The following is a 118,835-nucleotide window of genomic DNA, read 5'->3' as shown; positions in this document are numbered from 1 at the left end:
GCAGACCTATCATCTGTACCTTTGGAGACATGATGGCCTTGTGACAGCTCCTCTACTGACATCATTGTATTTTACAGGATGAACTTGATAATGTGCGAACAAGGAAACAACCCATACCACACTGTTTTTAAATATGATATCCCACTTCTTCTTTCTCCATCTTTTCATGGTATCTCATGGAGATTTAAGAGTTTTTTGGTCACTTTGAGGGGTAAGATGAAGGCTTATTTGTGCATTCTAAAGACCAGGTCATTGAAAATCAAAACTTGGATTTCACATTCTATTCAATGTTTTTCCCCTTGACTCAGCCTAAATCAACACCGCTTGGACTTTGGAGACCCACAGTAGGAAAAGAATAGTCTATTAATAACAATTACATCGTTTATCCTTTAAGATTTTAAAGACAGGGGAGGTGTTTTTGGAATGTCAACTTTTCACAAATAAATTACCAGGAAGTCTGAACTGATGCCTTCTTTTTATTTTGGAGACTACCTTGCATAATAGAGTCATTCTCTTTTATTTTAATGTGTAAGTCTAATTAATTTTTTGATTGGCTAATGGCATTTTAATTTTAGCAGTATAATAAAAGCAGTAACAGTCATAGAAATGTCTATGAGATGTCAATATTGATGTTTCTTTGTTAGAAATGATTTTTAATGCTCATCCTATTATTATTGTTTTTATCTTTTAAAGACAAAACCTTCAAACTGTTCTTCACAGCGATTGTACCAATTTACATCCCCACCAACAGTCTACAAAGGTCCGTTTTTCTCCACGCCCTTACCAACCCTTGTTTGAGTTTTTTCGTAAAAGGCCAAGTGATGTCTCATTGTGGTTTTAATTTGCATTTCTCTGATGATTTGTTATGTTGAGCATCTTTTCATATACTGTTTAGCCATTTTTATTTCTTCTTTAGAGAAACGTCGATATGGGTCCCTGCCCATTTTTAATCAAGCTATTTGTTTACTTCCTATTGAGTTGTTTAAGCTTCTTATATATTTTGCGTATCAACCCCTTATGTAATGTATGACTTTTAAGCATTTCATTTCCATCTGCTGACTGCCTTTTCATGTTGTTGATGGTTTCTTTTGCTGTACAGAAGCTTTGTGATTTTGTGTAGTCCAACTTGTTTATGTTAGTTTTTGTCATCTATGCTTTTGGTGAGATATCAAAAAGTTCTTGACAAGGGCAATAACCAAGAGCTCTCCCCCTATATTTTCTTCCAGAATTTTGATGGTTTCAAGTCTTATGTTTATCTGTGTTTAATTCATCTTGTGTTGACTTTGTGTATGGTGTAAGATAAGGGTCCAATTTCATGGTTTTGAGTGTGGATACTAGGTTTTCCCAGCATCATTTATTGAAGAGACTATCCTTTTTTCTCCGTGTCTTCTTGGTGGCCTGGTCAAAAATTAGTTGACCATGTATGCTTAAGTTAATTTCTGGGATCTCTATCCTGTTCCATTAGTTTATGTGTCTTTTTTTTTTTTTTTTTTTTTAATGCCAGTACCATACTGTATTGATCACTATTGTTTTGTGATGTAATTGAAAATCAGGAAATGTGATGCCTCCAACTTGGTTTTTCCTTCTCATGACTGTTTTGGCTACTCAGGGTCTTTTGTTGTTCCATACAAATTTTAGAATTGTTTTTTCTATCTCTGTGAAAAACACCATTGGAATTTTGATAGGAATTGCATTGAATCTGTAGATTGCTTTTGGTAGTATAAACATTTTTACCTCATCTAGTTGGGTAGATGATGGTAAAAAAAGAAAAAATGTATACAACAAAACAAAAAACATTTTTTACAATATTAATTCTTCTAATCCATGAGCGTGGAATATCTTTCGATTTATTTGTGTCTTCTTCAATTTATTTCATCAGTGTTTGAGAATTTTCAGTGTACAGTTCTTTTGCTTCCTTGGTTAAATGTATTCCTAAGTATTTTATTATTTTTGATGGTTTTGCAAATGGGATTCTTTTCTTGATTTCTTTCTCAGATTGTTGTTAGTGTAAAGAAATGCTACCAATTTTTGTATGTTGATTTTGTATCTTGCAACCCTACTGAATTCGTTTATTTGTTCTAACAGTTTTTTAGTAGCATGTTTAAGGTTTTCTACATATAGGATTATGTCCTCTGCAAATAGGAATAATTTAATTATTCTTTTCCAATTTGGATGACTTTTACTTCTTTTTCTTTTCTGATTGCTTTTGCTAGTACTTTCAGTACTGTGTTAAATAGAATGGCAATAATGGGCATCCTTGCCTTGTACCAGATCTTAGAGGAAAAGATTTCAGTTTTCTTTCATTGATTATGATATTTGCTGTGGGCTTTTCATGAATGACTTTTTTATGTTTAGGAAATTCCCTTCTGTACCTATTTTGTTTAGAGCCTTTAAAAAAAAATCACGAATAGGCCAGGCACGGTGGCTCACGCCTGTAATCCCAGCACTTTAGGGGGCCGAGGTGGGCAGATCACCTGAGGTTGGGAGTTCAAGACCAGCCTGACCAACATGGAGAAACCCTGTCTCTACAAAAATACAAAATTAGCTGGGTGTGGTGGTGCATGCCTGTAATCCCAGCTACTCGGGAGGCTGAGGCAGGAGAATCACTTGAACCTGGGAGGTGGAGGTTGCAGTAAGCCAAGTTGGTGCCATTGCACTCCAGCCTGGGCAACAAGAGCAAAATTCCATCTTAAAAAAAAAAAAAACAAAACAATAAAAAAAAACCCATTAATGGATGTTGAATTTTGTCCAGTGCTTTTTCTGCATCAATTAAATTAATCATGTGGTTATACTGTGGTGTATCACATGGATTATTTTGCACATGTTAAACTAATCTTGCATTCCAGGGATAGATCTAACTTGGTTGTGGTGTATAATCTTTGATATGTTTCTGAATTTGGTTTGCCAGGTTTTTTTTTCTTTTGAGACAGCATCTTGCTCTGTTGTTCAGGCTGAAGTGCAGTGGTGCAAAGGTGTCTCATGGCAGCCTTGACCTCCTGGGCTCAAGCAATTTTCCCATCTCAGCCTCCCAACTAGCTGGGACTACAGGCGTATGCTACTGTATATGGCTTATATTTTTAAATGTTTTTGTAGAGACAGGATCTCACTATGTTGCCCAGGTTGGCCTCAAGCAATGCTCCTCCCTATGCCTCCCAAAGTGCTTAGAATACAGGCGTGAACCACTGCACCTGGCCTGGTTTGCTAGTATTTTATTGAGGATTTTTGCGTATATGCAAATATGGATATTTTTGCAAATGGATATATTTGCAAAATGCTCTATGGAGCAGGCAGGATCCCCACCCTCCTGTGCGGGCTACAGACGCCCACACTGCAGCTATGGATCCAAGCCTCCCTGAGCGCTTTGGGAAGGGCCGGGAGCAGTCAGGATCTGCCTTCCGGGTCGGGTGTGGCTCTAGCCGCCCTCCTAGGTGCAGGAGCCGGGTGTCTCTGCAGCCTGTACCCTTGGGGGCCCCAGGAAGGATCCCCTATCCATGCAGGCTCAGGAGTGTCTGCCTGGCCTCTCTCCACTCCTGGTGCCTGCTCTGATCTCAGCACGGGTTGGGGCCGAGCACTGGGGCCATGCATGGCAGCAGGAGGCAGACAGAATCCTGGGTGGAAGGGGGCATGTCCCCAGTAAGGCCCCACCTCCAGGCCAGGGAGCACCCAAAGGCTGGGAGCCCAGGCTGCCAGTCCAGCAGACCAGAGTAGGGACTCCTGGTGCCTCTTCTGGGCCCAGCATGGCTGCCCATGGGCCAATCAGCACACACTTCCTCCCCTTTGAGATCTCTAAAAGCCCTGGGCTCATCCAGAGCTGGGTAGAGGACGGCCAGAGGAGGAAAAGGGCAGACAGACCCACGATGGGACTGACAATGAGGACTGGTTGCAGCGAGGAGCACCCTCTCTGCTGAGAGCTTTGGAGACATGCAGAGACACCACGCCTGTGGAGAGCAGAGGAGCCACCCGCTCCGGGGCATCCTCCGAGCCACCTTATCCAGGGCCTCCTCCGAGCCACCTTATCCAGGGCATCCTCCGAGCCACCTTATCCAGGGCCTCCTCTGAGCCACTTTATCCAGGGCCTCCTCCGAGCCACCTTATCCAGGGCCTCCGCTCTGCTAAGAGCTGAACACAAGGCTGGATGACCTGCCTCCAGAGAGGAGCTACCCACTCCTCTTGAGGTGTTTTAATACCAAATACAACTCTTCTTCCTTCTTCACTTGTCTGTGTACCTCATTCTTCCTGGATGCAGGATGACAACTGCTGCGAAAGCTCCCAGCACTCATTGACACCCCGGAGATCCCACTGTAGCAGGACGAGCCACAGACAAAACTCCTCGGACACTGAGTTAAAGAAGGAAGGGGTTTATTCCGCCGGGGGCATCAGCAAGACTCCTGTCTCAAGAGCAGAGCCCCCCGAGTGGGCAATTCCTGTCCCTTTTAAGGGCTCACAACTCTAAGTGGATGCATGTGAGGGGGTCGTGATTGATTGAGCAAGCAGGGTGTAAACGTAAACTGAGGCTGGAGCCAAACCGGGAACGAAGACACAAGGCAAATGGCAGTGAGAATAGCCTTTATTAGGACTCGCGGGTGAGGTTCCTCAGTCCAAAGGTTCGGGCCGAGCAAGTCGCACTGAGGGAGGAGGGTAGGGGCTTCTTATAGCCTGAGAGGTAGGGAAGCTGGTTGTGCAAATGGGGCCTGGGGGGTCTTGAAACTATTAGGGCAGGAGTCGAGTAAGGGTCATGAGGGAGGGGTCTTTGGAAACTGTCAACCGAAACTGCTGTTTACGAACTTGTGGAATGCAGGTGAGCTGCAGGTCGTGGGGGAGTGGTTGCCCAGCCGGAACTCTGATGTATGTAAGTCTGCGGGTGTGTACAAGGGTGAAGGGAGTCTTTAACAAAAGGCCTGCTATGCCGGGTAACGCCGCCACGTTAGGTCTAGATCCCTGCCTAACACAGGGGGTACGTGACTGGGGGCTGCACGCACCGGTAATTAGATCGGAACAAAACAAGATAGGGATTTTCACAGTGCATTTCTATACAATGTCTGTAATCCATAGAAAACATAACTGATTAGGTCAGGGGTTGATCTTTAGTGGTTAAAGGTAGTTTTAGCGGCACCGGGCTGTGTGCCTGTGGATTTCATTTCTGCCTTTTAGTTTTTACTTCTTCTTTCTTTGGAGGCAGAAATTGGGCATAAGACGATATGAGGGTTGGTCTCCTCCCTTACTGTAACATGATGGGACACCTGCTCCTAGTTAGCCCACCTCCAGCACCCCCACAGCCACAGCCTCCCCTCAGAGCACACCTGAGGCTTCTTTTTCCACTTGAAAGCTTTTCCTCTTCTCTGACGAAGTACAAGTGGCGGTGGCTGACTCCTTTACTATAGGGAACTCTGGGTAAATAGCCTTTGATTTTCTTATTTGGTTGGTCTTCATTTATTTCCAGAGTGTTCAGTAAGTATTTGTTGAATGAACAGTGAATAACCAATGACTGAGTGCCTCAAAGTACAGGCCATCAACTGGGGATGAGGTCCACAGAGTAACTGACTGCGCTGCCCTTCCTGTCAGTCATGCATTAACAAAACTCCAAGTGGAGGCAGATTCTCACGTGACACTCAGCAGGGTCCTGTTCCCTCACAGCCTCCACGAGCGAGAGCCTCCATGAGCGAGGTGAGGGGTACAGGGCAGAAAAAAGTGGCTTCCCTCCACCTTCCTGGGTTCTTTGTCTGGGCTTCAAGTCAAATTGGCATACGACAGATTAACAGGAGGAAAAATATATTTCGTTGTATACACATGGGAGAGTCATGAAACATGAGACTCAAAGACGGTCAGATGACTGAAGCGTACACATCCTGAGCTACAGAAGGGAAGAGGAGTGTGGGGCTGTCTTGGAGACAAGTTATGGGAGGTGAGGATGTGAGAGAAGTTAATTAAGAAATTATTTTAGGCAGATAGCGAGGAAAAGAGCCCCTTGGAAAGTTTTTGTTTTTAACTCAGCTCCAGAAACGTTTCTTGCCTAGCTAAAAAGCTGTGGCTTTTAGAGCTGGGCTGGCAACTTTGATATGCAAATGCCATTAGGAACTGGGTCCACCCAAACATGGCGATTCCCGCGTCCCTCTTGCCTTTGCCCCAACAGTGCCTGGCAACATGGCCACGCCCACATATCCCCACAGGGGTAGAATATCAAGGCTCCCTGTATTTGCATATTAAAAAGGTAGGGTGGGGGCCGGGCGCGGTGGCTCAAGCCTGTAATCCCAGCACTTTGGGAGGCCGAGACGGGTGGATCACGAGGTCAGGAGATCGAGACCATCCTGGCTAACATGGTGAAACCCCGTCTCTACTAAAAAGAATACAAAAAACTAGCCGGGCGAGGTGGCGGCACCTGTAGTCCCAGCTACTCGGGAGGTTGAGGCAGGAGAATGGCGGGAACCCGGGAGGCGGAGCTTGCAGTGAGCTGAGATCCGGCCACTGCACTCCAGCCTGGGCGACAGAGCGAGACTCCGTCTCAAAAAAAAAAAAAAAAAAAAAAGCTAGGGTGGGACGGCCAGTTTTTTCATGGGTTACCTGAATGTCACGCCTGGTCAAACCAAGCCCTTGAGATCTATGCAAATCAGACGCCACCTCCTCAGTCTCTACATATACCTGGCTGGTTTCTACCCAACTGGGGTCTCCTCTTTCAGCTTTGGAGCCCCCTCCCTCCGTCTCTGTATGGGGAGCTTCTTCCTTCTGCCTTCTTCCTTCTTTCTTGCCTATTAAACTCTCCGCTCCTTAAAACCACTCCGCATGTTTCCGTGTCACTGTATCTAATTCTACTCGAGACAAGAGGCCTGGGGTTCCTCCAGTCATTGGAGCCAGATCATTTTGGTGCAAGGGCCAGGAAAGGAAATTTCATTCAACAGACTGGTGAATATGGAGCGGACCTCAACTGTAAATCTGTCCTTTCATCTCCAGGCTCTCTTCCAGCTACCCTGTCACCAAACTTTCTTTCTCTTTCTATCCACAGTCTCTTACCTTCTCTGTGTGTGTCTAATGTGCAGGGATCTTTACAGTTCAGGGAAACAGGTCTGTTAGAAAGGATTGGGAATTGCAGCAGGCAGTAACTCGACAAATGGTCTCTCTCTCTACAGTTTCCCTGGTAAGCACACGGGATTTCCAAGCCACCTAGTAGAAATCAGGCTCTGGGCCTTTTCCGGGAACAGGAAGTTTCTGCTTTTAGCAGTGAGGAGTAGGACGTCTTCCGCAGCCAAATTTCAGTCTCGATATTGTCCCACTGGCAGGAAAACAGCCATTCAGTTCCTACGTTCCTTTAAGGCTTAATTGATAAGGGGATTTTAAGTCCAGAAGTTAACCAGGACCATTTTTCTACAGGTAAATGCTTTAGTATGGGCCATAATAACAGGATATAGAGTTCAATCTAGCATGCCCCCTCCATTAAACGGGCCGTGCCCAATTACGTGGTTTTTCTTGGAATCCATTTTTTGGAAGGCACCCAGGCCACACAACTCTAGGAGGTCAAAGGGAAATAAAAGGCAGAGGACTGACTGCTTAGGGACAGCACGACTAAGGCTCACAAGTTCAGTTCCTCTGGTGCCATGGCTTGGAGGGTCATGCCTGCAGTCATGGGTGGCACATTTAAACGTGTGCCAGGAATCCAGGAACCACGGATAAAAAGTAGTTGGGGGATGCCCTCTACTGTTTTCATCTCCATCCTGGATCACATACCGAAACGAAGAACACTAGAAGGACACTTGTACCCTCACTTCTCTTTCTAATGGGTAACAGATAACATGCACTCCCCTGGAGTGTATTTTGAAGCACTGGGACCCCTTTGACCTTGAAACTTTGAAGAAAAAGTGACATATCCTTTTGCGCAAGGGTATGGCCTTTTAACTAGACCTTTGCCAGTGTTGTAAGATCAACCCAGCTCTTTTAGCAACAATATTGGGCAGGCCCAGAGAAAACTGCCGCTGAGGCTGCAGCCTTGCCAAGGGCGGTGGTCCGGGGAGTTGAGGGGTTTATTTAAAATAAGAGATTAAGTGGAAACTATAGATCGAGTGGCTTCCAGGCACCAGGTATCCTGGGAAACTCTGAACATTCCTTGTCTGATGTCATCCCTACCTTGGCTGATGAGATTTCTGATCAGGACAGCGGGCATGGTAAGATTCCGGTTCTCTGCTCTTCCTTCCTTCCTTCCTTCCTTCCTTCCTTCCTTCCTTCCTTCCTTCCTTCCTTCCTTCCCTCCCTCCCTCCCTCCCTTCCCTCCCTCCTCTCCTTTCTTTCTTTTTTCTTTCTTTCTCTCTCTCTCCCTCCCTTTTTTTTTTGACAGCATCTTGCTCTGTTGCCCAGGCTGGAGTACAGTGGTGTGATCTCAGCTCACTGCAACCTTTACATTCCCTTCCCAGCTCAAGCCATTCTCCCACCTCAACCTCCTGAGTAGCTAGGACTACAGGGGTACATCCCCATGCCCGGCTAATTTTTATTTTTGGTACAGATGGTTTTCACCATATTGCCCAGGCTGGTCTCGAACTCCTGACCTTGTGATCCACCCACATCGGCCTCCCAAAGTGCTGGGAATACAGATAGGCGTGAGCCACTGCACCCAGCCAGTTTTAGGAGTTTCTATTGACATGTCCTCAAGTTCAGTGATTCCTCAGCTGTGTCCAGTTTACTAATGAGACCAAAGGCATTCTTCATTTCAGTTAGTGTTTGAACTCTAGCATTTCTTTCTGATTTTGTCATAGAATTTTCATGTCTGTGTACATCACCTTCTGTTCTTGCATGCTGTCCACATTTTCCATGAGAGCCTTGGCATATCATTCACAATTGTTTTAAATTCATGGTCTGTTAATTGTACCATCCCTGACATATCTGAATTTGGTTCTAACGCTTTGCTCTGTCTCTAAACTGTGCTTTTTGCTTTTTAATGTGCCTTGTAATTTTCGTTATTGTTGAATAACAAAATGATGTACTACTGGGTAAAAGCAACTCTGGTAAATAGGCTTTTAGTGATGTGGCATTAAAGTGTGGGGGACAAGGAGTGTTCTAAAGCTTTGTGGTTGGGTCTCAGTCTTTTTCTTTCTTTCTTTCTTTCTTTCTTTCTTTCTTTCTTTCTTTCTTTCTTTCTTTCTTTCTCTTTCTTTCTTTCTTTCTTTCTTTCTTTCTTTCTTTCTTTCTTTCTTTCTTTTCTTTCTTTCTTTCTTTCTTTTTTGAGATGGAGTCTTGTTCTGGAGTGCAGTGGTGCAATCTTAGCTCACTGCAACCTCCACCTCCTGGGCTCGAGTGATTCTCCTGCCTCAGCCTTCCAAGTATCTGGACTACAGGCGTGTGCAACCATGCCTAGCTAATTTTTATATTTTTAGTGGAGACAGGGTTTTGCCATGTTGGCCAGGCTGGTGTCGAACTCCTGACCTCAGGTGATCCACCTGCCTTGGCCTCCCAAATTGCTGCGATTACAGTTGTGAGCCACTGGGACCAGCCCAGGTCTCAGACTTTTAGTGAGCCTGTGCCCTTGGGCTATGAACTTTACCACTGGTTTTCAGTTTCTTCCCACTCTTAGGTGGGACAGGAGGGCTAGAGGGGGCTGGAATTGGGTATTTCTCTTCCCCCAGGTCAGTTAGGCTCTGGTAAGTAGTTTCTCTTGAGGACAGGCTGGGTGAAAAGCAGAATGTTCTGGTGTGTTTCAAAATGGCTACGTTTCCCCTCCCGCTACTGTAATGAGGAGGGGATTATTCTGCGATCTTCACTGAGAACTCGGTAGAGCTGGAGCTGAAATGCATCACAGTGTAGGGACCCTATGACTGAGGCCCTCTGGAGATTTCAACTCACAGACTCGTCTGCAGGAGCCTCCAGCAATTCTTCAGTTACTGTTCTGTCTTCCGGCCGTGGCTTTGGCGCCCATGAGTTTCTGCTCTGGTAAGTGGTGATTGTGTCTGCTTGTCTGTCTCATACTTTGGAGGCAGTGGTTTGCCGTGTGACCTCATTTCTCTGGATCTAAGAAGAGTTGTTGGTTTTTTCAGTGCGTTCAGCGTTTTACTTGTTGTTAGGGCCAAGTGATGACTTCCAAGCTCCTTCTGTGGTGGGCCAGAAACTGGAAGTCTGACCACACGCACTCTCCTGAGTTGGGGCAAGGCCTCAGCACCAAGGGACAGAGCTCAGGAGGGCCAGGGGTGGGTTGAGCAGGGCCCTGAGATGATGGGAGCATTGGGTGGACCTACCTCCCTCATGCCAGAGCTTTAACAGGCTTTGTTGGCACAAATGTGTGAGGAGGGGTACGCAAGAGGGTTTTTCATATTTTTTGGCAAGTTTTTACAAGTAGGCCTCACATGCCCTTGTCTTTTCCTTCTCCATGCCACAACCCTGGAGGCGCTTGTTATGAGGGAAGGATTCTTGTCTTCCCTTTTACACTCGTATCCCAAGCCCCAGCCCCGTGCCTGATATGGAGGAGGAAATAGATGTCAGGTCAGGTATGATGCCAACGCTGGAATACATAACCAAAAACTATTTTGAAAAACTAGAAATGGAAACAAGAACACGCAGGATCCTAGAATAAGAAAGCATGGCGTGGGCACGGTGGCTCATGCTTGTAATTCCAACACTTTGGGAGGCTGAAGTGGGTGGGTCGTTTGAGCCCAGGAATTCAAGACCAACCCGGGCAACATGGCAAAACCTTGTCTTTACAAAAACTACAAAAATTGGCCAGGTGTGGTGGCACATGCCTGTAGTCCCAGCTACTTGGGAGTGCTGAGGTGGGAGGCTCATGTGAGCCCAGAAGGCAGAGGCTGCAGTGAGCTGTGATCATACCACTGCACTCTAACCTGGGTGACAGAGTGAGACCCCCGTCTCAAAAATAATAAGGATAAAGCATTGTTGGATTCTTGCCAGAGGCTGCCTGCAACACACCTGTAGCTCTGCAAGTTTTAACATGTAGTGAAATCTCATTGTTTTTAATTTGCGATTCTCTAAGAATGAATGATATCATTATCATTCATTATTATATAATATCATATATATAAATGAATATCATTGTCATTCATTATATGATAATAAATGATACAAGTTGGGTCTATTCCTTGTTGCGGTGAGGAGGAACTCGCCCCATGGGAACTGTGGGGCATCTCAGTAAGAGAGCGTTAGAGGAGACTTAGTTTGGGATTAGGACTGTTGTCAGTGATCTTGGGGAGCATTGAAGGACGCCGGGCTTTGCTGAGGTTACCTGCTCTTGAAAAGCAGGGCTGATTCTACAATGGTGTGGTGATAAGTCCTGTCCAGCAGGGGGCAGACCAGAGCCACTCACATTAGCCAGGGGAGGGATTTGTGGTATTTACATTTTTGTGACTTGCACAGTGACCTTGTTTCTGTCGGTGCTCAGAAAAGATGACAGATTATCTTGTTTTTTACCTCATTTCATCACAATTACAGAGCGGCGTTGTCTGGTGTTGGCGTCCCGTGGAACGTTTTATGTTCCACAGGAGCGCACCAAAGCCTAGCTGAAAGCCTGGCTCCCTCAGCGTTTGAATTGTCAGGGGTGCTTTTCCCTTTTCCAGTATTTTTCAACATGGTTAATATTAAAAGAATGTGCTTACTACTTAGAGAAGAAGCAGACCTCTTTATTTTTATTTTTTAGAGACAAGGTCTCACTATATTGCCCACTGGTCTCAAACTCCTGGCCTTAAGTGATTCTCCTGCCTCGGCCTCCCCAGTAGCTGAGACTCTGGGGGATTTCTAGTGTGCTACCAAGTGCAGCTATTTTTTTTTTTTTTTTTTATGTTTTGTAGACACAGGGATGGGGTGGGGGCTGTCTCCCTATGTTGCCCAGGCTAGTCTTGAACCCTGCCTCCAGCAATCCTTCTGTCTTGGCCTCCCAAAGTGCTGAGATTTCAAATGTGAGCCAATGCACCCAGCCAGAAACAGACCTCTTATAAAGAATAAAGAATTTATAGTAAGCAAGTAAGCTGAGGCATATGTTCAACTTCAGTTGATAGGTAAAGATCATTCTAAATGAATGATCTAAAAGGTCATTTCTAAATTAACAAATAAATCACAAAGATTGGTACTTGAATATCATATCTGTTTATCAAAATATCCAGGCATAAAACAAACGGAGAGAGAAGCCCAATCATCACACATTATGTCAAGTAAGAGCTAAGGAAAGTACAAAACCAAGTTCTTCTGTCTTGTGACCTCTTCCCAGGACCCGTGGCCGGTTTCTTGTCTTTGGCCTTCAGCCCTCACATCTCCCCAAGGCTTCTACTTGGTGATATCCATCCCACCCTCCTCCTTTCTCTGCTCCTGCTCTCCTTGTAATCGGTCCACCTTTCTCCAACAGCACAGACCTCATCCTGCATTCTGGGCACATGCTGCAGGGACCTAGTTTCCCTTGCCTGTATCTCACCTTCCACTTACTGGATGCAGAGCCCTATTACCACTGCTGACTAGGAGGGGCAGTGGGCATCTTCCTCAGCTCTTTTTCTTGGGGCAGAAAAATCTCCAATGGAGGGGACGGAAGAAAAGGGGAAGGGAGAGCCCTTTCCGTGGAGTTGACACCCAACAATTCTCTGACCTCAAGCCCATCGTCTGGCCCTGGCAGCTCCCGAGATTTTCTGATTCTTGTTCTGCAACTCCATACAGCAGGTTTAACAATAGATAAGTAAATACTAGCCCTTAGCACTTATCCCCCAGGACCGACACGGGCAGGAGTCCTTGTAGCTCAAAGAGCAGCAGCTGGCAGGGCTGAGTAAGGCCATTTTGGAGGGGAAGACTGGATTGGGAAGTCAGGGAGCCTCGCGTTGCATTGCAGTTGGAAAACAGGTGCAAATGGAGAACTGAGCGGGCTGAAAGAAGCAATAATCTGCTCCAGAAAAGTGATGGGAGGATCAGGTGCCACTCACTGAGTCTTCACTGGGAGGCACGCAATATCCTCACTCGCACATAGTGCCAGAGACTGTGGTGCCACATCCAGACCTCTGTCTAGCAGGGCTGCCCTTTGGCCTTGCTCTTTCTTCCCTATCTACACTCCCGCATGTCCCCCCACTGCCCCCAGCTCCCCAGAACTGTGAGGAAATGTGCAGTGGTGATGACTCTCAGCCCCTCACTCTTCTCCCTGCAGCTTCTAACAGAGTCCACCTGAGTCAGACACGCCCAGACCCTGTTACACCTGCGGGTTCCAGGACTCCACCCCAGACCGCCTAAATAAGCATCTGGGGTGCAGCCAGGATCCGTGTTTATGACAAGATCTCACGTGATATGGATGTGCCCTCAGTGTGAAGACCAGGCTTGAGTGCCGCCTGCTGCCGGTGTTTGCCAAGCTCTGCCCGCCCTGGCTGTTCCCACCCGCCACCTGTCCTGGAGCCTCGCCTACCGAATTTCTTGCTGTCGCTCTGTGGCTGGAAGTCCTTGACAGCAGCTTCATTTTGGTGCCCAGTGCCTGGCACTCAGTGGGCCCTGAGTCAGTGTTCGCCTTTCCTGCCTGTGTGTGGGGGAGGTGGGGGAGTGGGCTGGTGGGGGAGCACAGGGAGCTGTATTTTTGTGACTGGTCAACTCACACAGTGGCTCAGGGCCCTGCTGGAGGCGATCCATTCCACTCCACAGTCTGGAGGAGATGCTGAGCCTGCAAACAAAACACGTCAGTGCCAGCCCTTGGGGCGGGACAGGGCCCCATTTGAAAGCAGAAACAGAATTCCTGGTGAAAGTGGTTTAAATTGGAGAAGAATGTGCTGGGTTCTGTGTAGGATTCCACGTGGCTGTAAAACCAGCTGAACATCCTCAGGATGGCAGGAAGGCAGTAGAACGGTGCCCAGAGTAGGATTTGAGTACACGTTCCACTTGAGCCAAGGGACAGGCCTTTTGCTGTGCCTCAAACAGAATTATCAAACTCCCCAGTGTAAATCTGGGCAGCACTGACCAGCGTGCATCCTGAATGGTTTTGGGATGACGTGATGACCATTCCGCTTTATTCTACAGAGGCTTAAGGTGTCAGGGATCCCACAAGCTCTGAGGGATGGCGCATCCAAGTGGATTTAGCCTGGGGTGGGCTGGGAGACCAGCTGGGAGCTAGTGTTGCAATCCAGGTGCAAATGATGGTATCTTGGACCAGGTGATAAGAAGTGACCTCCTGAACTTACTTGGAAGGTAAAGCTGGCAGAATTTGCCGACAGTCTAGATTGGGGTGTGATAAAGACATGAAGGATGACGCCAAGGCCGTGTGTGTCCTGAGCAATGGGAAGAATGACGTGAGTTACCGTTACCCACAAGGGTGAGGAGCAGGCTGGTTGGAGAGGGAGCAGCAGGTCCTACTTGTATGCAGGTTAGGCTTGCAATGCCGCTTAGACATCCTAGCTACTCTTGCCGCCCTCTCCAAGCCACTATCCCCTGTTGCCTATGCCTGAGAAATGACCTAACCCCTCCCCACACTCACATTTTTACATCCAGCCAGTTCATGTTCTAACTTCTGTATTCTGAAAGAGTGCTCAAAAGTCAAAGTCTGATTCGAATTGCGGGTGTGGCCAATCTTCCATGGTCTCTTGTTGCCCTTGAGGGAATGCCTGGCTTCCTTCTTGTGGTTCACAGACCTCCTTCGTCCAGCCTTGCTGTGACTTCAGCTTCTTTCTGCATTTCCTTCCTCCCCGGCACTGATTGCATCTCCCTGTCCCTGGCGCTTTCTCCACATTGAGCTAACTCCTCGTTCTTCAGGCCTCTCGTCCTCCCGGGACCCTCCCTGTCCCCACTCGGTCCCCCGCTCAGGTAGGGATCCTGTCGCATTGTGCACCCTTCACCCCCCAGTTTCGAGCCCGCAGGCTTCTGCTATTTCAGCAGTTGGTGTCTGGTCTGTGTTCACACTGGATCCTTGGCCCCCAGGCACAGGGCCGGATGCTTTCTAGGCTTTGGGAACACAAGTTCTCAAACAGATGGATTTGCTGGCTACCCACTGCTAGGTGAAGCCTCTTCTCTGAAGGTAGGATCCAAGTGGTCCACCAGGGCGTCTGCTGTGTCTGAGGTCTGGTGAGGCCGGCGGCACTGTGTCTACCCTGCCAGATTCTTCAGAGCTGTTTGAGCTGCCACATGGCTCCCTGCAGTTCCTCTCCCTTTGCAATCAGAATCACTGCCATGTTTCTCTCAGAATTCTGTAGTGACCCCCTCTCCCCATAGTTCTGGAACTATTTATGAGTGGTTGTCAGTATGGGGCCATGGGATTCTAGCCCTCCTTCCTCTAAGGTTTTGGAAACCTGCTTTCCCCAAAGTTGGCTACCATTTGTCTTATTAATAGACTTCATTTTCTAGATAACTTTTGGGTTTACAGAAAATTGAGCTGACAGTACAGAAAGTTCCTATTTACACTTTTTCCCCCCAACTCCCAGTTTTCCATGATTAACATCTTGATTTAGTATGGCACTTTCGTGACAACTGATGAACCTGCGTTGCTAGGCTAGTATGAACTAAAGTAGTATTAACTAAACTCTGTGGTTTCCATTAGGGTTTATTCTTTTTCTTACAAAGTCTTTTGCTAAGTGCAAAATGCCATGTATCCACCGTTATAGTATCATGCAGAATAGTTTCAATGCTCAGAATGTCTCTTGCACTGTGCCTCTTGTCCCTCCATTTTCCCTGAACCCAGGCAACCACGGATCTTCCACTATTTCCATAATTTTGTGTTTTCCAGTATTTCATGTGATTGAAACTATACAGTGTGCGGTTTTTAGACTGGCTTCTTTCCCTTAGTAACATGCATTTATGGTTCCTCCATGTCTTTTTGTAGCTTTGTGGATCATTAATTATATTGCTGAATAATATTCCGTTACGAGGATAGAGCCCAACGTGTTGATTCATTCACCTTTTGAAGGGTATCTGGTTACCTCCAGTTTTTGGCAATTATGAATAAAGTTACAGTAAGCATTCATGTTCAGATGCATATGTGGGCAAACGTTTCAACTCATTTGAGCAAATACCTAGGAGCATAACTGCTGGATCATATGGTAAGGTTATGTTTGGCTGTGTAAGAAGCTGTCAAACTGTCTTTTCAGGTGACTATCACTTGCCCCGTGTCCTTGTCAGCATTTGGTGTTTGTCATTGTTTTAGATTTTAGCCATTTTTAACATGTAGTACAATCTCATTGTTTTAATTTGCAGTTCTCTAATAATGAATGATATCAAGCATCTTTTCATATGTTTATTTGCCATCTGTACATTTTCTTGGGTGAGATGTCTCTTCAGATCTTTTGATCATTTATTTTTATTCTTTGAGAGAGAGTCTTGCTCTGTTGCCCAGACTGGAGAGCAGTGGTGTAATCATAGCTCACTGTAGCCTCCAATTCCGGGGCTCAGGCGATCCTCCCTACTCAGCCTCCTGAGTAATCTGGGACCACAGCCATGTGCCACCATGCCCAGTTAATTTTTTATTTTTTGTAGACCTGGGGTCTTGCTGTGTTTTGCAGGCGAGTCTCAAACTCCTGGCTTCAAGCAATCCTCCCGCCTCAGTCTCCCAAAGTGCTGGGATTACAGGTGTGAACCACCACACCAGCCTGCATATTTTTTAATTGAATTGTTTGTTTTCTTATTGTTCAATTTTTTTGTTTGTTTTATTTTTTGAGACAGAATCTTGCTCTTTCACCCAGCTTGAAGTACAGTGGCATGATCATGGCTTGCCACAGCTTCCAACTCCCGGGCTCAAGTGTTCCTCCTGCTTCAGCCTCCTGAGTAGCTAGGACTATAGGCAAATGTCACCACACACAGCACATTTGAAAAAAAAAAAATTTCTCCCTATGTTGCTCAGGCTGATCTTGAACTCGTGGGCTCAAGTGAACCTTCCATCTCAGCCTCCCAGAGTGCTGGTATTGCTGGTTAAGACAAGTAAGTGCCTTATTAGATATGCATTCAGCAAATATTCTCTCCTCGTCTGTGCTCTGTCATTCCATTTTCCTAACAGTGTCTTTGCAGAGCAGAAGTTTTACGTTCAGTGGAGTCCAACATACCAGTTTTTCTTCAGAGATCATGGATCACGCTTTGAAAAACTTCCCCAGATTTTCCCCGGGGTTGTCTTCTAAAAGTTTTGCATGTTAAATTTAGGTCTATAACCATTTTGAGTTAATTTTTGTGAGAGGTGTAAGATCAGTGTCTAGATTCATGTTTTTTTTCCTTTTTTTTTTTTTTTTTTTGGCATGTGCATGCCTAAACATTCCAGTGTCATTTCTGGAAAAGACCATACATTATCTGTTGAATTACTTTTAATTCCTGTCAGAATGTCAGTTAACTATATTTGTGTGGATCTGTTTGTTCTCTGTTCTTCTTCACAGATCTAGTTGTCTGTTCTTTGGCCAACACTATACTTTATTGATTATTGCAGCTTTAGAGTAAGCCTTTAGGCAGTATTAGTCTTTCAACTTGTATGTTCTTCAATATTGTGCTGGCTATCTTCGGTCTTTTGCCTTTTCATATAATGTTTAGAATCAGTTTGTCAGTATTTACAAAGTAACCTGCTGGGATTTTGATTGGATTACATTGAATCTACAGATGAAATTAGGAAGAATTGGCATCTTTAAAAGATTGAGCCTTCCTATCCATAAACATGGAATATCTTTCCATTTACTTAGAACTTTTTCTGATTTCATTAGATTTCCTTATATGGACCTTGTACCCATTTTTTTTTTTTTTGATTTATTACTTAGTACTTTTTAAGTGCTAATGTTAAGTGTTATTGTATGTTTAATTTTTAAATCCCAATTGTTTATTGCTGGCATATAGAAAAGTAATTGACTTGTTTATTAACTTTGCATCCTGTATTTAAAACTTATGATCTTTAAGTAAGATGGAGAGCAACCCTTCAATGATTAAGAGAGACACAAAATAGAAATAAAGATTTTATTACTTACAGGTTCTGGTAGTAGATGACATGCTTGAAGGCCCCCCGCACAGAGGTTAGGTCAGGGAGTATAGGCAGGGAGAAAGAGTGCAGAAATTAGCAGTATATATTGGAGAATACCATGTGGGTGACTTTAAGTTCAAGGGCAAATACCTGAATGGTCCATTTAAAGGAAGCGGTGGACAAGTGGGGACTGTCACCTAGGCAAAAGAGATTCCTCCAAGGTTTTCATCCTTGGCCACTGGCTTTTGGGCCATTTGGGTGTGGTGTCCTACTTCTAATACATAGGCAGCAACCTCTGCTGCGTCAATACCATTGAAATTGACCCTGTAATGTCTGGGCGTTAGACCTTGTGCCTTATCATGGGTGCTATCTGAGTAGCAGAGACACTAAAGGCTCCTGGAGAAACCTGAGTCAGCCACCTAGTAAGGCATCTGATGAGCATAGTTAAACAAACAAGCAGTCCGAAGGTACCCACTATGACTTGAAATCTCATGTGCAGCCATCCGTCCCACTACATAGAGTATGCAAGGCTAGTCGAGTGGGCTGTATGTAGCTGTCCCATGTGGAGGTGGGCACCGGGAGGCAGTTGTGCAAAGCAGATATCTGGACTGACCACCTTGAGGAACTGGGAGGAGGTGGAGAAACTGAAAACTGTCAAGGGTGACTGAGCTCTCCTTCTGGCACAGGAAAGTTAAACTTCCCTTAAAAATGGGTGCTGAGGCAACATAACATTACGATAATTCACTACATTGCAATCTTGCTATAATCTGGCTGGTGCAGTGGCTGATGCCTGTAATCCCAGCACTTTGGGAGGCCGAGGCGGGTGGCTCACTTGAAGTCAGGAATTCATGACCAGCCTTGCCAACATGGTGAAACCTGGTCCCTGCTAAAATTAGAAAAATTAGCTGGGCGTGGTGGCTCATGCCTGTAATACCAGCTACTCTGGAGGCTGAGGCAGGAGAATCACTTGAACGCAGGAGGCAGAGGTTGCGGTGAGCCGAGATCGAGCCACTGCACTCCAGCCTGGGCAGTGAAGTGAGACTCCATCTCAAAAAAAAAAAGAAAAGAAAAAACAAAAAGAAAAGAAAAAATCTTGCTATAATCATCTATTCGTTCAGGAGTTTTTGGTCAATACTTTCATATTTTCTACATAGACAATCATGTCATCTATGAAGAAAGACAGTTTCTTTTTTTTCACCCCGATCTGTATAGCTTTAATTTCCTTTTTAAAATCTTCTTGCATTAGTTAAGACTTGAGTACAATGTTGAGTAAGAATGACAGTATGGGACATCTTGCTGCTGATCCCAGGGAGAAAACACCTAGTTTCTCACTAACCGTTAAGTATGATGTTAGCTAGTTTTTTTCTGTAGATGTTTGTGTGTGTGTGTGTGTGTGTGTGTGTGTGTGTGTGTCTTTTTAGAGATGGAATCTCTCTATGTTGCCCAGGCTGATCTCAAACTCCTGGCCTCAAGCAATCCTTCTGCCTTGGCCTCCCAAAGTGCTGGGATTGTAGGCATGAGACAGCATGCCCGGCCTGTAGATGTTCTTTATCAGATTGAGGAATTCCCTCTATCCTAATTTGCTGAGAGTTTGTATCATAACTAGGTGTTGAATTTTGTCAAATGCTTTTCTGCATCTATTTATGTGATCATATGATTTTTCTTGCTTAGCCTGGTGAGGGCATGAATTACATCGTTTTTTGTTTGTTTGTTTGATTTGAGATAGGGTCTCACTCTGTCGTCCAGGCTGGAATGCAGTGGCACGATCAGGACTTACTGCAGCCTCGGCCTCCCAGGCTCAAGACATCCTCCTGTCTCAGCCCGCTGAGTAGCTGGGACTACAGGGATATGTCACCATGTCTGGCTAATTTTTTGTATTTTTAGTAGAGACGGGATTTTGCCATGTTGGCCAGGCTGGTCTTGAACTCGTGAACTCAGTGATCTGACTGCCTTAGCCTCCCAGAGTGCTGAGATTATAGGTGTGAACCATCATGCCTGGCCTTGATATGATTTAATACATATGAGTCTTTTCATATTGTCTCTTTTCTTAGTGTGAATTTCAGTAGATTGTATCTTTTAAGGAATTAGTCTATTTCATCTAAGTTATCAAATTTGTGAGCATAGTTGTTGAACATATTTTATTACATTTTTAATGTCCCTGAGATCAGTGGTAATGTCCCATTCTTCATTTCTGATATTAGCAATTTATGTCCTTTTTTTTTTTTTGTTAGCCTCGCTGTAAGTTACCAATTTTATTGATCTTTTCAAAGAACCAGCTTTTGATTTTACTGATATTTTTGCTATTTGTCTTTGTTTTCAATTTCATTGATTTTTGCTCTAATTTTTATTATTTATTTTTTTCTGCTTTTTCCAGGCTTACAGTATGCTTTTCTCTCCAGTTTTCTAAGATGGAAGCTTAGATTATTGATTTTAGATCTTTGTTCCTTTCTAATATAGGCGTTTAATGCTATAAATTTTCCTTGTAGCACTGCTTTCACTACGTCCTATAAATTTTAGCAAGTTCTATTTTCATATTTCATCAGGTTAAAACATTTTTAATTTATCCTGAGACTTTGACCTGTGTATTATTTAGAAGTGTCTTATTTTAATCTTCAAATATTTGAGAAACTTTCAGCTATCTGTTACTGATTTCTAGTTTTTATCCATTGTGGTGCAAGAGCATACTTTGTATGATATTTTTCTTTTAAATGTTTTGAGGTGTCTTTTATGGCCCAGAATGTGATTTATCTTCTGAATATTCTGTGTAAACTTGAAAAGAATGTGTATTCTGCTCTCAGTGAATGAATATTCTATAATTGTCAAGTTCAGTTGTTTGATGGTTGAGTTCAACTATGGTTGAGTTGTTTGAGATATTAGCTTCTGCCTCATGTATTTGGACAATCTCTTGTTAGGGGAACACATATTAAGAATTGTTGTGTTTTCATGGAAATTGACTTCTTTGCAACGTCATGCTTCTATTTATCCCTGATAATTTTTGTTCTGAAGTCTGCCTTGTTTGAAATTAATATGGCTATTCCAGGATTTTCTTGATTGGTGTTAGCATTATATATTTCATCCATCCCTTTACTCTTTATCTGTGTCTTTATATTTAAAGTGGATTTCTTGTAGACAACATGTAGTTGAGTCTCATTATCTACTCCGTGAGTCTCTGCCTTTTAACTGGTGTATTTAAACCATTTATATTTAAAGTGGTTATTGATATAGTTGGATTAATATCTACCACATTTGTAACATTTTATTCATTCACTTGTTCCTCACTTCTTTTTTTTAAAAAAGCTTTCTTTCCTTCTGTCTTCCGGTTTTAACTGAGCATTTTGTATTATTTTATTTTCTCTCATCTCTTAGCATAGCAATTAAACTTCTTTTAAAAATGATTTAGGCTGGGTTTGGTGGCTCATGCCTAGAATTCCAACACTTTGGAAGATTAAGGGAGGAAGCTGGCTTGAACCCAGGAGTTCAAGACCAGCCTGGGCAATACAGCGAGACCCTATCTATTTTAAAAAATTAAGGCTTCCTTAGGGTTTTCAGGATACTTTTGCAACTAATTTATAGGTAATTTTTGTTGTTTATTTTTGAGATAAGGTCTTGCTCTGTCACCTAGGCTTGAGTGCAGTGGTGCAATAATAGCTCACTGCAGCCTTGAACTCCTGGACTCAAGCAGCCCTCTCACCTCAGCCCTTCAAGTAGCTGAGACTAAGGTATGCACCACCACACCCAGCTAATTTTTTTTAAAACAATGTTTGTACAGATGGGGTCTCATTATGCCCAGGATGGTCTCAAACTCCTGGGCTCATGCAGTTTTCCTGCTTTGGCCTCCCAAATTGCTGAGATTCCAGGCACGAGCCACTGCACCTGGCTAGTTTATAAGTAATTTAAATCCATTCTCAAATCCACTTCATGGGTAGCGTGAGTACCTTGTAACAGAAGCAGTCACATTGCTGTCATTCATTTAACTTATCCATAAGCTGTATTTACCCAGTAAATTTTTGCTATTATTATTTTGAAGCTATCTATTAGGTCAATTAGTAATAAGAAAAATTAAGGTTTTATTTTACCTTCATTTATTCTTTATCTAACATACTTCCCTTCTTTATGTAGCTCCAAGTTTCAGAAATATAACATTTGCCTTCTCTCTGAAGAACTTTAACACTTCTTACAATATGGGTCTACTGGCAACAAATTCCCTCAGTTTTTCTTTGTGTGGTTTTTGTTTGTCCAAGAAAGCCCTTAATTCTCCTTCATTTTATAAAAATTTCTATTTATTTTCTATTGTATATATTTCAGGCATACAACACAATGTTTTCATATATACAAACACAGTGAAATGATTTACTGTAGTCAAGCAAATGAACACACCATCACTTTACATAGTTACATTTTGTATAAGAGCACCTAAAATCTACTCTTAGCAAATTTTCAGCATACAATGTTATTAAATGTAGTCCTCATATAGTCTGTTAGATACTTAGACTTGTTTTATATAACTGCAAGTTTGTACCCTTTGATCAACGTCTCCCAATTTTCTCCCACCTCTCAGCCTCTGGTAACCACTGTTCTGCTTTTCGTTTCTATGTATTTGACTTCTTTTAAGATTCCACCTATAAATAAGATCATTTCGTATTTTTATTTCTGTGTCTGACTTATTTCACGTAGCATAACGTCCTTCAGGTTCATCCATGTTGTGGCAAACGACATATATCCTTCTCTTTTAAGGCTACATAATATTCATATGTATGTATTTCTCACAATTTCTTTATCCACTCACCCACTGATGAGCCCTTAGGTTGTTTCTATATCTTGGCTGTGGTGAGTAATGCTGCAGTGAATATGGGAACACAGATCTGGCTACAAGATACTGGCTTCATTTCCTGTGGGTATACATGCACCAGAGGGATCACTGGGTCATAGCGTGGTTCTATATTTGATTTTTACGAAGAACCTGTATGCTATTTCCCATAATGTCTATACCAATTTACATTCCCACCAACAGCATATAGGTAGGTTCCTTTTCCTCCACACCCTCACCAGCACTTACCTTCTGACTTATTTATTCTTTTCTTTAGTTTTAGAGACAGTTTCACTCTGTCACCAGGGCCAGAGTGCAATGGTGTGATCATAGTTCACTCCAACCTTGAATTCCTGGGCTTAGGTGATCCTCTGGCCTCAGCTTCCTGAGTAGCTATGACTACAGGTATGTATCACCACATCTGGCTAATTATTATTTTTTATTTTTTGTAGAGATGGGGTCCCACTATGTCACTCAGACTGGTTTTGATCTCCTGCCCTCAAGTAATCCTCCAGCCTTGACATCCCAAAGTGTTGGGATTACAAGTGTGAGCCACCATGCCTGGTCATCTTGTCTTTTTGATAACAGCCATTCTGACAGGTATGAAGTGATACTTCATTGTGGTTTGATTTGCATTTCTCTGGTGATTAGTGATGTTGAACACCTTTTCATATACCTGTTAGCCATTTGTATGTCGTCTTTGGGAAAATTATTCAGGTCCTTTGCCTGTTTTATATTTTTTAATTTTTTTTGCTATTAAGTTGTGTTAGGTCCTTGTATATTTTGGATATTAAGCCCTTATCTGATACATGGTTTGCAAATATCCTCTTCCAATCCATATGCTGCCTTTTCGTTTTGTTGCTTATTTCCTTTGCTATGCAGAATCTCTTATTTTGATGTGGTCCTACTTGTTTTGTTTTTGCTTTTGTTGCCTAAGCTTTTGGTGAGATATCCAAAAATTCACTGCCAAGGCCAATCAATATCAAAGAGCTTTTCACCTTTGTTTTCTTCTAGGGGTTTTACAGTGTCAGTTCTTACATTTAGATCTTTAATTCATTTTGAGTTGATTTTTGTATACGGTGAGAGATAAAGTCTAATCTCATTCTTTCACACATACAGTTGTTTCAACATCATTTATTGAAGAGATTGTCCTTTCCCCATTGTGAGTTCTTGGCATCTTTGTTGAGAATCAATTGATTGTAAATATATATATTTATTTCAAGGCTTTTTAGTCAGTTCAATATGTCTGGTTTTATGTCAGTACCATTCTGTTTTGATTACTACAGCTTTGTAATATGTTTTGAAGTCAGGTAGTGTGATGCCTCTAGCTTTGTTCTTTTTGCTTAAGATTCCTTTGGTTATTTGGGGTCTTTTGTGGTTCCATATGAATTTTAGGATTTTTTTCTATTTCTGTGAAGAATGTTATTGGAATTCGTATAGGAATTATATTGAATCTGTAGATCGCTTTGGGTAGCATAATAATTTTCACGATATTCTTCTAATTCATGAACCCAGGATATCTTTTTATTTCTGTGGTCTTTAATTTATTTCATCAATGTTATATAGTTTATGTACAGATCTTTCACTTCCTTGGAAAAATTTATTTTTATGTATTTTGGGGGACAGCTATTGTAAATGGCTTGATTTCCTTTTTTGACAGTTTATTGTCAATATATAGAAATGCTGTTGATTTCTGCCGGGTGCAGTGGCTCACGCCTGTAATCCCAGCACTTTGGGAGGCCAAGGCGGGTGGATCATGAGGTCGGGAGTTCGAGATCAGCCTGACCAACATGGTGAAACCCTGTCTCTACTGAAAATACAAAAATTAACTGGGCATGGTGGTGCACACCTGTAATCCCACCTACTCAGGAGGCTGAGGCAGGAGAATCGCTTGAACCCAGAAGGCAGAGGTTGCAGTGAGCCAAGATCACACCACTGCACTCCAGCCTGGGCAACAGAACGAGACTCTATCTTAAAAAAAAAAGAAAAGAAAAGAAAAGAAAAGAAAAGAAAAGAAAAAGAAATGCTGTTGATTTTTTTTTTATGTGGTAGCCTGCAAGTCTACTGAATTTATTTATTAGTTCTAACCATTTTTTAGTGATGTCCCTAGGGTTTTCTACATATAGAATATGTCATCTACATACAGGTATAACTTAATTCTTCCTTGCCTATTTGTTTGTTTTGTTTGTCTGTTTTTTGAGAAAAGGTCTTGCTCTGTTGCCCAGGATGGAGTACAGTAGCATAAGGTTGGCTCACTGCAACCTCTGCCTCCCAGGCTCAAGTGATCCTCCCACTTCAGCCTCCTGAGTAGCTGGAACTACAGGCATGTGCCACTATGCCCAGCTAGTTTTTGAATTTTTTTTGCAGAGACAGGGTTTCACCATGTTGCCTAGGCTGGTCTCAAACTCCTGGGCTCAAGTGATCTGCCCACCTCAGCCTCCCAAAGTGCTGAGATTGCCGGTGTGAGCCATTGCATCAGCATTCCTTTCCAATTTGGATGCCTTTTATTTCTTGTGCTTGTCTATTCTTGCTAGTTCTTTCAGTACTATGTTAACTAGAAGTGGCAAGTGTGGATCCTTGCCTTGTATGGAGTCAAATCTTTTTCTGCATCTATGGAGATGATTTGGTATTTATTTCCCTTTTATTCTGTTGATGTGATGTATCACATTGATTGATTTGCATATGTTAGACTAACCTTGTATTACAAGGATAAATCCTACTTTCTCCTTCACTTTTGAAGAATAATTTCACTGAATATAGATTTCTAGGATGGCATTTTTTTTCTTTTAACACTTTAAATATTTCACTACTCATTTGTTGTTTGCATGGTTTATGACAAGAATTATGATATAATACTTATCTTTGTTCCTCTACCAGTAGGGTGTCCCCCACCCCCCACCCCAACAACCTTCCTGCACCTCTTCAACTTCTTTCACGGTTTCCCTTTTTGTCTTTGGTTTCCTACAATTTGATTATGATGTATCTAGGTAAAGTGTTTTTGTTTTTTATTCTACTTAGTATTCTCTGATCTTCCTGGATCTGTAGTTTAGTGTCTGACACTAATTGTGGGAAATTTGTAGCTATTACTTTAAATATTTCCTTTCTCTGTTTTTCTTTTCTCTTTTTTTTTTTTTTTTTTTTTTCTTTCTTGGTCTTTCTCTATTGCCCAGATTGGAGTGCAGTGGTACAAACATGGCTCACTGCAGCCTGGACCTCCTGGCTCAACTGACTCTCCCAGCTCAGCCTCCCAAGTAGCTGGGACCACAGGCACATGCCATCATGACTGGCTATTTTTTTACTTTTACTTTTTGTGGAGACATGGTCTCAGTGTGTTTCCCAGGTTGGTCTCAAATTCAAGCAATCCTCCTGCCTCCACCTCCCAAAACATTGGGATTACAGGCGTGAGCAACAACACCTGGCCCTGTTCTGGCGTTTTTCCTTCTCTTTTCTCGTATTTCAGTTTGGGAAGTTTCTATTGAGATATTCTCTGTAGCAAATTCTCTTCTGAGATGTTCTTAAGTTCAGAGATTCTTTCCTCAACCATACCCAGGCTACAACTAAGTCCATTAGAGGCATCCAGCATTTCTGTTATGGGGTTTTCATTTACAGTGTTTCTTATAAAAATTAAAAAAAATAGTTTTTGCAAATTAATTTTTTTTCCCTTTTTTGGGATGGAGTCTTGCTCTGTTGCCCAGGCTGGAGTGTAATGGTGCAATCTCAGCTCACTGCAACCTCTGCCTTCCAGGTTCAAGTGATTCTCCTGCCTCATCCTCCCAAGTAGCTGGGATTACAGGAACCCGCCACCATGCCCAGTTAATTTTTGTATTTTTAGTAGAGATGGGGTTTCACCAGGTTGGCCAGGCTGGTCTTGAACTCCTGACCTCAGGTGGTCCACCCACCTCGGCCTCCCAAAGTGCTGGGATTACAGGCGTGAGCCACTATGCCTGGCCATTTTTTTCTTTTTTAATAGAAACCACAAGGTCTCACTTTGTGGCCCAGGCTGGTCTCGAACTCCTGGGCTCAAGCTTCCCAAAGTGTTGTGATTACAGGTGTGCGCCACTGCAGCCAGCCTCTTTTTATTTTATTCTTTCTCAGAGTTTCAATCTTTCTACTTATATTATCCATTGTTCTTTATATTGTTCGCTTTTTTCATTAGCATCCTTAGCACATTGATCATACTTATTTTAAGTGCCTAGTCTGATAATTTCGAAATTATTGCCATATCTGAATCTGGTTCTCCTGCTTTCTTTTCCTCTTTAGATTGTTTTCTGTTGCCCTCGAGCATGCCTTGTAAAGTTTTGTTGAAAACCAGACATGATGTATTGGGTAATAGGAACTTAGATATATTGGCTTTAGGGAGATGGTTGGTGTTTATCTCGCTAGGAGAATTATGCTGTGTTTACTATTTGCTGTAGCCGTAGATGTCTGAGGCTGCAGTTTCCTCTAGTGTTGCATTTGCCTCCTCTGGAAGGCCCTTCTGAAATAGTCTGAGCCTTGCAGGTCTCTCACTGTGATCCGCTGTTGCTGTACAGGAGTCCTGCTGCCATGGAGGTGGGGAGGGGAATATTCCCTCATCTTGTGATTAGGTCTCAGTGGTTCTGTGGTCTCTGCATTTGCTGTATGACCTCCACACGTGCTGCTCACCTCCCCTCCCACTTAGATGTGACAGGGTGGCTAGAGAGGCTGGGTCGTTGACCCTCCCTGGGTCAGGTCAGGCTTTCATCTAGACTCCCATGTGTGCTGGCCTTTGTTGCAGGGAAACTGGAGGAGAAAAGAATGCTCTGCTACATTTGCAGATGGTTGCTTTTCCTCTGCCCCTGCTGGAGGCATGAGATTTCCCTCCAGTCTTCACAGTGGGGACCTGGTGGGGCTCCTGGAGATAAAACTCAAGAAGGTGTGGGAGCCCTCAAGGCTAGGGTTTTGAACTCTGACTGGTCCAGCCTCTGCCTCCAGCAGCTGGTTTATTTCAGTCTAGTTGTTCCTACTTGTTCTGGCTCCAGGCAGGCTTCATCTCTTGGGCTTCTGCTCGTGGTGAGTTGTGATTTTTTGTATCAGCCTCTCTCCAGTTTTCAGGGCAGCAGTTTGCCCTGTGATCTACGAGGAGCTATTGTGTTTTAGTTTGTTCAGTTGTTTCCCTGTAAGTGTGGGAATGATGCCGCTGAGCTCTTCACATGGCAGAGCAAAAATCAGAAATCTAGGATGCCTTTTTACTGTGCCAGAGGTTCCCTCCCCATGACGGTCAACAGAGAAACCTAATTACACTTCAGCATTTCCTCTGCACTGACCTTGCTTAGTCTCACCATCTCTGTCCATTATCCTGCTTCTCCCACCCACTGAGAGCAACTTGTTCAGCAAGAAGGTGACAGTTAAAAGCTGTGGTCAGATGGCGGTGGCTCACGCCTGTAATCCCAGCACTTTGGGAGGCCAAGGTGGGCAGATCATGAGGTCAGGAGATCGAGACCATCCTGGCTAACACAGTGAAACCCCGTCACTACTAAAAATACAAAAATTAGCCGGGAGTAGTGGCGGGCGCCTGTAGTCCCAGCTACTCGGGAGGCTGAGGCAGGAGAATGGCGTGAACCTGGGAGGCGGAGCTTGCAGTGAGCGGAGATCGTGCCACTGCACTCCAGCCTGGGCGACACAGCGAGACTCTGTCTTTAACAAAAAAAAAAAAAAAAAAAAAAAAAAGTTGCAGTCAGATGCACTAAGTCTCTGGCTCTACAGTGAGCGCTCAGGTTAGTAATAGATGACAGTTGGGCTCCAGCTTATGCAGGGCTCACCCTTCCAAAAACAGCCTCGGGCCCAAGAAAGACCCAGCCAATGCCAGTGCTGCCCAACCCACCTGCTGCTTCCCTGTTTCCCAGTTCCAGGGCTCCCCCAGGGCCCCTGCTGACCAGCTCTTTTCCAAGGCCACACTCCACAGGAGGACTGGAGAACATCTCAGGGAGGCAGCCACAGCAGCCACTGCGTGGAGTCCCAGCAATGACATGGTTTTGGACCTTTTTCTACAAAATCTTTGAATTGTTACTGGGAAAGGAGGTGAGAGGTCCTCGGCCCGATGTGGACTATGGCAGCCGGTACTCAGGGGTCCGCTGGCTAGAGGAGGAGCCCCCTAAGTCTCATCAGTGTGGAGGACCCCCTGAGCCTTGGCCCCTGACGGACTGAATTCTGGGCTTTGGAAGCAGCACAATTCCCGGACACTGCCCTGCCTGGAGCGAGGGTAGACAAAGATCCTGGGAAGGAAGAAGAAAGGAAGTGGAGTTGTTCGGAGCCCTGACCCTGGCATACAGATTCCAAACCAGAGGCTTCCATCCTGCAGTTAGGGTGGAAGAGACCAGCACTATTAAACTTGCAACAATTATTTTAAATTACTTTTGAAAATACTTACTTTTTAACCTTTAGTAACGAGAAGAGTTACATTTGGAACACTTTCTATATCTGCTTTTATTTATTTAAAAACATTATTTATTTTTATAGAGATGGGGTCTTGCTTTGTTGCCTAGGTTGGTCTTGAACTCCTGGCCTCCAGTGATCCTCCCACCTCAGCCTCCCAAAGTGTTGGGATTATGGCATGAGCCACTAAACCCAGCTTTGTATCAGTTTTTAGATGTTAGAAACTAGAGGCTTAATTCTGGAAAGCATATCTTGACAGTAGTTTAAATGTGAACATGTATTTTTAGAAACAAATTTTGGCTTATGTGAACACAGATTCACTGTAGTATCTGATGTTGTCACAGTCTTCAAGAGAAGAAGACAACCATTCACCATCCTTGGACGTATGTGTTGAAACGCATGCTGCTGTGTGTGCAAATGAACCCACTTTTATACTTGTATTATTTTGCATTGACGGTCTATTTTGAATTTAAATAATCATGCTTTGATTCTTCATAAGTTTTTATGTTATGGAATTGTTTGCACTGATCATAAAATAAAAATAAAAATAAAAATAAAATAAAATAAAAATAAAAATAAAAGAAATGTGTGAAATAAAAAAGTGGTCCAAAGAGGAGCTCATTTCTTTGGGAGGGGCTGGGGCTGGGACATAGGCTGGAGAGGGAGTCACCATGGCCCTGGGCATGGTGCTCATGGGAAGAGCTGATTCCCTGCCCTCCATGGGGATGGAGTTAGGAGTACTTGCCACTCTCCAAGCTGCCCCTAAAAGAATCACATGGAACTTTGGGGGATGCCTGCAAGAAGAGGAGCTTGGTATCTTGTTCTGATGGGCTGGACAACCTGCCCAGAGGAAAAGAAAACTGGGAGATGAAGCCCTTGGAGAGAGCCCACCCAACCCTCCCCAGTGCCAGCTTGTGTTTCCCATGGGTCAGGTCACCCGGGAAGCAAGGCATGTTGAGCCATCTGGCTGCCTCCTTCCCAGGCCGTCTGCCGGGTGGGGAGTGCATGGGCGTGTCCTGGCACAAATGGCGTGGAGCAGAGGCTAGGGGTTCAGCCAAAGCACAGCTGAAGGAACTGAGGAAAAAGGAGGACTTGGGGAAGGTGTGGCCGCCTCATTTCCTTTTTAATTGCAAAGCGATACATGCTTCCTGTAAAAATTTCTGTGTACCATAAAAACGTACATCGCCGTAGTACCCCATAGTACGAATAAACCATGTCTGTTCCCCTGGTAGCAGGTGGATGGTTTTCGACCTCTGCGCACGTACTGACGAACTGAGTGTCCTGCGTCTTCAGGTGCTAACGCAAACATTTCTGCAGAACAGATTCCTGGGAGCGGAATTGTTGGGTCAAAGGATGTTCACATTTATAAACTGGTAGATGTTACAAAAATTGACCTCGAAGTAGCTGTACCAACTTATAAGCCCACCAAAAATGTGCAGGAATGCCCAGTTCCTGGAATCGTTGTCGTCCCATTCAGATTCCCTGTGGGGCTGGGGATCCCTTGCCGCCCGCTTGGCTGAGGTCTTTCCCCCGCTCTGCTGATGGCAGCAGCTGTTGCCAACTCGCAGCACGGCTGGGGCTGCACAGTCCGCAGAGCTGGCGGGAGCCCCGCCCCTTCTGAGCTGGGGCCGGAGCCCCCCGCGCCCAAACCGCCGCTGCCGACCCGGCCTCGCGCTCTACGGAGCCGGCAGGAGGCGCACCCAGAGGACGGGGCTGGAGCAGCCCGAACCGCACCTGCTCCAAGCGCTCCTGGGCTCCAGCGGGACGGCCGGGCGTAGGGAGGGTCGGCCTCGGCCTTCCCGGGCGCCGCAGCTGCCCTCTCACCTGCAGGACCCGGGCATCTCCGCAGCCTGCACCCTCGGGGGCCCCGAAGGACCCCTCCCTTCCCCGCTCTGTCCCCGCGGGCTCTGGGGCGTCTGCTCCGGTTACCCGGCCTCTCTCTGCTCCGATCTCGTGGCGGGTTTAGGGCCGAGCCCTGGGGGCCTTGAATGACCACGGGAGGCAGACGGAGTCCTCGGCGGGAGGGGGAAGGTCCCCCCAGTAAAGGTCCCACTTTCAGGTCAGGCCGGGCCTTGAAGGCTGGGCGGCCAGTCCTGCGGCCCTGAGTGGGGACTCGCGGTGCCTCCTCCAGGCCCGCCCGTGGCCACGCGTGGGCCAGTCGGCCTGTGCTTCCTCCGCTCTGAGGTCATGAAAGTCCCGGGACCAGGCAGAGCAGAGGCCGGAGGACGACCCAAGAAGGGAGGCAGGTGAGTGGACAGACAGCCGCTGGAGAGAGCGGTAGAGACCTGCAGGCAGGGAGGAGCTGCAGGCCGGGGGGAGCTGCAGGCCGGGGGGAGCTGCAGGCCGGGGGGAGCTGCAGGCCGGGGGGAGCTGCTTTCTCTGCTGAGAGCCTCGGACACCTGCGGAGACACCGAATTACTTGCCTGTGGAGAGGAGTTAATCTCTCCAGGGCCTCCTGTCTGCTTGGAGCTGAGCACTCCATGGGCAGCCAGCCTGCAGGGAGGAGCTGCGTTCCTCTGAGTTGCTGTAATACTCAATAAAACTCTTCTTCATCCTTGGCAGGTCATGCTCTCCGTGGGCTATCCTTTTACTTATTTGTGTCTTCGCTTTATTTCATTGTTTTAGAGTTGTCAGTGCACAGATATTTCACTTTCTTGGTTACATTTATTTTTAAGTATTTAATTTTTTTAATGATATTGCAAGTGGAGTTGTTTCCTTGGTTTCTTTTTCAGATAGTTTGTTGTTAATGTGTGGAAATGCTGCCGCTTTTTGTGTGTTGGTTTTTTATCCTGCAACTTTATTAAATTTATTGGTTTTAACAATTGTTATTGGAGTCTTTAAGGTTTTCTACATAGAGAATCATGCTCTCTGCAAATAGGGATAATTTAATTTTTCCCTTCTAACTTAAGTGTTTTTATTTCTTTTTCTTTCCTGATTGCTCTTGCTAGTAGTTTCAGTTCTGTGTTGAAGTGGTGAGAAGGGTATCCTTCCCTTGCACAGAAAATTTCAGAATAAAAGATTTCAGTTTTTCCCATTATGATATTAGCTGTAGGCTTTTCATGAATGGCCTTACTATGTTTAGGAAGTTTTCGTCTATACCAATTTTGCTGAGAGCTTTTTTGAAAAAAATCATGAATGTTAAATTTTGTCGAATTATTTTTATGAATCAGTGGAGATAACCATGTGGTTTTTATCTTTCATTCTGTTAATGTGGGGTATCATATGGATTATTTTCCTATCCCAGGGATAATTTCCACTTGTTCATATGATGTTTTTGGTGTGTTGTTGAATTTGGTTTGCTAGTATTTATTGAGAATTGTTGCATCTATGTTCATTGGAGATATTGGCCTGTAGTTTTTTAAATAGTGTCTTTGTGTGGCTTTGGTATCAGAGTAATGCTGGCCTCATCAAGTCAGTTTGGAAATCCTAGCTCCACTTCAATTTTTTGGAACAGCTTCGGAGATACTGGTATTAGTTGTCCTTTAAATGTTTTGTAGAATTCATCAGTGAAGCCATCAGTTTTTGAGCTTGTCTTTGGTGGGAGACTTTTTATTACTAATTCAATCTCCTTACTCATTTATACTTGTTTTTATCTTCTTTGTTTTTCTTTTCTTTTCTTTTTTTGTTTTTTGAGACAGAGTCTTGCTCTGTTGCCCAAGCTGGAGTGCAGTGGCACAATCTCGGCTATGCAACCTCTGCCTCCTGGGTTCAAGCAATTCTCATGCCTCGGCCTCCCAAGAAGCTGGGATTAAGGCATGTGCCCTGACACCCTGCTATTTTTTTGTATTTTTAGTAGAGATGAGGTTTCTCCCTGTTGGTCAGGCTGGTCTTGAACTCCTGGTCTCAAGGGATCCACTCACCTTGGCTTCCCAAAGTGCTGGAATTACAGGCGTGAGCCACCACGCCCAGTCTGTATTTTCTATTTCTTAATGATTCATACTTGGTATATGTTTCTAGGAATTTACCCATTTCTTCTAGACTATCTGATTGGTTACTGCACACAGTAGTTTTTTATGATCTTTGTTACTCTGTGGTCTCAGTTGTAATGTTTCCTGTTTCATTTCTGATTTTATTCAAGTCTTCTGTCTTTTTTATTGCTTAGGGAAAGGTTTGTGAATTTTGCTTATCTTTTCAAAAAATCCAATTCTCAATTGTATTGATTTTTTTCTGCTGTTTTTCAAGTCTCAATGTCACTTATTTCTGCACTGATCTTTATTGTTTCTTATATTCTGCTAACTTGGGGTTTCATTTGTTCTTTCCCTGGTTGCTTGAGCTGTAAAGTTAGGTTGCTTCTTGAGATTTTTCCATTTTCATATTGTGTTGTATTTTCATTTTTATTTGTCCCAAGATTATTTTTTGTTTCCTCTGTGATTTCGTCTTTGGCTCGTTGTTATTCAGGAGCAGGCGTTTAATTTCCACATGTTTGTGCATTTTCCAAGATTTCTCCTGTTATTATTTTCTAGTTTCATACCATTGCGATTACAACAGACACTTGATGTAACTTCAGTCTTCTTAACTTACGTTGTGCTGTAACATAGACTCCTGCACAACGTTCCATGTGCTCCAAAAGAGAGTGCATTCTGTTGCTATTGGATGAAATGTTCTTTATATGTCCATTAGGTCCGTTTGGTTTAAAGGCCAGTGTTTCCTTTTTGATTTTCTGTCTGGATGTTCTATTCCTTGTTGAAAGTGAAGTATTGGCCAGGCTCATGCTGGTGGCTCACACCTGTAATTTCAACACTTTGGGAAGGCTAGGAGGGAGGACCCCTTGAGGCCAGGAGTTCAAGTTGACCAGCCTGCACAATGTATCTAGACCCCATCTCTACAAGACAAAAAAAAAAAAAAAAATTGCCAGGCATGGTGGTGGCACATGCCTGTAGTCCTAGCTACTTCAGAGGCTGGAGGCAGGAGGATTGCTTGAGCTCAGGAGTTCAAGGTTACAGTGAGCTATGATTATGTCACTGCACTCCAGCCCAGGTAGCAGAGCAAAACCCTGTTTCTAGACAAAAAATTTTAAAAAAATGTATTAAAGTCATCTCCTACAATGCTTTTTAGTTTATCACTCCCTTTAAATTATTTTAAATTTGCTTTATATATTTAGTGCTCTAATTTTGGGTGCATATATATTTACAATTGTTATAGCCTCTTAATGTATTGAAATATTATTATATAATGTCTTTCTTCATCTCTTTTTTACAGTTTTTGACCTAAAAACTATTTTGTCTGATGTAAGTATAGCTAACCCTGCTATCTTTGTGTATCCATGCACATGGAATATCTTTTTGCAAGGTGTATCTTTTTCTATTACTTTACTGTCTTATCAATTCTTTATTTTTAAAGTGAGTTGTTTGTCAATCTCTTCTTTTTAATTGAAGTATCTAGTCCATTTGTATTTGTTATAGCTATCTCTCTGGTAAGATTTAAATCTAACATTTGCTTTTTGTTTTCCACATATCTGTACCCTTTTCAAAAAACACAGTTCCTCCTAGTTGCATCCTATTGGACTAATCAAAATTGTTTGGTATTTTATTTTATCACCTCTATTGATTTTTTCAGTATAAATCTTTGGTTTTTGCTATTTTATTTTGTTGTTTTTTTCTTAACTTTAGAATTCACACTATGCAGTCTCCATATACTGCAGTCTACCTGGATTTGTTGTAACAATTTACAGATGACATAGAAAATTGAAAATGTTACATATCTTTTTGTGGAAAGGTCCCACTTTCAGGCCTGGGAGGGCCTTGATGGCTGGGCTGCCAGTCCTGCAGACCTGAGTGGGGACTCCTGGTACCTTTTCTGGACCCACCTATGCCACCCATGGAATCAGTCGGCATGCGCTTCCTCCCCTCCAAGGTCTATAAAAGTCCCAGGACCAGCCAGCAAAATCAGCACCGCAGAGACCCCTTACCCTGCCACCAATGAGCTTCCCATCCTCAGGCACGCTCAAGCAGCGGGAGCCTCCCAGGCAGGGTCAGCACTGGTGTATTCCGTAGACTGGACAGGGATACACACAAAAGTGTTGCGTTCACCCTTTTCCTACTTTGAGGGTTAGCTGCATGGAAAACGTGAACAGTAGGGAGAAGGACATCCACCATGTGCTATTTGTATGCACTTGCCTGGGGCCACTTGCAGGAGGGAAACATGGGTTTTTACTCTGCATGCTCCAGCCTTCTGGGCGGCCTCCCCTGGGGCCTTCCTGGTGGCCTCCCCTGGGGCCTTCCTGGTTCACAAAATGTATACCTGAATGTCTCGGGTCTCTCTCAGTTTAAGGCTGGGTATGTGCGCCCCCCCTTTTTTTTTAAAGTCCTCAGCAGGTATTTGTTTTCTCTTTTCAACATCCTGTTCTGCAGCTTGTCTCAGCTCTCCATATGCTGAAGAGCCAGGTCGTGGCACAGGCTGTGCGGAGACTAGCAAAGGCTTTGAAGTTCTCCTCCTCGGTGATGATTTAGGCTTTCTCCTTCCCGTAGCCGTTCCTGATGGGCATAACTGGTCCTGTCAAGCTGGTGGCCAATTTCAGTTCTTCTGCTGAACCGTCTCCCTTTCTGGGGGCCAAGGCTTCCTGGGGAGAGGACGCGTTTGGTCCCGCGCACCTTCCTGGGGAGAGGATGCGTTTGGTCCCGCGCACCTTCCTGGGGAGAGGATGCGTTTGGTCCCGCGCCCCTTTAGCTGCTGTACATTGGCCTGCGGGACTCAGTGGACTTGTTGTGTCGTGTTGGATCCACAGAGATGCCAACGGTTTGGCCCAGCTTCTGTGAATGCCGGCTACCCTTAGCTCCTCCAGGCTTCAGACCCTGCCTACTTTGGTGTGATGCCTTAGCATGAGGCACCTTACTGTGGGCTGGGTGGGCCCAGGCGCGGGGGTCGGGGTGATGGGATCTCTGGTTGGCTGGCTGAACCACGTGGCTGTGTGCCGCTGCCAGCCCTTGTGAGAGAGGGGTTTGAACTTCATGCCATTCCAGCTGGGGCCTCTGGCTGCCCACAGCCCTCCTGCACAGGAAAGCAGCCTTCCCATCATTGAAAGTGGGTGGATCAGAGCCACTGATTATTTAAACACAGTTTAATGTTGTTTTTTATATTAGCTATATGTTTGCTTTTCTTATTTATCACATAAATACAGTCCTAAAGGAATAATAACTACAGATGGAGAGGAAACATAGTTTTAATGTTATAACATATTTTTAATTATCACATCATAATCCTTTACCCCTTAATACGTAAGTGTGCATTTTCTTAAGAGCATTCTTCTACATCAAAATCAGGAAATTAACGTTTATCCAATAATAACCTTGTTAATGTATCGCAAAAACATTCATGAGTAAGAACCCCAAATATTTACACGCTAATGCAAATGGCTGTAGAGAATAAAACTTGCGTTTTCTGAATATCATGTGTTAATAAGGGGAATAGCTTTCTCCCAACAGGTGACCGAGGATATTTTCATAAGCTTAAAATACACTTATCTGACTTGATGGAGAAACAAATTACAATCTCCCTCTAGAATTTCACAGACAGCGGTGTCTGGACCTGGCATCTCATGAGGGCTGGTCGTGGGTGTCTCTTCCTGCTGTGGTGAATGTGTCCCTCTCCACCACGCCCCACACACATGTTGAAATCCCAACACCCAGTGCAATGGAGTAGGAGGTGGGACTTGTGGGAGGGGATTAGGTCATGAGGGTGGAGCCCTTACGATGGGATTAATACACTTATCAAAACAGATCTGTCAGGGGCTGGGTGGCTCACACCTGTAATCCCAGTCCTTTGGGAGGCCGAGGCAGGCAGATCATGAGGTCAAGAGATCGAGACCACCCTGGCCGACATGGTGAAACCCTGTCTCTACTAAAAATACAAAAATTAGCTGGGTGTGGTGGTGGGTGCCTGTAGTCCCAGCTACTCTGGAGGCTGAGGCAGGAGAATCGCTTGAACCCAGAAGGTGGAGGTTGCTGTGAGCTGAGATCACGCCACTGCACTCCAGCCTGGCAATAGAGTGAGACTCTGTCTCAAAAACAAAACAAAACAAAAAACCAAAAAAGAAACAGACCCTGGTGGGGGTGGGGTGAGGTGGCTCATGCCTGTAATCTCAGCACTTTGGGAGGCTGAGGTAGGTGGATCACTTGAGGCCAGGAGTTCAAGACCAGCCTGGGCAACATAGCAAGACCCTGTCTCAATTTAAAATCAAAAATATAAACGGACCCTGGAGAACTCTCTTGCTCTCTGCCATGTGAGGATACAAAGCAAAGTCAGCAGTTTGCAGCCAAGAAAAGAACCCTTGCCAACCCTGACCGTGCTGGCACCCTGATCCTGGACTTCCAGCCTCCAAAACTGTGAGAAATACATTTCTGTTGTTTACAAGCCACTCAGTGTATGGCATTTTGTTACAGCAGCCAGAGCTGACTAAGGCACTTCCCAAGTCTGCCCTCAGTGTTGTCACATCTTCAGCTTGAAGTCAATCATAGTGGGAGTGCTTGCACCAGGGAAATCGGCTCAATATATTTTTTTTTCAGAAAGCCAGTTATTAAACATTTATCAGATACCACTGCATTTCTTTATCATTCTCTCTCTCTGTTTATATTACTATATGTTTTAATGAGCCATTTGAAAATAAGGTACAAACATCATAATCCTTTACCCCTTAATATGTAAGTGTGCATTTTCATAAGAGCATTCTTCTACATCAAAGTCAGGAAATTAACATTTATCCAATATTATTTAATCCACATACCTCTTCCAAAATGCCCTTTTTTCCCCCAATAATCTCCCTCTCTTTCTCTCTAGAATCAAGCAATCATTCCACCTCAGCCTCCGAAAGTGCTGGGATTACAGGCCTGAGCCAACTTGTCTGGCCCAGTGATGTTTTTTATAGATCCAGGATCCCATCCCGGGTCACCAGTTACATTTAGTTCTCCTGTTTCCTTTAGTGTGAAGCAGTTCCTCAGTGTTGTCCTGTCTTTCAGGACCTTGACATTTTTGAAGAGTACCCGTCAGTTTGTCTAATGTTTCCTCCTGATTTATGCGTTTTTCGGTGCAGGAATACCTCAAAAGTGATGCCGTTTGTGTTCTCCACTGCATTGTATCAGGAAGAATGTGATGTAAACTGTTTTCCCATCTGGCGATGTTAACTTCTGTCATTTGGCTAAGGTGGCGTCTGCCGGCCTCCTCCACTGTGAAGTTAATTGGTACGTGTTTTGTACTTACGAGTTAAGAAGTAATATTTTGAGACTCCTATTGTAGGGCAGAGCTTTCTCTTCTCTCCATGAATTTGTTTGTGTATGTATGTGTATCAGTGGGGAAATACTTATGGATTCCTATTTTATTCAGGGGTTCAAAATCCATACTGACGTCGAAATCCATTTGACTTGGCTCTTCTGTCCAATCTACTTTATTATTTTCTGTTGTAGGATATTGTAGGCTCTTCTTGTATTTTCCCTGCCCTAGCCTTGGACTCAACCATTTCTCCAAGGAGACTTCATTCCTTTTGCTGAAAATAGTACTAAAAACTAAGTTCTGGGACTTGGTGTGCCCATTGGTACTGGGGTGTTGTTGTTGCTAAGCCTTCAAACAAGACAGAGCTGGGAACGAGCTGCATGCACACACATCTATGTATCTGTCCACGTGTGTGCGTGCATTCCATCTCTCTACATACAGTAAAGCCCACGCGTTCACATTGATACCTCTCATTCCAGTCCACCTTAGACTTACTCTCACCCTCTGCTTTCCCCTTTCTGTATTTCCGTATTTCCCTTCACTGATACAGAAACCTGACTCTCAGCACACTTTGTGAATTTTTTTATTTGTACACCCTCCTCTGGTGTGTAACCAAACTCCTGGGCCTGTGGGGCGAAAGCTCATCCCCAGAGGTGTCCCTGCCCCATCCATTCCCATCCCGGTGCTGAAGGCCCTGGTAGAAATCTCAGTCCCCATGAAGAGGAAAAGAAAAGGAGAGGGAAAGAGGGAAGAAGGAGGAAAGACCAGTTAGAAAGCTTGGCTGCGACTAGTCTCCCTTCCTCATTCTCCTTCTCAAGCAAGATGGGCAAGGAAAGCTCTGCCTGGAATAAGGGGAAGGGGAGGAGAACATTACTCCTCTGAATTGTACCCTGAAACAATGCCCTAGGAGATCATCCAGCAGTTTCATTATAGTTCCTTTCAAATGAATGATTTTGAAGATGAATACTTTTAAAAAAACCAGCTTCTTCCCCTTTATTACAGAACTGATACATATACATTATTGAACGTTAAAAAATACAAAGAAGACATTTAGAAAATACAATTACCAACCATTTTCCCATCCAAAGGTAATCACTAAGCTTTTTGGTGTATCCTTCTCCCCGCCACCCAGCTCTTTCAGTTTGCAAAATTTCAAACCCACAGCAAAGCTGCATTGATAGTACAATGAATATCTGTCGACTAGTCACCTAGATTCACCAAGTGTTGTCATTTTGCTACATTTGACTTGTCTCTTTCTTTATATTAATATGTTTTATATTTTTCCACTTAGTCACTGGAAATTCAGTGGCAGACACTGTGGTAATTTATATCTAAAAAACTTCAGTATGTTTGCTGAGAACAAGAATATTCTCCTACATAGCCATAATACAAATGCCTCACTCTGAAAATGAAGCTGGGCACAGTGGCCCATGCCTGTACACCCAGCATTTGGGGAGGCCCAGGTGGGAGGATTGCTTGAGTGAGGAGTTTGAGACCAGCCTGGGTAACAAAGTGAGACCCCGTCTCCATAACAAATTTAAAATTAGCTGGGCATGGTGTTGTGTGCGGAGGTGGGAGGATCACTTGGGCCCAGGAGGTTGAGGCTGCACCCCAGCCTGGCTGACAGAGAGACTCTCTTGGGGGTAGGGGGTGTAGAACACTTCTCCAGTGATATCCTGTTCATGTTTCATTTTCCCCAATTGTCAAACTAATGATGTCCTCGGTGCCATCATTGATGGTGTTAAATTTAATCACTTGGATGATCTGGTAGACGTCTCCATTGTAAAGTAAATTTCCATTTGTAAATTTCCCCTTTCAAATTTATAAGTAGTGTATAAGGTCACTGCTTTGAGACTGAAAATACCCTGTTCTCCAAAAGACTCTCACCAATAATTAGACTTCACCTCTAAAAGAAACCTTCCTGTTTCTTCTTTTTAAAAAGAAATTTGAGTATCAGCATGAACTCAAGGATTATGTTTTTATTCAGTGTGTTATCTTTCCTGTCATTATTCATCCTGATGTTCAAATTGTCCCACAATTGGTCAGTGAGGTCCCTTCAGCCTGGCTCCTCTACCCTTTTGCCATGTTGCCGTCACGTTTTGAGCGCTTATTTTACTTTACCACACACAATGCTCCAGGCTCACCTTGAAATTTTTGCCCCAGCCCCAGAAGCAGCTGTTTCTTCAACTTCATTTTAATGAGAAATGCTATTTAAAACTAGGATCTGAGCCTTACTTAGGTGAACTCATTGCTTACGAAGTGTCATTGCGTCTGGACTTTTTTAGAGCTAGCAAACATATACAAAAAATATAAAACTATGCAAATTAACTGATCCCTCTAATGCAGTCACCAAAGCTTTCTCCCGTCTTTCTTCCACGCTGGCTTCTTTCCCACCGCCCACCGCAGGCAACCCCGGCTCTCAGCGACGTGGATGTCTTTGTACTCATTCGCTCAGTCCCACAATCCGCATATGAGTTTTGGACGTGTCTCCTTTCCTTGAAGAAAATCGCATTACACATACGCATCTACGTAGGCAAAGGTCCCCCTCTTTGTCCCCCTGGCTGACATTTTGGCTGGTGCACCTGCTCACTTCAGCCGGAGCAGGAGAGCAAAGCGCGGGCCTGGGATCCGGGGAGCCTCCCGGGCCAGTCCTGCGGCCACGAGGGCGCCTCACCACCAGTCCGGCGCGGGGTCCGTGGGCTCGTAGGGCTGCAGCCACGTGTCACTGTCGTTCTCTTCGGGGACGCGCGTCCCTCGAACCCGCAGCGGGCAGATGGTCAGGGGATCCGGACGTTCGCCGCCGTCGTGGGCCCGGGGCCTGAAGTAGGCACACAGCGCGCCCGAGAAGGTGTCGTGGAAGGTGAAGATGTGGGAGCCGTCGGACACGTTGAAGAAGGACAGCTGTCCCGCCTCGCAGTCCAGGAAGACGCCCAGGCGCCGCGGAGGCACGCGCAGGGGGAGCGCCACGCGGTGCGGGGCCAGGACGAAGTACTCGCAGCCGTTCCACAGCCCCAGCACCCAGTAGCCGGTCGCCGGGCTCAGGCGCACGGGCCCCGCGCGCGGCACCGCGGCCAGGCAGGCGCCCAGGAACCAGCGGCTGCGGCGGCCCACGTGCACCTCCCAGTAGTGGCGGCCCGCGGAGAACCGCTCCAGGCTCAGCGCGCACGTCTGCTCCGAGAACCGCTGCGGGTCGCTCGGCGCGGGGCCTGGCGGCGCCCGGCGGGAAGACAAGCTCTTGCCATCCTCGGACACTTCCAGGCTGGGGTGCGCGGAGGCCGCATCCAGAGTCACGTCCACTGCGCAGAGCCGCAGCGTTAGTGCGCGCCCAGGACGGTCTGGGCCGGTCCGTCTCCTCCCCGAGACGGACAAACCTCTAGTTTCTCTTGGTGCAATAATCAGTGAAATGAACCCCTTACTCCGACCCTCGCCCCTGCAAACCCCCTCCCCGGGACTGAAGTGACATGTTGTAAGTCCCTCCTGCGTGTTTGATAGTGACAAGGAATCCTGCCCTTGCTTGAACTCCATACCAGAGATAACAAGGAAGCAGGCTGGCGGGAAGGGAGCCACGTCCCGGTCAAGGGGAAGGACCTATGGGCGGGTTCTAGTTCCTGCTGGTGGCACCACCCCGTGTGACCTTGACATAATCAGGAGAGCACTGAGCGTCATTTTACAGAAGTTTTTGGATTTTTTTTTTTTTTTTACATCCAGTCCTTCAGAAAGTTTTAAAAAGGATTTTAAAAGGACCTTTGAGCTCATCTAGTGCAGTGCCCCACATTTCAACACCCCCATCCCATCTGACAGATGGGAACCTAGGGGACCCCTTCTGTCAGAGGATCCGGGAGGTTCCTTATAAACTCTGCACTCTCGCCTGCAAATAGCCCCGAGCCAGATGGAAACAAACGTAGTGTAACCCCGAGGAGCGACGTGTTTGGGAGCTCACGTGTGCGTGTGTGTGTGCACGTGCGTGTGCATGCAACCACGCATGTGTGCCTACACATGCAGGCATATGTGTCATGTGGCGTGTTTGCAAGTGTGTATGTGTCTGTGTGTGCAGGCCCCATACTCGGCTCCCAGAAAGCCCCAACCTCTAATCTCAGATCTCTCCACCTCCCTTCTGTTTAAGATCCAGCCAACCCAAAACACAAATCAGTTTCCTGGCTTCAGTTACCTGCATATTTTTGGGCTGCTCTCCACTCTGAAACCAAACAGAGAAGGAGAAAAAAAGGTCAGAAATCTCAGTCAGTAACTCTGGAACCTTAGCAAAGGCTCCAGATGCATGAGGGATGCATGCAGCGAGAATGAACCCATTCCCACCATGACAATGGGCTTGAATTCAGACTGGTCTTGGGGTTCACCATGTATTTTCCTGAGAAATTTTAGATCCAGTAGAGGCCTGTGTCATTGATACCAGAGCTACATGCAGGCTGAAATTCTGCTGAAAAAAGCAGGAGAATGGAGCATGTAAGTGAAGAGACTCTATAGGCAGCCTGGATGCCCTGAGACACAGACGTGGAGCCTCAGACTCTGACTGGCCAGGCTGTGCCCAGGAGGACCAGCTGAGCCTGACAGATCCCGAAGATGCCCTCCAGATGTTCTGTCTTTTCGTGACATGCCTCCATTCTTAATGTGAATCAATCTGAGTGGATTTCTGTTGTGTTTTATCTTGTTTTGTTTTGCAACAAAGATATCCCCAAGTCACAAAAGCAAAAGCAACACAAGACATTCTCAGAGTTCCAGATATTTACAGCAAGGCTTTGTTGCCCCAGTTTTGTGTCAGGATAACTGGTGAAGCCTTAAACACAATAGCTCTTGTGTGGAATATCTCAATTCTACAAAGATGTTGATTTTCCCTAAGTTTATCTGTAAGTTCAAAGCAATCCTATGTAAAACTCCTTTTTGGATTTTTTGGGGAGATTTATGAATTTATCCTAAAGTTTATATTTTAAAAAAGTTCATTCACTTTAAAAAAGGAATTGGAAATGGAGAAGGAAAACTTGTACTTCCAGATACTACAAAAGCCATAGCAGTAAAAACAATGATGTAATAGGTGGCCACTGGACAAACTCATATAGAGACAGGAATCCAATGTGCATCAAAGGTGGATCCCCACATCAGTGGCGACCCTGGAATGGTGGAGTAAATGGCGTTGGTAAGCCCAACCCACTATATGGAAAAAAATCACAGGATTCTCACCCAACACCTCATAAAATGGCAAATTTTAGATGGATTAAAGATGCAAATATAAAGATAGTAGAAAGGTTTTTGTAGTTACAGAAAGAAAAAGAAATAGAAGAAAGTGTAAGAGAATATCTTTGTGACCTAAATGTGAGGAAGGTTTTCTTCAATGAAACTTCAAAAACACAAACCATAAGGTAGGTAAAAAGGTGATGGATTACATTTTATCAAAATTAATAATTCCTTTTCAGTAAGGGGAACTATGGACACAGCTAATGGCAGATGGCACAACAGAAGAAGGAATTCACAATGTTTACCTACAAAGGATTAATCTCTCTCTCTCTCTCTCTCTCTCTCTCTCTCTCTCTCTCTCTCTCTCTCACACACACACACACACACAGAGACATATAATATTCCTGTTAATAATAAAAGACAGCAATCCCAAAAGAAAAATGGGTCAATGATACGAACTGGCAGTTTTCAGTAGAGGAAGCTCCCGAACTAACTAGCATATATGGAGATGCTCAATCTTCTCAGCATTCACAGGTGTGCAAACCTAAAGAACCATGAGCCATCACTTATCCCCATTGACTGGCAAACTTAGAAAGCTGGCTCACATGAGATGTGGGCACATGGAATGTCCCTGTATGGCTGGTGGCAGGATGATGACGCTGCCTTCAGGGTATCCCAGTATCCCCTTACCCCATGGGACACACCCGCCATGGGCCAGCAATCCCCCTCCTAGTTATAGACCCCAGAGAGATCTCCACACAGGGCCGTAAGGCAACGCGTTTGAGACTATGCATTCAGTGTTGTTGTGGAGTTAGAGGCAGCCTGGATACCTTCCCCAGGAGGGTGGCTGGCTAAAATGACACTCTGTGGTAAGGAGGAAAAACAGACTGAATACACATGAGTGGCAGCGATGGATATTAAAGCATCGTGAGCATGAGAAAAGCAAGGAACAGCACGGAACCATAAATGTCACTTACATGAACTAAGATGCATATGCATAAATCGATATTCACATTTTGCAAGAATATATACAAACTATATACATCAGACTATCTGTATTATGGGTGGATAGAGGAAGGTATACAGAGAAGTATTTACATGCACAGCAACACACTCATGCCAGAACCATGAGTCTGTCTTGGAGGATGGGCACCAGGAGTCAAGGTAACTCTGATATGTAACCAGGATTGGAACTAGTGGTTTGCAGCACACTTAGTCCTCAGGACGGAGTATAACCTCTACCCAGTGACATAGATTAACACATGCTGTGTGAGGCCGCGGAATGCAACCAGAATGAAGCCCGATAGGTTCATCAGGGTGAGTTGGACCGGGGTGCTCAGACATAAATGAGGAAGAGTCAGAGAGAGACGGATTCCACTCACCAGCCTGGCCTTCAGCCCGTCTCCAGTCTGAAGCAACCAAGGAAAAGCAGGAAATTAGCACATCAGTACCCCAAGCTTCCCCGCTCACACATCACATCTTGCACCCACCGCGTCCCCTCCCCTCCCCTCTCTCCCGCCACCCACACCACCAGCAGGGGTCCTGCCTGGGCATCATACCTGGTTGGGAGATGAGAAGATATATCGGGAGCCAGATGCAAAATGATGAATAAAGAGAAATAGTTCTAAGAGGGGTCACTTACCAAGCTCTTTCTGAAGCTTCTCTGCAGGCAGAACACACAAAGAAAACATCAGCCTGCAGATGGTGGAACCATCTTCCCAAGAGGCCACTGGGAAGAGCTTCCTCAGTCTTAAGCCATTGCTAATCATAGCCTCATTTTTTTTTTTTTTCCTGCAGCTTCATCTTTGCCCCTTCATTGCCCTCAAAAAGGAGTCCCACCTGCAGGACTCTTATGCCTCATCCTATCTTAGCTCAAAGGTAGAAATCTGCACAGGGCCTAGAAGGGGAACCAGATCTTAGTACTGACATGCCTCTTCCCAGGGTTCAGGTTGTTCATTCTGTCTGAAATCACAAGCTTCCTGGGGGCAGAGCTCCTACGTAAGTCCAGGCAATGAGCGCAGCCTATGTGAGCCTCAGGGTCACTTACTGGGTACATTATTTAAAGGACTGGAAGGACATCACACCCAATTATTTCCCCTGACCAAATACCGAGGACGCCAACATTTTGCTACTAAAAATGCATTCCTTTGATCTGTCCTCCCAGTGTCAAGCTCTTTCAAAGGTAAATGCTTCTGGTAGAGGCATTCGTACTATAGTGTTATGACTTACAATTCATACTATAGTGTTAACGACTTATTAGGGCTATTTTTTTTTTCATTCCCCTTGAAGGACTAGGTAGACGTCAAGACAAGCTTCCCCAACCTTACAGTTTCATCTGAATCGCACCCCAACCCCAACACCACGATGGCCTTTTCCTCCATTCCCCCTCCCTTGGGTTCACTCTCTCTTCCTCTCTGCAGAGACACATTCCACAGTTTTACGTTTCTGAGTCCCTCTGGGGAGAAAAGTGAATCTGAGAAATTATTCCCATTTTGGTGCAAATTAAAGGTGTCACCCTTCCTAGTGCCATTTGCATTAAAAAAAGAAGGATATTTTAGGAAGATGAACCAGAGACAGTAAACGTTTTATGACGGAATTTTAACTGAATTGTCTAATTTGCAGGGGAGGAGCTGGCAGGGTCTGTCCGGAGGGTCTCAGGCAGCTGGACAGTGGCAGGCAGCCACCCTTTCAGCCCCTTAGCAAGAGAAGAGGTGGAGGCTCACAGGGATGGTCTAGAATTAGACAGTTGCCAGCCGACTCTGTCCAAAGGGAGCCTCTCCTCCCACTGCAGAGGCACAGGGGTCCACCCCACTGGCTGACAGGCAGCACTGTGGCCCCGCACCCAGAACTTACCCAGCTCTGCAGTGAGTTTCCCTAGAGAGAGAGAGAGAAAAAAAAAAAGAAGAAAGACTCTCAGGTTGGGGAATGAAGCAGACAGAACAGGTGGATGAACACTGAGGCCACACCTCCGATGTGGCACTTCCACCCCCGGTGGTCTGGGGGCCCAGGCTGGGCTGGACAGTGAGGCTCCAGGCAGGGGATGGGGAAGTGCCCATGCTTGGCTCCCCTTCTCCATAGGAAGGTGCTAGTGTGAAAATAGAGGTCGGAGTCTTCCCAATTTACTATGCCCAGGGGAAGCGTTAAGCCCTGGACACTGCCTCACATACCACGGCTATTTGTTTGCTCTGGTGCCTGACCGCTGCTTCCTGACCTCGTGCTGAGGTGTCACCCATCAGCCCGACTCCCTGAGCTTCATGAAAACCTGGACGCAATGACGCTGGCACCTCCGTACGGTACAATGTTAAGCGAGCTCCGAGGGTGTAATCAACAGCAGCCAATCAACCCTGCACCGCACGCTAACCTCTGCGTGGAAGATGCAACCGTTCAGCACCTCCGCTTTCGCCCGTATGAACAATCTTCCCTTTCCCCACCGAGGGCGCTGATCGCCGTTCCCGGGGGCCGCCCTGACACCTTGCGCTGGAACAAACCCTCGTCATGGGGTCCAGAGCCTTTGATTGACTGCACTGCGGGCGGGCACTTCGGGAGGTGGGTGCAGAGCGCCCGGTCCCCGCTCACCTTCTCTCTTCTCCGCCTCCTTCTTCAGCTTTTCTGAAGGGAAAACGGGAGGGGTGAGGCTGAGTGTGCGTCCCCGGCTCTTTCCAGGCCCCGTTCCCGCGCCGCGTCCTGGGAGGAGGCGCCCCCGTGGCCCGGGGTCTGGGACCGGACGCCCCTCCCAGCCCCACTGCCCCCAGCACAGCCCGCTGGGCGGGCGGCCCCGCGCCGGTACCTTGGCATCGCCGCCGCAGCCGGAGGAAGCCCAGCGCCAGCGCCGCGAGGACCGCCAGCAGCGCCGCCAGGGCCCCGACCAAAGCGCCCTTCCACGGAGGGGCTCCGGGAGAAAACACGCCTGGAAAACACCCCCCGGGGCGGTCTCGATTCAGGCGCCACTGAACACCCAGACGCAAGCCCGGCCTGCCCGCTGCGCGCCGGAAAACCTCCCGAGGGACCTTCGGCCGGCAGCCGCGGGTGAAACGCGCGTGGGGCAGCCGCGGGTGAAACGCGCGTGGAGGTGGGAGCCGAGCGCGATCCGCGGACGGGCCGGGGCGAGCTGCAGCGTGTGCGGGAGGGAACCGGCGCCCCAGCCCCGCTCGCGGCTTCTGCGGCCACGCGCTGCCCTCGCTCCGCTTCTTCCCACTCTTGCTCCACGCGGGAGGGTCCCGGGGCTTGGCAGGCGCTGGACGTCCAAGGAGCTCCCGCTCTGCGCCCGCGCTGTCTAGTCCACAGCTCGTCTCCTGCTTGTTTGCAGACATTCGGCTTCTACCTCGGTTCCTACCGCGCTTTTGGAAGCAGTGAGAACGAAACCACGCGCGCGTGGCCTGGCAGCTCCCACCTCCCTCCTGGCTCCCCAGGCGGGACCCGCCCCGAGGCCGGACCAGGCCGGGGGCAGCGCCCACAGCACCAGCCAGCGCAGAACACACTGGCCTTTCACAAACGCTGTGGCAGTTTAACAGAGTAACTTTCTGTGTCGTCTAATTATTAGAAAATGGTGCTTTGATCTCAGATCTTTAAAAAATATATATTTTTTATTGTAGTAAAATATACGGAACATTTCCCATCTTAACCGTTTTTAAGTGTACAGTTCAGGGGCGTAATTGTATTCACCACGTCGTGCAACCATCCCCACCGCCCATCTCCGGAAGTTTCTTCATCTTTCAAAACTGAACCTCTGTACTTATTAAACAGTAGTTCCTCTTCCACCCCCCAGCCCCTGGCGCCCTCCATATACTCTCTCCACCCCTGTGGACTTGACTTCTCCAGGTAATCCCACATCAGCGGAATCAGACAGCATTTGTTCTTTTGTGTCTGGCTTATAAGTGACATTAATGGGCTTTGGCTTTTAATTTTGTTTTTCTAGCAGTGCATTTTTATTGTATGGTACAAGAACACTGGGTCACAATGGATTGGTCCTCACAACAGATGGTGTGTGAAGCAATCGCCTGGGGTCAAGAGCACGGGCTCAGGGCCGACTGTCTCTCTGACCTGTGACCCTCCGCCTCGACCCTCTGGCTTCCTGGCTGTTTCCCTCTCAGGCCCCTGGCTTTGCCCTTCCCACCACCTTCCCAAAGGTATCCATGTGAATCATGCCCTCTGTAAAGGGGTCCGTGCATGCAAACATTTACCCATCTAAAAATTTGTATATAAACTTAAGTTTCATAATCAATATAAATAATATAAATTAAGATTTATATTAAAGGCTACAAAGAAAATATTGGGTTTTTCCTGGTGCAAAAAGAGAGACACTTTCCTCTTCCCCTCTCTTAGTTCATTTTCCTTAGAAAATGTATCAATTCTTTCTTTACAACCCAAGAATATTTTTCCTAAGGGTGGCGTATTTGAAATGCAAACATAAAAGGGAGAGCACTGCCATGGAGATCCCTGTCTCATGGGAGTTTAGCTTAGCTGCATGGCTCCAACTCGTAACTACAGGCTTGCCGTAGACATATCACATGCTTTGTTTTTCCTTTGGTTAAAGACAGTTGGCTCACACAGATGGCCATCCCAGTTCCCAGGAGATTTAGAACCGTGTGTGATAAGTGGTTTGCCAAGTCCTCCTACTTGCAGACAAGTTATCATTTATCTAGAGAACATGTATGCATTGGCTTGTATCTGACCGACTATATCAAAGGGTGAGATTTCTTTTCTGTTATAATAAAATAGCTATTGATTTGGACTCTGTGAAAAATGGCCCATAGATTGGGTTTGTCCTGAAAATGTAAAACAATTAGAACCATGAACTTGAAACCTTTTGGTGGCTGCCTCGTAATAAGACTTTAACCATGACCCTGCCTTCAGCTCGCTGCCTAAACACCCACTTCTCGGATGTGCCTCATCTGTCAGAGGTAGACACACAGCTAGTCCTCTTAAGTATTACCAAATTCCCCTGTTCTGGGGCTTTCCAACTTTGAATTCCAGTAACGTGGTACAAGAGAGCTTGCTTCTCCGTAGCTCCATCAACAGCCCGTGGAAGAGCTTTTGAAATTTTACGTCTGACAGTTAAAAAAATTGCATTTAACATAGCTTTGATTTGCCTTTCTCTCACTAAGTGTAAGTCCCCACTACTTTTGGCCTGCTTCATTTTTCTCTACAGCACCTACCACCTTCTTTTTTTTTTTTTTTTTTTTTTTTTTGAGACAGAGTCTCACTCTGTCGGCCAGATCTCGGCTCACTGCAACCTCTGCCCCTCAGGTTCAAGCGATTTTCCTGCTTCAGCCTCCCAAGTAGCTGGGATTACAGGCGCCTGCCACCACGCCCAGCTAATTTTTGTATTTTCAGTAGAGATGGGGTTTCACCATCTTGGCCAGGCTGGTCTTGAACTCCTGACCTCGTGATCCACCCACCTTGACCTCCCAAAGTGCTGGGATTATAGGTGTGAGCCACTGCGCTCGGCTGCACCTACCACCTTCTAACGTGATGTGACAGGATGCACTTCTTTTGCTTATTGTCTGTATCTCCCACTGGCATGGGGACCTGAGGGCAGGGACTGGGGTCACATTGCGGAAACTCAATAAATACTGTTTGGGAGATAGCATGACGAATCTATTGGCTCCCATGATGGCCTCTGATGAGTAGAGTTTTGGGTTTTAGTGTATGGCCTTAGGCACAGAAAGGTGGGCTCTCTGGGGCCTCCCTCATTGACTGTTTGGGGTCTCAGCAGTGTTCTTAGTGTGTTCCTAATATCCAGGTTACTGACTTTTCAGGTGTCAAGGCCAACACACCCTATACGCAGACAGGCGCAATACCATTGTGTCTTTATAGACTGCCTTTGGGCCAATGTGTATGTAGACGTGAGGACTAGGAAGACGGGTGTGAGCTGACAACCACTGACCTGCTATCTGGACCACGAACTCTTTCTTCTGGTTCAAGAGGAGATTCTGGATGGAGAGGGACACATTGCTGAAGGCTCCCTCTCGGACAACCACAGATGTTTCCAGACTGAACAGGCCCTGGGCATCCCAGACGATGGCTTCAAACTCTGGAGACAGGCACTGTCCCTGGTGGTCTCTCCACTGAGCCTTAGGCTTGGGGTACCAGCCACTGGATCTCAGCCTCAGTTGAATGCCTCCTTCCTTGAAGCCCTCAAGGGAGAGGTGAGGGTCTGAGCCCAGCCCTGGCGGAGGCAGGAAGAGTGGGAAAGATCAGGGTCCTTCCGAGAAATCACGTCTAAAGTTCATGCCACTGTTCACCATTTGTAGTCACCATAAAGCATCATGAAGTGTGGCTGCTATTAAGACATGTGTGGGCTTGCAGCTCCCCACCCATGGACTGGAAATGACAGTCTAAATTAGTGGTAGCATGTGGGGACAGTGATACCCCTGAGGGACATTTGGAAATGCTGGAAATGACTCTAAATCAGTGGTAGCATGTGGGGACAATAATACCCCTCAGGGACATTTGGAAATGTGAAGGAGGTCATTGGGTGGGGAAGGGCTCCTGGCATTTAATCATATCAGGTAAGGGCCCGTTTCCTAGAATGAAGAATAGCACCACCCTAAATTCTAATACATTCGAGTTGTGACTCTTCTTTTTTCTTGAATCCCTCCAGAGCTCCAGTGCCTGCGTCATACACACTCCTTTATCTCTCCATCCTTGTGGAACTAGCATTATATTTTGAGTATGCAAAACATTAATGTGGTTTAAATGCCAATGCTGTATAGAAATGTATATCAGGAAAAAAACTCCATCCTTTCCATGTCATCACACCTCACCCTAGGTAACCAATTTCATTAATTTCTTGTTTATCCTTCCTATGTTCCTTTTGGCAATGTTTCTCCTTTCTTACGCATGCAAGTATGTATTATTGAACCTTGCATTTTAATTTTCTCTCTTAACAATACTAGAAATCACTCTGCATCCATTCAGAGACCACCTTATCATTGTTTCAGATGCATAATACATAATGTAGATTACTCCATTGGGTGGATAGAGCATACTCAGCTTTTATACTTGGACATTTAGGTGGTTTCCACTATTTTGCAATTGTTTTTAAAAAGCTTTACAAAGATTAAACTCATACATATGCTTTTTCATATTGGAGGTGTCAGAGGTGGCGTAAGTTCCTGGAGGTGGGATTGCTGTGTCAGAGGGTAGACACACAGCTAGTCCTCTTAAGTATTACCAAATTCCCCTGTCCTGGAGCTTTCCAACCTTGAATTCCACTAACATGGTACAAGAGAGCTTGCTTCTCCATAGCTCCATCAACAGCACGTGGAAGAGCTTTTGAAATTTTGTTAGTCTGACAGTTAAAAATAAATTGCATTTTGACGTAGCTTTGATTTGCCTTTCTCTCCCTATGAGTAACTTTGTTACTCATAATGTATTATATATAACATATAACATTTTAATATTTTATATATTTATAAATTTTATGATTTATAAATATATAATATATAATATGATATATTATATATAAATAAATACATGATATATAATATATAAATATATATGATATATAACATATATCATATATATATATTTTTTGAGACACAGTTGTCGCCCAGGCTGGAGTGCAGTGGCAAGTGAAGCTCACTGCCCCCAGATCCTTCCACCTCGCCCCCCTGAGTAGCTGGGACTACAGGCATGCACCACCACACCTGGCTAAGAGATGGGGTCTCCCTTTGTTGCCCGGGCTGGTCTCGAACTCTGGGGCTCGAGTGACCTGCTTGCCTCGGTCTCCCAAAGTGTTGGGATTAAGCCTGAGCTTAAGGCTTGAGCCACTGTGCCCAGCCTTTTCATATGTTTAAGGGCTGTTTGTGTATGTTTTGGTGAACTGTTTGTTTTGTTTGTTCATTTGAGAAGGGACCTATCCATCAGCTTTTATGTTTTTTAAAAATTACCAACATTCTTCCATTCTCTGTGACTCTACCTCTACTCGGGCAAAGCACTTGCATCTCCCTCTCCCCTGCAGGGCGTTAGGTCAGTCCACGCACCTGCTACCTCCAGTTCCCAGAGAGCTTCGCCAGAGAAGTTGTTGGAGAGGAAGCGGCAGCCATATGTGCCCTCGTCGGAGGGGACGATGCTGTGAAGCTGCAGGATCACACTGCCGTAGGCGATGTAGTCCTTGACCAACTTGGTCCTGTTCCGGAACGCCTCCATCTGCCTGCCAGGGAGCTCCTGCTGCTCCTGGTACAGGTGCACCACGTCTGAGGTGTGGCTCCGGAACCAGCGGATCTCCATGTGCTGGGCATCCAGCTGTGGCCATAGGTGGCACGGGAACTCCACCTCCTCCCCGACGAGGGCCAGGACGGGATACTCGGGGCCTAGCACCTTGACCTCTAGGATGACAAGTCAGAACAGGCAAAAGCAACCCTCATCCAATTAAAAAAAAGTTATCACACCCCTTTATAACTGAGGAATCTACAGCAAGCCATGCAAACAAGAAAGGTAAGATCCTCTGCAGGACAACTGGCCCCGATCCTTGAACAAGTAATTTTTACGAAAAAACGTGAGTGCACAATTAAACACACAGGTGACATCACAACCAGATTTGTGGTGCTGAGCTGGTAACTGGTTTCATCCAACCAGGTACAAATGTTATTTTGGGGACAATTATGTAAATATGACCAAAGCACGAAGTGAAATGGAATCTTTGATCAAAAAAGCAAGTTTCAAAATAATCTGTACAACATTATCTTAAGTAAAAAACATATATATTTGCATAAATGTGCAGAGAAAAATATCTGAAAGGAGACACCAAATTGCTGATGATGGTAATTTCTGCATGATGAGAATATATATTTTCTTATTTTTGCTTGCCTGATTTTCTGAGTTTAAAAAATAATTCACATGTACAGGTTCTACAAAGGGTATCAAAAATCATCTACGAGGGTTCCCTGCTCCACAGGTTTTCTTATCAAAAGGTCAACCAAATCCTTCTGTTGAGACTTATTTGTTGGGCTCTTTCATTTGATCACCCTCCTCTTTGAAGGCTTCTTCATGGGGCCTCTCTGCTCCCTCCGGTCTGGTCTGTTGTCTGCAGTTCCCGTGAGAGTTGCTGCTCCTGCGCTGGTCTTCCGCATGCACGGATCCCTGCCGCCCCACAGGCACTCACTCTTCTCTCTGGCCTCTGTACCTCTCCTCTCCTTTCTTTCCAAGTTCAGCTGAAAGCATCCCGAAGCTCTCCCGTCATGGACCCCCCTGTCCTGCACTTGGCCCACAGGAAATGGAGGGACCTTGCTTTGTTCACACTATTTGAGGCTCCTCATTGGCGGCTGGGTGAATATCCAATACCCTTCCGACAAGTTTCCCTCTCCAGGTTCTCTCCGGCTGTCCCTCCACACACCGATGTCTGGCTGTTTCCCTGGGCACACCCTGCCTCAGCTTATCCCCTACCTGTCATCTTCCTGGAGAATGTGCATCCTGCAAGCCTCTGCTCAAACTATATTCCCTCTCTATGGCTCTCCTCAGCTTTCCGGGAACAAATCATTACTCTTAGCTGTGCTCCCAAAGTCTCTCTCTCTCTCTCCCTCTCTCTCTCTCTCTTTCTCTCAGCCATGGTCACATAAATGGACAGCCATTTCTGCCACATCCACACCCCTCCCTTGACTACAGACTGCTGAAGACCTGGGCTATGCCGCGGTCACCCCAGTATTCCTGGTTTCCAGCCCAGGAAATTAGGAAATCACCTTTGAATTATTAGTTGACACCCTCTGTTGGCTACATCGTTCATGAGAGAAGCTTTGCAAGGGGTAAAGTTAAAAACGTGTATCAATGGGCTCAGCACAAACACAGGCCGATGAGTTTCCTGGCACCCCCTTGCTCGGCTCCCTGCTGTGCCTGTGGATTTCGGAGTGCTGGGAAGTGTGCAAGGGCGGTGGGAGCTGGAGAGATAGTGGAGGAACACTGCAGGCTGGATAATGCCCAGGGGTGGTGTTTCTTTAACAACCAGGATTGAAGTCCTTTTTGTATTTTAGCATCTGGCATGCCCTGGTACTGTTCTAAGATCTTATCCCTGGGGAGCACCTGGCAGGAGGGGTGGCGTTCATGTCCTGGCTGGCTGGGCTACAGATCACACACAATACCTGAGTTCAGCTCCCCGGGCTGAAGGAGGAGGAGGTGCATGAGGAAGACTAGACTTCTGGTCAGAGATGCTGGCTTCAAGGAGTCCAGGGAGACTGGGAAATCCACCATCTCTCTTCAGCAGTGGGGGCCACCTGGAGAGGGACAAAGGGATGCTGGAGCGACGTGCAGAGGTGGGGGGAGCTGGAACTCACTCCATCAGACCCGAAGCCAGTTGTGACCTCAGTTATTTTTGTCTTGCTCTCAAATTCCTGACAAGCCTCAGTGCTTGACTTCTTTAGCTGGATGTGAGAGCTGCTTCTAATTTTTCCAGGGGACACTGTTAATGGCATCCCTGGCCTTGCTCAGGTTCACAGAGCTGCAAGGGGACAAGGCTGAAGGGTCCCAGAGGAAGCAGCTTCTGTGCTGCTTATTGTTTAGAGCCAGGAACAGAGTCACACAATGTGTAGGGGCTCAGTGCCCCCCCACTTTTCTGGGCTTAGTGACTTTGCTCGAACAAAGGGCAGTCTCTGAAGATCTCAGATGCATTTTCGTTCTCCCTGCCTCACCGCCACCAACCCAACCTTCGACCCACTTCCCTTTGGTCCGGAACATTGGGTCCACAAAACACAGGAACAAACCCAGAGTTCTGCTCTCTCGGAAGTGGAGTGCATGCGGGTGGCTGCCTGCCAGCCCCAACGACATCCTGGGACACTTTCCTCCAGGCCTGGGACCTTGAGTTGTGCCTTCAGGAGGCCAGCTGGTAACTGTCTCTGTCGAGAGCATCTTCGGGGCCACAGTGATGGAGTCATCCCATCTAGCCACCCCTTCCTCATCTGTGACCCAGGAGGCCCAGACCCAGCCCAGACAAGGGCTGCCCCCTCACTCCTGATGCTCTGCTCCCTTGGGCGCCACTAATGACTCAAGCCCAGCGAGTGTGTTGCAGTCAGTGAGTCTGGAGACACACAAAACTCTCCATATTTCTCTTGCATTTAGTTGTGCAAGATTTTAGGCAGATTTTTAATTGGCTGGACCTATATCTCTGCCTGAACCATGGAAGAGACCAGTGCCCACTCCCACGGGTTGCTGGGAGCTCTTGAAATCAAAGTCAGCACCCCCCTTCCCCTCTGCCTTGCAAACGTCCACACTGTCTTCATCCTGGGACTGCACCCCTTGTCTTTCACTGCATCACAGTGCCCTTGCTGGGGAAGGCCGCGGTGGGCTCCTCTGTCCAGCCCTCTCTGTCTCCCCGTCTGCCCCCACGGCTTGGCTTTTCTTCTGAGACCTTGGCATGGCAGGTGTTTCTGGTGTCCTGTGGCCGCAGGACACGGGCCACGCTGTCAGCAACGCCACCAGCAGGTGTGAAGGATGGACTCTCAAAGCTGCTGGCCGTGCAGTGGCCGAAGGATCAGAGGGGTGTGCAGGGTGAGTTAATGAGGTGGTGGAGGCTTCCCAGGGACCCTTAGGCTGAGAGGGACCCGGGTAGGCAGGAATACAAGGGAAGAGGGGTGGCCCGTGAGGCTCATGGGCTGATGGCCCTGTCTCCTAGAGCTGAAATTGAGGGGACAAACAGAGGACAGTTTGGGACAGCTCCAGGTGTGTTTCAAGAAGGTCTCAAGGACAGGAGGTCCCCTGGATCGGGGCCATGTTGACAGCTCTCAGTTATTGGAATCCGATTCACACAATGACATGGGAGAGGCCTTGGGCAGGGTCCAGGCTCTGGCTGGACAGTCCGGACTCTCACCCTCTGCGGCTACTGGTGGAAGCGTCTCTGTGAGAGGTGGGGAAGAGGGTTCTAGCAAAGGGGTCTACACTGGTTGTGCACCTTCTCACCCTCTCTTCTGTTCCCTTCTCTTTTCCTGTATGCTTCAGTCTTTTCTTCTGGATTCTAGACACAGGTTAGAGCCCCATGACAGCAAAGCCAGGAGGGGCATGTCAGTGTCCAACTAGTGCCTTCCAAAACCAAGCGGGGCTCAGAGTGTGTTTGTGCATCCATCTGGGTGGGCTGGGTTCTGGGGAATTAGTCGAGGTTGTGTTAGGTTGTGACACAGGTCCCCTCATAAGGTGGTAATGGGGCGCGAGACAGGTCCCACAGCTGGCCTCCTCGCAGAAGGAACACTCGTTCTAATTGCCTGGGCTGGGGGCAGGCTGCCACCTCCCGGGGACAGGGGATTGGGGCAGGATGTTCCAGAACCGTGGGAGTGCTAGAGGGACCTCCGTTCTCTGTTGTGAGACACCCGTGTGATTTCCATCATGGATGCCTCAGAGGAGGAGGATTGTAGACAGACAGACAGACACACACACACACACACGTGCTCACAGTAATAAAAACAAACACGCACTGGGTACTTCCTATCAGGCACTTATCTATACCTCAAGTATTATTAGTATTTGTATTATTATTATTACTAATAGGTCCAAATTATAGCTGAGGAAACGGAGGCCCGGAAGCTGAGTGACTTGCTCCGGCCCACAGTGGGTGAGTGGTGGAGGGGGTTCCACCCCCCCGTCCGGTTCCAGAGCCTCGCTCTGCGCTTCTCGAATTCAGATTCCTCACCAGCTGTGTCGTGTGTCTGGGTACACCCTTCAGTCACTCCTGTGACCCAAAACATGACGTCTGAGGAACCAGCTGGCCACAGACCAAACACTCACCCTAACCTGCCATCACACAGAGGCACTGAAGCAGCGACCGGCTCCCAGGGTGCCAGCCACAAAACCAGCCAACCAACCAACCAACCAACTAATGAATAAAAACTTTAAAATCCCACGGCCAGATAAAACAACTTAAAACTAGGGTCTCCCTAAGACTTTGTCAAGAGCATCTTCTCAGCCAGGAGGGACATGTACCTGGTCCCTTGGCTCCCAACACTCAAGGGTATCATCTTGAAAGCCTTTAGTCAGAGACAGATGGTCTGGCAAGTTCCTGAAGGAAAAAGTCAGCGACTACTGAACAGCACCCTCCTCCCCGTTTGCTGCCGCGAGTCCGCCCCTTCTGACCTCACTCTCCAGTTAAGGATCGAGGGTGTTCAATCCGTAGTTGAAGTTCAAGTCCCCTCCTTGAAGGAAACACTTTCCACTCTCTGCTATTTTGATTACAGTGTAAATTGATTTCAGGTTCTGTTCCTGGTGAGGTTTTGCCTGGGGAAGGAGTAAGCGACTGGACACGTCGGATATTTGGGGAAGATTGAAACTCGGTGTGCGTGAGGACCGCCAAGGGATCCTCCAGCTGCAGCTGAGCTCTGCTGGCGCGCACCTGCTCCTCGTCCTCCCAGGAGCCTCGGGCTGCTCCCTCCGGAAGGCACAGGGAGAAATAAGTGTCCTGGGAAATGTCACCGCCTGCACCCAGCAAAAGCCCATTTCTTTCTTCTCCTTCTCTTTTTATTTTTTTCTTCTTGCTCTCTCACTGCCCCCAGCCCACCCCATTCCTGTTCTCTCCTCCTGCACCTGCAATTCCTAAACAACTCTGACGTTATTTTGATTTCCAGTCCCTCAGTCTTGAGTCTGTCTTTAAAGATGAGTAGTTTTTGCTTTGCTACTGTTATTTTTTCAGATAATTTATTGTTAAATGAAGAATTTTAAAGCAAAATGCAGTGGGACAGATGTCAAAGGCAAGTTGAAAACATAATTTCTGTCGAGTACTATTCTGGATTTCCTAAGATTAGGCACAAGAAAAGCGTCGAATGAAAGGTACTTACTCAAGCTAAGTCTTTTTAAAAGGTCTGTGTTTGAAAGGAAAACAACTTTTCACTAAAAATATAAATCATTCTTATTACATGAAAACCATAATTTAAGAGACTGAGAAAAAAGCTTTTTGATTCACAAATAAGCGGCATCTCCCTAATACACTTAGGAATGTTTGTTTTTAATCAGTGACTCTTAAAAGTCACTGCTTCCACCTGACAAACTCATGCGAATCACTATGGATTGATGTCCTCCGATCCACCCTGAAGTGTCCCATTTTTCTCTACACACATCCTTTTCTGCAACTTTCAGCAAAGCAAGATTGGAGAAAAAGAGCATTAGAAGGAACCTCAGCCGATTCCCTAGTGAACAACTTAACAAAATAAAACCTGCTTTTCCGTTTGCATTACACATTCACAATCTCTCACTCTTACTATACTGGTGTATTTCAGATTCTGTCCACACATATAATTATTTGCCTGAACTTAACACTGTCTTCCTGACAAAAAGGTAAATCTCCCAAGGACATCTCCGAACCTGGCAGTGTCCAAAGGCCACGTCCTCCCACAGAACTGCCTTGCCTGCCGTGCAACTGTTGGTGTTGCCCTGAGCGGTCCCAGGGTCTCCATGGGGCGGAGCAAAACCTTGGGGATTTCCCTAACATAATTTTAAGACTACGTTTAACACTTACGTGACCACATTATGAAACCCAGCAGGAAAATCCATTTTTGTTAATAAATGCCATGTCACTTGCTCTCCCAAACACAGGAGGCATTTTTTGCCCTGCATGTGTGTGAGGCGACTATGGGGTCCCAGAGCGGAAAACTTCTCTAGTAATAAAGTATAGAAATTATCCCTGAAAGTATAGTCTTTGCTTTGCTACTTCTGTAAGCTGTGGAACTGGTGAATTTTGCCTGTCTCCTATCCTCCACTCCCCCAGCTGCAAGTCCCCAGGTGTCAGTGGGGCCTTGGTCCTCTCCCACTGGCCTCCCTGGCACCCCTGCAATGCCCTTGCCCCCGGCAGACCCCAGCCAGTGCCCACTGCCTGCACTGGTTCGATTTCAACAGGTCCACAGGAGGATTTCCACCCTCTTAGTCTCTACGGAAGATGGACTGCCCCAAGAAGGGAACTGCCATGAGGCTTGAAATCCTTTTCATCTGGTGAGGGGCAATGGGATGTATCAGGATCCTGCCTCCTGAGATGGGGCCTACCTAAACGGGCGCCAACATCTCCTCTTGGCCACACTCGGAACATCCCATGCTGCAGCCAAGCTCGTATAATAAAATGCTGCCACTAATTGTACGTCCTCCCAAAGCCTCCCACCTTCATTTTCTGATTGCCGTTTCTGAAAAGTGGAGGTGTAGGCAGCTGTTGAGAATGAGCCACTTACCTGTCAGGTAGCAGCAAAAGGTCTGCAATGGCAGATGAGTCCCGGTGATCTCACCTCCTCTGCAAAGGGTGATGATCGCTGTGAAGTGTCTTGGTCCTAGATGCTAAGATTCCGTAGACGTGGACTGGCAGCTGAGCTCCAGAGGCCAGGACATGTGTGAGAATTATTTATCCATCTTCCTCCCAGAGATATATGCTGTTTGCTCTGCCCTTTGCTATGAAAACCAAGGTGGATAGAACAAAACAAGGAAGTCGTCACATCCTGTCTCTGAGAAAAATCTCGAATTCTCATGTAAAATATCTCTCCAGGGTCACAGAAGGAGGGGAAAGGTATCTGAGAGCTTTGTAGAGAGTGACGGCTGCAGAGGCTCAAAGTGGGGAGAAAAGGCCCCAGCTGGGTGCAGCGTCTTTGTGCTGGTGAAGCTGGGACTCCTGGGAGGCAGGGGGCAGTCTCCGAACGTGAAAGAGAGTCGACTGCAGTCTCCACTAACTAAGCATGAGGAAGGGGCTGACGCCCAGTTTTTAACCCACCATAACCTTCTCCTCAGGGCGAGGTCAGTAAGGAGTAACTCCTGGGGGCATTGCTGTTAGTGCAGCCTGCAAAACCTGTTCGCGTGCAGCTTGGAAATGCAGGGGGTGCTGGACTGGGATTTCTCTAGTGGAGCAGAGCTCAAGAAAGCAGCAGCAAGCACTACCCCACCCCAGCCCACCCCATTTTACTGTAGGCCGTGGTGCGACTTGGGCATAAGTGGACTGAGGCACTAGCCACCCAGCTGCAGCCCACATTGACATCCCCTCCAGGGAACAGGCCAGAGCTGAGGCACGAGCCGCTCAAACACATGCAATATTGTGGTAAACTGAGGACCAGAGAGACGGATGTGAAAATCAGGAGGATTGTTTATTTTAGGTACACACCGGCTCAGTGGACTCACGTCCAAAAAGCTGAGCCCTAAACAAAGACAGGGTGGGGTGTTTGTAAGTGGACTTACGATAAACAAAACAAAAGCAGTTAATCATATGATAGGTCACATAATCTATAGCACAGCATAACTTGTGGCCTTGCATAGCCGGTGGCCTTGTAGCTGCATTGAAAGAAAAACAAGAACTGACTAAATACAGACATTCGTAAAACACGATCACGCTGAAGAAGCCTGAGGAAAGAGTAACAGTAAAAGAATTTGCCTTTCTTTCTTTTTCCTTTACCCTTGCTCTGGAAGTGGGGCGGGGGGTGTCTGGAGCCTATTCCTTTGGCCTTGGTTTTCTGGACAGCATTATCTTATCTGTCCTTGAAGTGAGCTTGCTAGGCAGAGGAAAACTTGTTTTCTTTTTAACCCTTGCCTTGCCTGTTACTTTTCTTGGAGTAAATGAATGCATATGTATTTTAAATTTTTCTGCCCCAGCAGGACACCGCAGGGACTCCCAGAAGGGCCTATGTTTGGAGAGGGGCCTGTGCAGGTGGCAGGGCTCTATATGGGAGGGAGACAGGAGCCAACGAGCTACAGGCATGGACCTGGAGGTGACTGTCCGTGCTCAGACAGGCTGGCGAGACTGGGCACCCAGGCTTATTAATGTGGAAAGATGTCCCTAGGACAGCAAAGGGGCTGAACAGTGAGCTCAAACAGTGGGTGCAGTTCCCCGGGCCTGGGGAGACAGAGGAGGGCTCAGGGACAAGGTATACTGAAAATGGATGCTGCATAAACAGTAGGATCAGGGAAGCAATGGGGCAGCCTGGGAGGACAGACATTCTTCGTGGAGGGAGGTGATTAGCACGTGGGAGGTAGGAAAAGGCTCGGGGCTGGCCAGGCCAGTGTGTGGCTCACTAGCGGAAGGGAAGGCTGAACAGAAATGGATGGGACCACATTGCAGAGGCCCTTGCATGCCACACAGGGGAGTGAAAGAGAAGGGAAATTGCACTTGTAGAGAGGGGCTGCTCAAAAACGAGAACATGGCCTAAGCTTTTCATTGCCCTTAGGTTGGGTTCCTCCATGCTGCCTGGGGAAAGGTGAGATTGTCACATCAGAAATGCAAAGAGAGAGAGAAATGGGCAGAGTCCACTTCTGTGACTCGTAGACACAGCCCTGGTGGGATGCGGAAGGGGGACACCACCTGCCACCACCGCCTGCATATCAGGTGCCTCAAGCAGCAGGAAACTTGTAGACAGCAGCTGCGCCCTGCCAGCCGCGCCTCCCATTCCAAGACCCAGTAAATGCATAAAGGCTCAGATCCAAAAGGAAGGTAGGTGCTGAGCCCCCGGCAGGCTACAGGTGCCACTGGAAAGAACGGACCCTCATCTGTCCTTGTGTGCGATCTTTGGGGTGTCGATTTTCTTCCTGGAAACCTCTGTGGCACCTGAGTTCTTGTCCCGCCTCCAGGAAGAATGAGGTCATGAGGTACACGGAGAAGTAAGGGTGAAGAAGATGCAGAGGAGCTTTACTGAACGTTGGAACAGCTCAGAGGTGACCTGCAGCGAGCTCCTCTCTGTAGGTAAGTCCTCCCGTCCCACTGAGTGTTCAGCTCTCAGCAGAGAAGGCCCTGGAGAGGGCAGCTCCTCTCTGCCCGCTGGTCCTCCTGCCACCTGCTGCTCTCAGCAGACAGAAGCCCCTGGAGACAGCGGCTCCTCTCCACAGGCAGGTTGTCCGGCATGCCTCTGCAGGTCTCTGAAGCTCTCAGCAGAGAGGGTAGTTTCTCTCTGCAGCTGGTCATCCTGTTGTTTCTCCATCCTCTGCCCTGCTCTGGCTGAGCCTGGCGCTTTTATGCACCTCTGAGGGGAGGAAGTGCATGCGGATTGGTCCATGGGCAGCCAGAGGGAGACATCACAAGTCCCCACTCCGGTCCCAGGGACTGCGGGCCCGACCTTCAGACCCTCCCTGGCCTTGCTGGGGACCTGCCTTCTCCCTCCAGGGACTCTGTCTGCCTCCCACTGCCATTCATGGTCCCTGGCCAGGCCCCAACCCCGCTCCGAGATTGGGAGCAGAGAGAGGCCAGGCAGTGAGGACCAGAACCCCTGAGCCTGCAGGGATGGGGGTTGGGGGGCTGGGTCTTCCCAGGCCCCGGCGGTGCAGGCTGCACAGATGCTGGGGTCCTGCTCCTGGGAGCGTGGCCGAAGCCACACCTGGGGAGCTCCTGCCCCGTCAGTTTGGAAGGGGCAGGGCTCCTGCTTGTCCTGGCTCCTGCCTCCTCCGTGGAGCAGGAGGCCGAGGTCTGCAGCTGTGGGTCGGGCGGCTGCAGCTGCACGCGGAAGGCCAGATCCCGCCTGTCCTCGGCTCCCACCCAAGAGCTCAGGGAGGCTCAGACCCACAGCTGCAGTTTGGGCGGCTGTAGCCCACACAGGAGGGTGGGGATCCTGCCTGATCTGCAGAGCAGGCGGCCTGGGTCTGCGGTCACAGTCTGGGTGGCTACAGTGGCACCCGGGGAACGCCCGCCCCGCTCGGAAGTGTGTGGCCCCAGCCAGGCCTCCCTGCTGCAGCTGGTGTGAAGGCAGCGGCCACCACGTGGAGGGGGGTAATTAGCACGCGTGGGGTAGGAAAAGGCCAGGGGCTAGCCAGGCCAGTATGGAGCCATCACTCGGACAGTGGAGAACAGGCCCCATTGCATAGCCTCGCCATGAGGTCGTCTGAGGGAATTCTGGAGGGCTGGTGGGAGAACCCTCATCCCCAGGGCAAAGGCTGTTCTCACGCCTGGCGTGGGCTACAAGAGGAGACAGAATGCAAAGTCATGCCAGCCTCACAAGGAGTGAATTCCTCCTTTTCTGACTATTCCCCATCCACCTCCCCCAGCAGCCCACACGCGGCCCTTGAGCTTCCTTAGCGCATGTTCTCCTTGGCGGTTCTCCAGGGAGCTCACACTGGCTTTCTGGTGCCTGTCAGCGGGCACAGTGCCCACCATTGTGCTTTGTCACACAGATGGAGACATGCAGAGCCACTAGAAGAGGAGCAGCCCACTGGCTCCCTCCGGACCGCAGGTGCTCATCTTTGGCTCCTGAGAATGTGAGAGCTGCAGGAGCCACACACACCCTCTACTCCCAAACAGCCTGGCCTCCCCAAGGTCCTGGCCCTCTGACCCCTAAGCTTTGATATTTGTTCTTTGCTGCAATGTATTAGCTGGGTATTTCACTGTCTTTTTTTTTGAGATGGAGTCTCGCTCCATCACCCAGGCTGGAGTGCAGTGGTGTGATCTCAGCTCACTGCAACCTCCCTCTCCTGGGTTCAAGCGATTCTCCTGCCTCAGCCTCCTGAGTAGATGCGACTACAGACGTGCACCACCACGCCCAGCTAATTTTTGTAATTTTAGTAGCGATGGGGGTTTCACTATGTTGGCCAGGCTGGTCTTGAACTCCTGACCTCAAGTGATCCACCCACCTCAGCCTCCCAAGGTGCTGGGACTACAGGTGTGAGCCACCACACCCGGCCTGGGTATTTCACTTTCTAAGTGGACTGTATCTTTTACCAGTGTCAAACATCTGTGCTATGTTTAAATTTTTTTCTTCTATTATTTTTTAGGTGATATTACTATTGTAATTTCAACTTTCCTTTTTGCTTTCCTGCTAGACTGTCTTTGCCCATTCCTTTGTTTACAAACTTTTTCTGTGGTCTTGTTTTATTTTATCTCTAAATAAGTTACTAAAAATAAGTTGCTAGGCCAGGTGTGGTGGCTCACACCCGTAATCCCGGCACTGTGGGAGGCCAAGGCAGGAGACCAGGAGATTGAGACCAGCCTGGGCAACATGGCGAAACCCTGTCTCTACAAAAAATTTTAAAAAAATTAGCCAGGCATGGTGGTGCATACCTATAGTCCCAGCTACTTTGGAGGCTGAGGTGGGAAGATGGCTTGAGTCTGGGAGGTGGAGGTCGCAGTGAGCTAAGATCGTGCCACTGCACTCCATCCTGGGCAACAAAGCCAGACCCTGTCTAAAAAAACAAAAAAAACAACAAAAAAACTTGCTATATAGAAGCATTTAAAACAGTATCTGGATTATAAGTAGTAAGTGTTTGCTGCTTTTGTCGTTATTAAGAACTATTACAAGAAGTGTCACCTTTTCTGCCTCCAGATAAAATCTCCATTTTTAAGGGAAATTAAATTTGTCACATATATAGCAATTAATAATTTGCTTTGACTTAGTTTTGTTCTCTTGTTTTCTGTTCCTATTAAATATGCTTTCTGTTTTATATTTGCTTCTGCGACTGGGTGATGCAGTTTTCTTTCTTTGTGTCCCCTCTAGTGGTTTGAACATTCTATGACCTATTTCTATATATGCTTAAACGTTTATAAACCATATATATATATATATATAAACTTTGAGAGAGGATCTAGCTCTGTCACCCAGGCTGGAGTGCAGTGGCAAATCATGACTCACTGCAGCCTCGACTTCCTGGGCTCAAGCTGGGCTCAAGTGATCCCCCCACCTCAGCCTCCCAAGCAGCTGAGACTACAGGCACGCACCATGCCAGGCTAATTTTTTAATTTTTCTGTAGAGCCAGGATCTTACTATGTTGCCCAGGATGGTCTTGAACATTTGGTCTCAAGCAGTGCTCCCTCCTTGGCCTCCCAAAGTGTTGGGATTACAGGTGTGAGCCACCTCACCCAGACTGTAAACTACATCTACACTTTTATATTTTTTCTTTAATGTCTAGAAGTGCTGGTCATTCCTGAATGAGACAAAATATTGATCATGCTTTTACTCCTCTTCCATTCCTTTCTACTCTTCCCCACCCAAACTTCCAGGTTTTGTTGAAGTCATGTGGAAGTTAAATTTCGGATGCTCTAACATAGAATCTTTTCACCTTCTATTTTAGGAATTGTGTCCTAGAAATTGCATTAAGCATCACAGATGCACTTGCAGCTGCTACAGCAATAATCACTCCTTTTGGTGGTTTTGTTCACCACCGTTTCTTGTGTTACATGTCTCATCACTTTATTTTGTTACGGGCTCATTTTGCTTGAAACGTCTCAAGTATTTTATTTCCACTATTGTTAATGAGCAGTATATTTTTTTCCGTTTATCTCTGAAGTTCTGTAAAACTTTCTTAGTTGAAAGGTATTTGTTCAAAAATGTAGCTGTAACCCTGGAGGAAGTGTAAATAGTGAGGAAGTGTAAATAGTGAGGAAGTAAGGACCGGGTAAGGAGGTAGAGAGCACTGTTGATGACTCACAGCCCTGACCCCTCACAGCAGAAAGCCAGTCGACAGGTAGTGGTGATATAAACAGGTAACTTAAGGAAGTTAAGAACCTGAAAAACCCCAAACAGAAGCCGTACAATTATTTCTCTGGGAAACAAGACCTGGAAGGATAGGGGAAAAGATGCAGAAGGGACACGGTTAGGAGATTGTTGCTTTTTATTACAGTGCTTTTTGTCAAATTTTACTCTTGAAACGTGAGCCTGCATTATTTTCATAAGTTTCCAGTAACTCAAAGGGACTTCTTAGTGCTGGCCAATCTAGGATGTCAAGTCAGGTTTTAGGTGTGAGTAACTCAGCTGGCTTTTTGTTGGCTGTATTAAGAGAGATTAAACCACAGAAGAGCCCACAAAATCTCTCTCTCTCTCTGTCTCACAAACACACAAATACCTCTGTATGTGTGTTTCTGTGTGTGTGTGTGTGTGTGCGCGTGTGTGTGTAGCCAGCCCTTTCCCTGGTCAGGACCCTCCCTGACTTTTTTCTCCTTTCCTCTCAGGAGCTAAGCTTCAGCAGCATAGCAGAATGCTCCTTCAGCAGCATTCCCTGAGCTGACCATTTTGTTCCCACACAATGCCCCTGCCTGGCCCAGCCTACACTCATGTCCTTCATGAGTATCACCTGCCAGTTCTTGGACTCATATTTACTGCTCCCTGCAGGGCACACAGGGAGCCGGCCATCGCCTCTGCCACTCACCGCATGCTCCTAGACTCTCTGCTCCCTCTGGTCCCTGGACTCAGCCCAGCCTCTACAACCCACTCTGCTTCCTCTCCTTGAGGCTCCCCAGGGCCCTCCATCCTTCCCCAGGGACAATAAGTGGGCCTAACTCCTTTTGAAAAAATTGTTACAACTAAAAAAATGTATTTATATAAACTTAGGGGTGCAAGTGCAGTTTTGATACATGGATGTATTGCACAGTGAAGTGTAGGCTTTCAGTGTAGCCATCACCCAGATAGTGTACGCCGTATCCATGAAGGAATTTCTCATCCGTCGTCGCCCTCCCATCTGCGCACTCTTCTGAGTCTCCAACGTCTATTATTCCACACTCTATGTTATCCTATTTTAATTTATTTTTTCAGTTTATTTTTATTGTAGATTGGCATTATAATTTTATATATTTATGGAGTACAAAGTGAAGTGATATATATCATATGCATATAATCATTGTATATATATTGCATAGGTATACACATAGACAATATGGGATGATTAAATCAAGCGAATTAATATATCCATCATCTCAAATTTTTTTTTTTTAATGATGGGAACACTTAAAAACTCCTCTTTTAGCAATTTTCAAATATACAATATATTGTTATTAACTACAAATACCATTATGTAAACAGACCCCTTGAACATATTCCTTCTAACTGAAATTTTGTATTATTAGACCCACATCTCCCCCATCATCCCCCACCCAGTCCCTAGTAACTGCTATTTTCTACTGTCTGCTTCTATGAGTTAAACTGTTTTAGATTCCACATGTGAATGAAGCCATGCAATGTTTGTCCTCCTTGTGCCTGGCTTATTTCATATAGCACAATTTTATTCCAGGTTCATCCAATTGTTTCAAATGATAGAATTTCCTTCTTCCTATGGCTGAATAATATTCCATTATATATATATAATATATATTATATATGTTATATATTATATATAACATATATAATATTATATATTATATATGTTATATATTATATATAACATATATAATATTATATATTATATATGTTATATATATAATATATATGCCATATTTTCTTGATCAATTTATCTGTTGATAGACACTTGGGTTGATTCCATATTTTGGTTATTGTGAATAACACTGCAATAAACACAGATACAGATATCTCCTCAACATACCGATTTCTTTGATTGCTGGATCATATGATAATCCTATTTTTAGTTTTTTGAGGAATTTCTATACTGTTTTTAATAATAGCTATAGTAATTTATATCCCCACCAACAGTGTAGAAAAATTCCATTTACTTTATATCTTCTCCAACACTTGTTATCTTTCATCTCCTTGAAAATAACCATTCGAACAGCTATAAAGTAATATCTCATTGTTGTCTTAATTTGCATTTATCTGATGATTAGCGAGGTTTAGCATTTTTTCACGTTCTTGGCCTTTTGTATGTCTTCTTTTGAGAAACATTGATTCAAGTCCTTTTTCCACTTTTAAATTGGGTTATCCTGTACTTTTGAGGTCATATCCAAAATATCATTTCCCAGACTAATGTGGAGTTTTCCTCTATGTTTTCTTCTAATAGTTTTATAGGTTCAGATCTTGTAATTAAGTCTTTAACCCATTTGGAGTTAATTTTGATATATGATGTGAGACAGGGGTCTAATTTTTTTTTTTTTTTTGCATGTGGATATTCAGATATCCTAATAGCCTTTATTAAAGGGACTAGTTTTTTTTTTTTAAATTATGTATTCTTGGCACCTTTGTCCAAAATAAATTGACCATAAAATTGTGAGTTTATTTCTGGGCTCTCTATTCTGTTCCATTGGTCTACATGTCTATTTTTATGCCAGGACCATGGTGAATTACCATCATTTTGTAATACAGTTTGAAATCAATTATTGGGATGCCTTCAGCTTGGTTCTATTTGCTCAAGATTGCCTTGGGTTTTGTCTTTTGTGATTCCATATACATTTTAGGGTATTTTTTCTATTTCTGTGCAAAAAAGACATTTCACCCATGAAGCCATTAGTCTTGGGCCTTTTTTTTTTTTTGGATGGAAGTTTTTTTTTTTTTATTACTGATTCAATTTCCTCACTCATTCATTACTGGCCTACTCGGATTTTCTATTTTTTCATTATTCTGTCTTGGATGGTTGTGTGTTCAGGAATTTATCCATTTCTTCTAGGTTATTCAATTTTTAGCATATAATTTTTTATAACAGTCTCTCATGATTCTTTGTATTTCTGTGGTATCAATTGTAATGTCTCCTTTTTCATCCCTGATTTTATTTATTTTAGTCTTCTCTCTTTTTTTTTGTAGTTTGTCTTGCTAAAGGTATGTTGATTTTGTTTATGTCTTCAAAAAACTAAGCCTTTGTTTCATTGGCCTTTTGTATTTTTAGTCTCTATTTTACTTATTTCTGCTCTAATAGCAATTATTTCTTTTCTGCTGCTAATTTCGGATTTAGTTTTTCGTATTTTTCTAGTTCCTTGGGGTGCATATTAGGTTGTTTGTTTGTGGTCTTTCTTCTTTTTTTAATGTAGGTTTTTTGTTTGTTTGTTTGTTTGTTTGAGTCAGTCTCCCTCTGTTGTCCAGGCTGGAGTGCAGTGGCGGGATCTCGGCTCACTGCAACCTCTGCCTTCCAGGATTCTCGTGTCTCAGCCTTCCAAGTAGCTGGGATTACAGGCGTGTGCCACCATGCCCAGCTAATTTTTGTACTTTTAGTAGAGATAGGGTTTTGCCATGTTGGCTGAGCTGGTCTCAGACTCCTGGCCCCAGGTGATCCATCTGCCTCTGTCTCCCAAACTGCTAACAATTATAGGCTTGAGCCACCACACATGACTAATATACACGTTTGCTGCTATAAACTTCCCTCTTAGAACTGCTTAGAACTGCATCTCAGAGGTTTTGGTATGTTGTGTTTTCAATTTTACCTGTTTTAAGACAGTTTAAATTTGCTCTTTTAATTTTTTAATTGATCCACTGGTTGTTGAGGAGCATGCTGTTTAATTTCCATGTATTTATAAAGTTTACAAATTTCCTCCTGATGTTGATTTCTAGTTTTATACCGTTATGGTTAGAAAATATACTTGAAATGATTTAGATCTTAAATTTGTTAAAGCTTTGTTTTGTGACCTAACATGATCTGTTCAGGAGACTGTTCCATGTGCTATTGAGACAGATGTGTATTCTGCAGATTTTGTCATGTTTGTTTGCTTGTTTTTGAGACAGAATCTTGCTTTGTCGTCCAGGGTGGAGTGCAGTGGTGCGATCTTGGCTCGCTGCAACCTCCACCTTTCAAGTTCAAGCGATTCTCGTGCCTCAGCCACCCGAGTAACTGGGATTACAGGAGTCACCACCATGCCCACCAGATTTTTGTATTTTTAGTAGAGACGGGGTTTCGTCATGTTGGCCAGGATGGTCTCTAACTTCTGGGCTCTGTGATCCGCCTGCCTCAGCCTCCCAAAGTGCTGGGATTACAGGCGTGCACCACCGCGCCCGGCCTTGAGCAGCATGTGCTGTAAATGTCTGATAGGTTCATTTAGTCTAGTGTGTGGTTTAGATCTGTTTTCTTTGTTTATATCCTGTCTGATGATCTGGTCGTTGCTAAGGGCGTGAGGCTGAAGTCTCCCGCTATTGAGACTGAAGGGAAGCGCTGGGAAGGGAAGAGCGTGGTCCCTTTAAATGATACGGAAGAGGAAGGGAAGCCCCGGAAGAGGAGGGCGTGGCTAGGGCTCCACCCCCAGGGATCGAGGTGTGGACAGGCCTTTCCCGCCCAAACGCTGCATTTCCCAAGACCACCCTGGCCTGCCACGCCCCCATCCTGTGCCTATAAAAACCTCCCAGGCCTGGCGGGCAGACACACAGGCGGGCTGGACGTCTAGAGAAGCTGGCGCCAGAGGCCAACGACCAGGCAAAGCACCACGATGCAGAGTTTCGCGGGGCAGCTGGAGACGAGCCCAGGATGCTGAGCGGCCTGACTCCAGGGGAAAACCTTCCCACTCCATGTTGAGCTGGTTAACACAAGCCGCCTATATAGACTGCAAAACTACAAGAACACCCTCTGACACACGTCCGCTGCGGCGTCCAGAGCTGTGAACACTGACCCCTAGACACTGCCTGGGCTCGGAGCCCCACGGCCTGCCCGTCTGTATGCTGCCCTAGAGGTGTGAGCAGTGGGGCAACGACGGAGTGAGCCGCAAGCCCTGCTTTGGGGACAAGGGAACTTTTCCCGTTTCACTATTATTGTATTGTGGTGCCGTATTATTTTATTGCCATCTCTTTTTAAATCTAATAATAATTGTTTATATATTTGCTTCAATGTTGGGTATACGTGTATTTACTGTTGTTATATCTTGTTGAATTGACCTCTTTATTATTATATAATGACTTTGTCTCTTTTTACAAAAGTCTAACTTATCTTACCTGAACTTAGCTACTCCAATTCTTGTTTCCCACTTAGGTGGAATATTATTTTCCATTCCTTCATTTTTCATTTATATGTGTCCTTACAGGTGATGTGAGTTTTTTGTGGGCAGCATATAGTTGGATCTTCAAAAAAAAAAAAATCCCTTCAGCCACTCTGTGTCTTTTAATTGAAGCATTTAATCCATTTATATTCAAGGTTATTACTGAAAGGTAAGAACTTACCCCAGTCATTTTGTTAATTTCTGGTTGTTTTATAGATCCTTTGTTTCTTTTTATTAGTTCCATTTGTGATTTGTTGGTTTTCTCTAGTGATAAGCTTTGATTCCTTTTACTTTTCATTTGTGTATCTTTTGCAATTTTTTCTTTGTGGTTACTCTGGGATTTATATAAAAATCTTAAACTTTTAAACTGATACCACCTTAACTTTTGTGGCAAACGAATACTCTAGACTTTTCCTGTCTCATAATTGATAATCTTGTTGCTTCAATTTAGATCTTTCTATACTGTGTGTCCCTTAACAACTTATAGTTATCACTGATCGTTTTGACGTTTTATACTGGAGATCTGAAAGATTATATACCTCCATTTCAGTAATATAGTATTCTGAATTTGATTATTAATTTATGTCTACCAGTGAGGATTATACCTTCATATGTTTTCATGTCAGTAGTTGTTGTCCTTTCACTTCCAGGTGAAGCACTTTATTTTTATTTTTTATTTTTGAGACGGAGTCTCCCTCTGTTGTCCAGGCTGGATCTCAGCTCACTGCAAGCTCCACCTCCCGGGTTGACGCCATTCTCCTGCCTCAGCCTCCCGAGTAGCTGGGACTACAGGTGTCCACCACTTCGCCCGGCTAATTTTTTGTATTTTTAGTAGTGATGGGGTTTCACCGTGTTAGTCAGGATGGTCTCCACCTCGTGATCCGCCCGCCTTGCCCTCCCAAAGTGCTGGGATTACAGGCGTGAGCCACCACACCAGGCCGATGAAGCACTTTCTTAAATGTTTCTTGTAAGGCCAGTCTTGTGGTGATGAATTCTCTCTGCTTTTGCTTGTCTGGGAAATACTTTATTTCTGAGGTATATCTCTGCTGGGTCTGTTATTCTTAGCTAACATTTTTCTTTTAGCACTTGGAATAAATCATCCCTTTCCCTCCTATTCTGCAATATTTCTGCTAAGAAATGCGCTGACAGTCTATTGTAGCTTTCCTTATGTGTAATTTGTTACTTTTCTCTTGCTGATTTTAGAACTCTCTCTTTGTTGTTGATTTCTGACAGTTTGAATATAATATACTTCAAAGATGATCATTTAGATTGAATCTATAAAGGGTCCTTTAAGATTTATGGATCTAGTCGTTCATATCTCTTCCAAGGCTTGGGCAGATTTCAGCTATTATTTTGTTAAATAAGTTTTCTGTGCCTTTCACCATCTCTTCTTCCTCTAGAACTCTCATAATGCAAAAGTTTCTTTGCTTAATAGTCATTTAAGTCCTGTAGGCTTTCTTTGTTCTTTTTCGTTTTTTTCCTCTTTCATTCTTCTGACTAGGTTACTTCAAAACACCTGTCTTTGAGTTTATAAATTCTTCCTTCTGTTTGATATAGCCTGTTGTGAAGCTCTCAGTTGCATTTTTTTGGTCATTGAATTCTTCAGTTCCAAGATTTCTATTTGGTTCTTTATGATTTCTATCTCTGTTGAATTTACTATTCAGGTCATAGCTTATTTTTTCATTTTGTTGTCTATCTGTATTCTGTTGCTTCTCACTGCATTTCTTAAGATCATTATTTTGAATTCCTTTTCAGGCAATTCATAACTTTCCATTTCTTTGGAGTCAATTACTGGAGAATTATTGTCCTCTTTCATTGACTTCATGTTTCCTTTTTCATGTTTCTTGTGTCGCTGCATTAATACCTGTGGATCTGGTGCAATGGTCGCCTCCTCTGATATTATAGAGTGGCTTTTGCAGGGAAAGTTTCGCCTGCAGATATGTCTTAGAGAGTCATTTGGGTAGGGTTCATGGGCTTTGGTTTTGAATGGACACAGTAGTCTCTCTGCAGTTTTTCAGCTGTAGTGGTCTAGGCTGCAGAAGTTTGTGCAGCTGGCCTGCCAGATCTGAATGGGGATCACCTGGGAGTTGTGTGCCTCACCAGTAAGTGCAGGGGCCAAGCTGCCTGTGATTGGAACCCCTTGGAAGCAACACCTGGCTGGTGAGTGTGCTGGTGGTACACTCCTATTATGCAAAAATTAGTTCTCTTGATGGTGTTCCGTAACTCTTGTAGTCTTTCTTCATTTTTATGCTTTTTCCTTTTGCTCTTCTGACTGGATAATTTAAAAAATTTCTGTGTTTGAGCTCATTAATTCTTTATTTGCCCTGATTGAGCCTGCTGTTGAAGTTTTCTGTTGACTTTTTTTTAGTTCAATCATTGTATTCTTAATCTCTAGGATTTATATTTGGTTTCTTAAAAATTGTTTCTATTCATTCACAGGAATTAACCTTCACTATTTAGTTTAGCCTGTGATTCTGGATGGGCCAACTGGTAGTGACCACAGGCAGGCAGAGCTTGCTGTTGAGTTCTCTGTCTGGGTGGGCTGACGCTTTTTCTCTGAGGTCGAGTGGGGCTGCTGGCTGGGCTCTACTGTCCAGCGAGACCACTGGCTGGGCCCTGCAATTATGTGGAACTGCTGACTGGACACTGCAGTTACCACTAATGAGGCCAGGTCACAGCATATATTCCCTGGCCAAGCAGTTTTGCTATTTGAGTTCTGCAGTTGGACAGGACTGCAGGATGGACCCAAAAGCGAGGCAGAATGTTGCTCAGGATGAACTAGACTAGAGGCTGTGCTCAGTAAAAATGGATGATACGGGCTTGCTCTCCAGCTTTGGGGTGAACTCTGCGGTTGGTTCAGACTGCTGTGTGGTCTCCTGTGTTGGGCAGGTCCAGCCCCTGTGCTCTGCAAAAACGTGTGGTGGCAGGTATCTCCCTGCTTGGGCAGAGCCTTGGGTGGGCTTTGTAGCTGGGTCAAGTGTCTGTTTGGTCTCTCATGTCAAGTACCTGTGGCCCTTGTGCTTTGCCTAAAAGCACTGTGGTGGGAATTTTCATGCCCAAGTATGGCCTTGGCATGGGCTGTGAGGCTGGTCGTGGAGGCTGGCCATCTAGGTACTCAAGCCAGTTTGAACAACTTCTGGGAGAAACTAGCTGAGGTTTGTGGGTGGATCCTGCCATTGGCTGGCACTTCTGACTGGGCACCACCACTGGCAGGAACACAGAGCTATCCCAACAATCCATGTTATCATCACTGTGACCTCTGCTTCACTTCTTTGTTTCTACCTGACCCAAGACAGTCTAGTCTTGCCTATACTTTCAATGTTCCCCATGAGGAAGGGCCACAGTGGTAGGCTTCCTGGGAAGCATTTTAGAATGCTAGGGAAGCTGGATGTCCACCTCTGGCCTTCTTCTCACTGTAGAAATTACGCATCAAAATGAATCTTCTCTGTGTGGTGCTGTGTGGACTTGGGGGAGGGGAAGGAGCAAAGTGGTCAAAGCAAGACCATACCTCTTACCCTTCTAATGTGGTTTTTATTTGGCCCTATGGTCCACATGGGTGTCTCAGGCTCGCTCCCAAGTTTTGGAGTTTCACAGAGGTGTTCTTGTCTGTGGATGGTTTCTAGTTGAACTTTCTGTTGGGGAGGAAGTGAAACATGGGACTTCCTGTTCTGCCGTCTTGCTGATACCGCCCTCTGGCCTAACTTCTGATTTGGGACCTATGACACAGCTCCCTACCCACTACCCTAAGGGGAAAACTCAGAGGAAGGCCCCAGGAGGCAGGGTCCTTAGAGCCTCCAATAGCTCGTTTCTACAGAGATTTGACCCTGGCACTATCCTGGGTCTCAGTAACAGACACCAGGACCTGTGTTCCTGTCTATAGCTGCTTTGATTTGTTTTATTCACCTTTTTGTAATGAAAAGCAACATGGTGGTTGGAATTTTTGAGGGGAGAGGTTCATTATATTGGCACTCATTGATTCCATTTTGACTACCATTATTATGTAGTATTAACTTTTTCACTTACTGTTTCTTGTTCATAATATTTGTCCTTATTTACTTTGGGAGGTATAGTGAATGACATCCTTCAGTTATGATTAAAGATAATTGTTCTAATATTGGAAATGAGGGATTTTTTAAAAGCCTTGTTTCATTACTATTTGATGTGTGCTAACACTAGTTGAATCTCTGAAACTGTTTCACATTTCCTGATTTCAACTGCCAATATAATGAACTGAGACTCAGATGAATCATGTTTTTCATTAAACTTTTCATTTTGACATAATTGTACACTTAAAGCTGCTTTTTAAGTGAAACTAGTTTGCATTTTCTAGAGTTTTATTGTAAATTGAGTCAGACAATATCTTGAGAGGGAGTCTGTCTCTCTTTACTTGGAGTAATTTAAAAAACTGTTTTTTTAAAAGAATTTTACTTTAAGTTCTGGGATACATGTGCTGAACATGCAGGTTTGTTACATAGGTATACATGTGCCATGGTGGTTTGCTGCACCTATCAACCCATCATCTAGGTTTTAAGCCCCGCATGCATTAGATATTTGCCCTAATGCTCTCCCTCCCCTTTCCCCCTCCATCCCCCAAAAGACCCCGGTGTGTGATATTCCCCTCCCTGTGTCCATGTGTTCTCATTGTTCAACTCTCACTTATAAGTGAGAACATGCAGTGTTTGGTTCCTGTGTTAGTTTGCTGAAGATGATGTTTTCCAGCTTCATCCATATCCCTGCAAAGGACATGAATTCATTCCTTTTTATGGCTGCCACATTTTCTTTATTCAGTCTATCATTGATGGACATTTTGGTTGGTTCCAAGTCTTTGTTATTGTAAATAGTGCTGCAGTAAACATACATGTTCATGTGTCTTTATAGTAGAATAATTTATAATCCTTTGGGTATATACTCAGTAATGGGATTGCTAGGTCAAAAGGTATTTCTGGTTCTAGATCCTTGAGGAATCACCACACTATCTTACACAGTGGTTGAATTAATTTACACTCCCACCAACAGTGTAAAAGCATTCCTATTTCTCCAGATCCTCTTTAGCATCTGTTGTTTCCTGACTTTTTAATGATCGCCATTCTAACTGGCATGAGATGGCATCTCATTGTGGTGTTGATTTGCATTTTTCTAATGACCAGTGATGATGAACTCTTTTTCATATATGCGTTGGCTGCATAAATGTCTTCTTTTTGCCCACTTTTTGATGGGGTTGTTTTTTTTTTTTTTTTTTTTTCTTGTAAATTTGTTTAAGTTCCTTGTAGATTCTGCATATTAGCTCTTTGTCAGAAGGATAGATTGCAAAAATTCTCTCCCATTCTGTAGGTTGCCTGTTCACTCTGATGATAGTTTCTTTTGCTACGCAGAAGCTCTTTAGTTTAATTAGATCTCATTTGTCAATTCTGGCTTTTGTTGTAACTGCTTTTGGTGTAATTGCTTTTGGTGTTTTAGCCATAAAGTCTTTGCCCAGGCCTCTGTCCTGAATGATATTGCCTAGGTTTTCTTCTAGGGTTTTTAAGGTTTTAGGTTTTAAGTTTAAGCCTTTAATCCGTCTTGAGTTAATTTTTGTATAAGATGTAAGCAAGGGGTCCAGTTTTTGTTTTTGCATATGGATAGCCAGTTTTCCCAGAACCATTTATTAAATAGGGAATCCTTTCCCTATTGCTTGTTTTTGTCCGAGTTGTCAAAGATCAGATGTTTGTAGATGTGTGTTTTTTTCTGGGGCATCTGTTCTGTTCCGTTGGTCTATATATCTGTTTTGGTACCAGTACCATGCTGTTTTTGTTATTGTAACCTTGTAGTATAGTTTGAAGTCAGGTAATGCAATGCTTCCAACTTTGTTCTTTTTGCTTAGGATTGCCTTGGCCATACAGGCTCTTATTAGGTTCCATATGAAATTTAAAGTAGTTGTTTCTAGTTCTGTGAGGAAAGTCAATGGTAGCTTGATGGGAGTAGCACTGAATCTATAAATTACTTTGGGCAGTATGGCCATTTCACGATATTGATTCTTCCTGTCCATGAGCATGGAATGTTTTTTCCATTTGTTTTTGTCCTCTCTTATTTCTTTGAGCAGTGGTTTGTAGTTCTCCTTGAAGAGGTCCTTCATGTCCCTGATAAGTTGTATTCCTAGGTATTTTATTTTCTTTGTAGCAGTTTTGAATGATAGTTCACTCATGATTTGGCTCTCTGCTTATTTTTGGTGTATAGGAATGCTGGTGATTTTTTTTTTTTAATTATACTTTAAGTTCTGGGCTACATGTACAGAACGTGCAGTTTCATTACATGGGTATACACATGCCATGGTGGTTTGCTGCACCTATCAACCCGTCACCTACATTAAGTATTACTCCTAATGTCATCCCTCCCCTAGTCCCCCACCCCCCAACAGGTCCCGGTGTGTGATGTTCCCCTCCCTATGTCCATGTGTTCTCATTGTTCAACTCCCACTTATGAGTGAGAACATGCAGTGTTTGGTTTTCTGTTCTCCTGATAGTGTGCTGAGAATGATGGTTTCCAGCTTCATCCATGTCCCTGCAAAGGACATGAACTCATCCTTTTTTATGGCTGCATAGTATTCCATGGTGTATATGTGCCACATTTTCTTTATCCGGTCTATTATTGATGGACGTTTGGGTTGGTTCCAAGTCTTTGCTATTGTGAATAGTGCTGCAATAAACATACATGTGCATCTTTATAGTAGAATGATTTATAATCTTTGGGTATATACCCAATAATGGGATTGCTGGGTCAAATGGTATTTCTAGTTCTAGATCCTTGAGGAATCACCATACTGTCTTCCACAATGGTTGAACTAATTAACACTCTCACCAACAATGTAAAAGTGTTTCTATTTCTCCACATCCTCTCCAGCATCTGTTGTTTCCTGACTTTTTAATGATCGCCATTCTAACTGGCATGAGACAGTATCTCATTGTGGTTTTGATATGCATTTCTCTAATGACCAGTGATGAGCAGTTTTTCATATGTCTGTTGGCTGCATAAAAGTCTTCTTTTCAGATGCGTCTGCTCCTATTATTTGCCCACTTTTTGATGAGGTTGTTTGTTTTCTTCTTGTAAATTTGTTTAAGTTCTTTGTAGATTCTGGATATTAGCCCTTTGTCAGATGGATAGATTGCAAAATTTTTCTCCCATTCTGTAGGTTGCCTGTTCACTCTGATGATAGTTTCTTTTGCTGTGCAGAAGCGCTTTAGTTTAATTAGATCCCATTAGTCAATTTTGGGGTTTGTTTTGTTTTGTTTTTTTAATTATATTTTAAATTCTAGGGTACATGTGCACAACATGTTGGTTTGTTACATAGGTATACATGTGCCATGGTGGTTTGCTGCACCCAACAACTCGTCATTTACATAGGTATTTCTCCTAATGCTATCCATCTCCCAGCTCCCTACCCCCCGACAGGCCCCAGTGTGTGATGTTCTCTGCCCTGTGTCCAAGTGTTCTCATTGTTCAATTCCCACCTATGAGTGAGAATATGTGGTGTTTGATTTTCCGTCCTTGTGATAGTTTGCTGAGAATGGTGGTTTCCAGCTTCATCCATGTCCCTGCAAAGGACATGAACTCATCCTTTTTTATGGCTGCATAGTATTCCATGGTGTGTATGTGCACATTTTCTTTATCCAGTCTATCATTGATGGACATTTGGGTGGGTTCCAGGTCTTTGCTATTGTGAATAGTGCCACAATAAACATAAAGTGTATGCATGTATCTTTATAGTAGCATGACTTGCAATTCTTTGGGTATATACCCAGTAATGGGATCGCTGAATCAAATGGTATTTCTAGTTCTAGCTCCTTGAGGAATCGCCACACCGTCTTCCACAATGGTTGAACAAATTTACACTCCCAACAGTGTAAAAGTGCTCCTATTTCTCCACATCCTCTTTAGCATCTGTTGTTTCCTGACTTTATAATGATCACAATTCTAACCAGCCTGAGATAGTATCCAATGACTTTCTTCACAGAGTTGGAAAAAACTACTTTAAAGTTAATATGGAACCACAAAAAAGCCTGCATAGCCAAGACAATCGTAAGCAAAATGAACAAAGCTGGAGGCATCACGCTACCTGACTTCAAACTATACTACAAGGCTACAGTAACAAAAACAGCATGGTACTGGTACCAACGCAGATATATAGACCAATGGAACAGAACAGAGGCCTCAGAAATAACACTACACATCTACAACCACTTGACTTTTGACAAACCTGACCCAAACAAGCAATGGGGAAAGGATTCCCTATTTAATAAATGGTGCTGGAAAAACTGGCTAGCCATATGTAGAAATCTGAAACTGGGTCCCTTCCTTACACTTTATACAAAAATTAATTCAAGGTGGATTAAAGACTTAAATTTTAGACCTAAAACCATAAAAATCCTAGAAGAAAACCTAGGCAATATCATTCAGGACATAAGCATGGGCAAAGACTTGATGACTAAAACACCAAAAGCAATGGCAACAAAAGCCAAAATTGAGAAATGGGATCTAATTAAACAAAAGAGCTTCTGCACAGCAAAAGAAACCACCATCAGAGTGAACAGGCGACCTACAGAATGGTAGAAAATTTTTGCAATTTAGTCATCAGACAAAGGACTAATATCCAGAATCTACAAAGAACTTAAACAAATTTACAAGAAGAAAACAAGCAACCCCATCAAAAAGTGGGCAAAGGATATGAACGGACACTTCTGAAAAGAAGACATTTATGCAGCCAACAGACACATGAAAAAAATGCTCATCAGAACTGATCATCAGAGAAATGCAAATTTTGTTTTTTGTTGCCATTGCTTTTGGTGTTTTAGAGATAAAGTCTTTGCCCTTGCCTACATCCTGAATGGTATTGCCCAGGTTTTCTTCTGGGATTTTTATGGTCCTAGGTCTTATGTTTAAGTCTTTGATCCATCTTGAGTTAATTTTTGTATAAGGTGTAAGGAAGGGGTCCAGTTTCAGTCTTCTGCGTATGGCTAGCCAGTTTTCCCAAGACCATTTATTAAACAGGGAATATTTTTTCCATTGCTTGTTTGTCAGGTTTGTCAAAGATCAGTTGGTTTTATATGTGTGATGTTATCTCCCAGGCCTCTCTGTTCTCTGTTCCATTGGCCTAAGTATCTGCTTTGGTAACAGTACCATGCTGCTTTTGTTACTGTAGCCTTGTAGTATAGTTTGAAGTCAGGTAGCATGATGCCTCCAGCTTTGTTCTTCTTGCCCAGGATTTTCTTGGCTATGTAGGCTCTTTTTTGGTTCCATATGAAGTTTAAAGTAGTTCTTTCCAATTCTGTGAAGAAAGTCAGTGGTAACTTGATGGGGATAGCATTGAATCTATAAATTAGTTTGGACAGTGTGGCCATTTTCACGATATTGATTCTTGCTATCCATGAGCATGGAATGTTTTTCCATTTGTTTCCTGTCTTATTTCCTTGAACAGTGGTTTGTAGTTGTCCTTGAAGAGGTCCTTCACATCCCTTGTAACTTGGATTCCTGGCTATTTTATTCTCTTAGTAGCAGTTGTGAATAGGAGTTCACTCATGATTTGGCTGTTTGTCTATTATTGGTGTATAGGAATGCTTGTGATTTTTGCACATTGATTTTGTATCCTGAGACTTTGCTGAAGTTGCTTATCAGCTTAAGGAAATTTTGGGCTGAGACGATGGGGTTTTCTAAATATACAATGATGTCATCTGCAAACAGAGACAATTTGGCTTCCTCTTTTCCTATCTGAATACCCTTTCTTTCTTTCTCTTGCCTGATTGCCCTGGCCAGAACTTCCAATACTATGTTGAATAGGAGTGGTGAGAGAGGGCATCCTTGTCTTGTGCCAGTTTTCAAAGGGAATGCTTTCAGTTTTTGCCCATTCAATATGATATTGGCTGTGGGTTTGTCATAAATACCTGTTATTATTTTGAGATATGTTCCATTGATACCCAGTTTATTGAGAGTTTTTAGCATGAAGGGGTGTTGAATTTTGTCAAAGGCCTTTTCTGCATCTATTGAGATAATCATGTGGATTTGTCATTGGTTCTGTTTATGTGATGGATTACGTTTGTTGATTTGGAATGCTGGTGATTCTTCCATATTGATTTTGTATCCTGAGACTTCGCTGAAGTTGCTTATCAGCTTAAGGAGATTTTTGGGCTGAGACGATGGGGTTTTCTAAATATACAATAATGTCATTTGCAAACAGAGACAATTTGATTTCCTCTCTTCCTATCTGAATACCCGTTATTTCTTTCTCTTGCCTGATTGCCCTGGCCAGAACTTCCAATACTATGGTGAATTGGAGTGGTGAGAGAGGGCATCCTTGTCTTGTGCCGGTTTTCAAAAGGAATACTTCCAGCTTTTGCCCATTCAGTATGATATTGGCTGTGGGTTTGTCATAAATAGCTCTTATTATTTTGAGATATGTTCCATCAATACCTAGTTTATTGAGAGTTTTTAGCATGAAGGGGCGTTGAATTTTATTGAAGGCCTTTTCTGCATCTATTTAGATTATCATGTGGTTTTTGTCATTTGTTCTCTTTATGTGTTGATTGCGTTTATTGATTTGCATATATTGAACCAGGCTTGCATTCCAGAGATGAAGCCCACCTGATCATGGTGGATAAGCTTTTTGACATGCTGCTGGATCCTGTTTGCCAGTTTTTGTGGAGGATTTTTGCATAGATGTTCATCAGGCATATTGACCTGAAATTTTCCTTTTTTATTGTGTCTCTGCCTTGTTTTGGAATCAGGATGATGCTGGCCTCATTCCTTCTTTTTCTATTGTTTGGACTAGTTTCAGAAGGAATGGTACCAGTTCCTCTTTGTACCTCTGGTAGAATTGGTCTGTGAATCTGTCTGGTCCTGGGCCTTTTTGTTGTTGTTGGTAGGCTATTAATTACTGCCTCAACTTCAGAACTTGTTATTGGTCTATTGAGGGATTCGATTTCTTCCTGGTTTAGTGTTGGGAGGGTGTGTGTGTCCAGAAATTTGTCCATTTCTTCTAGATTTTCTAGTTTATTTGCATAGAGGTGTTTATAGTATTCTCGGATGGTAGTTTGTATTTCTGTGGGGTCAGTGGTGATATCCCCTTTATTATTTTTTATTGTGTCTATTTGATTTTTCTCTCTTTTCTTCTATATTAGTCTAGCTAGTGGTCTATCTATTTTGTTAGTCTTTTCACAAAAGATTAACTCCTGGATTCATTGATTTTTTGAAGGGTTTTTCATGTCTCTATCTCCTTCAGTTCTGCTCTGATATTAATTATTTCTTATCTGCTGCTAGCTTTTGAATTTGTTTGCTCTTGCTTCTCTAGTTGTTTTAATTGTGAGTTAGAGTGTCAATTTTACATCTCTTCCACTTTCTGATGTGGGCATTTAGTGCTATAAATTTTTCTCTTAACGCTGCTTTGGCTGTGTCCCCGAGATTCTGGTATGTTGTGTTTTTGTTCTCATTGGTTTCAAATAACTTTGTTATTTCCGCCTTGATTTTGTTATTTACCCAGTAGTCATTCATGAGTAGCCTGTTCAGTTTCCATGTAATTGTGTGGTTTTGAGTGAGTTTCTTAATCCTGAGTTCTAATTTGACTGCAGTATGGTCTGAGAGACTGTTATGATTTCCATTCTTTTGCATTTGTGGAGGAGTGTTTTACTTCCAATTACGTGGCCAATTTTAGAATAAGTACTATGTGGTGCTAGGAAGAATGTGTATTCTGTTGATTTTGGGTGAAGAGTTCTGTAGATGTCTATTAGGTCTGTTTGGTCCAGAGCTGAGTTCAAGTCCTGAATATCCGTGTTAATTTTCTGTCTCGTTGATCTATCTAATATTGACGGTGGGGTGTTAAAGTCTCCCACTATTATTATGTGGGAGTCTAAGTCTCTTTGTAGGTCTCTAAGAACTTCTTTTATGAATCTGAGTGCTCCTGTATTTGGTGCATGTATATTTAGGATAGTTAGCTCTTCTCATTGCATTGATTCCTTTACCGTTATGTAATGCCCTCACTTGTCTTCGTTGCTTTAAACTCTGTTTTATCAGAGACTAGGATTGCAACCCCTGCTCTTTTTGCTTTCCATTTGCTTGGTAAATATTCCTCTATCCCTCTATTTTGAGCCTATGTGTGTCTTTGCATGTGAGCTGGGTCTCCTGAATATAGCACACTGATGGATCTTGACTCTATCCAGTTTGCCAGTCTGTGTCTTTTAATTGGGGCAGTTAGCCCATTTCCATTTAAGGTTAATATTGTTATGTGTAAATTTGATCCTGTCATCATGACGCTAGCTGGTTATTTTGCACATTCCTTGATGCAGTTTCTTCACAGTGTTGTTGGTCTTTATATTCTGGTGTGTTTTTGCAATGGCTGGTACCAGTTTTTCCTTTCCATATTTAGTGCTTCCTTCAGGAGCTCTTGTAGGGCAGGATTGGTGGTGACAAAATCCCTCAGCATTTACTTGTCTGTAAAGGACTATATTTCTTCTTCACTTATGAAGGTTAGTTTGGCTGGATATGAAATTCTGGGTTGAAAATTTTTTTAAGAATGGTGAATATTGGCCCCCACTCTCTTCTGGCTTGTAGGGTTTCTGCAGAGAGATCCACTGTTAGTCTGATGGGCTTCCCTTTGTAGGTAACCTGACCCTTCTCTCTGGCTGCCCTTAATATTTTTTCCTTCATTTCAACCTTGGTGAATCTGACAATTATGTGTCTTGGGGTTGTTCTTCTTGAGGAGTATCTTAGTGATTTTCTCTGTATTTCCTGAATTTGAATGTTGGCCTGTCTTGCAAGGTTGGAGAGGTTCTCCTGAATAATATTCTGAAGTGTGTTTTCCAACTTGGTTCCATTTTCCCTGTCACTTTCAGGGACCCTGATCAAGCATAGGTTTGGTCTTTTCACATAGTCCCCTATTTCTTGGAGGCGTTTTTTGTTCCTTTTCATTCTTTTTCTCTAATCTTGTTTTAATGCCTTATTTCAGTAAGTTGTTCTTCAGTCTCTGATATCCTTTCTTCCTCTTGATCTATTTGGCTATTGATGCTTGTGTATGCTTCACGAAGTTCTCGTGCTGTGATTTTCAGCTCCATCAGGTCATTTATGTTCTTCTTTAAACCGATTATTCTAGTTAGCAGTTCCTATAAGCTTTTGTCAATGTTCTTAGCTTCATTGCATTGGGTTAAAACATGCTCCTTTACCTCAGAGGAATTTGTTATTACCCATGTTCTGACGCCTACTTCTGTCAATTCGTCAATTCTGTCAAACTCATTTTCTGTCCAATTTTGTGCCCTTGCTAGAGAGGAGTTACGGTCATTTGGGGAAGAAACATTCTGGTTTTTGAAATTTCCAGCAATTTTGAGCTGGTTTTTCCTCAGCTTTGTGGATTTACCTACCTTTCATCTTTGAGGCTGATGACCTTTGGATGGGGTTTTTGTGGGGGGGACCTTTTGTTGATGTTGATGTTACTGCTTTCTGTTTGTTAGATTTTCTTCTAACAGTCAGGCCTCTTTTCTGCGTGTGCTGCAGTTTGCTGGAGGTTCACTCCAGAACCTATTTGCCTGGGTATCACCAGTGGAGGCTGCAGAACAGCAAAGACTGCTGCCTGCTCCTTCCTCTGGAAGCTTCATCTTAGAGGGCCACTGGCCTGAGGCCAACCAGAGCTCCCCTGTATGAGATGTCCGTCAACCCCCGTTGGGAGGTCTCTCCCCGTCAGGTGGCACAGGGGTCAGGGACCCACTTGAGGAGGCAGTCTGTCCCTTAGCAGAGCTCGAGCACTGTGCTGGAAGAACCCTCCCTGTCAGCATCTGCTGCTGTCTGCAGAGCCAGCAGGCAGGAACGTTTACGTCCACTGAAACTGCGCCCACAGCCACCCCTTTCCCCAAGTGCTCTGTCCAAGGGAGATGGGGGTTTTGTCTAAGCCCCTGACTGGGACCGCTGCCTTTCTTTCAGAGATGCCCTGCCCAGTGAGGAGGAATCGAGAGACACAGTCTGGCCACAGCCTCTTTGCCGTGCTGTGTGGAGTTCCGCCCAGTCCAAACTTCCAGGCCTCCTTAGCACTGTCAGGGGAACACCGCCTACTCAAGCCTCAGTGATGACAGATGCCCCTCCCCGCACCAAGCTCCATCGTCCCAGGTCAGCTCCAGACTGCTGTGCTGGCAGCGAGAATTTCAAGCCAGTGGTTCTTAGCTTGCTGGGATCTGTGGGAGTGGGACCTGTTGTGTGTGCCCACTTGGCTCCCTGGCTTCAACCCCCCTTCCAGGGGGTGAACAGTTCTGTCTCACTGTGGTTCCAGGCGCCACTGGGGTACGGAAAAAAAAGCCTGCAGCTAGCTCGGTGTCTGCCCAAACAACTACCCAGTTTTGTGCTTGAAACCCAGGGCCCTGGTGGTGTAGGCACATGAGGGACTCTCCTGTTCTGTGGATTGCAAAAATTGTGGGAAAAGCATAGTGTCTGGGCCAGACAGCACAGCCCCTCACAGCTTCCCTTGGCTGGCGGAGGGAGGTCCCCCACTCCTTGCACTTCCTGGGTGAGGCAGCGCCCCACCTTGCTTCTGCTTGCACTCCATGGGCTGCACTCACCGCCTAACCAGTCCTCATGACATGAACAGGGTACCTCAGTTGGAAATGCAGAAATCACCTGCCTTCTGCATTGGTCTCGCTGGGAGCTACAAGCCGGAGCTGTTCCTATTCAGACATCTTGCCAGATCCTTCCAGTGTTTTTCTTTATCGTAAAATTAAATTTAACTATGGAACACTTCATGGATGTGCACGTCCTCCTTGTGCAGGGGCCACGCTAATCTCTGTATCATTCCAATTTTAGTAAACGTGCTGCCGAAGCAAGCACTACTGGGAATAATTGCTGTGAGATTTCATGATTTTGTGTGTATAAAATAGCTTATTCTTTTTTGTTTCTGAGTGGCACTTTATTTGCATGGATATGTCATAATTTGTTCATCAACTGGTGAGCTTTGTGTTGTTTTCAAATTTTGGCTGTTACAAATAAAGCTGCTATGAACATTCACATATTTCCTTTTCTCTTGGAAAAATAATTAGAAGGCCATGCTGGATCATGTGGTTAGTGACTGTTTAACTTTTAAGGAAACTACTGAACTGTTTTCCAAAGTTGACTACGTTATTTGACATTCCCATGAGCAGTGCATGACAGTTTCCCTCCTTCCACATCCTCACCAGCGCTTGCTATGGTCAGTCTTTGTAATTTTAGCCACTCTAATAGATGGTAATGGTATGTTGTTGTGGTTTTAGTTTGCATTTCCTTAATATTTAATGACATTGACTATCTCTTCATGTGCTTATTTTTCATCTGTGTATCTTCTTTGTTGACAGGTTTTATCAGTAATGATGGTGGCTTTATAAAACTTTTGCTCTGTATCTATTGAAATGATCATATGGTTTTCTTTTTTACTTTATTAATGTGCTGAATTACACTGACTGATATTTAAATATTAAACCAACCCTGCATTTGTGGGACAAACCACACTGAGTAGTTATATGTCATCTTTAAATAAATTGTTTAGTTTCATTTGCTAAAATTTTATTTAGAATTTTTGTGTCTATGTTAATGAGGGATATGGACCTGTAGTTTTCCTTCCTCTTCTTCTGTTTTCTTTGCCTGGTTTTGGTATCAGGTAATGCTGGGCTTATAGAATCAGTGAAAAATCCTCCCTCCTCTTTATTCTTTGAGCCTCACATAGCAGGTGTTCAATAACTATCCCGTGGGCGATTTGGTATAGAGAAGAGTAAATTAATGTGGAATAAGCAAACAGAGTTTATGGTGGGAAAATGTATAATATAAAAACACATCATTAGAAAACACTGTGCCATCAAACCTGCAAGCAGGATTCACATTCATTGTCTCTTTAATCTTTACCTGCGAGGTGGGAATCACTATTCCTGACTAACAAGTGAGGAGCCTGGGAGGTTGTGACTTGTTCAAGATCACTTAGCTGGATGGAGTTTTCACAAAGTAAATCTTACGTGAGTCTATTCCATCCCCACTTCAGGGCAGCCATGGCTTCTGACTCCCACAGGGACAGGCCAATCCTCCCTCATCTGGAAGCTGCTGCTGCTGCCGGGCTTAGGAGAGAAGAACCTCAGCACCCTAAAGGAGAGTGGGAGGCGTGACTTCCTGTGCGCAGGCTTCGGAGAGGAAGCTGGGGCCGCCTGTGGGCAGCACTCTCCCTTGGCTGTGTCTGGGTCTGCGGTGTGGGGCCCTTTAAGCAGGGTCTTCTCTCTCTGATCCCAGGACACTGGACATATGAATATGGGAGTCCTATTTTTCTCTTCATAGATCACATGCCGGATATAGGGTCTCAAGAGGCCTTGAAACTGACATGTCAGGATACAAATTCTGGACTGGTCATTTGTGTTGAAGAAGGAGATGTTCCCACCCTCATAGTCCAGGAAGACCCCTACTCGTGTAGGAGGGATCTCAGGGGAGAGTTTGATGAAATGGGGATTGAATGTGAAATACAAATATTCTGTCGTCAGTCCGAAGACCCAGTACCCATCGTTGGGAGAAAAAGTCACAGCGTCCTTCCTCCTGTCTGTGTCATCCTGGCACACTCCCACACACCACCCTACATGTTGTCCCACGTCCACCTCCCAGTAATGTTTCCCTGCCTGGAAACCCTGAGAAGCCACCACACTCTGCGTTGTGAATCTCTTCGTAGAGTTAGGCAGCTTCTGGGGAGCTTTTCTATGGGTTACAGTTTTCAGATCAGAAACGCAGAGCTGTGGGTGAGCCGTCTCCGGGTCCAGAGTCACCTCCACTGGGGTGCGGTGGGGGAGAGAGGAAGCGTGAGTTACTGAAGAGGAAATCTGGGCTAGAATAAGAGGTCGACCCTCCCACTGCAGACTGGCTCCGGGTAGGATCCGGCCAGTCCTACTATCCCCTCAGCCATGTCTCTTCTCCAGGGCAGCCCCTGTGCCTCACTGATGCTTGGAGATGCTCAACCACCAGAGGTTCAACTCCTCTGTATCACCCAGCCCGACCACTGCCCTCCCAGGTAAGCCCATATTTGACTTTGTGAGACCTTGAGTGACTCCAGGATTCACCTTCCTTCCACCCACCCGTTCCTGCTGACTTCACTTCTTTCCCCTTAGCACAGACCCCTAGAAGCCAGCTACTGGTGCCCTCAGTTCCCTGGCGTCTTGCCTGTGACCCCTCCGAGCTGACCCAGTCCCTATGCTTTTCCTTCCAAGTCCTGGGCCAAGAAGTGCATTTAGAGGCAGCGGCAACCTGGGGTGGATTGGGGCATCACAGATTTGCTGTCTGCAAGCCGGGTGGGCTCCATATTTGTCACTAGTCATCTTCCTACTCCATGCCCACTGTCACCCTCTCAGGCGTCGGTACCTGCGTGTTTCCGGGCATCTCTCAATTCTGAAAGCAAGCAGACAGAGCAGGCAGTTCAGTGCTCAGGTGGGAAACAGGCCTCAGGGAGAAGGGAGAGACCAAGGATTAGGACCTTTTTTGAGTGTCGTGGGCCCTCCAGAGATCTGAGGAAGGCTGTGGGGCTTCTCTACAAAATGTACCTCCCCCAGAATCTGCAGTTTCAGAGTTCCCATCACAAGCTTGGCTCTGCAGGGACCCATGGGCCTCCGGATATAAAAATCCATAAACGAGAGACTTGGAAAGGAGTCATAAGTATGGGAAGAGGAATATTTTCTTTTACCTGCCTGTCTGTGCTTTCTTCTCCAGTCTGAAAAACAAAAACAAAACACACATAAGAGGCTGGCATCACAGAGCAGGGCCCAAGGAGAGCGTGGGAGGAAAGCCCTGCATGTGATAACATTCTCACCCAGTTTATCCTGCAGTTTCCACGAAACAAAAAGCAGACGATTTAGTGGTTGATACAGGACTGGGTAAAGTCTCAAAGCATCAGGCCAGGGAGGTTGAGGATCACCCACCAATTTTTCTCAGGTTCCTCCCTGTGGTCCACACCCTCAGAGCTTGTGATCAACACCTCCCCCCACCACACACAGAGCGGACCAACGGGCAACAGGCACAGATGGGACTTCCAGGCCCTGAGGCCTATCCTAAGCCCTCCAGATATCTGAGGGGCAACTCATTAGCCGTGGATGGAGAGAGCGAGGCAGCTGCTCTCCTCCCCCTGCCGGTACTTCCTGTCCAGCCTGGAGCCGCGGTCTCCAGAGGCTCACGCTGTGGATCAGGGAGGGACCCGGGAGAACCATGTGTGGGAGGCTCAGGACGTGACACACACTTACCCAATTCTGCCTGGATTTTCCCTGAAACAGAAACAGTGTATTCAGTGGTGGACACAGGAGTGTGCAAGGTACAAACATGACCCTGGCTGCTTGCACAGGTGGGACAAGCTGCGGGTGTGAAGGGCAGGGCCTCTCCTAGAACACTTACATGTGCTCGTCTCCGCAGCCCCCGCACGGAGCGTAGCTGTCTGGGGGGAGCAAGAGATCAGGAAGGTTCATGCTAAGGAGAAGGACAACAGCTGGGATGCTGTGGAGGTGGGGATGGAGGTGGGAGAAGGCGGCTGGGAGGGGAGGTGGGGATGGAGGTGGGAGAAGGCGGCTGGGAGGGGAGGGGGGGATGGAGGTGGGAGAAGGTGGCTGAGAGGGGAGGCGGGGGGATGGAGGTGGGAGAAGGCGGCTGAGAGGGGAGGCGGGGGGATGGAGGTGGGAGAAGGCGGCTGGGAGGGGGGGTGATGGAGATGGCAGAAGGTGGCTGGGATGGGAGGCGGGGAGATGGAGGTGGGAGAAGGCGGCTAGGAGGGGAGGCGGGGGGATGGAGGTGGGAGAAGGCGGCTGGGAGGGGAGGCGGGGGGATGGAGGTGGGAGAAGGCGGCTGGGAGGGGAGGCGGGGGGATGGAGGTGGGAGAAGGCGGCTGGGAGGGGAGGGGGGGATGGAGGTGGGAGAAGGCGGCTGGGAGGGGAGGCGGGGGGATGGAGGTGGGAGAAGGTGGCTGGGAGGGGAGGGGGGGATGGAGGTGGGAGAAGGCGGCTGGGAGGGGAGGCGGGGGGATGGAGGTGGGAGAAGGTGGCTGGGAGGGGAGGGGGGGATGGAGGTGGGAGAAGGCGGCTGGGAGGGGAGGCGGGGGGATGGAGGTGGGAGAAGGCGGCTGGGAGGGGAGGCGGGGGCGGCCTCATCCCCAAGGGGAAGTGTCACTCCCAAGGAGGAAATTTGTTCTGGGGTGAAGACTCTTACTGAGATTATCATTTTATCTCAGTCACTGAGTTTTATTTCCTCTTTTATGAAGTCTTTGCAACTACCCTGAAATTTTCTTGTAAGACTCTTGTTGTAGCTAGTGGAAATTTATTCATTTTTATATATTTATTTTTTGAGTCAGGGTCTCACTCTGTTGCCCAGGCCGGCGTGCAGTGGTGCGAACATGGCTCACTAAAGCCTTGCCAGCCTCCCATCCCAACCTCCTGAGAAGCTGGGACCGCCATCATGAACCACCACACCTGGCTAATTATTTTATTTTATTTTTAAAAATTTTTTTGTAGAGAGGAGTTCTCGCCATGTGGCCCAGGATGGTCTTACACTCCTGGGCTCAAGTGATGCTCCCACATTGGCCTCCCAAAGTGCTGGGATTACAGACACGAGCCAACACACTCAGCCTGTTTGTAGGAATTTATGGGAACTCTTTTTGTACTGAAAATCAATGATCTGCTTATCCTGTGCTCCATGTAAAGTAGAAAGGGATTGGCAGAGGCTGGCATTTCCTGAAGGAGCCGTTTCAGGCCAGCACAGAGGAGGCTGAGGACTGGCTTCCCTGTGCCTCAGGTGGCGGACCCTGGGGGCCTAGGGCTGGAACAACAGAGCCCGGAGGTGTGTGAGGGCAGCCTGATACCAGCTCCACAGGAACCACGAAGAAGGTGTGGGCCCATACTTCTCTCTCTCACTTACCTTTGGATTTGAAGAAAACAACTGTCATCCCCATGACAACAACACATAGGCCACCACAGAGTAATCCGAGTAAAATAGAGGCCAGGCGCCAAGGTGAGGGCTGGAAAAACGTCTCTGAAAAACAGTCCCACAGACCCCTTAGTGATTACTAAGCAGGTAAGACCATTTTACGCCCATTTAAGGAATCCCCCAGTACTCCAATTTCTTCTACAGCTTTAAAGCTTTGCATTTCTGTATAAGTCTTGATCCATCTGGATTTTATATATATATTCACGTGTGTTTGCGTGTGTGTGTATGTAATGAGGCGGAAGTTCAATGTCATCTTCTTCTAAGCAGGTATTGACTGTGCTGGCAATGTTTATTGAGTGGACCTTGCTTCACACACTGCCACACATGCAAGGTCACCTCTGTGTACCTCAAGTTTCTGTTCCAGCTTGGATTTGTTTCTGGGCTTTCTGTTCTTTCTCATTGATCCATAGGGTTATCTCTGTGCCAATAATTTTAATTGGCTTAATCTTCAAAGCTTTGGGATATGTCTCTGAGATAAGACTAAGCTTCTTAGCTTGCTCTTATTCCACTGTGTCTTAGCACTTCTTGGCTATTTGTTTTGCCACATAAATTTTGGAATTGACTTGTTAGGCTTTAAGAAAACTCTGGATCAAGTGCGGTGGCTCATGCCTGTAATCCCAACAGTTTGGGAGGCTGAGGTGGGAGGATTTAAGGACAGGAGTTCGAGACCGGTCTAGGCAACAAAGTGAGATCCCCATCTCTAAAAATATTTAAAATTAAAAAAAAGTAGCCAGGCAAGGTGGTGCACACCTGTGGTCCCAGCTACTTGGGAGGCTGAGGTGGGAGGATTGCTTGAGCATGGGAAGTTGAGGTTGCAGTGAGCCATGATTGCAACACTCTACTCAAGCATGGGCGACAGAGTGACAGCTCGTCTCAAGAAACAAAAAAATGTGCTGAAATTTTTCTATGGAATTGTATTGAATCTGTATAGCAATTGTAGGAGAACTGATATCTTTAAAAATATGCATCTTATCTGAAAGGTGTTATATTTGTTCTCTTATTTTAGTTTTCATTAGTGTCTGTTACTGCAGTTTTGTAATACCCTTCAATAAGATTTTGTAAATGTTTTATTAGACTTATTCCTGGTTAACATTTTTTTATTGTTATTGTACATGGCATGTGTTTTTCTTCCTTTGCTGGTGTTTACTAATGCAATTGATTTTGTTTATTTATCTCATTTTTCATGAACACGATGGGTTCTTTTATGAGTTGAAAGAATTTGTCTGTAAATTTTCCTAAATTTTCCATTTATATAATCATATAGACTGTGAACAATGGCCATTTTATTTTTTTCTTTCTAAAAGTTATAACTTTTACATTTTCTTCCCTTATTGAAGTGACTGCTAATAGTAACAGTACTCTAATATAATATGGAACAGAAGTGTCTAATGCAATCTCCTTATGTTATGATTTTAAATGACACATTAGGTATGTTTTCTGTGTGTATTTAAAAAATTAAGTGGCTTACTATTTTGTATGATGTTTGCTGCAAGTACCTTTAGATATCTTTTTATCCGCTTAAGCAGGGTCTCTCCTATTTCTAGATTGATAAAAAGTTTTCTTCTATTTCTAGATTTGCAAGTGTCGAAATCATGATGAATAGATGTTGAAAGTTATCTATGTTTTATTTATGTCTCCTAAGAAAATTATAGTTTATCTCTTTTAACTAATTATGGTAATAATTACATTAATATATGTTCCCATGTTGACCTAACATTTTTTTCCAGGATAAGCTTGGTCATGAGATATGTTTTTGTGGACTTTTCTACTTGCAAAATTTTTGGTAAGATTTTTACATTTTCAATTATGAATAATGTTGGTAAAAATTTTTCCTTTTTCGAGTTGCCCATTTCTGTTGTGGTGCCAAAATTATGTTGACTCAATAAAATTAGTTTAATATTTCCTGTTTTTCTGTTTTCTGGATGACTTTGTGAAAGATACATTTTCTCTTTTCTTGAATATTTGGTTGACTTTGCATATAAAACAATGTGGCTCTTGTGTCTTCCTTGTGGGAAGACTTTTAAATGCTGACTCCACATCTTTCACGGTTACAAATTAGTCAGGTAGTCTATCTTTCCTTCGGATTTTGTATTTTACGTTTGTCTTCTGTTTAAAAAATTTTTGAGACAGAGTCTCACTCTGTCCCCCAGGCTGGAGTGCAGTGGGGTGATCTCAGCTCACTGTAATCTCTGCCTCCTGGATTCAAGTGATTCTCATGCCTCAGCCTCCTGAGTAGCTGGGATTACAGACACACACCACCACGCCCACCTAATTTTTGTATTTTTAGTAGAGATGGGGTTTTGCCATGTTGGGCAGGCTGGTCTCAAACTCCTGACCTCAAGCGATCTGCCCGCTTCAGCCTTCCAAAGTGCTGGGACTACAGGCGTGAGCCACTGCACCTGGTCTGTATTTTACATTTTTCTATGAAAACTTTCACTTCATCATATTCAGTAGAAAAGGAAAAAGTTATTCAAAGCAGTTTATCTTATAAATCTCTACTCAATCTTTAGTTGTGCCTTCTTGTTATTTCCTGCATTCTTAAATTGTGCTGTTTCTCTTTTATTCTTAACTGATGCTGCCAGTTTATCTATTTTAATAACACTTTGAACCATCTAAGTTTAGATGTATTAATCTGCACTATTTGTCTTAATATTTCCATATTTGTATATCTTTAGGATTTCTTCCACTTTCTTTTGCTGTTTTCTGAAATATATATTGACGCCTAATATCAATATTCAGCGATTCCATGCTAATAAGAACATTTAAGGATTTAAGGATATAATTTTTTTTTTTTTTTTTTTTTTTTTTTTTTTTTTTTTTTTTTGAGATGGAGTCTTGCTCTGTCCCCCAGATTGGAGTGCAGTGGCACGATCTCGACTTACTGCAACCGCCACTTCCCAGGTTCAAGCGATTCTCCTGCCTCAGCTTCCCGGGTAGCTGGGATCACAGGTGCCCGCCCACCACACCCGGCTAGTTTTTGAAGTTTTAGTAGAGACAGGCTTTCACCATTTTGGCCAGGCTGGTCTTGAACTCTTGACCTCAGGTGATCCACCCGCCTTGGCCTCCCAAAGCGCTGGGATTACAGGCGTGAGCCACCGCGCCTGGCCAGATAAAATTTTGACTCAGAAAACCATATTAGTTCCATTTTACACATTATGATAGATTGTAATTTTATTATCAGTTTTAAGAATTTTCTACCTATCACTATGCTTTCTTCAATTTCTCAGTTATTTTTATGTTTAAAAATTTTTCAAACACATAAGAATTTAAACTATCATTTGCTATGGTCATTTAACTTTATTAAATTATGATTAGAGAATTTTGTGTGCATGATATCAATGTTTGAAAATTTTCTGAAAACCATTTTATGTGTTTATATCTGACAAAATTTTATAGAAGTTCCAAGTGTGGTAAAAATTCATGTGTATTCTACAAACCTGGAATCCTTCTCCAAAATATGTTATTTCAGGCTTATTAATTTTTACTTCAAATATTATATATTCTTACTCATTTTGTCTACTTATTTAATCAATTTTAGAACTTGAAGTATGATCTTTTTTCTTATATTTCTGTTGATATTTTCTTTTTATATTTTACATGTATCAGGTACATACATATTTAAAATTTTCATATTCTTATACTGAGTGAACTTATGTTTTTGAAATAACTCTATTCCTAATGTCCTTTTTGTTAAAACCTTGTCTTCCTTTTCTTGACACTAATATATCTGTTTGATTCTTCTTGATTAATATTTCTCTAGTATTTTTTATTTTCAATAAATAGGTCATATGTGCTACATTTTTCCTCTTATGAATTGCCCTACTCATCTGACAAAGGGCTAATATCCAGAACCTACAAAGAACTCAAACAAATTTACAAGAAAAAAACAAACAACCCCATCAAAAAGTGGGCAAAGGATATGAACAGACATTTCTCAAAAGAAGACATTCATACAGCCAACAGACACATGAAAAAATGCTCATCATCACTGGCCATCAGAGAAATGCAAGTCAAAACCACAATGAGATACCATCTCACACCAGTTAGAATGGCAATCATTAAAAAGTCAGGAAACAACAGGTGCTGGAGAGGATGTGGAGAAATAGGAACACTTTTACACTGTTGGTGGGATTGTAAACTAGTTCAACCATTATGGAAAACAGTATGGCGATTCCTCAAGGATCTAGAACTAGATGTACCATATGACCCAGCCATCCCATTACTGGGTATATACCCAAAGGATTATAAATTATGCTGCTATAAAGACACATGCACACGTATGTTTATTGCAGCACTATTCACAATAGCAAAGACTTGGAATCAACCCAAATGTCCATCAGTGACAGATTGGATTAAGAAAATGTGGCACATATACACCATGGAATACTATGCAGCCATAAAAAAGGATGAGTTTGAGTCCTTTGTAGGGACTTGGATGCAGCTGGAATCCATCATTCTTCGCAAACTATCACAAGAACAGAAAACCAAACACCGCATGTTCTCACTCATAGGTGGGAACTGAACAATGAGATCACTCGGACTCAGGAAGGGGAACATCACACACCGGGGCCTATCATGGGGAGGGGGGAGGGGGGAGGGATTGCATTGGGAGTTATACCTGATGTAAATGACGAGTTGATGGGTGCAGCACAGCAACATGGCACAAGTATACATATGTAACAAACCTGCACGTTATGCACATGTACCCTACAACTTAAAGTATAATAATAATAAATAAATTTAAAAAAAAAGAGATTTTTATTATTTATTTATTTTTATGTTTTTGAGATGGAGTCTTGCTCTGCTGCCCAGGCTGGAGCACAGTGGTGCCATCTCGACTCACTCTCTGCAACCTCTGCCTCCTGGGTTCAAGTAATGAGATTTTTAAATCCAGTCTGAGGTTCTTTGTCTTTTAACTGGCAAATTAAATCCTTTTACATTGAGTGTGATTCTGGAAACATTTTAGTTTATGTAAATTTTCCTACTATTTGTAAATCCTTTCTGAAATTTTCTACATTTTTATTCTGCTTCATGAAGGAGCAATGACGTTTTCTCAAAATGAAGAAACAATTATTTTCTTAGTCCTAGAGTTAATTTCCTTAAGTTTTGTATGTGTTGAGTTGTGAGTGTTGCACCATTGGGCTATTGTGTGGTGAAGGAAATACTTAATTCTACTGCCTTGGAATTGTAAACAATTCTACTTCTGCCTTATCAAATGTTTGGTTTTTTTTTTTTTATACCTCATCAATCTTTGACTCTCAAAACAAATCACTGAAGCTGGGTGGTACTACACAGCAATCCCAGACACAAGCTGCTGCTCTACCCTGGGTTACCTATGCACACACCCATTCCTTGCTCCTCCTTCTCCCCACTCACCTCCTATCAATACCTTGGATTCCACCTCATGACTCTGCTCAGCAAGGTGGATGGAACACGATATGCTCCCAGCATTTTCCTGGACTATAATGGAGGTCTCCACATCATACATGTTGTGCCCATCTGCATTTGCTCTGGAGTCTGAAGACAAATGCTGTCCTTGTGGACCTTTCCACTTGACTGTGGGCTGTGGGAACCAGCCTGAGGACAGGCAGAGTAACTGGATACCTCCGTCAACATATCCCACGATGGAAATAAGAGGAAGTGAGCCCAGTGCTGGGAAGAAAACAGGGAAAGATGAAAGTGAAGACCAAATTTCAAGCTTACAGCTATTTTGAGTCTAGTTTATCAAGCCTGTACCCATAACAGCACACACATCCTTCTCTCTCTCTCTGTCTTACACACACATCCACTCATAATACTACTGCAAGACTTTCCATGGTCTATGTTCATTTAGCATTTATTTAGGAACCACTATGTATGCCTGGATATTCCTAAGTATGAAATAGGATGCAGTGCATAAGACACAGCCCCTTCTAATGAGAAACTCATTGACCAAATAGTGAGGAAACTGTATAAAATACATTTCATAGTGAAACGCAACTATGAAAGCACAGTCAGGTTAGCAAAGAGAAGAGTGCTTAACTGTCAGGGAAAGTCACAGCTTCCTGGAGATGACATTTGCACCCTTCTGTGTCAGAAAATAGGAGTTTTATTGTGGTCAGGTTAGGGAGAGGGGAAGCATTTTAGATAAAAAGAGGCAAGTGCAAACCACAATGTGAAAAGTTAACATGCCACAGTGATTTCAAGGACTCATGAGTATTTATATTCCAGATAATGATGTATAAGAGAGTAGGGGTGTGAGACAAGGTCTGAAAAAGGCACAAGGCAAGCCATGGGGGTCATACATTAACTGACCTGAGCAATGTGGACTTGCCCACAGCCACTTTAAGAACTGTAGACCAGTAGGGCTCTTACCAGTCTCCAGCAGGTGGGAGTTATGGCAAGACCTGTATCTTAGAGAGGTCTCCAGACAGCAGCATGGAGGAGGGACCACAGAGAACACTCCGGAGGAGAGTGACCCGCTGTGCAACTACTGAAGTGACTCCAGTGAGAGAAAAGAAGGGCTGGGGAGGAGGAGGGTTTTGAGAAGGGGAACTGCAGATACAGAATCTATTTGAGAGGTTGATTCAATAGGACTGAACATCAAGGAAGGGTTTATTGTGACATCCAGATTTGTGACTTGGGAAATGTGGAAGAGTACCCCTTATGTGGTTGACTTCAATTTGATGATTAAATATTGCCTTTTAACCACTCCAAACAGAACTTCCTTTCTGAGTGCTGTTCTCTGCCATTCCCCAGGGTCTGGATCAATGCATGGAGCGTAATAAATGTTTGTTAGTCAATAAATTAATGAAAGAATGATAATGGTATAAGAACCAAGGAAGGGGGCTCAAGTAAGATATGTAGACTTATCTTCCTTGCTCCTTCCTCTAAGTAAAAGTATAAACCCTGGAAATGAGGCAAGCATAGGTGCATTGTGAAAAGTGGAAAGACTAAGGAGGACTGACTAGGGACCCCAGGACTAGAGAAAAACCACAGCAGCTGAGCATCCTATGACCACTCCCCCACTCCCACCTCCAGCAGAAGTAGGTGGCCCAACGGGAATCTTTCCACCCCTAAATGGCTGAAAATACATGATATGCAAAGTGGTGCTGGCAGAAGAATTGACCATGAGCCCCATTGACTGGAGACCAGGGGAAGAGTTCTTTGTCCCACTATGCCAGATGATCACCTCTCTCACAAGAAACACTGGGGAGCAACATGTGGAAACACCTTTTACTGCCACAGTCGGTACTAGAAAAGATGATCAGGATCTCCAGGGCCATCAGATAAGCAAAGCAGACCAAAATAATACAGTAAAGTCTCTGCAAATTAAATTGTATTTGGAGCCACAACCACCAAAAATAGACTAGGACCTGAGTCATAAATCTAAACATGGTGACTGCCTGCAAAACAGAAGCTTTACATAGGGTCTAGAGTGTCTTACAATAACTAAACCACTTAGATTTCAACTAAAAATTACCCATCACACCAAGAACCAATTAAATATTAACTTGAATGAAAATAGACAATCATGTGATTGCCAAGACCAACATGAATAGCTATTATTAAAGTGTTTCAAAAAGCAATTATGAATTATCTCAAAAAAATTAAAACTCACAAAAAACACAGATGTTATAAAAAACAAATCGGAAGTTATATAACAGAAAAAAATACAAAAACAAAAACTAACTGGGTAGCTTCAATACTAGAGTGGAGATGACAGAAAATAAAATTATTGAACCCCAGGATACAACAATGAAACTTAACCAGCGTGAAGAGAGAGGAAAAGATTTTTTCTAAAGAGGAAAAACAGATCCTCCAGGACCTATGAGACAATAACAAAATATCAGCATTTATATCATCATAGTCCCAGAAGGAGAGGTGAATGAGAGAGCTGAAAGAGTATTTAAAGAAATGATGGCCGATCTAATCAAATGAGGTGAAAGTCCTTTCAAGAAGCTGAGAGCAAACCAAATAGAAGTGCAAAGAAACTCATGCCTTGATAGATCATAATTAAATTTCTGAAAATAAATAAAACTATCTTGAAAGCAATCAGAGATAAATGATGCATTGTATATAAACCAATGACAGCAGATTTTTCATGAAGAATCTTCAAGGCCAAAAAGAAGTAGCACATTTTTCAACTGCTGAAAGAAAATAACCATCAGGAAACTTCACAAATTCTATATCTGGCAAAACCATTATTCACAAATAAAGAGGAAATCATTTGCATGTTTATTCTCAGATAAACAGAAACTAAGAGAATTTGTCACTAGCAGACCTATCCTAAAAGGATGGCTGGAGGAAATTCTTCAAACAGAAAGGAAATGATAAAAGAAAGAATCTTGGAATATTAGGAAAGAAGAAAAGCAATAGAAAAAGAAGAATAAGGAAAACTACAATAGATTTTCCATTTTATTACTGTTTAACAATCACATATGGGCTGGGTGTTGTGGCTCACGCCTGTCATCCCAGCACTTTGGGAGGCCAAGGCTGGGGATCATTTGAGGTGAGGAGTTTGAGACCAGCTAGCCAACATGGCAGAACCCCATCTCTACTAAAAATACAAAAAAAATTAGCTGGATGTGGTGGTGCATGCCTGTAATCTGAGCTACTCAGGAGGTTGAGGTACAGGAATCACTTGAACCCAGGAGGTGGTGGTTGCAGTGAGCTGAGATCATACCACTGCACTCCAGCCTGGGTGACGGGGCAAGACTCTGTCTCAAAGAAAACTAAAAACTAAAAATAAAAATTACATATGATGGTTTAAACAGAAATTAAGTCACTATCTGATGAAGTGCTTATGTATATAGAAGAAATACTCAAGGCAGTATTATTTTTAAATTGTGGAGATTAAAGGGATCTAAATGAAAATGAAGTTTCCACACTTCAAAGTGGTAAAATGTTGATACAGTAGATTGTGACAAATTATATATGAATATCATAACACTAGAACAGCACCTAAGAAAACATGACAAAATATTATACTAAAAAAAGACTAACAATAAGTTGTAATGGAATCCTAAAAAAAATTTAGTAACACACAAGAAGTCAAGAAAAAAGAAGAAGAAAACAAAAGAAATTGAAACAGGACAGGCATCGTCACTCTCATTTCACCAACAGGGTGGGAGTGGTTTTCCTCCGTATCCTGTCAGGTGGTGGCAGGTGCAGGTGGCTGTCCTCTGTGTCATGACCCCACCTGTGTGATGGCAGGGCCAGGCTCATCTCCAGAAACCTCAGGTCAGGGATGCCCACCGAAGCCTTTTTACATCATGTCAGAATCTGGAAAGCCTGTTTTATTTCATTATCTGAAATACTCTCAAGAGCTGATAACGGTAGCATGACTTTGCAAGACAACTCAGTCATAAATAAACAACTGACCTGACACCTGCAGCTCCCAGGTGGCCTCCTTGTCGTAAATCTGGGAACTGAACCAGCACCCATACAGGCCCATGTCCAAGGGAGTGATGTTTTTTAGTCTTAGAGAGACATGCCCCCTTGCAATGGAGACCTTCAGAAGCTCAGTTCTCCCTTGATACTGTGGCATCTGCATAAATTCCCAGTCTTCCCCATCTCTGTAGAGGTGGACCACAGCATGGAGCTGATTCCTGAAGAAACGCACTTCCATGGCCTCTGCACTGGTCTCAGGAAAGAGGGAGCAGGAGAACACTGCGTCCTCCCCCACCGAGGCCTGGACAAACTTGCCCGGTCCAGTCACTTGCCACTGTCCTATAGGAGGAAACATAACAGATAACTGAGCAAAATCTACTTGAGTCCTTCTCAGGGCTCTGGTGGGCGGAGATGTGTGGGGTGTGGGGTGTGGGGTGGGGGATCCATCAGTCTTCTTTCTAAACCTGATGACTTGGATTTGCGCATCTTCTTACACTTGTGAGAACCCTTCCGTGTCAGTTACTTCACTCGGTTCTCATACACATCTCATGTGAGATGAGGTGAGGTCTGTGCTATCAATATTTCCCACATTCAACATGAGGAAACCCTGTCTCTGGGGCTGAGTTGTTCAGAGGCCTGAGAGGCACCTTCCAAATGCAGACTCCCTGAGTAGAGGAGAATCTACCTCCTCGTGCTCTCTGCCCAGCTGCTTAATGAACACTCACACCACCGCCTTTGCATCTTCTATGCTAAAAACCTTTTTAAATGACTCAGGAGGGGAGTAAGTGGCCATAAAATATCCAATTTGGGGAAATGTATTTCCTTCGAATAGATGATTACGTCTTGTAAATGTTTTATGGATACAAGAGAGAAATACATATTCTCTGCTGAAGCACATTTATTTGTGCTTCTTTTTTTAAGTAGACTTCTGCCACATTCTGAAGGACATGGTATGACACAGTGAGGAGATTTTATAGTTTTTGTTTCAGAGATTTGCTCTTTAGTGCACTCACGTTGTGACATATCTTTTCCATGACACCTACCTTTTACTCCAGGTAATAATTTTATGTTTTTCCACTTTATTATTTTGTACTTGAATAGTACTTCATCTAGCAAAAGCTTGTCCAAGCCACAGCCTGTGGGCTGCATGAGGCTCAGGACGGCTTTGAATAGGGTCCAATACAAATTCGTAAACTTTCTTAAAACATTATAAGACTTTTTGTGATATTTTTTCATTCATTAGTTATCGTTAGTGTTAGTTCTTCTTCTTTCAACATGGCCCAGGGAAGCCAAAAGATTGGACACCCCGACTCTAGTGCTTTATCAACATGGCTTACCTGTTTTTTTGTTTGTTTGTTTGTTTGTATTTTCTTGGTACAGCTTTGTCTTGATCCTCACTTGAAACTGTCTTCATCTTGCTGCAAGTGACATAATTGTTTGTTTTCTGCAAGTCTTCCCTGCACAACTCTCAGCTTCATGAGGACAGAGTGTGTGTGTTTTCCTCAGCACAGGATTCCCCATGCCCAGCACAGAGAATGGGCTCCGCAGACAGGGATTATGCTCGTGAATGGTGAGTGCTACTTTCTTTGTGCATTTGCTTCTCGGTTTTGTGGTCAACTAAGTAATTTTCCTGGTGTAAATCACACTTACAACTCTGTATGATTAGAGTTCTTCTTAGAGAGATCACAAATGATGGAGGCCCACTCCCTTCACCTTCCAAGTACCCAACGCTTTGACTGGCAGTGTCTCTTGATTCATTCACATGTATCCATTTATGGTATATTGGTATACCTGTGTGTGCTGTCTGCATGTGCATCAGAGGCAAAGTGGATCCCATGTGTTAATTTCCAGATAAGTGGATGTTTTTAATTTTAGCACTAATTATGTCTAAGTTGAAGTACATTTTATAAATCTTGCTGGAATGTATTTCACTCGTGCATCTTTAAAAGTATTATTAAATGAGGTGTGATTTTGCCACCTGATGTCTGACTAGCTGCTGACGTGTTGTAGCAGATGTTGAGGCCCTGCTCCTCACCGCCCAACCCTGAGTCCCCCTGCAGTGGGATGGGCATTTCCCTGCCTGCTGACAGCTCCGCCCCTGGAGCCTGGCCTCTGCCTCTCTGCTGATGGCTTCTTGCAACCTTTGGAACTTACTCAGCCCAGGCACAGGGCAGCCAAGAAGGTTTGCGATTTTAATAGTCCCGGGGGGCACATCTCACCCAGTGGGGAACAGGAAGCGGTGGATGTTGGGAAGATCCTGAGCCATCATCTATATGGTTCCTCCAAAGGACACAGTGGGACTGGGTCCCAGTTGCCACCACCGCAAGCTGTTCATTCGTGCACCTTCTATGGCTTTCCTCCCACTGGCTTCACTCTTTGCACCTTGTCGCTTTTGTTTCTGAGAACGATCTGTTAAACAAACCATCTGCAGAAAGGCCCTTGCTCTAGATCAGTTTTTGGGAACCAACCTGTCAGCTGGGCTGCTGTGAGTGCTGCCCTGAAGGCTGCGTGAGACTCTCAAGCTGGGCAAACAGTTTTTAGTACATGTCTGTTTCTCCGGCCGGCCTTGCTGCTGTCATTTTTCTTGCTGACAGCATCTCCCTTTACTCCTTCCCCTGGGGAGAAGCAAGGAATAACACTGTCTGTGGTTGCAACACACTGTGCACCAGTGGAGCTCTGTGCTGCATGCTCTACATGCAGAAGTCCATGCAGTCCACACAGTAGCCCTTCAGCCACAGGATGTCACGGATGTGATATTATTACCTCTATGTCATCACAAACAAAAACTGACACTAATAGAAGTTATTAGCCACAAGCTCATAGGCAGAGAAAAGGAAAGTTTTAAAAATAGTCTTACTTCCTCCAAGGTCATTTCCAGGATGCCCTGCTGCCTCATGCAGAAACAGAAAGCAGACAGAAAAGCTCGTCAGAAAATGGGTGAGAATGTACTTAAATGGAGGCTCTCTTGTGAGTAACACACATGGATTGTGGTTTTTTGTTTTTGTTTCTTTGAGACAAAGTCTCACTCTGTCACCCAGGCTAGAGTGCAGCGGCACGATCTCGGCTCACTGCAGCCTCCACCTCCCAGGTTTAAGCAATTCTCCTGCCTTAGCCTCCCGAGTAGCTAGGATTACAGGTGCCCACCACCGCGCCCAGCTAATTTTTGTATTTTCAGTAGAGACAGATTTTCACCATGTTGGCCAGGCTAGTCTCAAACTCCTGACCTCAGGCGATCCACCCACCTCAGCCTCCCAAAGTGCTGGGATTACAGGTGTGAGCCACTGCGCCCGGCCAACACACATGGATTTTGATGCCCTTATTTCTGTTTTCTTGGCTTTGTTTAGCAAAACAGTCATAGGTAGACAAATAGCAGGATGGAACTATTTCAGACAGAGAGTGAACACAGTCAAATGAACTTTTCATGGCTTGACACTGACCACCCAGAATCCAGTGTTCTACTCCAGTCCCTATCTCTCCCTGCCCAGTGTTCTACTCCAGTCCCCATCTCTCCCTGCAAAATTTATTGGATTACTGAAAATCCTATACACCAGGCTTTGTGTTGATGGTTACTAGAAGGAGAAAGAAGAGTGGATTTCTGCCTAGAATATGCCAGGTTCCAACTTATTCCTCACTTAAAGGTCTGGTGCTTTACCCCATATCCACAGGTGTTTCTAACTCAGCATGTACATAACTGGACACATTGTCTTTTTCTCCAAACATCCTAAACAGTGTCACCTTCCACCCAGACACCCAAGTCAAAAACCTGGGGATTTTATTAGAGACCTCCCCTGCCTAAGCCCCACAGCCCACTGGGGAAAACAATGTATTTACCTTAGCATTCTCGGTGTGTTCCCTCCCCACTCCCAGGGCTGCTCCCATTATTCTGGGCTGCTATAATAGTGCACACAGTGCCCATGTCCTTGAGAAACAGCCCACAGGGTCTGCTCCTGAATTCCTGCTGCCCTGTGCTTCCCACAGCTCCTGGCATTGGTAGTTGCCAGCCTGAGGCCAGGGGAAGCTGGAGAATGCAAGCACCAAAGATTTCTGCATCTCGCTGTGCTGAGTTCATTGTCACGAATGAACTCAAAATATTATTCAACAAGGAGACAAACAACATCTAAACGGAAAGGCTTACCTGACACCAGCTTGTAGAAACTGAGAACCAAAATGAGCACGAAAGCCATGGATATTCCTGTGGGTTGATCTCACGCCGTGAAAACAGATGACGGCAGGGGTGGATGGATGATTTGGAGGGCAGGCCAGCTGTCTCAGATGCAGGAGCCATGGAGAGGCTCTTCATGAACTGATGTCAAGCTGTGCTTTTCTCCTGGAACCTCCCTAAACATGGCTGTATGAATGAGGAGTGTGGGCCCTGGACTTTGAATCACTGCATTTATTGGCAGGTCATAAACATCTATCTCAGACCAGAGAAACGGTCATGGAAAGAGAGTAGGATACACTTGGAGGGACTTTGTTCTGAGTCAAGACAGTGCCCCACATAGGTGGCATAGGAATGCCAGACGCAGAGGTATTTTCAGGCTTAGGCTGGCAGGCAGAGCTGCAAGACAGAGTGAGCATCTATCCCTGAAAGAGAGATTGGACGGGTGCAGTGGCTCATGCCTGTAATCCCAGCACTTTGGGAAGCCAAGGCAGGTGAATCATGAGGTCAAGAGCTCAAGACCATCCTGGCCAACATGATGAAACCCCGTCTCTACTAAAAATACAAAAATTAGCCAAGCATGGTGGCACGCACCTGTAGTCCCACATACTTGGGCGGCTGAGGCAGGAGAATCGCTTGAACTGGGGAGGGGGAGTTTGCAGTGAGCCCAGATCACACCACTCCCTCCAGCCTGGTGACAGAGTGACACTCTATCTCAAAAAAGAAAAAAAAAAAAGATAGAAATCATCTCAGCACAGGGCAGTGAGGCAGTGAATTTGTCCAGGCACACAGGCAATGCTCCATGAGACTCATATTTCCTGGCACAGCATGAGGAAATTCTGCCCATCCCTCCCTTATCTTGAGTTCAGGGACAGGACTCTGATCATGAGGCCAGATGGGGTTGAACTTGCCAGAACAACCAGGACCTTGATCTCCAAGGATCCAAGGTATTGAGAAAGAGACCAAGACGAGGCTCAGGCCTGGGGGTAAGGCAAAGATGCATTCATTCAGTCATTCGTTAGATGTACTAAGCCAGGACAAACACGGTTAGAGATTACACAGCGATTTCAAGTCTGGGGAAGAAGAATGCACGAAGAATAAGCACTTACTAGATCAGAAAGCAGTTTCCACGGAGAGCACTACGAAGGTAAAGAGGAATTTAAAAAGAGGAAACCCCGTGAACTCAGAAATTGCTAATAACACAATTTTAAATAACTAATAGGTCTAAGAGAACTAATAATAGAAGTTGAAGGTAATTAGACTAGAAGAAGAATGAAAACACTACATTTAAAACACTGTATGATGCATGTAAGGCAGTTCTTACAGAAAGGCTTATCCTTAAGTGCTTATATTAGGAAAAAAGAAGTCTGAATATTGGCTGAACAAAGTATCTGAGTTAATCCGAGTTAACTCTTGGATCCTGAAGTTCTTGGGCCGCTCGCCCCATCTTTTCTCTCCCTTCACTCTTCTTTTTTTTCTTTTTTTTTTCCACAATCTGTAAACATGTAATCCTGCCTTAAGTACAAAGCCTTTACAAATGCAAAAAAATCAAAGATTACAAGTCAATTTCTTTCTGCATACAGTAAGAGCTGAAATGTAAAGAGAGCAACGTTAGAAAAAATACACTGAAAAACATGCCACTTGAATAATAATAATAAGACAAAACTGCAAATTAAATCAATAGAAATTAGGTAGATCCATTTATTTTTTAAATACAAGTATAATTTTGGAAGGGCTATTTGACAAATTCAGCATTAACTGCCAACTCTATAGACATGTTTAACAACAACGACAACAAAACAAGGCATTTGTTCTTGGCCCTATTAGTACAGGTGAAGTGTCCTATTGCATCACAAGTATTAGTGATGAAGTAACAGATCCAAGGGCATAATATTAAAGAGGTTTTTTTCCAACTGCGATTTGGTTGAAAAATAACATAATATGAAAGTATATTAATAACTATCAAGACCACCGGTGATCTGCAGAATACCTAGAGGACTACATACTTAGAAGGCTGAAACTAGTAAAACAGTGTTAAAATGCATGTTTTTATTCTTAGATGAACAATGAGAGTGAGATTTCTGATTCCAATTTTATAGTGTGGTGGGGAATTGAGAGGAGATATTGGGGAAGACTGGCAGTGTGTGCTGAGTTAGTGTTGGGAATGTGGCTCAAATTAGTTAATACTCAGATTAGGATATTGTTTTAGAAAATTTTAAATGGGTTCTAAATTGTGGCATGTTGAAAAGGATATTAAGGAACAATGATTCATTAGCCCTAAACACAATTTAAATGAGTGCCATCAATGGGCTTAAGAAATAAGCAGGGATGAGGGATGATGAGGCAACAGGAGGTGAAAGAGAAAATGGAAAGTGGAAAATATGCTTGAACATTGGAGAATGTAAAAAGTCCACCAAAGAAACTGCTTTCGTTATCACTCAGAAGTGCTCTTCCCATTGGCTACCTGCTCCCAATCACCCAAACGCCAATTTTAGAGCACAGGAGCAGTAACCCCCTTTATCTGCAATTTCACTTTCCATAGTTTGTTACCCGAGGCAACCTTGGTCCAAACGTATTATGTGGAAAATTCCAGAAATAAACAATTCATGTTTTAAATCACAAGCCGGCTGGGCACGGTGGCTCATGCCTGTAATCTCAGCACTTTGGGAGGCCAAGGAAGATGGATCACCTGAGGTCACGAGCTCAAGATCAGCCTGGCCAACATGGTGAAACCCTGTCTCTACTAAAAATACAAAAATTAGCTGGGCATGGTGGTGGGCACCTGCATTCCCAGCTACCTCGGAGACCAAGGCAGGAGAATTGCTTGAACCCAGAGGGCGGAGGCTGCAGTGAGCCAAGGTCACACCACTGTACTCCAGCCTGGGTGATAGAGTGAGACTACATCTCTAAAAAAATAAATAAAAATAATAATAATAATAACAATAATAATAATAATAAATTACAAGCCATGGAGTGATGAAATCTCATGATCCTCCTGCTCTGTCCTGCCCGGGGTGTGCATCATCCCTTTGTCCTGCTTGTCCACACAGGTTGTGTACAACCTGCCCCTTAGTCGCTTAGTAGCCGCCTTGGTTGTCAGATTGAAAAAACATCGTCTATAAAGGGTTGAGTACTATCTGAGGTTTCAGGCATCCACTAGGGGTGTTGGAATGTATCTCTTGCAGATAAGGGGAGACTACTGTATTATATTTCAGCTTCCATAAAACTTTACTAATTTGGATTAAGAACACAAGCCTGATTTTGTAAAAAGTATCCATAAATATTCAGAGGTATAATTTTGTTTCATCAAGTAAAAAGAGCAACTAATTCCAACTGTTGAAGTAGTAACAAGTAAAGGCTTCACCAGGCTTGCCTTGATGAAGAGTTAAGACATATTTTTAGGTCAACAGCACAAGATTATTAAATAACTTGTATGCTACAAACATGTTGCTTCCACTCATCAAAACAACCCAACAATCCTTACTATTCCAACTTGCTGAGAACCATGTCAGATGTTGCCTTCAAGAATGAAATGTTTCTCAAAACTGTTCTATCAAATGTAGTAGCTATTGGACATAAAACAGGTAATTTGTGTCAGACTTTAGTTAGTTTTCATGAAGTATTTATCTCCAACTTCAGTTTATCCCAACATTAATTTATGATAGGACAGTTATTAAAATTAGCCATTTCTCAGACTATAGCTTTGAAATAATAAGAAATGGACAATTAATTTCACTAGTTGAAATCTTGATTCAAGTGATGATCCAATAGCTTACAAATGTCTCCAATAAACTGAGCTTTGAGGCAGGACGGAAAACAGAAAAATGTAAAACCTCTCTATCCCAATCACCAAAAATGGAGGCTAAGCAATTATACCTGCAAATCCTTAACGACAGGTCTCTCCTAATGAAAAATCCTGAGATTTAAGCACTGTGACTTACAGAAGGCAGGTTGGCTTAATGAGGACATTTACTTTTAGTAAAAAAACCAATCAGCAATATTTTATTTTGGGCACTTAGTATTTCACAGATCCTCAACACGTTTTGAGGTAGGTCAAATATTAATAGCGTATTTTACAAACAAAACTCACGCGGATGTTTTGTTACTTGTCCCAAACCACAGGAGCAATTCTGTCACGATCAGGAATAACGTGGTCTCTCTGATCTTCCAGATTAATCTGTCATGTGTGAAGTTAAGGGTAATCACTTGCAAATATTCATGAAAAAAAAAACAAAAACAAAAACAGAAGACTAGATATAGAAATTCTACTTCGGGATATTTTAAACTTCTTAAATTGATCCTATAATGAGTATATACTTGCTCTCATTACAAATCTATATATAACTGATCTTTACAATTACAAATGAGCACAGGAGTGACTATGTTGCTTTTCTGCCTTTTAGGGTGAATAGAGCAGGGAGATAATCAGCCAGCTTTCCCTGGAGCACTAGGCAGCCTTTACCTGAAGGTGCTGTGTTCGAGGCACCATTGACTATGATTTGGGATCATAGGAGAGCAGGTATACTAATGGGAACAGGATTCAGAAAAGATGCCTGGATCCAAAAAGCAGAGGCTCTCTGCAAGTCAAAGGTGAAGAGAAAAATAGTAACATCTCAAGCTTCTGATCCTGAGTATCATGGCATGGCATTACAACTGCTTGTGAGAGGACCTCCTACAAGAGCGGTACACTTGTCCCAATAAAGTCTGTTAGAGTTCTTACTAACTAGATAAGCCACAAGTAAAACTAAATTGGTATTTCACTAAAGTGGACACCTATAGAAGCAAATATCTAAACATTTTTAATATGACTAAGTTTTACCCGTCATGTAAATTCCTCTCATTGTCACAAGACCAATTCTATTAGCTTGTCATAATTCCTAAAATAATTTACCAAAATTCAGCTCATCTTGACATAGGTTCTTGAGCCAGCATTCTGTACTGTTTCATCATAAAGTTCCTTTTATTTAAACAATTGTATAATATTAGTAATAATAAAGGATTAAGAATAGTTAACTTGAGCCTAGGAGTAAGGTTGCAGTGAGCCATGATTGCACTACTGCACTAGAGCTCAGGTGACAGAGCAAGAGTCTAATCTCAAAAAAAAAAAAAAAAAAAAGAGAGAGAGAGAGAGTTTAACAACTGAGAAATTAGAAGGAAAACATCATTACTGTGTTATATAAAAGAGTAAGGATATGTTTCTGTGTAGAACAAACAACCCAATACCATTTGAGTCGAAGAACAAAGGGGAAAACAAGCGGGTGGCAGGGGGCATGGAATGCAGAGTATTGAAGCCTTTTACTCTAGTGTCTCCAAAGTTGAGTGTGGAAGTAAAAAGTTTCTACATTTAAAAAGTTTATATAAATTATATGAATTGTAACTTTCATAAAAATCAAAATGAAAGGTTCTGCATAGGACAAAAGCTATTCCTAAGCAACACATCGTATTTGCACAAGGCCACTGAATGTCGTGGATATTAGTAACAAATGAAAAGCTTAAGTCTATGACAGATTGAACTAAGATTTCAGTTTGGTATTCTATAAGCCCGAGATTATAAACTACTCTTATGATACAAAAGCTATAATGACTTACAGACTTTTGTTTAGGAACTCTTGAGCTTCTGGTTGGCACATTATCTACTTTTTAAATATGTGAAATAAATACAGACATTTGTGAGAGGCTGTGCAAAACTATTGTATTTACAAAAATGGCACAAAAGTGAATTCAACAGTCAACGCACATGCATACTTCATTTACATCTTCAACAACAAAAGGTATTCTGACTCTACAGAACTGAATAAGAATATTAGCTTCAACGGCAGCTGCTAAGCACTAGAGACACATAAGTTACACCAGAACGGGGAAATATTGCCCAAGTAAAATTCTACTGTTAAAGCTGAAACAGGTTTAAGGCCATTCAAGTTCAAGCAGAGACACAAATCTTGTGGAGACCTATCTAGTTGTATTTGAAATATGTGACCTTTCTTCTAACTTGTAGTCTTAAACTTCTGTTTAAGGTAAATACAGAAGAAATCAATACAATAGAGATTATATTAAATAAGAGTAACATACAAAGCTGTAATTAAGATGAAGTAATGAAAGCCAAAACATTAAAATTTTAAAACTTGCTGGTTACTTGTTTGAACCAGTACTACACTTGGAGTTAGATAATCAAACAATTATTTTCAAGTAGTTTACTAATGTTGCTCTAACACATCCTCTTCACCAGTGCACTGTTAAACGAATCAAAAACTCTACACAAGTATATTCCACAATAGAAGCACACACTACTGCTACCTGCAAAGCTGTCAGTCTCAAATGACTTAGTGAATGAAAGAAAATAAAAAGTAGGTAAGTAACATATTAAGGAGAAGTCATGGGAATTAGCAGATTCATGCAGTTCAGCTCTTTTAATCAGCTGGCCAGCTTGCTAGCAACAGGAGATGGTTTCCGTTGAGGAAGATCCTGTGGAGTAGGAATGTGCTCACCAGTGACACATCTAAAAAGAAGACATACAAATGGCCAACAGAAATATAAAAATGTCCAACATCATTAGTCATCAGGGAAATGACAATCAAAACCATGAGATACCATCTCACAACTGCTAGGATAGCCATTATCAAAGAGACAAGATATAACAGGTGTTGGTGAGGGTGTATAGTAAAGAAAACCCATTTGTTGATGGAAATGTAGATTGGTGCAGTCATATTGGAAAACAGTGTGGAGTTTCCTCTAGAAATTTTTTAAAAATAGAACTAATATATGACCCAGCAATCCCTCTTCTGGGTATATACTCACCACCTTGTAAACATATATGTGCTTCCATATTCATTGAAGCATTGTTTACAATAGTCAAGATATGGAAACAAATTGTGGTGGGGAGTGTCATCAAGATGGTAAAATTGGAGATACTAGCCTTTATCCCCCACCAAAGAAAATAAATAGCTATCCACAAATGAAAATATCTCTAAGAGGACTCAAAGGCACATTAAAGAATGTGAGGCAACACAGTGGAGCAAAAATAGTAATAACAACAAAACACAATAAAAAAGGAGACAATCCACAGAAAGGAACACTGGTGAGACTGGCGTATCTGAGACTCCAGGAGATGGTTTATTTATGAGCTCCTTATTTTGTTCCATTCGTCTATGTGTTGACTTTTATGCCAGGACCATTCTGTTTGATTTCTATAGCTTTGCCATAAATTTTGAAGTCAGGAAGTATGATGCTCCAACCTTATTTTTCTTTCTTAATACTATTTTGATATTTAAAACTTTTTGTGGGTTTATACAAATTTTAGTATTTTTTTTTCCTGTGGAAAATGCCATTAATATTTCTATATAGTGTTAAATCTATTGATCATTTAGGATATATAGAAATTTTAACAGTATTAATTCTTCCACACAAAACACAGGATATCTATTTATTTACTTATTTATTGAGAGGTCTCACTCTGTCACCCACGCTGGAGTGCAGTGGTGTGATCATAGTTCATGGAACCCTCAAATTCCTGGGCTCAAGTGATCCTCCCTCCTCAGCCTCCCCAGTAGCTGGAACTACAGGCCTGTGCCACAATGCCTGACTAATATTTTAGGATTTTTTTTGTAGAGATGGGGTCTTCTTTCCATATATTAATACCCTCTTTAATTTCTTTCATCAATTTTTATAGTTTTCAGTAGAGATCATTTACCTGAACCAGGCATGGTGATTCACACCTGTAATCCCAACAATTTGGGAGGCCACTTGGGGCCAGGAGCTTGAGACCAGTCTGGGCAACATAGCAAGACCCCATCTCTAAAAAAAATTTTTTGTGAAAAGGTGGTACAGATCTTTTATTTCCCTTGTTTGATTTATTCCTAAGTATGTTCTGTTTTGTAGCTCTTGTAAATGGTATTGTTTTCTTGACTTCCTTTTTAGATATTTCTTTGTTAGTGAATGGAACCAGCTGATTTTTATGTTGATTTCATATCTTGTAACTTTACTGAATTTATTATTGCTAAAAAGTTTTTTTGGTGGAGTATTTACAGTTTTCTAAGAAAAGGATCATATTATATGCAAACAGAGACACTTTTACTTCTTCCTTTCTGATTTGTATGGCTTTTCTTTCTTCTCTGATTACTCTTGCTAGTACTTTCAGTACTGTGTTAAATAGAAGTGGCAAGAGGGAACATCCTTTTCTTTTACCAGACCTTAGCAGATTTCAGTTTCCCTCATTGATAATGGTATTCATTGTGGACTTGTCATAAACAGCCTTTATTATGTTGAGGAAATTTCCTGCCATCTTTATTTGTTTGGGCTGCAATAACAAAATACCTTACAATAAGAAGTTATAAACACGAAAAATGTATTGCTCGCAGTTCTGGAGGCTGACAAGTCCAAGATCAAGGCACTAGCTGATTGTCTGGTGAGAGCTTGTTCTCTGTTTCAAGATGGCATCTTCTTATTCTTACATGGTAGAAGGATGAACAAGCTGTTTTAGGCCTCTTTTACAAAGGCACTAATTCCATTTTTGAGGGAGAAACCGTCCTGACTTAATCATCTCCTAAAGCCCACATCTCTTAATACTATTGCATTGGGGTTTAGGTTTCAACTTTAGAGACACAAACATTCATACCACAGCATTTTCTATATCTATTTTCCTTGGATTTTTTTAACCATGAAAGGATATTAAACTTCATTAAATGTGCTTATTGCATCTATAGAGATGATCATGTGGTTTTAATCTTTCATTCTCTTCATGTGGTTTATTATATTGATTGTTTTGCATGTATTAAACCAACCTTGTATCCCAATGATAAATCTCACTTGGTCATGGTGTATAAACTTTTTGATGTGTTGTTGAATTTGGTTTGCTAGCAATTTATCAAAGATATTTTGCATGTATGTTAATCAGAGATATTAGCCTATAGTTTTCTTTTCTTGTGGAGTCTTTGGTTTTGGTATTAGAGTGCTGCTGGACTCATAAAGAAGTTGGAAGCATTTCCTCTATTTTTATTTTTTGGAAAGGTTTAGGAAGGATTGGTGTTATTTCTTCTTTGAATGTTTGGTAGAATTCAGTTGTGAAGCCAATTGGTCCTAGATTTTTCTTTGCTGGGAGGCATTTTATTACTACTTTAATCTCTTTGTAATTGGTATGTTCAGGCTTTCCATTTCTTCTTGGTTCAGCCTTAGTAGGTTGTATGTTTCTAGGAATTTACCCATTTCCTGTGTTATCCAATTTGTTGGTATATAATTGTTCATAATAGTCTCGTATGATCCTTTTTATTTCTGAGTGATCTGTTGTAATGACTCCTAATTCTGCTTTTGTTTCTTTACTCTTTTTTTCTTAGTATAGCTAAGAGTTTGCCAATTTTATTCTTTTCTAAAAAACAATGTTTATTTTTGGTATTTTTCTATAGTTTTTCTACTTTCCATTTGATTTGTTTCTATTCTAATCCCTATTATTTTTTCCTTTTGCCAGCTTTGGCTTAGCTGCTGCTTCTTTTTGTAATTCCTTGATGTGTACGGTTAAGTTGTTTGATATCTTTCCACTTCTTAAATTTAGGCATTTATCACTACAAACTTTCTTCGCATTACTGCTTTTATTGCATCCCATAACTTTTAGTATGTTTCTTCAGTTCAAGATATATTTAAAAATCACTTTTTGATCCAGTAGTTTTTAAGAGTATGTCAGTTTCCATGTATTTGTGAATTGTCCCCCTTTCTTGTTACTGATTTCTAGTTCCACTTCATTGTGGTCAGAAAAGATACTTCATATAATTTTGATCTCCTTAAACTGGTTAAAACTTGTTTTGTGGCTTAACATGTGATGTATTTTGGAGCATGTTCCTTGTACACTTAAAAAGAATGTGTATTCTTCTGCTGTTTGGTGAAAAGTTCTGTACAAGTCTGTTAAGCCCATTTGGCTAACAGTGTTGTTCAAGTTCACTATTTCTTGATTTTCTGCCTGGATGTTCAATTTAGTACTCAAAGTGGAGTGTTAACGTTTCTTATCATTGTTCTACTGCTGTCAATTTCTCCTTTTTTCTCTCTCAATATTAACTTTAGGTGCTGTAAAGTTTTTGGATGCATATACGTTTACAATTATTCTATCTTTCTGTTAAATTCACCCTTTTATCATTATGTAATAACCTTCTTTGTCTCTAGCGACAACTTTTGACTTGTTTACTTTGTCTGATATATGTATAGCCACTCCTATTTCCTTTTGATTACCATTTGCGTGGTAACATATTCCTCCTAACTGAAGTTTTGTACTCCTTGGCAAACATCTCCCTATTGCCTCCCCTGCCCCCAGCCTCTGGTAATCACCATTCTACTCTGCTTCTATGAGTTAAGCTTTTTTGCATTCCACATATAATTAAGAGCATGCAGTATTTGTCCTTCCGTACCTGGCTTCTTTCATTTAGCATAATATTCTCCAGATTCATCCATGTTGTCACAAATAAGAGGGTTATTTTCTTTCTAAAAATTAGTAGTGGCTCAATCAGTCGCTCTCTGCGTGCTAGGCGCTCGGGAGGGGGCGGCTCCTCTGGTGCCCGGCGTAAGACACGGTGGAAGCGATGGATTTGGGCAAAAACCCCAACGGGCCCAACCATTCCTCAACTCTGTTCGCGAGGGAGGACGGCAGCTCCACGTCCTTCTACGTGCGGCCCAGGCCCGCCAAGCGGCGGCTGCACCGAGGGCGGGGTGCGGGAGCCCTCGGGCGGCTTTGCCTGCGCAGTGCGTCCTGGCGGCCTGGAAGGCTGCAGCGGCCGGGGCGGGCGGCCTATCGCTGAGCCCCGCCTAGGCGACCCACCCAGGCACAGACGCAGGGCAGGACCCTGGCCGAGCGCGCCGCAGAGCCCGAGCCGTAGTCGCTCGCGGGGCTGCCTTCACGGACGCGGGCGACGTGGCCTTTCGGGCCTACGTGAAGGAAAATGCCCGCTCGCCCCGTTCAGTCGCGGGCTGCAGGTCCCGAGCCCTGCCCCGCGGGGAGGCAGCTGAGGCCCGGGGAGAATTCGAGCACGGTGCTGGCGGCCGGCAGTGCTGGGGGACCCGGTGCATCCCCTGCGGCTGCGGGCCTCGGTCCTAAGCCCCTCATTGCCCGGGGCCGGCGGCGCCAGTCGAGCTCACGCCCACCCCACCCGGAACTCGCTCACGCCCACCCCACCCGGAACTCGCTCACGCCCACGCCCACCCGGAACTCATTGACCGGGGCCGGCGGCGCCAGCTGAGCCCACGCCCATGCCCTCCCGGAACTCGCGCTGGCCCGCGAGCACGGCGCGCAACCCCGGTTCCCGCCCGCGCCTCTCCCTCCTCACCTCCCAGCAAGCAGAGGAAACCGGCTCCGACCTCAGCCAGCCCAGAGAGGGGCTCCCACAGTGCCGTGGTGGGCTGAAGGGCTCCTCAAGCGCCGCCAGAGTGGACGCCAAGGCTGAGGAGGCACCGAGAGCGAGGGCTGCTAGCATGTTGTCACCTCTCATTATGAAATAACAACTTCTGGAAATGAAGAATAATGTGCGAAGAATAAATTACCATTGGTGGCGGGGGTGGGGGGGTTAGGCGGGGGGAGCGGGGTGGGGGGAAGAGACAAACAGAAGTAGAAAAAGTTGTAGCCAGTATACCAGTGTTATCTACGGTGTAGATTTATACCTTTTCTACTTGACCAGGTCTCTTAGGTCCTGTCTGAGTAAATATTTTTAACACTAAAGCGATTACAAATGAAAGAGTGGCCAATAAAGTGACTACTCTCCTCAGGGCTTTAAACCAGTTGGGATAATGTGGTAAGAGAAAAAGTTCAATGTGTAATGCTCTCCCCGTTACCTATTACTGTGACTGTGGCTTCACTGAGTGTTTCAGAAATAAGGCATACCATGAAAACACAACAGGAACTGTACTATTAGCTAAATTAAGGAAGTCGGGTTTGGCTGGACTGCCTTCTGGTAGAGCAAAACCCCATCTGACCACCACAAGAAGGATACGAAACTGACTCCATCTGAGTAAAAGCTAATATGGGAATATAAGCCTTTGTTATTAGCAGGACCAGTGGTGGAGCAATGAAGGGGATTAGTCCTGCCAGAGTTACCTATAATGCTGGCTTTGGACTGTCAGGCAGGTACATGATGGTGCTTGGTGGCCTGGCTGGAAATACTGCTTGCTTCTGCTTCTTTTTAAAGCTGCAGGGGGATGTGTGATAGCATTGTGTCTTGCTCATATACACTGGAAATGATGAGAAAAGCCAAGGCCTTGGAAACAAAGAGGGAAAAGTACTGCTGGAGAGACATCTTGAGAGAATGTGTATCTGTTCCTCTGCTGGCTCCTAGTGCCACTGCGAAAGAGTACTTAAACATCTTAGAAGATGCTTGAGAAAACTTCAGGATGAAGTGAAACATACTGGGCCCTATTGAAAGTCTTTTTCAGGAGGATGCCAGGCAGTTCTGATAAACGTATTGTTACAACTAAGTGGAGGCATTGAATCAGAAGCATGTTTTTGTCAGCATCTCGCAGAGAGATGGAAAACTGAGCTGAAAGAACAGTCCAGGACTCCCGGAAAGGCACTTCCAACAAGTGAGTCAAGAGCCCTGATTTTGAAATACATACAACAATGTGTGATGATAATTCGCCCATGCCTGAGGAAGACAGAAACACAGCAGGAGCAGAAAGGTGAGAATGGGAAAGAGGAGGAGCGGGGAGAGACAGAGAAGGAGGGGGACTTCCGGGGGTGGGAGCTGCCATTACAATCATTCGGCAGTTAATTGAAAAATTTAACTTGGATCTACCAACATTAAAAACTATTGGTGAGTTGGAGGCTACTTCTTCCTTCTTAGCATCTGTTCAGAGAGCTGATAGATACCCCATTTGGTCCCGACAAGATGACATAGATCTGCAAAAAGATGAGGATACCAGAGATACATTGGTCAAAAAACTTGGTGCTTAGAATGTAGCTCGGAGGATTGTGTTTTAAAAGAAATAATTGGCAAGATAAAGAGAAAAAAAAAGTCGTAGCAGATGAAGTGATTTAAAAAAGAAATTGTGACCATTGAACTTTAGAGAGTTCTTGCATTAGAACTGGCACTTACCTTTTGACCAATGCTGCCATTGCTGTGAGAGTCCTAGATTTTGTAGCCAAGCAGAGTTGTATAGGGGGGATAAAAAGAAAGGAAATTGGATAAACTTAGAGCTCTCCTTGGCAAGGGTCAATGTGTTTATGAAAGGAAAATCTAAACCAGAGAGGAGTTGGTCCTCAGTAGTAATCCTTTGCTGGAATGAACCCTTGCTATATTAGTGACAGAGTCAAAGGAAATTTAGGAGACATAGGCCATTTTAGGCAACAGAAGTGATCTCCTTTTCTTTGGCAGAAGCTCCTTGAAATTGTGACAGATTCCATATCAAGAATCTGGAAATCTGGGAAGATTTCATTATGAGGCCCTGAACATGGATTATCTCCAAACCCAGTGAGCTCTGATTTCTATACTGCTTTGAAAAATCCCATATTCATTTTGCTAACTTGGTATTTGGGGACACTCTTCCTTGGCTGTTCTTTTCTTTGAGCCCTTCTCAGTCACGTTTGTAGGGTGTCTTTCTTTACCTACCACTCAGTTTTGTTTAAAACACACACACAACCCTAGAGAATCTCAAGAATAATCTTACCCCATTAATAATGTGTTTTTATTTATTGAGCATAGTTTGTGCTAAGCATTGTGTTAGATTTAAAAATTAGTGCATTGACTCCACTTCGTTTTTTGTTTGTTTGTTTGTTTTTTCGTTTTCGAGATGGAGTTTTGCTCTTGTCGCCCAGGCTGGAGTGCAGTGGCATGATCTCAGCTCACTGCAACCTCCGCCTCCCAGTTTCAAGTGATCCTCCTGCCTCACCTTCCCAACTACCTGGGATTACAGGTGCACACCGCCATGGCTAGGTAATTTTTGTATTTTTAGTACAGACAGGGTTTCACCATGTGGCCAGGCTGGTCTCAACCTCCTGACCTCAGGTAATCCACCCGCCTCGGCCTCCCAAAGTGCTGGGATTACAGGCGTGAGCCACCACGCCCAGCCTGACTCTGTTTTTTGCTGTTTATTGAAAATTAATACAACTTTGTATTTGAAAAAAATTGAACAGTATTCCATTGTGTATATATACCACATTTTCTTCCTCCATTCATCCACTGATGGATGCATAGGTTGACTCCATCTCTTAGTTCTTGTGAATAATTCTGCAGTGAACATGGGACAGCACATATCTCTTTAGCACATTGATTTCAATCTTTTGATGTTTACCCAGTAGGGGGATTACTAGATAATACGGCATTTCTATTTTTAGTCTTTGAGGAACTTCCATACTGTTTTAGATAATGGCTATACTAATTTACATTCCCACCATTAGTGTACAGTATTCATAGTTTTGTCAACACTTGTTACTTTTGTCTTTTTGATGATAGCCATTCTATTAACTATGAGGTAATATCTTCTTGTGGTTTTATTTCTTATT

At 44.2% G+C, this 118,835-nt stretch overlaps 2 protein-coding genes, 3 long non-coding RNA genes, 1 other non-coding gene and 2 pseudogenes across 18 annotated transcripts; 3 read left to right on the top strand and 5 right to left on the bottom strand.

Annotated features, from left to right (window-relative positions):
- The first annotated feature begins 30,799 nt into the window (after nt 1–30,799).
- Nucleotides 30,800–59,034, top strand: LOC141407118 (uncharacterized). Its single transcript, XR_012414484.1, has 3 exons — nt 30,800–31,294; nt 52,402–52,877; nt 57,606–59,034. It is a non-coding gene; the product is annotated as an uncharacterized lncRNA (long non-coding RNA).
- LOC135971205 (large ribosomal subunit protein eL13 pseudogene) lies at nt 35,274–36,060 on the bottom strand (annotated as a pseudogene).
- On the bottom strand, nt 39,217–59,769 carry BTNL9 (butyrophilin like 9). Of its 11 annotated transcripts, XM_065547177.2 has the most exons (11): nt 59,564–59,769; nt 54,515–54,646; nt 52,424–52,768; nt 50,323–50,604; nt 47,224–47,343; nt 47,013–47,045; nt 46,290–46,310; nt 45,079–45,099; nt 44,819–44,845; nt 42,418–42,444; nt 39,217–41,545 (listed from the first exon to the last, which is right to left on the bottom strand). In XM_065547177.2, the coding sequence occupies exons 2-11, from the start codon at nt 54,621–54,623 to the stop codon at nt 40,920–40,922; spliced, it is 1,611 nt and encodes a 536-aa protein (XP_065403249.1). In that variant the 5' UTR covers nt 54,624–54,646; nt 59,564–59,769; the 3' UTR covers nt 39,217–40,919. The 11 variants fall into 11 exon arrangements, 8 of the variants coding, with proteins under 8 accessions (XP_065403249.1, XP_065403250.1, XP_065403252.1 ...); XR_012414481.1 differs by having other exon boundaries at nt 44,996–45,099; nt 47,013–47,343; XM_065547178.2 differs by lacking the exon at nt 46,290–46,310.
- Nucleotides 59,770–59,875: 106 nt separating this feature from the next.
- Nucleotides 59,876–63,569, top strand: LOC135971497 (uncharacterized). The gene is made up of 3 exons (XR_010587759.2): nt 59,876–60,730; nt 61,935–62,046; nt 63,465–63,569. It is a non-coding gene; the product is annotated as an uncharacterized lncRNA (long non-coding RNA).
- Nucleotides 63,570–70,935: 7,366 nt separating this feature from the next.
- On the top strand, nt 70,936–86,422 carry LOC141407117 (uncharacterized). The gene is made up of 2 exons (XR_012414480.1): nt 70,936–71,062; nt 84,823–86,422. It is a non-coding gene; the product is annotated as an uncharacterized lncRNA (long non-coding RNA).
- Nucleotides 85,613–85,716, bottom strand: LOC123574221 (U6 spliceosomal RNA). Its single transcript, XR_006699112.2, has one exon. It is a non-coding gene; the product is annotated as a U6 spliceosomal RNA (small nuclear RNA).
- BTNL3 (butyrophilin like 3) lies at nt 86,413–115,036 on the bottom strand. Of its 3 annotated transcripts, XM_073995066.1 has the most exons (9): nt 104,351–104,543; nt 102,684–102,830; nt 100,207–100,554; nt 96,220–96,495; nt 90,775–90,888; nt 89,118–89,138; nt 88,565–88,591; nt 88,246–88,272; nt 86,413–87,661 (listed from the first exon to the last, which is right to left on the bottom strand). In XM_073995066.1, the coding sequence occupies exons 3-9, from the start codon at nt 100,451–100,453 to the stop codon at nt 86,874–86,876; spliced, it is 1,500 nt and encodes a 499-aa protein (XP_073851167.1). In that variant the 5' UTR covers nt 100,454–100,554; nt 102,684–102,830; nt 104,351–104,543; the 3' UTR covers nt 86,413–86,873. The 3 variants fall into 3 exon arrangements, with proteins under 3 accessions (XP_073851167.1, XP_073851168.1, XP_005558884.3); XM_073995067.1 differs by lacking the exons at nt 102,684–102,830; nt 104,351–104,543 and adding an exon at nt 114,760–115,036; XM_005558827.5 differs by lacking the exon at nt 102,684–102,830.
- An 899-nt stretch (nt 115,037–115,935) lies between these two features.
- Nucleotides 115,936–116,742, bottom strand: LOC135971494 (transmembrane protein 69 pseudogene; annotated as a pseudogene).
- Nucleotides 116,743–118,835: the final 2,093 nt, after the last annotated feature.

Source organism: Macaca fascicularis, chromosome 6 (genome assembly GCF_037993035.2).
Source record: "Macaca fascicularis isolate 582-1 chromosome 6, T2T-MFA8v1.1".
Taxonomy (NCBI): Eukaryota; Metazoa; Chordata; class Mammalia; order Primates; family Cercopithecidae; genus Macaca; species Macaca fascicularis.
Note: the sequence above shows the minus strand (reverse complement) of the source record. Positions and strands in the feature narration are given on the sequence as shown.

Bases quoted from the DNA above. Each gene is read 5' to 3' on its own strand.
- BTNL3 (XM_005558827.5), bottom strand. From the start codon at position 104,399: ATGGCTTTCGTGCTCATTTTGGTTCTCAGTTTCTACAAGCTGGTGTCA. The intron at 90,889-96,219 runs GTGAGTGGGGAG...ACTGTTTTTCAG, and splicing joins ATCCAAGGTATTGATAGGAG to AGACGTTTTTCCAGCCCTCA. The intron at 88,592-89,117 runs GTAAGTGTGTGT...TTTGTTTTTCAG, and splicing joins GAAAATCCAGGCAGAATTGG to ACTGGAGAAGAAAGCACAGA.
- BTNL9 (XM_065547177.2), bottom strand. From the start codon at position 54,623: ATGGTGGATTTCCCAGTCTCCCTGGACTCCTTGAAGCCAGCATCTCTG. The intron at 47,046-47,223 runs GTACCGGCGCGG...TTTTCCCTTCAG, and splicing joins GCTGCGGCGGCGATGCCAAG to AAAAGCTGAAGAAGGAGGCG. The intron at 44,846-45,078 runs GTAAGTGACCCC...TGGTTGCTTCAG, and splicing joins GAAGCTTCAGAAAGAGCTTG to ACTGGAGACGGGCTGAAGGC.